The sequence below is a fragment of the Anomaloglossus baeobatrachus genome, chromosome 4 (genome assembly GCF_048569485.1).
Source record: "Anomaloglossus baeobatrachus isolate aAnoBae1 chromosome 4, aAnoBae1.hap1, whole genome shotgun sequence".
Taxonomy (NCBI): Eukaryota; Metazoa; Chordata; class Amphibia; order Anura; family Aromobatidae; genus Anomaloglossus; species Anomaloglossus baeobatrachus.
Genome location: NC_134356.1, coordinates 678,908,447 through 679,048,039, shown reverse-complemented (window position 1 = coordinate 679,048,039; position 139,593 = coordinate 678,908,447). Strand labels below are relative to the sequence as shown.

At 42.3% G+C, this 139,593-nt stretch overlaps 25 non-coding genes and 1 pseudogene across 25 annotated transcripts; 9 read left to right on the top strand and 17 right to left on the bottom strand.

Annotated features, from left to right (window-relative positions):
• Positions 1 to 34,260: 34,260 nt before the first annotated feature.
• TRNAT-AGU (transfer RNA threonine (anticodon AGU)) lies at positions 34,261 to 34,334 on the bottom strand. The gene has a single exon. It is a non-coding gene; the product is annotated as a tRNA-Thr (tRNA).
• Positions 34,335 to 47,382: 13,048 nt separating this feature from the next.
• TRNAW-CCA (transfer RNA tryptophan (anticodon CCA)) lies at positions 47,383 to 47,454 on the top strand. Its single transcript has one exon. It is a non-coding gene; the product is annotated as a tRNA-Trp (tRNA).
• A 19,163-nt stretch (positions 47,455 to 66,617) lies between these two features.
• LOC142304862 (U6 spliceosomal RNA) lies at positions 66,618 to 66,731 on the bottom strand (annotated as a pseudogene).
• A 26,586-nt stretch (positions 66,732 to 93,317) lies between these two features.
• Positions 93,318 to 93,399, bottom strand: TRNAS-CGA (transfer RNA serine (anticodon CGA)). The gene has a single exon. It is a non-coding gene; the product is annotated as a tRNA-Ser (tRNA).
• A 1,852-nt stretch (positions 93,400 to 95,251) lies between these two features.
• On the top strand, positions 95,252 to 95,334 carry TRNAL-UAA (transfer RNA leucine (anticodon UAA)). Its single transcript has one exon. It is a non-coding gene; the product is annotated as a tRNA-Leu (tRNA).
• Positions 95,335 to 95,803: 469 nt separating this feature from the next.
• Positions 95,804 to 95,885, bottom strand: TRNAS-CGA (transfer RNA serine (anticodon CGA)). The gene has a single exon. It is a non-coding gene; the product is annotated as a tRNA-Ser (tRNA).
• A 1,852-nt stretch (positions 95,886 to 97,737) lies between these two features.
• On the top strand, positions 97,738 to 97,820 carry TRNAS-UGA (transfer RNA serine (anticodon UGA)). The gene has a single exon. It is a non-coding gene; the product is annotated as a tRNA-Ser (tRNA).
• Positions 97,821 to 98,286: 466 nt separating this feature from the next.
• Positions 98,287 to 98,368, bottom strand: TRNAS-UGA (transfer RNA serine (anticodon UGA)). Its single transcript has one exon. It is a non-coding gene; the product is annotated as a tRNA-Ser (tRNA).
• Positions 98,369 to 100,771: 2,403 nt separating this feature from the next.
• Positions 100,772 to 100,853, bottom strand: TRNAS-CGA (transfer RNA serine (anticodon CGA)). Its single transcript has one exon. It is a non-coding gene; the product is annotated as a tRNA-Ser (tRNA).
• A 1,850-nt stretch (positions 100,854 to 102,703) lies between these two features.
• On the top strand, positions 102,704 to 102,786 carry TRNAS-UGA (transfer RNA serine (anticodon UGA)). The gene has a single exon. It is a non-coding gene; the product is annotated as a tRNA-Ser (tRNA).
• A 466-nt stretch (positions 102,787 to 103,252) lies between these two features.
• TRNAS-UGA (transfer RNA serine (anticodon UGA)) lies at positions 103,253 to 103,334 on the bottom strand. Its single transcript has one exon. It is a non-coding gene; the product is annotated as a tRNA-Ser (tRNA).
• Positions 103,335 to 105,737: 2,403 nt separating this feature from the next.
• Positions 105,738 to 105,819, bottom strand: TRNAS-CGA (transfer RNA serine (anticodon CGA)). Its single transcript has one exon. It is a non-coding gene; the product is annotated as a tRNA-Ser (tRNA).
• A 1,850-nt stretch (positions 105,820 to 107,669) lies between these two features.
• TRNAS-UGA (transfer RNA serine (anticodon UGA)) lies at positions 107,670 to 107,752 on the top strand. The gene has a single exon. It is a non-coding gene; the product is annotated as a tRNA-Ser (tRNA).
• A 470-nt stretch (positions 107,753 to 108,222) lies between these two features.
• On the bottom strand, positions 108,223 to 108,304 carry TRNAS-CGA (transfer RNA serine (anticodon CGA)). The gene has a single exon. It is a non-coding gene; the product is annotated as a tRNA-Ser (tRNA).
• A 3,000-nt stretch (positions 108,305 to 111,304) lies between these two features.
• Positions 111,305 to 111,387, top strand: TRNAS-UGA (transfer RNA serine (anticodon UGA)). Its single transcript has one exon. It is a non-coding gene; the product is annotated as a tRNA-Ser (tRNA).
• A 471-nt stretch (positions 111,388 to 111,858) lies between these two features.
• Positions 111,859 to 111,940, bottom strand: TRNAS-CGA (transfer RNA serine (anticodon CGA)). The gene has a single exon. It is a non-coding gene; the product is annotated as a tRNA-Ser (tRNA).
• Positions 111,941 to 113,792: 1,852 nt separating this feature from the next.
• On the top strand, positions 113,793 to 113,875 carry TRNAS-UGA (transfer RNA serine (anticodon UGA)). Its single transcript has one exon. It is a non-coding gene; the product is annotated as a tRNA-Ser (tRNA).
• Positions 113,876 to 114,344: 469 nt separating this feature from the next.
• Positions 114,345 to 114,426, bottom strand: TRNAS-CGA (transfer RNA serine (anticodon CGA)). The gene has a single exon. It is a non-coding gene; the product is annotated as a tRNA-Ser (tRNA).
• Positions 114,427 to 116,280: 1,854 nt separating this feature from the next.
• On the top strand, positions 116,281 to 116,363 carry TRNAS-UGA (transfer RNA serine (anticodon UGA)). The gene has a single exon. It is a non-coding gene; the product is annotated as a tRNA-Ser (tRNA).
• Positions 116,364 to 116,834: 471 nt separating this feature from the next.
• Positions 116,835 to 116,916, bottom strand: TRNAS-CGA (transfer RNA serine (anticodon CGA)). The gene has a single exon. It is a non-coding gene; the product is annotated as a tRNA-Ser (tRNA).
• A 2,407-nt stretch (positions 116,917 to 119,323) lies between these two features.
• On the bottom strand, positions 119,324 to 119,405 carry TRNAL-CAA (transfer RNA leucine (anticodon CAA)). The gene has a single exon. It is a non-coding gene; the product is annotated as a tRNA-Leu (tRNA).
• An 11,764-nt stretch (positions 119,406 to 131,169) lies between these two features.
• TRNAS-CGA (transfer RNA serine (anticodon CGA)) lies at positions 131,170 to 131,253 on the bottom strand. The gene has a single exon. It is a non-coding gene; the product is annotated as a tRNA-Ser (tRNA).
• A 2,407-nt stretch (positions 131,254 to 133,660) lies between these two features.
• Positions 133,661 to 133,742, bottom strand: TRNAS-CGA (transfer RNA serine (anticodon CGA)). Its single transcript has one exon. It is a non-coding gene; the product is annotated as a tRNA-Ser (tRNA).
• Positions 133,743 to 136,145: 2,403 nt separating this feature from the next.
• Positions 136,146 to 136,227, bottom strand: TRNAS-CGA (transfer RNA serine (anticodon CGA)). The gene has a single exon. It is a non-coding gene; the product is annotated as a tRNA-Ser (tRNA).
• Positions 136,228 to 138,080: 1,853 nt separating this feature from the next.
• TRNAS-UGA (transfer RNA serine (anticodon UGA)) lies at positions 138,081 to 138,163 on the top strand. The gene has a single exon. It is a non-coding gene; the product is annotated as a tRNA-Ser (tRNA).
• A 470-nt stretch (positions 138,164 to 138,633) lies between these two features.
• On the bottom strand, positions 138,634 to 138,715 carry TRNAS-CGA (transfer RNA serine (anticodon CGA)). The gene has a single exon. It is a non-coding gene; the product is annotated as a tRNA-Ser (tRNA).
• Between the last annotated feature and the right edge of the window lie 878 nt (positions 138,716 to 139,593).

Below are 139,593 nucleotides of genomic sequence, written 5' to 3'. Positions count from 1 at the left end.
GGGAAGCCAAAAATTGGGAGGCCCCACATTGTCCCTGGATAGAGACGTGCATGAGGGCCTGTAAACCTGAAGTGCCTATTGGAAGGAAGTGGGTCTATTGTAGTATAGCCCTTAGGCAGGGCAGCCAAAAATTGGGAGGCTCCACATTGTCCCTGGATAGAGACGTGCATGAGGGCCTGTAAACCTGAAGTGCCTATTGGAAGGAAGTGGGTCTATTGTAGTATAGCCCTTAGGCAGGGCAGCCAAAAATTGGGAGGCTCCACGTTGTCCCTGGATAGAGACGTGCATGAGGGCCTGTAAACCTGAAGTGCCTATTGGAAGGAAGTAAGTCTATTGTAGTATAGCCCTTAGGCAGGGCAGCCAAAAATTGGGAGGCTCCACGTTGTCCCTGGATAGAGACCTGTTAGGTTCTTAGTGCCTCCGTGCTTGCATTTAAAAACCGCACGTGTGTGCCTGTTGGTGGCAGCTTTCCGCTGCACTTGTGTGCGTTTTGCAAAAACTTGGATATAACGCACAAGTCTAGTCAATACACATCAGCACAGCATTGCAAAATGCGCAAGGGCGTTGTCAACGAACAAGGAAGTGGACGTGATGGTGGTGCAGGCAGAGACCGAGGTCGTGTGCAAGCTCTAATTTCGCCACAACAAAGGGCCACATCTACTGGCTCGCACGTCCTGTCCCAAATTCTTGGGGACCGCAGCAGTACACCGCTCTTGAACCAAGACCAGTGTCAACAGGTTGTTAGTTGGATAGCGGATAATGCTTCCAGTCAGATTGGCACCACCACAAACACTCTGTCTTCCACACGGTCAAGTGTCAGTAGCCGTGATACTGCACCGCACATTTAAGAACCTGATCCTCCTTCCTACCACAAGGCTGAGTACACATCCACGGACATTACTGATCCCACACTTGGACACTCGGAAGAGCTGTTCGTTCACGTTTCCATTCACACATTCTGGCCTCTCGCCAGCTCCTGTTGAAGTGGGCCATGACGAGATTGTATGTACAGATGCCCAAATATTTGAGCAGCCACGTTCTCACGAAGTTGGCAACGTGTCTCAACAAGGGGTGGACGATGATGAGACACAATTGTCAGGAAGTCAGGAGGAGGAGCAGGGTGCGGAAGAGGAAGACGACGTGGTGGATGATCCAGTAACTGACCCAACCTGGCAGGAGGATATGCAGAGCGAGGACAGCAGTGCACAGGGGGAGGGAGGCGTAGCATCCCAACAGGCAGTAAGAAGCAGGGTGGTGGCCCCAGGCAGACGTCAGGCAACTGTTCCCCGGAACAACACGACACAAGGTGCCTGTACAAATGTTAGGTCTTCCCGAGTCTGGCAGTTTTTTAAGTTTGCTCCAGATGATTCTAAAAAGGCCATTTGCACCACCTGCCATGCCAGCATCAGCAGGGGTACCAAAACTAGCAGCCTGACCACCACCAGCATGATCAGGCACATGTCAGCCAAGCACCCGACTTTGTGGGATGTACAACAGAGTCGAGGAGCAGTGCTTGCTGATGTCACTGCTACGTCTTTGCTTGTTGTGCATGTGAGCCAATCCCCTGTCCATGCTGCCCACGAACAAGCCTCCTCCGGCCCTGCACCTGCAGTTGCCCACACAGAAATAACACCATCATCAAGCACGTCCTTGTCCCAGCGCAGCGTTCAGTTATCCATTCAGCAAACCTTTGAACGCAGGTGCAAATACACTGCCAACGGCCCACATGCCACACTTCTAAATGCTAACTTTTCGCGACTGCTTGCGCTGGAAATGTTGCCTTTTAGGCTGGTTGAGACAGAAGCATTCCGCGACCTGATGGTGGCAGCTGTCCCACGTTACTCGGTCCCCAGCCGACACTATTTCTCCCGGTGTGCCGTCCCCGCATTGCATAACCACGTGTCACAAAACATCACACGTGCCCTGAACAACGCTGTTTCAGCCAAAGTCCACCTAACCACAGACACGTGGACAAGTGCATGTGGGCAAGGCTGCTACATCTCGTTGACGTCACACTGGGTTAATATTGTGGAAGCTGGGACCCAGTCTGAGCGAGGGACGGAACACGTCCTTCACACACCAAGTTTTGCAGGCCCTATCTCAGTCAGGGTTTCACCCACACTCTACAGCTCCAGAATGTCATGCTCCTCAGCCTCCTCCTCCTCCTGCGCATCCTCATCCACTTTACCCTCCACACCAGTCCCAAGCTGGAAGTGTCGCGGGCGGAGGAGGGGACGCTGCGCTCTCCCACTGCTCGGGTACGGCTGCCTCTGCTCTACGGCTGCTGCTGCTCGTTGGCTCGGCTCGAGCGATGGCCGGATCCCAGGGAATCGAGCGGCGTTCCTCGCCCGTGAGTGAAAAGGGGTGGTTTGGGTTTTGGGGATATTGTCCGTGACGCCACCCACGGTTGTGGTGATTGTGTGGACACCACCGCTGCTCTGGACGGGGATCCCGGGAGCCTGTGACAGGGAGCAGCTTTGTTGTTATTTCTCCCCTCCGTGAGTAGGGGGGTTGGTTGTCCCGGGGCCCGGTGATGGGGTAGAGATGGATGACAGGCGGGTTGCGGGGCCTGATGAGGTGCAGGGTCGCAGGGGCAGCGCTGTGCCGCACGGCACAGAGGTACTCACTCAGCCCAATGATGATGACACAGTTCACGGTAAAACAAGTGGCTGGATGGGCGGGTCCCTCGGACGGCTGCGGTTGTTCCTCCCTGCAGGTTAGTGATGACTGTCTCTCCCTGCACCTAAGTTAAGTGTTGGTAGTGATGGTTTCCCACCGGTAACCCGCTCCCCAACCTGGATATGGGCCGGAGGAGCCCCTTTTGCCCACAGGCGCTGGCCCTGGGAGACGGTTGCCCTTGGCGGTGGCGGTGTCTCCCCTTCACGGTTGGACGGTTGCCTTCTATCAGGACTTGGCTGTTTGGAAACCCTGAGGTCCCCTTCACTAACGGATTTGGCAAATTCATGGCGACACCAAGCCTTGCCGGGATCCGAAAGTCCTCTGCCAATGGTGCTGGCTTCTCTTTGTATACCGGTCCGGTACGGCCGGGTCACCACCCGTCCACGGTCCTTACGGCAGACTCCAATTGGCCTCCACTGCAGACGGTCACCACATCCTGCCAACCTTGCTGTCCTGTCCGGGCCACACACCCGGACCAACTTCAGGCTCTTTGCTGTCACTTTTCTCCTCTCTACTACTTTCCTCCTTCCACTTCCTTAGCTTAACTCTCACTGCCTGTGTTTTCCCTCCTCCTTCGTGGGTGGAGACCAACCGCCTGGCTCCACCCCCTGGTGTGGACAACAGCCCCTGGGGAAGGCAACAAGGATTTTGTGTTTTGACTATGATATGCCTGCAGGGAGTGTGGGGTGTTTAAGTGTTGTGCTCTGTGGCCCCTGGCTTGTCCAGGGCGACACAGAAGCACTGCAGCACTGCCTCGGCGAAGTGGCAACAGGCAGTGCTGAAGCTAATCTGCATAGGTGACAAACCCCACAATGCAGAAGAATTGTGGACAGCTCTGAAACAGCAGGCAGATCACTGGCTCACAACTCTGAACCTAAAGCCAGGAAAGGTTGTGTGTGACAATGGCCGGAACCTGGTGGCGGCTTTGAGGCGAGGCCAGCTGACACATGTTCCATGCGTGGCCCATGTGCTCAACCTCGTGGTTCAGTGGTTTCTAAAGTCATACCCAGAGCTGTCTGATCTGCTGGTAAAAGTTCGCCGCCTGTCTGCACATTTTCGAAAGTCACCTACTGCTTCAGCCGGCCTTGCCGTCTTTCAGCGCCGTTTGCATCTTCCGGCTCACAGACTGGTGTGTGATGTCCCCACGCGTTGGAATTCAACTCTGCACATGTTCGTCAGGATATGTGAGCAGAAGAGGGCAGTTGTTGAGTACCTGCATCACCTAAGCCGTCGGGAAATGGGTCAAACTCCACACATAACACCTGAGGAGTGGAGATGGATGTCCGACCTATGTACCATCCGCCAAAACTTTGAGGACTCCACCAAGATGGTGAGCGGCGATGACGACATTATTAGCGTCACCATACCGCTTCTCTGCCTTCTAAAATGGTCTCTGCTCAAAAAACAACCATGATGCATTGCAGGCGGAGCGCGATGAGTTTGAGCAAGAAACAGTAGTAGGTGTGGGTGATAACACACAGCCCAGCCTCGTCTCATCACAACGTGCAGTGGAGGACTATGACGAGGAGGATGAAGACATGGAGCAACTCTCTGGCCAAATTGAGGATATGACATGCAGTCATATCCTCGGTTCAGCGTGGCTGGCCAGAGGACAGGGTAGATGATGAGGAGGAGGAGGACAGCATGTTCAGTCATCGTGTTGGTCAGGATACTGAAGTGATGGCTATTAAGAGTCTGGCACACATGGCTGACTATATGGTAAGCTGCCTGTCTCGTGACCCTCGCGTTAAGAACATCTTGGCCGACAATCATTACTGGTTGGTAAGACTGTTAGACCCACGCTAAAAGGAGAACTTTATGTCTCTTATTCCCGAGGCGGAGAGGTCAGGCAAAATGCAGCAGTTACAGAAGGCCATAGTCACGGAAGTAGGCAAAGCATTCCCCTCACAAAACGCTAGCGGCATAGGTCAGGAATCAGTGGACAACCAAGGCGTACAGCCGAGAGAGGCACAAGTCCAATCCGCCAGAGGTAGGGGAACAGTCTTTAAGATGTGGGACAGTTTTCTCAGCCCCTCACATACCACAGCCCCTGAGGTGCGGGGTAGTGCCACAAGAAATCCTAAGTTTGCCCAGATGCTCAAGGAGTACCTTGCAGATCAAATAACTGTACTCCCACATTCCTCTGTGCCTTACAATTATTGGGTATCCAAGGTGGACACGTGGCATGAATTGGCTCTCTACGCCTTGGAAGTCCTGGCCTGCCCTGCCGCTAGCGTTTTGTCAGAGCGTGTTTTTAGTGCCACAGGTGGAATCATTACAGATAAACGCACCCGCCTGTCAACTGTAAATGCTGACAGGCTGACTCTGATCAAGATGAACAAGGGTTGGATTGGGCCAGACTTCACCACACCACCAGCAAATGACAGCGGAATTTAAAGTTTGTAACGGGAATTTGCCATGTACCTCCACTCACCCATGGTAACACACTTCTGGACTTTGGCTAATCGCTGGACTGCTCCTCCTTCTCCTCATGCGCCATCATGATGACCGTTACAATAGTTAGGCCGTTGTTTCAGGTATACCCCCAGTGGTAAATTTTTTCGCCCATTCTTTCAGAATGGGCATTACAACGACAGGAGACCCGCTCCTTTGCAATGGGAACAATGTTTTGAGGCCCTCATGCACATCTCTATCCAGGGACAATATGGAGCTGTACGCTGCCACCGACAGGCACACACGTGCGGTTTTTAAATGAAGGCACGGACGCAATAAGAACCTAACAGCTTTTTAGGAGCGACAATTACTGAGAAGTCTGACACTATCAGACACTGCTGACTGACGTGTATTATACACTACACTTGTGCGTTATATAATAGTTTGTGAAAAACGCACACAAGTGCACCTGTACGCTGCCACCGACAGGCACACACGTGCGGTTTTTAAATGCAAGCACGGACGCAATAAGAACATAACAGGTTTTTAGGAGCGACAATTACTGAGAAGTCTGACACTATCAGACACTGCTGACTGACGTGTATTATACACTAGACTTGTGCGTTATATAATAGTTTGTGAAAAACGCACACAAGTGCACCTGTACGCTGCCACCGACAGGCACACACGTGCGGTTTTTAAATGCAAGCACGGACGCAATAAGAACCTAACAGGTTTTTAGGAGCGACAAATATTACTGAGAAGTCTGACACTATCAGACACTGCTGACTGACGTGTATTATTCACTAGACTTGTGCGTTATATAATAGTTTGTGCAAAACGTGCACCTGTACGCTGCCACCGACAGGCACACACGTGCGGTTTTTAAATGCAAGCACGGACGCAATAAGAACATAACAGGTTTTTAGGAGCGACAATTACTGAGAAGTCTGACACTATCAGACACTGCCGACTGACGTGTATTATACACTAGACTTGTGCGTTATATAATAGTTTGTGCAAAACGTGCACCTGTACGCTGCCACCGACAGACACACACGTGCGGTTTTTAAATGCAAGCACGGACGCACTAAGAACCTAACAGGTTTTTAGGAGCGACAATTACTGAGAAGTCTGACACTATCAGCCGCTGCTGACTGACGTGTATTATTCACTAGACTTGTGCGTTATATAATAGTTTGTGAAAATGCACACAAGTGCACCTGTACGCTGCCACCGACAGGCACACACGTGCGGTTTTTAAATGCAAGCACGGACGCAATAAGAACCTCACAGGTTTTTAGGAGCGACAAATATTACTGAGAAGTCTGACACTATCTGGACTGTTTTAGACTGTGTACACCAGCCCCAGATATGATGAAGGCTGGTATACGGTCACCATTAGGAATGGCTATATACCCTGCCTGCCTGCCTGTATACTGCTACAATAGTCCTGACAAGGACTCTTCTGGTCACTAGCCTGTATTCCGACCTGGCTATACCCTGCCTGTATACAGCAACAATAGTCCTGAGAAGGACTCTGCTACTGTACTCCGACCTGGCTATACCCTGCCTGCCTGTATACAACTTATTGTATGTCCTGAGAAGGACTTCTGGTCACACTGTTTGCAGCCCTGCTCCGAAACTAACTATAAAGGGCCGCAAACCTTTCCCTGAAGCAGCAACACTCTCCCTGCACTGACTGTCTGGATGGCTGTGAGCAGAGCACAGCGCGCCCGCCGGTATAAAGGCTCAGTCACGCTGTGCAGGCCGGCCAATCACTGCAATTCCACAACTAACAGGGCTGTGGCATTGCAGTGGTCTGCCAGCCAATCCCTGCATGAGGGCTGGCTCTCAAAAGAGCGCCAACATGCAGAAATGAAGACCACGAGTACAGCACGAGTATCGCGAGATTACTCGGTCCCCGCCGAGTAGCCCGAGTACAGTGATACTCGTGCGAGTACCGAATAGTAACAAGCATACTCGCTCATCACTAGTGGAAAACTATTGTTTCAGTGCATAGCATGGCTCGGAAGGGAAAGAGCAGTAACAGGAAAAAGTGGGTCATACCATCTGTTGTAGCTGAAAAAAAATTACAAAAATAAGCTAAAAATATTTGAATTTTATATCACAAAGTACAAAGTATAGTAAAAAGAAGGCTTATGAGCAAAAATGCATACAATGGCAGAACAAAATCATAGGTAACAGTACACGTACGCATCTTGTGAAAAGATAAATACAATGGGTATAGAGAATTTCATTAATAAATTCATCAGTCATAATATTGCAAAAGCTTAAAAAAAACCCCAAAAAACTAGCAGCCCAGAAAATAAACAATTGTTGGCAGCAGTAAAAATCAAGTTCATGCAACCAAAAGGCTAGGAGCCTTAAGGGGGCTTTACATGCAACGATATCGCTATCGAGATATCGCTGGGGTCACGGAATTCGTGACTCACATCTGGTCTCGTTTGCGACATCGTTGCGTGTGACACGTATGAGCGACTGCTAACGATCAACAATACTCACTTAATTGTTGATCGTAGACACGTCGTTCAAATCCCAAATATTGTTGATGATGCTGGACGCAGGTTGTTTGTCATTCCTGAGGCAGCACACATTGCTATGTGTGACACTCCAGGAACGACGAACAACACCGTACCTGCGTCCTCCGGCAATAAGGTGGACGTGACGTTCATGCGGCTGCCCTCCGCTTCAATTGGGCGCCTGTCGTGTGATGTCACTGTGACGCCGCAAGAACCGCCCCCTTAGAAAAGAGGCAGTTCGCTGGCCACAGCAACGTCGTTAGGCAGGTAAGTATGTCTGACGGGTACTAGCGATTTTCTGCGCCATGGGCAGTGATTTGCCTGTGATGCACAAACGGGGGTGGGTGCTTTCATGAGCGACATCGCTAGCATTGTCACTGCGTGTAAAGCAGCCTTTAGTCCAGCACCTTAGACAGCTCAGCCAGAGTAACTGCCATCTATACTGCTGTTTCACTTGTGTAAGAGGTGTAAACCATGTAAAAAATTATCACAAGTAAATTACTTTGTGATTTTAGGTTGTTACTATCACTGTGTACATTTACTGTACTATAATACAAGGTCACATAACTGCTAGAGATGAGCGGAGACGTGGTTGTTCAGGTTCGGCAGATTAAGCCTAATGCCGGCGTCACACGGGATGATCTATCGTGCAATCGCACGAGCGATCGTACCCACCCCCGTCGTTTGTGTGTCACGGGCAATTAGTTGCCCGTGGCGCACAAAGTCGTTTACCCCTGTCATACGTACTTACCTCCTGGGCGACGTCGCTGTGGGCGGCGAACATCCTCTTCCTGAAGGGGGAGGGATGTTTGGCGTCACAGCGACGTAACACAGCAGCCGGCAAATAGAAGCGGAGGGGCGGAGATGAACGGGACGTAACATCCCGCCCACCTCCTTCCTTCCGCATTGCCGGCGGGATGCAGGTAAGCTGTGTTCGTCGTTCCCGAGGTGTCACACGGAGCGATGTGTGCTGCCTCCGGAACGACGAACAACTGGAGCACAGAAGGAAGAACGACTTTATGGAAATGAACGACGTGTGAACGAGCAACGATAAGGTGAGTATTTTTTGCTCGTTTACAGTCATTCGGAGTTGTCACACGGTACGATATCTTTGACGATGCCGGATGTGCATCACTAACGACGTGACCTCGACAACATATTGCCTGATATATCGTACCGTGTGACGCCGACATTACTTTAAAAAAATTTCAGTTTGGGAGGCAGCCTTGACCAAAACTAGACGCCGGAGGCCAAACCCCACACAAGTCAATAGAGACCGGTACATCTGTGCTGAAAAATGGCTACAAAATGGTCTTAATAAGGGCTAATTGGCTGCAAAAAATAAATAAATACAATGGAGGTAACGACAGATAATTATATATATCGTGTTTATTTTAATTTTTTTTTTCATGTCAAATAAATAAAGAAATGAAAAATACTGATAAATAATTTTAAACAGTGTGAGATCCTCTCCAATTTTGGTAACCAGTGCAGACAAAGCAGACAGCTGTGGTCTTCTATTATAAGGCTCCATCCCATTCAAAAAATAGCAGCCCACAGCCACCCAAGAAGTAGCGCATCCATTAGATGCACAAAATTGGGTGCTTTACCTGACTTTTCCTGTTTTCCCTGGTGTGGTGGCAATCAGGTTAATATATGGGGATTGTGATAGCTGTGATTTGTTAAAAATCACAGCTACCATCAAGCCTTTGGTTAGTAATGAAGGGGTGTCTATGAGGCCCCCATTACTAACCTTGTAATTCAAAAGCAACAAACACAGAAAAATCTTTTTTTTGTAACAAAATAACACAGAGCCTCCTGTTTTTTTATTTATGAACCCCCCCAGAAAACCCCTCACAAGTCCAACGTAATCCATGATGAACCTCGGCTCTGTTACATCCAGAAGCCTGGATGAGCAATGACATTAGAAAACGTGACTGCTCAGTTGACCTCCAGAGCAAGCTGAGGGCAGTGGGTGAGCCGCCAGCTGTCAGAAGTGGGGACATTAGTAAGGTAACCAGAGTACACAGCTGGCTGATCACCAAAGGTCACATGGTGTGATGACCAACCACAGCCATTCCATTTGACTTGGCTGTGAAGGGATGGAATTGCCCGGAGCCTGGGTGATTATTGATTGGCTGTTCTGCAGCCTTTCAACAAACTTTATTCCAGTGCCAAACCCAAACAGTAACATGGTTTTACAATTAGAGGTCCCTGTTCAGAGTATGATTGTTATGATTCAGGGACCGAGGAGGATCAAAAAAAAATGCGGAAACCCAAAATGTAACCAGAGTGGCTGGAACCTTAATGGACTGCAGACCTAATCTTTACACCCAACTAGAAGTAGCCGTGGGACGAGCCTACGATGACCTAGTCGTCTCAACACAGCCGGAGAACTAAACATCCTTACAGATAGAAATATAAGAAAAGCTAATCTGCCTCAGAGCAAGCCCCAAAGATATAGATAGCACCCCACATGTAAAGACTATGGTGTGTGATGACGTGGGCCCCGAGCGTGTGTGGAACCATGCGTCAGGTAGCAGGATTGAGGCACACAAGAATACTTTGTCACTTAAACAATCTAGGTGATTTATTCAGATCCTCATAAACCCCGCCATATAACGGGCCACAGCCACTCTCCCCGCAGGACAACAATGTCTCACTGTCGGTTTCAACTGCCGAGGGTCCATACAGTTCATTCTCCGGTATTAGCCAGTCCACATCACGTTTTGTCAGGGTTACTGGTCAGTCGCTTTGCAGGTTACTATGTAGGCTCGACCTCCAGGGAGACTCTCTCACTGGGCTCACTAACCCGGTCCTCGGACCATCTCCGATCGACAACACCTGCTGTCAGGCCAGAGCCCCAGTAGACTCTGCAACTCCCTGGACTCTCACAGCCCTTTGCTGTCTCAGCATGCACATGATCTTCTGACCATGTGCTTTCAGCAAGCTAGCTCTCACCTACTCACAGCCTGATTAAAACCCATTAAACACACCCATGTATGGGAGGCATGTGGCTGGTCAGTCCTGGCAATCACCTCTGACCATCTAATGAACCCAGCCCTGAATACATACTGCAATCCTCATGGAACTACAAGTCCCAGAGAAACATTACAGGTTCAGATCGCAGAGGCCCTTTGCCTTTGCGGCACATACCGGCCATTCACAACATTGACGGTCGCTACATCACAGGTGATATAAGAAAACACAATAGAAAGCCAGAAAATAGATTGGCAAAGATGAGGCCCAAACTATCTTTATAGGAAAGGATAGGAAGGAGTACTGTCTGTAGCCATAAAAGCCCTACAAAAAACCAGCACGTCTGATATAAAAAAAAAACCCTGAGACCAAACAGCCTCTCCCCAACTAATTAGCACTCTGATGTTACTGGGATCCAAACACTAATATAGATGAGGGACTGAATTATTACCAAGCATGACAAAACACAATACATTGCAGAATCGTGGAGCTAAGTATACTGACACTCCCAGCAGGGAATGATCCAATTCCACCAAGAACTCCACACAGACAAAATAGGAATCAAGCCTTTGTATTAAAGCAAAAAAAACACCAAGAAAGTGGAAAATAAACAGCAGAGGTACAAAGACCACTTATCTGAGAGGAGTTCTGGTAGTGAGCAGGGCTGGTTACAGAATGTCCTTAAGGCTGGACTCACACGAACGTATGAAAAAACGTTCCCATTATCGTGTGCGATAGTCGTGCCATAGTGATCCGTGTGGTCTTCCGTGTGTACTGCGTGTGTAATGCGTGTGTCAAACCTTCATCCGTATTACAGTCCGTGTGCAGTCCGTGTGTAATACGTGTGGAATACATTTTTTAACCTTTAAATTGACATTTAACATATGTTGTCAATGTTTTTTAATTGGGCTCATGAGTAAGTTGTTTGGGCTAACAAATAAATGAACGGCAGAACAATGAGACAGTTGGACTCCTACACATTACACTGTCCAACTGTGTTTTCAGTCCTGTGTACCCATTGTGTCCTGTCCTTTGGAGAAATGTCTTTGCATCTTACTTTCAACACAACTGAAAGAATTTTATACCATTGGTTATTGTCCAGAGAGTTTGGCACGCAATACCCAGAAGAACTTGTTCCGCTGAGGTGTCGTCGCTTTTGGGTCCATCCTCTACTATGCAAACGATACAGCAGAGGACATTTCAATCGTCTTTATATTGAGTTAAGGAGAAATGAAGACAAATTCCACGCTTACACCCGCATGACCATAACTACCTTTGATCGTTTGTTAGATGAGATTAGGCCAATGATCACATACCAGGACACAAATATGCGTTGTGCCATATCTCCTGAGCAACGTTTGCTAATCACTATAAGGTATTTTTTTTTTTATTTTAAAATAATGTTTTATTTTCAAATTATTGACAACACTTAAATTTATTAAAATTCTCCACTTTTTCCCTTTATGATATAGATTCCTTGCAACTGGATTATCCTATTCTGCCTTACATCTTGAATTTTTACTTGGCAAATCTACTATTTCAATCATTGTAAGGAAAACATGTCATGCCATTTGGGAGAAATTACAACCTCTAGGGATGGCAGAGCCAAGTGTTGAAGATTGGTACTGGATAGCAAATGGCTTTTATGAAAAAACACAATTTCCTAATTGCATTGGTGCCATTGATGGAAAACATATACGTGTTAAAAAGCCACCAAACTCAGGAACACAATATTTTAATTACAAACAATATTTTTCTGTTGTTCTACTGGCCATAGCTGATACTAATTACAATTTTGTGGCTGTAGATATCGGTGCGTATGGTCGAACAGGAGATTCCAGAATGTTTAATAATTCACTCATGGGTCAGAGACTAAGGTCCAATGATTTGTCTGTACCACCCCCGCGTCTATTGCCTGGCACATCTGACACACAGGCACCTTTTGTAATAGTAGGTGATGAGGCCTTCCAACTTCGTAGAGAAGTCCTTAGGCCTTATCCACGTCGTGTTCTGGATAACAGACGCCGTATTTTTAACTATCGATTAACCAGAGCACGACGTGTTGTTGAATGCGCGTTTGGCATCCTGACAGCCAAATGGAGAGTCTTGATCACACCATTGCAATTGAGTGAAAACAATGTCAACACCATTATAAAAGCATGTGTTGTGTTGCATAATTTTGTCAGAAAATATGATAACATTGAAGATAACATTACATCTTTAATGGAAACAAATGAAACACATGGCAGCCAAGTCATGTCAAGAAACATACGTGCCCCTTCCGCCATACGTGTGAGAGAAATTTTCACAAATTACTTTGTTTCACCAGAGTGTGAAATAGATTTGCCCCAACATGTTTTGATTGAGCATGTAAACATGACCTAGCCCTAAATTTAATGTTAAATAAATTTGAAATAAGCTGTTCATGTCTAAAAAATACATATTCATTGTTGATGAAAACAAACGTTTCATTTATTTGGCATAAATAATGCTTTCAGAACTTAACTTGCCACAACTATGTGTGAAAATGACCAAACTTTTTTGATTTCTTTAGATTAGCTTCATATTATTTTTAGAAAAAAAACATTGTTTTTTATTTGTGCAAAAAACATAGTGCTTTCATATTTTCTTTATATGGAATAAAATTTAACAAGAAACATGTAACATACAAACTAATATGCTCATAAATTCTGATATGTGTGTGGTGAATGTGGAATGTTAACATTCAGTGGCTGGTGTGTTGATATGTTTGAATTTGGTGTGATGTATTGATTTCTTTGTTGACTATGGGCTGATCCTGATGCTTGCCCATGTTGTTGTGCATGATAGGGCATATGTTGAGGCAAATTAGAACCTTGATGAGGCCTTACAAAATTCCAGGATTGATTACCGTGTTGGGCACCTGATCCAGGTGGCTCAATTACATGAGTGCCATAGGTAATTGGTTCACTAGAAACATGTTGAGCAACAAAAGTGTTGTGTGGTACATATTGTTGATGTTGGGATTGGTTTGGTGTTGGTTGTTGCTGTATTGATTGAATGTTTGTGTTTGAAATTGTGGTGGATGCATTACTGTTTGTGTATTGGTTTGATTTTCAGGTTGTGCTTGCTGCCTACCTGCATTATCAGGTTGTGGCATTCTCAGCTGATTATTATTTGACTGTTGCCATTGTTCTAGTGAATTAAACACTATTTGTGGGTTGTTTGGTGAGGTACATGCATCTATGACGATTTGCATGGCTGCTCTAGCACGGAGACGCACTTCTCTTGGAATTTGCCTAAGATAGTTTGCCATACTTCTTGTGAATGCCTCCTCCCCATCATCAGAAACAGTGCGAGATAGATATTGTAAAACTCCATTATCTACCTCGCGCCGTGTATTGCTGATGGGGAGTTCTCAACGTCGTCGTGGTCGGCGTGACAATGGCAGGGCAACAGGAGAGTGGTCTAAAGCCACTGTAGGGCTGCTGCTCTGTTGTTGAACTTCCTCATCAGGATTATGTAACAATGCTGGTGTGTTATTGAAATCTTGCGATTCATTATCATTGTTTAGTGGATTTGCCAAAGAAGTGCCCTCTTCTCTCTGCTCCGCTGCTTGTTCAACTTGTGCCTCAGATTCTGATGTTGACCGACTTCTTAGGCTATGTGCGCACTAGACCGTTTTTCCCGCGGATTTACCCGCGGATTTGCCCCGGAAATTTCTTGAGAAATGTCTGCAATCTTTGTGCAGACATTTCCCATGAAATTCAATGAGAAAAAAAAATAGCTGTGCGCACTGTGCGGATTTTTCTCAAGAAAATTTCTTGAGAAAATTTTCTCGAGAAACTTTCTTGAGAAAATGTGCATGTCCATTAATTTCCGCAGGTACCTGCGGTATTCCGGGGGTATTCCGCAGGTAGCAATGATGTGCGGTATACCACCGGAATAGCCGCGATTTACCTGCGGTAATGCCCATCGCTGCCTGCGGTTTTGCAGGAAGCGATGTCATTATGCCAGGAAGAGGAGCAGAGGAAACACACGTCACACTCCCTGGACGCCGCACAGAAGCACTTCCGTGCGACCTCCAGGTGTCTGTGCAGTGTCTGTCCTGCTCCGGCCTCGCGGCTGCCTGCACTGCAGGGTGTCAGTGTCTGCCCGCAGTGTCAGCAGCCTGTCACGCTGCAGCGCAGGCAGACACGGACATCCTGCAGTGCTGGGAGCCGCGGGGATGACGATCGCTGCTGTCAGGAGGTGAGATCATTACCTGCTGTGACGATCTCCTGCCTCCTGACATCAGCGCTGTCACTGCTGTCTAGGGCCGACTCGCGAGCGGCCCGAGACTGTCACTAGCGGTGACGTCACGGGCTCTCGCGATAAGTCAGTGACAGCGCTGACGTCAGCAGTACAGGAGATGATCACAGAAGGTAATGATCTCATCTATGCTCCTGATGGCAGCGCTCGTCATCCCCTGCAGTGACCTGAGCTGACCTATTGATGTTGGCTCAGGTCACTGCATTGCTCTCCCAGCCAATGGGGAACATTCTGTTTTTCATTGACTGGGACAGCGACTATGGTATGGATCGCCGTGCCCCCCCCCCCCCTTATTGGATTACGCCGGACGTGGAATTGATTGTGCTCTTTTCAATAAATTGGTTAAAGAGGGAATGTTTTGGGGAGTGTTTTTTCAAATAAAACTTTTTTTGTTGTCTATTTTTTAATTATTACTGACTGGGTTGGTGATGTCGGGTATCTGATAGACGCCTGACCTCACCAACCCCAGGGCTTGATGCCAGGTGACATTACACATCTGGCATCAACCCCATATATTACCCCGTTTGCCAACGCACCAGGGCGCGGGATGAGCTGGGGCAAAGCGCCAGGATTGGCACGTCTAATGGATGCGCCACTTCTGGGGCGGCTGCGGCCTGCTATTTTTAGGCTGGGGAGTGTCCAATAACAGTGGACCTCCCTAGTCTGAGAATATCAGACCCCAGCTGTCCGCTTTACCTTGGCTGGTGATCCAATATGGGGGGGACCCCACGTTTTTTGTTTTAAATTATTTATATAATTTAAAATAACAGCGTGGGGTGCCCACTGTTTTGGATTATCAGCCAAGGTGAAGCTGCCAGCGGTGGTCTGCAGGCTGCAGCCGTCTGCTTTACCCTAGCTGGCTACAAAAAATGGGGGGACCTCACGTCATTTTTTTTTAATTATTTATTTATTTTATGGCTAAATACAAGGCTAAGCACCCTTTAGGCTACTTTCACACATCCGGCTTGAGCTCTGCGGCTCAATCCGGCTGTGCAAGCTATGCAACGGATGCGGTGAAAACACCGCATCCTTTGCATAGGTTTTTCCTTTGCGGCCAGTCCGGTTTTTGCCGCTTGCGGCATGCTACTGAGCATGCGCAGTGGCAAAAACCGCATGCGGCGGCCGGATGCGGTTATTGCCGCATCCGGCCGCCATAGGCATGTATTGAAAAATGTGCCGCATCGGCCGAATGCGGCGCGATGCGGTTTTTTTTGCCGCACGAAAAAACGTGCCAGGCAACGTTCCATCCGGCCGCCGCATCGGCTACATCTGCCGCATGCGGCAAAAAACGGACGGAACGCAAGGCCATGCGGCACAATGCGGCACTAATTAAAGTCTATGCAGGAAAATCGCAACCGGCAGCAAAAAAAACCGGTTGCGATTTTCATGCAAAGTGCCGGATTGTGCCGCATAGCAAAAACCGGAGGTGTGAAAGTAGCCTAAGTGCCACATGAAAGTCACTAAAGGGTGCCAGCTTAGAAAATGCAGGGAGGTGGAACATTATATAGGTTTTTCTCATCTATCTATCTATCTATCTATCTATCTATCTATCCCTCTATCTATCTATCTATCTATCTATCTATCCCTCTATCTATCTATCTATCTATCTATCTATCTATCCATCTATCCCTCTATCTATCTATCTATCTATCTATCCCTCTATCTATCTATCCCTCTATCTATCTATCTATCCCTCTATCTATCTATCTATCCCTCTATCTATCTATCTATCTATCCCTCTATCTATCTATCCCTCTATCCCTCTATCTATCTATCCCTCTATCTATCTATCCATCTATCCCTCTATCTATCTATCCCTCTATCTATCTATCCCTCTATCTATCTATTCATCTATCTATCTATCCCTCTATCTATCTATCTATTCATCTATCTATCCCTCTATCTATCTATCTATTCATCTATCCATCTTTCCCTCTATCCATTATCTGTCTATCGATTATCTTTATTATTTATTGCAGGGACAAACCTGCGGTAAATCCGCGGTAAATCCGCGGCAAATTCGCAGCAAATTCGCGGCAAATTCGCGGCAAATCCGCGGCAAAAACGCATGCGGATTTGGTGCGGATTTTTTCCGCAGGTCCGGAAATCTTTCACTGGCAGAAGTTTCTCAAGAAATTTTCTTGAGAAACTTCACATTTCTAGTGCGCACATAGCCTCAAATTACTGTCTGTTCTGAAATATTATAAATAAAGAATCTTAATTCCAAGCCTTTTTATTTTTAGTTTAACCCCATAGCGACGGCCTAACGTCTCAAGACGTCGGAAAAACAGGGTACTTATTCTGTTCCGACGTCTTGAGACGTCAGGCCGGAAAAAGCTTGTAGCGCCCCCCAGTGACGAAAAATCTCGGGGGTTTCAGCTACCGGAGGTAGCTGAGACCCCCAAGATTATGAATCGGGGTGTTTTTTTTGGACCCCGTTAATGCGATCGCCGGTATACACCGTATACCGGCGACAACATTAAAAAAAAATAAATGGCCGGTAAAATTGATTTATTTCTCATCTGACGTGATCAAACATGTCAGATGAGAAATAAATATGAGCCCTTAGTGCCCCCAAAGCCCCCGGTACCGGAGAGTCCCCCCACCACCCCTACCCCCCCTCCGGAAAATCCAAGATGGCGCCGACGCGCGCTGAAAACTCCCGCCGCCGCCGGCTCTGCATTCATTTCCCTCCGATCTGAAATGATCAAACATTTCAGATCGGAGGGAAATGTCCTCCCCCTGACCCCTCCTCCGGTCCACCGGAGATCTCTGGTCCCCGGAGCCCCCTCCGGTCTCCAGAGCCACCTCCCCCCTCCCCCCTCCCCCCTCCGGAGCGTGGAAGATGGCGGCCGCATTCATCCTGCACTTTCTGCCGCATGTGACACGTCACATGCGGCAGAAAGTTGTCCCCAGGTACCGCCGTCGCCGTCGCCCCCCCCCCCCAGCCCCCGGTTTTACGTTACCTGGCTGCTGGTGCTCCTGCTCCGGCCCCGCGATCACAGCACGCCACCTCCTTCTTGAAAGCTGACGGCGCATGCGCAGACAGCGGCTGTCAGCTGGATCCCTGCAAGCAGGGATCCTGCTGACGTCGCTACTGCACAGGCTACTCCACTGTGGACCGGGAGAGGGTGAGTGCGGTAATTTGCAGTCACACTCCTCACATGGAGAGACTGCTGTTCTAGAAAATGGGGGGTACGTTCTGTGAGCGTGCCCCTCATATTCTAGAATGAGGTTACTGCAGGTCACTCTGCCCTAGGTTGGACCGGGGCAGTGTGAGTGCAGTATTCTCAGATTACTGCACCCACACTGCTCATGGAGAGCTTGCTCTTCCAGAAAATGGGGGATACGTTCCCTGAACGTGCCCCCCATATTCTAGAAGATCCAGAGTCGGCGCGGGACCTCCAAAATGGATTACAGCGACCGAAATTTATTTATTTTCAATAAATTGGTAAAAGAGGAATGTTTCGGGGAGTTTTTTTTTCAAATAAATTTTTTTTTTGTCTTTATTTTTTTCTATTACTTGACTGGGTTAGTAATGTCGGGTATCTGTTCAGATGCCGTGACATCACTAACCCCAGGGCTTGATGCCAGGTGACATTACAGCTGGTATCAACCCCATATATTACCCCGTCTGCCACCGCACCAGGGCGCGGGATGAGCTGGAGCGAAGCGCCAGGATTGGCGCATCTAATGGATGCGCCACTTCTGGGGCGGCTGCGGCCTGCTATTTTTAGGCTGGGAAGAGTCCAAAAACCATGGCTCTTCCCACCCTGAGAATACCAGACCCCAGCTGTCTGCTTCACCTTGGCTGGTGATCTAATTTGGGGGGGACCCCACGTTTTTTTTTTTTTTTTAAAAAACGCCTGGGGAGCCCTCCAAATTGATCACCAGCCAAGGTGAAGCTGTCAGCTGTGGTTTGCAGGCTACAGCTGTCTGCTTTACCCTAGCTGGCTATCAAAAATAGGGGGGACCCCACGTCGTTTATTTTAATTATTAATTTTTTGGGGGGCTAAATACAAGGCTAGGCACCCTTTAGTGCCACATGAAAGGCACTAAAGGGCGCCAGCTTAGAATATGCAGGGGGTGGGACGTTATATATGTTTGACATCTATCCATTCATCCATTGTAGCATTTTAGGCTGTGTGCCCACGATCAGGGTTTGCAGCGTTTTGGGCGCAGAGTGTTTTCCCTGCGTCCATAACGCTGCGTTGTGCAGTAGAAGCACAGTGGAAGGATTTTTAGAAATCCCATGCCCACTGTGCTTCTCTTCTCTGCAGCATAAACCGACCTGTGGCGCAGCTTCCCAAGCCTCCACATGTCAATTTATGCTGCGGAGATGAGTGTTCTCTGCAGGTAGCATAGAGCTCCACAGCGGCCTGAACCCAAATCGTGGGCATGGGCAGCTGCGTTCTCCCGTGGACAACACTCACATCTCTGCAGGAAGGCTGACACTGTGTACTAGACGCCGTGTCGCTGGATCATGGCCACATAGCCTAAAAGTGAGACATTTGTTGCTACAGCAACATTTTTGTGAAGTACCTGTGGATTCAAAATGCTTACTATACTCCTGAATAAAATCCAGTTTCCAAAATGGGGTCACTTGTGGGGGGTTTCTAATGTATAGGTACCCAAGGGGCCCTGCAAATGTGACATGGTGCCCGCAATTTATCTCAACTTTTCCAGAATTCAAATGGTGCTCCTTCCATTCCAAGCCCTCCAATTTATCCAAACAGAGGTTTTTGGCCACATGTGGGGTATCCCTGTGCTCATAAGACATTGGATAAAAACCTGTTGGGTCCACGGTTTGTTGTTGTCTCTTGAAAAAGTGAGAAATTTGATGCTGAAGCAACATTTTTGTGAAAAAAATGAAAATTTTCAATATGGCAACCTAAGCTTATCAAATTCTGTGAAGTATTCGTGGATTCAAACTGCTCACTATACACCTAGATAAAAGCCTTGAGGTGTCTTGTTTCCAGAATGGAGTCACTTGTGGGGGACAGCCACTGTTTAGGCACCTCAAGGGCTCTCCAAATGCAACCTGGCGTCCGCTATTGATTCCAGCCAATTTTGCAGTCGAATGGCACTCCTTCCCTTCCGAGCCCTGCCATGCGCCCAAACAGTTGATTTCCACCACATATAAGGTATCGCCAAACTCAGGAGAAATTGCACAATAAATGTTATGCTGAATTTTTTCCTTTTACTCTTGTAAAAAAAAAAGCTACATGGTTGAAATAACAATTTTGTGGTAAAATTTTATTTTTTTTTTTTCATGGCTCAACGTTATAAAATTCTGTGAAGCACCTGGGGGTTCAGGGTACTCACCAAACATCTAGATAAATTCCTTGAGGGGCCTAGTTTCCAAAATGGGGTCACTTGTGCGGGGTTTCTGCTGTTTAGGTACCTTAGGGGTCCTCCAAATGTGACATGGTGCCCGCAATCTTTTTCAGCCAAATTTCCTTTCCAAAATTCAAATATTGCTCCTTTCGTTCCAAGCCCTCCCATTTGTCCAAACAAAGGTTTCAGACCACATGTGAGGTATCACCGCACTCATAAGAAAGTGGTTAACAAACCTTGAGGTCAAATTTTTGGAATTACCTCTTGAAAAAGTGAGAAAATTGATGCTAAAGCAACATTTTTAAGAAAATTATTAAAATTTTCAATATGACAACGTAACGTTAACAAAATCTGTGAAGTACCTGTGGATCTAAAATGCTCACTATACCCCTAGATAGAAGCCTTGAGGGGTCTAGTTTCCAAAATGGTGTCACTTGTGAGGGGTTTCTTCTGTTTAGGTACCTTAGCGGACCTGTAAATGCAACATGGTGCCCGCAATCTATTTCAGCCAAATTTGCTTTCCAAAATTCAAATATTGCTCCTTCTGTTCCGAGCCCTCCCATTTGTCCAAACAGAGGTTTCTGACCACATGTGGGGTATCGGCGCGCTCATAAGAAAGTGGGGAACAAGTTTTGGGGTCCATTTTGTTGTGTTATTTCTTCTAAAAGTGAATAAATTTGGGTTAGAGCAACATTTTTAGGTAAAATTTAATTTTTGCTTTTTTTCATTCCACATTGCTTTTGTTCATGTGAAGCACCTGAAGGGTTAATAAACTTCTTGAATGTGGTTTTGAGTACTTTGGGGGGTGCAGTTTTTATAATGGTGTCACTTTTGGGTATTTTCTGTCATCTAGGCCTATTGAAGTCACTTCAAATGTGATGTGGTCCCTAAAAAACTGGTTTTGTAAATTTTGATGTAAAAATGAGAAATCGCTGATAAACTTTGAACCCCTCTAACTTCCTAACGAAAAAAAATTTTGTTTCCAAAATTGTGCTGATGTAAAGTAGACATGTGGGAAATGTTATTTATTAACTATTTTGTGTCACAGAAATCTCTGGTTTAACGGTATAAAAATTCAAAAGTTGAAAATTGCAAAATTTTCAAAATTTTTGCCAATATTCAATTTTTTTCATAAATAAACGCAAAAAATATTGTCCTAAATTTGGTACTAACATGAAGTCCAATATGTGACGAAAAAACAATCTCAGAATCACCGGGATCCGTTGAAGCGTTCTAGAGTTATAACCTCATGAAGTGACACTGGTCAGAATTGCAAAATTTGGTCTGGTCATTAAGGTGAAAATTAGCTCCGTCACTAAAGGGTTAAAGTAATATATATGTTTATTTACGGCCTTAAATCCATTATTGGTGCCAAAAATTTAAACGATCAAAATATATATATTTTTTTTTCCGCTGTGCCTCAGATCCACTACGACATTGCTGTTGCCTTTCCCGTCGGTATTGATCCCGGCAACTACGCCAGCGCCGAGTTACATCAGACACTATATTATGGAGAAACCACATACATAAAAATTTATCTTAACATACATTTTTGACATGTGTGATATAAAACATCTCCAAATTGATTTTGACATTTGCACTTACTTATCTCTTGACGAACTTCAGAAGATGACTCATTATAAATGGGAAATAATTGTTGATATATGTTTATCCAGCTGGCATCACGCCTATCACGGTCACAGTAGCCTGGGTGTCTTGTATCCCAAATTTCAGGCCTTTCCTGCACCATCACCAGCAGCAGCTCTACATTGATGTGCCTGGACATGTTGTCTGGAAGTTGTCCATGGAGGCTGAACTTTCTGTTTGTTTTTTTTTAACACATGCACACTGAATTTATATGATGTAATTTCCTTTTTTTTCTTTTAAACTCGAATCAAAATTGCACAGCATACGTGAAACACACGGACGGTCCGTGTGTGTTACGTTTTTTAATCGCACCAATTGGCTTTCATTGGCAATTCTCGGCCGTTTCACGCATGAATACGCAGCATGCTGCCGCTTTTCTCGCATCCAGATTCTGGATGCGAGAAAAGCTGACCAACAGCTCGCACTCATAGAATAACATTGGTCAGAGTTTAATGCGAGAAATTCTCGCGTTGCTCTCGTCCGTATTTGTCGCTCGTGTGAGCGTACCCTAACACACAGGATAGCCATTGAGCACTGGCAAGTAAAAGGAAAAAACCACTCAGCTATATACCCCAATCTGAGAGACCTGATTGCCAGTCATTGACAGGTGTGTGGCTTTTATTTTACAAATCAACAGCACCGCCAGCACTGGCCACAGGAGGGAGCCCCAAGCTGGAAAATGTATTCACAACAATAATACCAGACACTTAGGCGGGCTTTGCACACTACGACATCGCAGGTGCGATGTCGGTGGGGTCAAATTGAAAATGACGCACTTCCGGCATCGGATGCGACATCGTAGTGTGTAAAGGCTCGATGATACGATTAATGAGCGCAAAAGCGTCGTAATCATATCATCGGTGCAGCGTCGGCGTAATCCATGATTACGCTGACGCGACAGTCCGATGTTGTTCCTCGCTCCTGTGGCAGCACACATCGCTGTGTGTGAAGCCGCAGGAGTGAGGAGCATCTCCTACCGGCGTCACTGCGGCTTCCGTAGGATATGCGGAAGGAAGGAGATGGGCGGGATGTTTACATCCCACTCATCTCCGCCCCTCCGCTCCGATTGGCCGCCTGGCGTGTGACGTCGCTATGACGCCGCACGTCCCGCCCTCTTAACAAGGAGGCGGGTCGCCGGCCAGAGCGACGGTCCCAGGACAGGTGAGTCCATGTGAAGCTGCCGTAGCGATAATGTTCGCTACGGCAGCTATCACAAGGAAATCGCTGCTGCGACGGGGGCGGGTACTATCGCGCTCGGCATCGCAGCATCGGCCTGCGATGTCGCAGCGTGCAAAGTACCCCTTAGTGTCCAGTAAATACCTGGAACATTATCCTTTGGATTTGCCCTTTTCTAATAATAGCGTGGAACTGAAACATTTTTACAACTAATTGACATTGAATAAGAAGTATACGTATAATATATGTGGTTCCATGGTGTAATGTTTAGATCTCTGGTCTCTGAATCCAATGATCGAAGTCCTTATCTTGGTGGGACCTGATTTATGTTTTGCCAATGAGACAACAAAATTGGATCTGCCTGCCTCTTTTTGGATTTCTAAATATTAAATCCACAAGGTACCTGATAAAGTTAGGAGCTAAGCAAAACCAACATATAGCAGAAACGTCCTCTGTAATAATTCTAACATTAATGAATAGCAAGACCAAAAAATTGAGGTAAAAAAATGATCTTTTTGAGCTAAAACTGCATATATTTTATAGTACATATATAAATTAAACCCTGCAGAACCAAAAATGGGATGAAACCCTAAGATCAAAAGTAATTACAAATCATTTTGGAAGATAAACATAATGGGCATTCATGTAAGAAAATTTCATTAATAAATTCATCAGTCATCAATTAAAAAAAGAAACAACAACACTCACTTAACCTGTACAAAAAAAAATCTAGACTTCTGATATGAGTTGGCCGGTTAGCTCAGTTGGTTAGAGCGTGGTGCTAATAACGCCAAGGTCGTGGGTTCGGTCCCTGTACGAGCCAGGTTCTTTTTCTTACGCCATAAAGAGATTTAAATTATTATAATTTTTTTAAATTGAGTCTTTCTTAACATATGTTTACATTTTAATCTTATATTAATATCCTCTAAAATATAAACTTCACACTTCTGTCTCCAAGACTTCTCCAGATCTGTGACAATTCTCTGGAATGCACTACCCTGGGTAATTTGATAAAATCATAATACCCACACTTTTAATCGCACCCTAAAAATGCATTTATTTAGACTGGCCTATCAACTCACTTAGGCTGCTTTCCCACTACATTTTTTTAAGATGCGTCATGAATGTTTTTTTGCTGTAAAAGCGGATCCTGATTTTACAGCAAAAAAACGCATGCAAACGCATGTGTTATTTTGCAGGATCCTGTCACTTTAAGTTTATGGGCGGGCATTGGAGTCATGTGATCAGGAGTCAGTGGAACTGAACGTGATAGACTGGGAGCCGGCATCTGACATCTGCGGAGGCTCGTAACCAAGGTAAACATTGGGTAACTTGCTTGGATACCCGATATTTACCTTGGTTACGAGCATCCGCAGCTGCTAGCAGCCGGGCTGCCTGCTCCCTGCACACGTAACTAACGTAAACATCGGGTAACTTGCTTGGATGCTCGATATTTACCTTGGTTACGAGCGTCCGTAGCTGCTAGGAGCCGGGCTGCCTGCTCCCTGCACACATAACCAACGTAAACATCGGGTAACTAAGAGAAGCGGTTTGCTTGGTTACCTGATATTTACCTTGGTTACGAGTGTCCGCAGCTCTCAGGCGGGGGAGAGAGAGGAGAGGGAGAGGAAGGGGGAGAGAGGGAGGGGGAGAGAGACAGAGGGAGGGGGAGAGAGGGAGGGGGAGAGAAACAGAGAGGGAGGGGGAGAGAGGGAGGGGGAGAGAAACAGAGAGGGAGGGGGAGAGAAACAGAGAGGGAGGGGGAGAGAGAGACTGATCACGTGAGGCTGGTTTCTGGGCATGCTTAGTAGAGCAAGCAGGATCCTGTCTATCAGCATTCAGCGTTCACATGCGTGCAGTATAGTCAGGATCCAGCAATTCACAGTATTTGGACGCAGCTCAAAAACGCTACAAGTAGCATTTTTGAAAAATGTTAAAAAACTGCAAGTCGCTGGATCCTCACTATAACGCACGCAAACGCATGTGAACGCATGTTGACGCAAGTCCATTGCAAATGCATTGAAATGAAAACGCATTTGCACTGGATCCGTTTTTGCGTTAAAAAAACGTTCAGGACGCATGTTAAAAAAATGTAGTGTGAAAGCCGCCTTATCTAACTATCTCTGTTTTGCCCTTCCAATGTTTCTTTATAAATGTGCTCTGGTGTATCACCTGATTGCACCCTCCAAGCACTTAATAGCCCTCTGTGCCTGTATATACTGGCTGGTGATCCGTTCATGCAGCGCTATGTGAGTCTACTATTTATTATACTGCTGTATGGACTAGACAATACAAGCACTTTTTGCAATTTCCCTTTTGTGTCTCCCCCATTTTCTCATAGATTGAAGCTTATGAGCAGGACCCCCACTCCTCCTGATATCTGTTGATTTATGTGTTACAGTACTATTTTATTGTCGGTTCATGTCCCCTTTGGATTGTAAACTGTTGCGGATTATGTTGACACTGTAGAAATAAAATTATTATTATTGGGACTGTGTGAATGGGCCAGTAAAAGAGAGATGAACCACTTTAACCCCTTCACCCCCCTGTGAATTTTCATTTTTCATTTTATATTTTTCCTGTCATCCTTCCAAAAGCCATAACTTTTTCCTTTTTCCCTCAATATTGCCATATGAATGTTTCTTTGTGGGGCGAGTTGTACTTTTGAATGAAACCATTAATCTGATCAAATATTGTACTGAAAAACTGGAAAAAAAATTGCAAGTTGGATGAAATTGTAAAAAAAATGAGCAATTGCATGATGGTTTTGGGGGTCTTTAATTTACCACGTTCGCTATGTGATAAAACTTACCTTGAGGCAGAATGATGCCTCAAGTTGGTACGAGTTTGTAGATACCAAACATGTGTAGGTTTACTTTCATCTAAGGGGTGAAAAGTGAAAAAGAAATCTGAATTTGTCCAAAAAAGCACAACCCCTTTTGATTGCCTGTTATTGCAATTGAATGCAAAGTTGCGGCGACCAAATAACAATTTTGGCGTTTGGAATTTTTTTTCTCTACGCTGTGTATCAATCAGATTAAGGCCTGTTTCACACATCAGTTTTTTGCCGTCAGGCACAATCCGGCAATTTGCGGAAAAAAAAGGGTCCGGCGTCTGTTGCCGCCAGATCTGTTTTTTTCCTCAAAGACTTGTATTAGCGCCAGATTGTGCCGCATGGCCTCACGTTTCATCCGGTGTGCACCTGATCTGGCGACATTTGCTTGTCTAGCTGCCGGAAAGGACACATAATGGAGCGTTTTTTGTCACCGGCAAAAAACTGCACCACACCGGATCCGGCGCCGTGCGGCGTGTTGTATAATGAAGGCCTATGGGCGCCGGATCTATCGTAATGCGGCAAAAAATGCATTCCACCGACAGATCTAGTTTTTTTAACTGAGCATGCTCAGATGAGATGTAAATTCATTTCTGGTCAGAAAAAAGTGGTACGACGGATCCGTTTTATTTCCGAATCCATTGCATCAGTTTTGCCACAATCTGCGATGGATCCGTTGCATCAGGCACAAACCGGATTGTGCCTGATGGAAAAAACCTGATGTGTGAAAGATGCCTAATAGAGTTCATATTTTGATAGATCGGGCATTTCTGATCGTGGCAATATCAAAAATGTGTCTTTTATAGATTTACTTTCATTAGGATAAAAGGGGGTGATTTGAACTTTTATTTGTTCATGCTGTGTTTTTGTGAGTGCCAGAACTCTGTTAGCTTTCACAGGAAGTGAGTCACAGTAGTGTCAGGGGTCCCAGCATCCCCGGGCTACCACAACACCCAATGATTAGAGATGAGCGAACCGGTTGCGGTTCGGCTCGAGTTCGGTTCGCCGAACGGGCGTCTCGTTCGAGTTCGGTTCGGCGAACGTTCGACGAACTGAACTCGAACCGCATAGGAAACAATGGCAGGCAATCACAAACACATAAAAACACCTAGAAAACACCCTCAAAGGTGCCAAAAGGTGACAAACAACTCACAACACAAACACATGGGAAAGTGACAAAGACATATACTCATGCGAAAACAAAAGAACTGGACAAGAAAAAAGAGGAGGAGACACAGATATAGGCATGGCACGCCCTTCTAAAATCATGTAAAACACCGCAAGATGACTCCAAGCGGAGTCTCCCTTTTTTCAAAAAATTGGACCCCACACACACCCACCCCTTCAGTGGCAGCACTTGTGCCCCAGTTGTACACTTCACAGCTAGATTTGCATCAAGCACATTCAAAAATGCGCCATACTTAAGCGTCCCCAGGATGACACCGGGGTAGGTAGCAAAGTCTTTCCTGACCCCAGCTCTGTTCATCTTGGATCATTTTTAAAAACAATGTAAGCAAGGGTTACTCCAAGCGGAGTCTCCCTTTTTTCCAAAAATTGGGCCACACACACACCCACCCCTTCAGTGGCAGCACTTGTGCCCCAGTTGTACACTTCACAGCTAGATTTGCATCAAGCACATTCAAAAATACGCCATACTTAACCGTCCCCAGGATGACACCGGGGTAGGTAGCAAAGTCTTTACTGGACCATGACTTGTTCATCTTGGCTCCTTTTAAAAAACACAGCAAGCAAGGGTTACTCCACTATACTCACCTCAGTTGCGGTGTGAAGCTGACGGCGGCGGTGTATTCTGCAGCTCCTGTCACTTTCATGCAGCACAGCTGGACGCGACGCAGGAGGTCCGTGGATTACGCCGGACATGGAGGGTTTGTCGGGGTTAATAAATTGGTGATGAGGGACTTTGTTAGTGTTTTTTATTTGTAATAAAGGATTTTTCGGGTGTGTGTGTTTTTTAACTGTAATTTACAGATTAATCATGGAAGGAATCTCGGGGAGACACCTGACATGATTAATGTAGGATTTAGTGGCAGCTATGGGCTGCCATTAACTCATTATTACCCCGATTTGCCAACGCACAAGGGTAAATCGGGAAGAGCCGGGTACAGTCCCAGAACTGTCGCATCTAATGTATGCGGCAATTCTGGGCGGCTGCTGACTGATATTGTTAGGCTGGGGGGCTCCCCATAACGTGGAGCTCCCCATCCTGAGAATATCAGCCTTCAGCCATATGGCTTTATTGGCTGGTATTAAAATTGGGGGGACCGCACGCCGTTTTTTTTAATTATTTAATTATTTATTTCACTGCACAGTATACACACACACACCGTCTGCTGTGTTTGGGTGCAGTGAGACACCTGTCACTCAGCGTGGGGGCGTGTCTCACTGCAACCAATCATAGGCGCCAAAAAGCAGGAAAGCAGGGAATACGAGATTGTTTAATCTCCGGCTTTTTCAAAAGAGGAAAAGCCACCGGAGTTTAGTGAACACTGAACAGCTGTGCAGCGCCGCGGCAGTGATCGGGGAACGGTAAGTAAGAGAGAGGGGGGAGAATGACCGACAGACTGTGAGAGGGGGACAGACAAGACAGAGAGAGACCGACAGAGCGAGACCGACCGACGGGAGATAGAATGAAAAAAAAAATGACCGACATCGCTAGGAAAAAGCACAAAACATGCGTTTTGGACATCGGAGTGCCACACAATGTTTTACGTAAAATCTTTCATGTATTAATCTCAAAAAGTAACATACACCAGCTCTATCTCACTATTGGGTATGTGCCCTTAACATTTCCGCCATGAAAATTCATTTTGGTGTCATTTTGGAAGGTTTTCTGGTGAGTCCGTAAAAATGGCGTAAAACTCGGACAAAATTGTTCACAGCTGTGACTTTTGAGTGATAAATGCTTCAAGGGGTCTTCCCCATGCTGTTGCCATGTCATTTGAGCACTCTTCTGAGACTTTTGTGACATTTTTAGGGTTTCTACATGCTGCCGGGGGTCATTTCATAAAAATACTCGGGTCTCCCATAGGATAACATTGGGCTCGGTGCTCGGGCCGAGTACACGAGTATCTTGGGATGCTCGGCCCGAGCCTCGAGCACCCGAGCTTTTTAGTACTCGCTCATCACTAGCTACCAGTACTCAGACTCTGTCCAGGAAGGCGCAAGGTAACTTCATCGTCAGTTGCATCCTCCTCCACTGTCTCTGTTGACCTCCTCGAGGGCCTGACTGTGGGTTGACAGTAGGTGGGATCTGGAACTTCCTCATCAATTGTTCTGTTTGCACTCCCCTCACCCTCAGACCGAGCCTCTTCTTGCCCTGACCGAATATTTAAGTTGTCATCCCAATCTGGTATATGCGTCTCATCGTCATCAGTATGTTCCTCATTGTCTATAACAACAGGTGTTACAGTTTGTAAAAAAGGGTCAACATTATGCTCAGAAACTTGGTCCTCATTGCCTGAATCAGAGTCACAAAGGTTCTGGGCATCACTGCAGACCATTTCCTGGTCTGTACTCACTGTAGCTTGGGAGCAGACCTCTGATTCCCAGGCTATAGTGTGACTGAACAGCTCTGCAGACTCAGCCATCTCAGTTCCACCATACTGTGCAGGGCGAATGGAGACTTCAGAGCTGGGAGAAAGCAAGTTTGATTGGGATGACAACTCAGAGGACTGGTGTTTTTTGGATGCAGTAGTTGAGGTGACGGAGAGGGCACTTGTTGGACCACTTGAGATCCATTCAAGCATTTTCCTTTTTTGCCCATCATCTACCTTTGTTCCTGTTGTTCGTGTCCGTAAAAAAGGGAGCACATCGGATTATCCACGGTAAGTAGTAAACATCTTACTTTTGCTGGAAGATGGTCTATCTTCAGCAGATGTTAATGGAGCTTTGCCACCTTCCCCGCGGACAAACCCTTTTTTTCCTTTTCCAACAAGCCTCTTCCCCTTTCCACCAGCATCTGTCATTTTGCCACTCATTTTGATTGCGACAAGATTGTGCACTTAAAATGTGGTAGTAAAAATTGACAGGTGGTGTAGATTTCAGCGGTGGTCTATCTTTATTAACAGCAGAATAAACAACAATAACTATCCCTGACAATGCAACTACGACCCTTAAACTGGCAGCATAAATTGCTAGTATAATGGCTTAGTAACAATGAGTTTGAGTGTGCAATGCAGAGGTGCTGCAAATATCTTTGCACTAGTTGGACAATAATGAAGTCCAACAGCCACTTTTAGGATGCCACTAAGTTTACTCAGTGTTTGCTAGTATAATGCCTTAGTAACAATGAGTTTGAGTGTGCAATGCAGAGGTGCTGCAAATATCTTTGCACTAATGGGACAATAATGAAGTACAACAGCCACTTTTAGGATGCCACTAAGTTTCCTCAGTGTTTGCTAGTATAATGGCTTAGTAACAATGAGTTTGAGTGTGCAATGCAGAGGTGCTGCAAATATCTTTGCACTAGTGGGACAATAATGAAGTCCAACAGCCACTTTTAGGATGCCACTAAGTTTACTCAGTGTTTGCTAGTATAATGGCTTAGTAGCAATGAGTTGAGTGTGCAATGCAGAGTTGCAGCACATAGATTTGCACCAGTGGGACACTAATGGAAGTCCAACAGCCACTTTTAGGATGCCACTAAGTTTACTCAGTGTTTGCTAGTATAATGGCTTAGTAGCAATGAGTTGAGTGTGCAATGCAGAGGTGCTGCACATAGGTTTGCACCAGTGGGACACTAATGGAAGTCCAACAGCCACGTTTAGGATGCCACTAAGTTTCCTCAGTGTTTGCTAGTATAATGGCTTAGTAACAATGAGTTTGAGTGTGCAAAGGGCAGGAGGGTACAGTGGCAGGGTTGTGGGTCTTGGTAGAGGAAAGGAAGCCTGCCTTTCTCTCCCTCCTAATGGGGAAATGCAGCGAGGAAATCCCTGACCTTAGCTACAAAGATGCTGTCATCTTGTGTAGCTGTTAAAATCTGTTTTCACGGACCTGACTGTCACCTATGGCTCTGACCCTGCCGGTATTAGCCCTTACAAGGACTAATAGAAACTTCTATCCCTATTCTGTATAGTGATGTGTATAGAGCGTACACAGCAGTATCGGAGACAGGAGCTATGCCAGCCGTGACTGACACCAAGACGCAGAAGGCAGATAAAGGCATGCTGGAGGAAAATGTCCGGTTTTATAATGCAGTGACATGTGACATGGACATCCTATCACACATGCCGTTGCTTCTCTGGCTAAAAGTCCACTTAGCTGTGTGTGTGTCTGGGATTGGCTGACATGCTGGCCCGCCCCACTACACGCGCGCGCTTAGGGAAGGAAGACAAGGGAAAAAAAAAATGGCGATCGCCGTTATCCCAGCAGCAGTGATCTGAATGCGCTGTTCCCGCACACTATACGCTGAAATTTCATAATAGTGTGAGTCACAGAGTGACTTACACTATTACAGCGGAAAGCCAGCTAGTAATTAGCTTGTCTTTTGCTACTAGAACCGTTCTCGAACGTATCTAGAACTATCGAGCTTTAGCAAAAAGCTCGAGTTCTAGTTCGATCTAGAACAGCCCCCAAAATCACTCGAGCCGCGAACTGGAGAACCTCGAACCGCGCTCAACTCTACCCATGATTACATCACTGGGCTGCCAATGGTGGTGGGAAACAGCACGATCCCCTCTGCAGCCATTTAAATCGCACTGTCAGATTTAGTGCTGTATGTTTGCCCTGTTCCCTACTCACATTAATGGCCTAAAGTCCAGGTAGGACTTAGCTCAGCATCTTCGACCGCTAGGAACGATACCTGACAGCTCCACCAAAATTTTTCTTGGGTAAGGGGCTGGAAATCATGCAAAAAATTAGTGTGATTGAAAAAATTCATTTCTCTAAGGGCTGTTTCACACATCCGGCATTTCACTGGATTGACAGATCCGACGCACTCCAGTAAAGTGTGATACAGTACATTTGCAGCACGTCAACTTTCGGGTCACATGACAGCATGTGACCGGAGCTTGTCGCGCTGCCATTGTACTGTATTGTACTGGATTGTGCCGGATCTGGCAATCCAGCGAAATGCCAGATGTGTGAAATGGCTCTAATTGATCCAAATCTTGGTGAGATTTAGTTTTAGGCTTCTTTTCCACCTGCGATTTTCATGTGCAAGTACGATCCGATAAAACATCAGATTGCACTCGCACCAGTGTTAATCAATGAGGCGGTTTCCTCTTTACTGTTATTTCTTGACATGAATTGTGCTCTTGGTGCAATCGCAGCATGCTGCGTTTGGCAGCGACTCTTGACTTACGCACCCCTATACAAGCCTATAGGAGCGTGTAAAACATCGCACTGCATTCGCATGTCATCCGAATGCAGTGCGATATTCGCAGAGACAGGCAGCGGAGGAGATGAGAGAAAGTGTTTCCTCCCTCTTCTCCAAGGTTGTGATACAATCACAGGATCGCATCATAGTCGCATAACCCTCGGCTGACGCTCACAGCAGAGGGTCATTAGCATATCGCTTCCGATGCTCTCGAATCGGAAGCTATGCGCAAGTGGGAAAGCGCCCCTATAGTAATTATTAGCAACACCAAACAATTAACTTAGGAGAAAAAAACAAAAATGCAGTTTTTGAAGATAAAAATGTATAGATTTTATAGTATACATATAAAAGGAAGGCTACAGAGCAAGAAATATAGAAGACAACACAATTAGATCATAGGTAGCGGTATAAGTACACATCGTGTTAATAGATAAAGATAATGGGCAGCATATGATAGAATTTCTTTAATAATTTCAACATTTGTCATAGAATTAAAAAAAAATGAACAAAAAAAAAAGCAGCGCATAAAAGGCAATTGACAGCGGTGGGATTTGAACTGACACCTCTGATGACACTGGCGCCTAAATCCAGCACCTTAGACCGCTTGGCCACGCCACCTGACTTCTGCTCCAATCTGTCACTGGTTTAAGGGCTTTAAATCATACAAAAAAAAAATCTATGAATGATGTAAAGGACATAAACATTTCTGTAATAGACCTTTACTCATATTTTCAAACTTTCCATCACTTCTTTACTTCCTCCTTTTGTGTCCTTGAAGCTCTGTTGTCTTTTGTGTTTTTGACACAGAGAAGATTGTTTCCATCCTTTCTATATGAAGATGTCACGGTGACCAGGTGGGTTTGGATGATGAGACAGGAGCGTACATGTGCATATCGGATAAATGGACAATTTGCAAACATTTTATTTAAAGCTGCTTAACCCCTTTAAGGAAAATTACGTGTTACTTCATATGTAATAAAATATTACAAGTGTAAAATAGATTTTTTTTTATAGGAAGAACATTTTTAAAGAGGGAGAAAAGAATCAAATATTGTACGATGTCTCCGAGAAGTTACTGGCATCACATCAAAATGTCATCACCATGCTCAACAATAGAAAGTGCAACTACCTCCCCCATGTAAGAGATATTATCACAAAGAGAACATAATGTGGCCACATGTACAGTCCCTGACAGAAGTTCTGTCGCTTATCCATGTTATGTAAATAAAAGCTTATAACCTGACTTTAAATTCATCCGTTGGTTTTATAAATTACTCTTTTTAAACCTGAAACCCTCCCAAATTTGGTTTAGGTTATAAAAATAAAGTGGCTGCTGAAATATTGATCATAAGGAACAGAACTTCTGTCAGGGAGTGTAGTATAACATCTGACCATCACGCATGCAATCCACAGCCTCCATCCACAATGTGCCCAGCTTGTGTCCCCAATCACATCATCATCTGGACAGGAGGCCTCGGTAGACCATTCATTGTCTTCTTATCTGAAAAAAAAAATACTTTACTGTTCCACTTGATTTCTAAGTTAAATGTACATAAATATAACATTTCTGTAAGTAAATATATTTTATTTTCCACCAGTATAAGTAATACAATCAAACAAATATATTTAAAAAAAAAGGTTTTGAGCTAATAGCCAGTGCTACAAATTAAATGAAAGGGGGACAGCGCAGCATACATAGCCATTGTAACCAGTAAGGATCTTATGTTTACAAGGTGAGGGGGGATTCATTCCATTGTATACGTAATTATTAGGCACAAAGACACTGTATATATCAGGCAGTAAACTTTTTTACATTTGTAAACATAAGATCCTTCATCATTTTAATGGCTATGTATGCTGTCCCCTTTCATTTGTAGAACTGGCTATTAGCTCAAAACCTTTTTAGGGAATATATTTGATTGTAATACTGGTAGAAAAGAAAATATATTTAGAATATATATTTTATTGGGTATAATATTCTTCTTTAGTTGCTTTAATTACACAACCAAGTTGTCTTTTGTTGTTTTTAATTTCCAAAAAAAAAAAGGCACTGCTGAGATTTGAACTCAGGATCTCCTGTTTACTAGACAGGCGCTTTAACCAACTAAGCCACAGCGCCACACAGAATCCTACATTGACATTGTGAGGTTGAATTTATACCATAAATTTATGCTTGTAGTGGCAGTTGGCGATTTGACCTTTTACTATTTATATTTTATTTTTCTTTCTTAAAGAATTTAAATATTGAGAGAGTTGTGTGGGGACGCAGAGCGCTATAATTATGTACTGGTTCACTGCTTGATAAAAACTGCTGCAATATCAATGACTATGCTTGAGAATCAATTTCTACTCATAAGGCCTCTTTCAGACATCCGAGGAACATGGTCCATGCAGAGGCCAGAATACACTTACTGGCCATGGCTCTCTTGACCAAGGCACGTTAGCTTCATTTATTTCCATGAGGCTTTCATGCTTGGCAGAGGAGACGCATGGTCACTCCATGCACAGATTGCAACATAATAGACTGGCTGGGGGTCTCAAGTGTGACCGCCTCATAGAAATATTAAAAATGTCTCTGTCCATGTTTGGGTGTTGGTTATAAGATGACCACTCCATAAAGGCTTGGGTACACTCAATGCTTGGCCTAGTAAGAACCACTTGAGGTCTCTGAATGGCTCTCACTGGGGATAAAAAAAATATTTTCATATGTTGTAACTAAAAAAAATAAAAGATAGCCACTCTCCCATTTTAAGAAATTTTCTGTTTTTGGCTTTCTGTGTTTGAGCAGAGAGACAAACTGGCCCATCATTGCCTTCCATTATACTTGTTATTCAAGCCCATTAGTAGTTGATGTATAGGGCGTTTGGGCTTTGGGACCAAGTTCAGGTCAAGTCCGAGTCCCAAATTCAACTTTTAACAAAAAGTCCAGCTAAACCCAGGGAAATGAAATTCTATTATGTAGATGTCCATCATGTTTATCGTATAACACAATGTATACTTGTATAGTTACTTAGGATCTTGTTTGTGTGGTTCTACACATTTTTGGCCTATTACATCTGTACTCTTCTTCTTATACATATCTACTATAAAATGTTAACATTTTGCTTCAAAAACTAATTTTACAATTATTACAGAGGACTTTTGTCCTATATGTTGGGTTTGCGTAACTTTTAACTTAATCATGCACTTGATGGATTTGATATTTCTAAATCTTAGAAGTGTCAGACAGATCCAATATTCCTTTCTGATTGGCAGAAAAGTAAATCAGGTTGTATTGAGATTTGAACTGAGATCACTGGATCCACAGTGCTAACCATCACCCCATTGAACCATTGAACCATATATTTCCTCCTCAATGAATTTCAATTAGAAAAATGTTGTGGATCCACCAAGACACTTAAAGGGATCCTGTCATCTACTCACCTGCAGGGTGGTCCAATATGGTCCAGTCTGATAAGTGTTGTTGTTTAGGAATCTGGCACCTCCTCCATTCTTGCTGTTCTGGGGTTTGGTGCCTTCTGTTTTCTGTAGGATGTCAGAGACCCTACCCATTACTAATCCAGGGTTAATTGGCAGCTGTGGGCTGCCATTAACTCCTTATTACCCCTTTTGCCACCACACCAGGACAATCGTAAAGAGGCTGTTAAAGTTCCGGCATTGTCGTGTCTAATGGATGTGACAATCCTGGGTGACTGCAGGCTGGTATTTTTAGGCTGGGCCTCCCCAACCTAAAAATACCAGCCCCCAGCTGTGGGAATTTATTAAGACTGTTAAACAAAATTGGGGGGAACAGAGCGCCATTTTTTAAAATTATTTATTTAAAAAATTAAAAAACAAAACAAAACATGCAGTTCCTCTTATTTTGATACACAGCTAAGATAATGAGCACTCCTGGGGTCTGCAGCCAGTAGCCGTGGGCTTTATCTGTACCGGTATCATTATATAGGGGAATAGCATGGCAGTTTTTTAAATTTATTTATTTATTTTAAATCAGCAGTATAACATTGTCATAGAGGGCCAGGGATCAGTTTGACTGCATGTATTCAGAGACGCCAGTGGGAGGGGAAAGTAGTGAACATGCAAGAGAGGTAACTATCAGCCCTAGAAGTAGAGCTGAAGCCATGGGGCAACTCAGTATATATGTTCTGTTTTAACCCTTTTACTTGACATGGCTGTGATGGGCAGTGAGAGGATAGTTTTTACCACTTGAATATTCACCAACCGTTGGCAAGATTGCCGACTTTTGTGGTAAATGTTCGATTCCGATCCAGCCAAAGATCGTACGATCTTTGCCAATTTGGATTACTGATCTCTACTGGTGACCACATTACATGATTTAGTGGTAAACCACCTATAATATGTACAGTTATCTTAGAAATCATGTGGAGTAGAAAAGTTGTTTTTTTATATTCAGATAAGAAAAGCTGAAAAGCTTGGTACAAAGGGATGGAGGCTGTGGATTGCAATGTATGATGGTCTGATGTTATACTACATGTGGCCGCGAAATGTTTAGCTGCACTTTATATTATGGTTCATGTTGCTGACATTTTGATGTTATGCCAGTAACTTCTTGGAATCATCTTGCAATAGTTCATCCAATTCTCCCCCTTAAAAATGATCTTTCTTCCTATAGAGTAAAAATCTGTTCCCCACTTGTGATATTCTATTACAAATGAAGCATCACGTAATTTTCCTTAAAGGGGTTGAGCAGCTATAAAAAATTTTTGCAAATTGTCCATTCATCCGACATGTATATAAACGTTGTTGTCTCATCATCTAAACTCTACTGGTCACCATACCTTCTTGATTATAGAAGGAAGTAGAAACAATCTGTGTCGAACACACAAAAGATTACAGAGCCTCGGGGACACAAAGCAAGAAATAAAAAAGTGATGGAAAGTTTTAAAAATGTGATTAAAGGTCTATTACGGAAAAGTTTATTTCTATCACTTCAATTATACTATTTTTTTTACATGATTTATAGCCCCTTAGACCAGTAAAATCATACAGCACCCACCAGTTAGCGTGGTCGAGCGGACTTAGGTGCTGGATTAAGGCTCCAGTCGCTTTGGAGGCGTGGGTTCAAATCACACCGCTGCAAACAGACATTTCTTTTCTGGGCTGCTTTTTTCTTCATTTATTTTTGTTTTTTTTTATTCCGTGATGACTGTTGAATTTATTAATGATATTTTACTATTTAAATGTCCGTTATATTAATCCTATAATATGATGCGTACGTGAACTTCTACCAATGATCTAATTGTGTCGTCTTGTACATTTCTTGCTCTGTAGCCTTCTCTTTATATACATATATATATCTATATATATATATATATATATATATATATATATATATATATATATATTTATTTATATATATATATATATAGATATATATATTATAAAATGTATACATTTTTAGCTTCAAAAACTTTGCATTTGTTTTTTCTTCAGTTAATTATTTGGTGTTGCTAATTAATAATACAATTATTATAGAGGCTTTCTTTGCTATATGTTGAGTTTCCTAGCTCTTAATTTTATCATGCAGCAAATTAATTTAATATTTCTAAATCCTAAAAGTCTTAAATCTCTCTAATGTGTGTATAGAAATTATTAAAAATTAAATTAAGTCTCACCAAGCCTTGGACTCAGTTTTCTGGACTCATAAAGTAGAGTGTTAACCATCACACCATGGAACCACAAACTACAAAACCGCTGAAGGACTGCAGAGTACTGATGGGCAGACCCGTACTGTAAAAGTCTGCATCCGCGTGCTTTCAATAGTACCCAAGTGCCAGGGCTGTGCCCAGAGTTCTCAGTGAACTTTAGGTAATGATCCAGATCAGGCAACTCAGGAAATAAAGAAAGGGAAATAAATAAAATAAGAATAGCACAAGCTGATTGTACTTGCAAATTCTTCGGTGCAGCTGTAACCGCTTCCGGGGCCATTTATTCTACCTATAGGTCCACTGATTACCACTTATCTATATGCACTGTTTTTCTCACCCACTGGTAGTTCCGGCACTAGGGATTGGTTGCAGTCAGACAGCGCCTTCAACCTATGTGACAGCGTGTCTGACTTATTGTGATCATAGGTCCTGTCTCAGGTCCCTATGAGGGTGTAAAACTAAATAAATAAAAAAATTGGCCTAGGGGCCCCCCCCTGTATAATGATACCCAGCACAGATAGTACATACAGGTACAGACTGCAACCCCCAGCTGTGCACTTTTCTTGGCTGTGTATAAAAATAAGAGAAACCGCATGCAGCTTTTTAAAAATTATTTCAACAAATAATTTTAAAAAACTATGTGCTTTTCCCCCAAATTTTGATACCCAACAACCATAAAATCAACAGCTGGAATTATCACTGATCCAAACAGATGTTTTCCACAAGGAGACGTCCGTGAATGCACTGCTACATGCCTCATCTGCCCATAACCCTTCCACGATTCGCGCCGTCCCGACCGGGCAATATTTTAGAATGAGATGGATCTGCTCATCCGAAAGCAACTTCGAGGCTTGGTCGGCCGATCTCAGGGATCGATTCCGGGACAGGGGCTACAGCGATAGAAGCATCTGATCCGGCTACAATCGGGCTAAGAGGACCTCTGGTTGCAACTGCTTGCTGATACCCCAAATAAAGAGGAACAACATGATATTGCGGTGAGATTTATCGGAACATACAACCAGGAATGGGAAACTATGCGGCACATTTTGAAAAAACACTGGCCAGTATTAATGACAGACTTGGCATTAGCGGAAATACTTGCCCCGAATCCGCTGATGACCTCCAGGAGAGCGAGAAATTTGAGGGATCTCCTAGTCCAGAGCCCCTATATCCCCTCCAGAGTCAATCCATGTGGTTCTCGTGGACCTCCACAGGGTTGCTTTCCCTGTGGCCACTGTTTGGCCTGCAGCAATGTCCTTCAGAGTAACATCTTCTACGCTTCTGATGGACAAAGAAATTTTAACATCAAGCATTACATCACATGTGGCACCACTCATGTGGTGTATTTTGCTACATACACGTGCCCCCTGACCTATGTGGGACTTACCTCCCGGGAACTACGCATTAGGGTCAGGGAGCACGTGAGGGACATTGCTGCAGCTAAAACGGAGGAAGATCCGACTATACTTAAGACACTGCCAGGCACTTTAGATCTCACCACTCCTGTGATCCCTCCAAGTTAATAGTAAGGGGTATTGATGTGGTGACGGGAGGGATCAAGGGTGGTGACCTTAAGAAACACCTGGCGCAGTGCGAGACCAAATGGATCGTGACTCTGGACACGATGATCCCTAAAGGATTAAATGAGTCAGTGAGCTATGCTCCATTTTTATAAATATGACTGGAGACTGACCTCATTCTCCCTCTCCTGTGGTGTCATCGGCCCTTAGCGACACCCAATCTGTAGTACACAGTTGTATATATCTGTATATACATGTATTATTCCTGATATTGACCTCTATCGGTATATTGTGGACCCACCGATTTCCCTCCACTTGCATCCTTTGTCTCCCCCTTTTTATATGTTTTAACTTTTTATGACATCCTGCATTCCCCTATGGCATCCAAGTATTTGTGATACTTATATGTCATATCCTTCTGTTTATAGGACATAGAAACTAAGATAACAATCATATGTCTGAGAAACGACATCTCTGGACCCACACAGAAAGCCAAGAACGGATCCTTTAACATTTAATATGTTAGATATATGATATTGTATGACCTGCCTTGATTGTCGTTACCTATACGTGCTGGGATCTACTGTTATACTTACCATTCTGTGATACACGGTCGTCTCAGTGCGAACGCGCTGGATCCAGGGCTCGTCCGCGCATAGTCGCTGCTGTCTGAGCGTCTTGCGCATGCGCGGGAGCCTTGGCGACGCGTCCCCGCTCCCGCGCATGCGCGATTATAACGTGACGGCTAGCGTCTCGCGGGACTTCCCTGGTTTGCCAACGCGAGCGCCGCTTGTGAGACTTTTGGGTCCGCGTCCACCTCTTTGATATTTAAAGCCTAGTGTCATGGGAGAGTGCTTTGAGATGCCTCTTCCCTGACGAAGATTTTTTAACAAATTGAAACGTACGTAGGCTCTTCTGAGGCCCTCCTCATACAGGACCCCCCTCACCTAACCTGCTGTACTGGCTGGGAAACTTTATCCAGGCTCTTTCTGCACTCCTATATATCTGCCTGCATATCGGTCCTTTGGGACTGTTGGTAAATACATAACCTGACATGCATATAAGCTTTGGTTTACTGTGTCTTTATATTCCACATGGAATCTAATACTCTCATAGAGACATTCAACCTGGCACTAAAGGGGGCTTTAAACGCTACGATATCGTTAATGTTTGATAGTCGGGGTCACATTCTTAGTGACGCACGTCCGGCGTCATTAACAATATCGCAGCGTGTGATACTTACCAGCGACCTTAGGCGACCTTAAAAATGGTGAAAATCGTTCACCATGGAGAGGTCGTCCCAAACTCAAAAATCGGTAAGGGATGTTTAGCGTTGTGATTCATCGCTCATGCGGCAGCACACATCACTATGTGTGACACCGCATGAGCGAGGAACATCTCCTCACCTGCCGACGGCCCCAATGCGGAAGAAAGAGGAGGGCGGGATGTTTACAACACGCTCAGCTCCGCCCCTCCGCTTTGATTGACCGGCCACTGTGTGACGTTGCGGTGACGTCGCTGTGATGCCGAACATCCCTCCCCCTTGAAGGAGGGATTGTTCGGCAGTCACAGCGACGACGACGACCAGGTAAGTACGTGTGATGCTACCGTAGCGATAATGTTCGCTACGGCAGCGATCACAAACAATCGCATGCGCGATGGGGGCAGGTACTTACACGCTCGCTATCGCTACAAATTGCTAGCGATATCGCTACCGTGTAAAGCCCCCTTTAGGGTCTGTATGCTCCTACGGATCCTTAAGCATATAATTAAACTTCCCTTGAGCCAACATGTCCAAGTATGGTTTACTTTGGACTATATGGGGGGGTTGTCTATCATTTCTTCTTTTAATATGTTTTTATGACATTTGGATGTTCATCTTGTGTCTTGTGTTATGAATAAAATTTGTATTGTTTTTGCACTTAAAAAACTCTCGTTCTTCTTCTCATGATCTGTGATTGGTTGCAGTCAGACAGCACCCTCATCCTATGTGACAACATGTCTGACTGCTTGTGATCACAGGTCCTGTCTCAGGTCCCTATGTGGGTGCAAAATTACACAAATACAAAAATTGGCCTAGGGTCACCCCGTATTATGATACCCAGCACAGATAGTACATACGGGTACAGGCGGCAACCCTCAGCTGTACACTTTTCTTGGCTGTGTATAAAAATAAGAGAAACCGCATGTAGCTTTTTAAGAATTATTTAACCTCTTCAGCCCCGGGGCACTTTCCGTTTTTGTTTTTTGCTCCCCTTCTTCCGAGAGCCGTAACTTTTTTATTTTTCCATCAATCTTGCCATATGAGGGCTTGTTTTTTGCGGAACAAGTTGTAATTTTAAATGAAACCATAAGTTTTACCATATGGTGTACTGGAAAACAGCAAAAAAATTCCAAGTGTGGAAAAACTGCAAAAAATGTGTGATGGCACTATAGTTTTTGGGTTGTTTTATTCACGGTGTTCACTATATGGTAAAACTGATGTGTGGATATGATGTCTGAGGTCGGTGCGAGTTTGTAGACACCAAACATGTATAGGTTTACTTGTATCTAAGGGGTTAAAAAATTCACAAGTTTGTCCAATAAAGTGGCGCACGTTTTGCACCATTTTCCGAAACATGTAGCGTTCTCATTTTTTGGAATCTATGGCTCAGTGATGGCTTATTTTTGCGTCTCGAGCTATCATTTCTAATGGTACCATTTTTGTGCAGATGCTACGTTTTGATCGCCTGTTATTGCATTTTGCGTAAAACTTGCAGCGACCAAAAAATGTAATTTTGGCGTTTAGAATTTTTTTGTCACTACGCCGTTTACCAATCAGATTAATTGATTTTATATTTTGCTAGATCGGGCATTTCTGAACGCGGCGATACCAAATATGTGTATATTTTATTTTTTAACTCTTTAATTTTCAATGGGGGAAAAGGGGGGTGATTTGAACTTTTAGGTTTTTTGGGGTTTTTTTTACTTTTTTTTTTATTTTACTAGTCCCCCTAGGGGGCTATAGCGATCAGCAATCCGATCGCTCTTATCTATCTGCTGATCACAGCTATACAGCTGTAAACAGCAGATTCAGTCACTTTCTTTTTCTCTCTGCTCGCGGCCAAGGGAAAACAAAAGTGAAACTTCATAGCTGCAGGCGTCATCACATGACCCTGTGGTACGATGGCAACCACCGAAAGTTACGTGATCACGCACGTGACTTCCGGTGGGGGCGGCGGTAAGTAAAAAACATGGCCACGCGCATTTAGATCTTGCTGCCAGACTTTGGCAGCGAGATTTAAGGGGTTAATGGCCGCGGGTGAAAACAATTCCACCCGCGGCTAGCAGGCACACATGTCAGCTGTTAAAAACAGCTGATATGTGTGCCGACCGCCGCCTGCCCGCGGCAGGGGGCGGGGCTTAACGGGACATGCTCCATGATGGATATATCCGTCCATGGACGTGAAGGGGTTAAACAAATAATTTTGATACCCAGCAATGATAAAAGTGACAGCTGGAATTATCAGGCTTTTTGGGCCTCCCAGCCTAAAAATAGCAACCTACAGCCTCCCAGGCAGCCTCATTTATTGGATGTGGCAATCCAAAAGCTTTACCCGACTCTTTCCCATTTCCCTGATGCAGTGGCAAGCGGGTTAATAAGGGGTTTAAGCAAGATAGAGAGGGTGCTGCACCATTTTATGTCACTCAGCAATAACGCATGTGTGCTCGTTGAGGGCTGGGAATTACCGTATCCTGAGCGGGGGTGCTCGTCCAGAAGAAAAGTCCAAGTACCGATGGATGAGTGAAGGAAATGAGGGACCGCACTCCGTACCGCTGTGCAGGAATCTTTAGTTTATTAGACGGTGCAGGGTAAAAAGCAGGAGACGAGCTATGAGCTGGCTCCCAGGTAGAGGAAGACAGCCGTTTTGCCTAATTAATTAGGCTTCCACAGGTCCATATGTGGAGCTACAACAGCACCCCCTATATAGGAGTGCTCACAGGTGTGTCGCATGCCACATAAAAACATACAAAGGAGAATGTAATATGCATATAAAACATGGAACACACCATGCCACAATACAAAACAATAAAAACAAGGTTTTTACAAAACACATATATATCAAAAAAGAAGAAAGAAAGGACACCGAAGGAATACATATGCAAAATATGTCACAGCACACACATATGGAGGACCTACAGAAAAACTGACAGATCCACGCGATCATTTAAACCCAATGCCCCCTGAGCTCCATAATTAATAATTAGTTTGGCCTCAACTTGTAGTAAAAGTTGCTGAAGGTTGCCCTCCCTCGATGGGAGGACAACCCTCTGCAGGCCAGCAAAACGGAGGACGTCAGGGTTGCCATTATGATGCTCGCGGATGTGAGAAATCAGTCTAGGGGAACCTTTGCCTGACGTTACCGAATTGTAGTGCTCCCTGAACCTGACGTACAAACATCTGATTGTTTTGCCTATGTAAAATCTGCCACAAGGGCAGAAAATCACATAGACAACGAATTTAGTTTTACAAGAAATAAACTGGAGGACCGAATGTGAGTGCGAACCCACCTGTAGGGATCGGCCAGTGAGATGCAGGTTACAAAATCTGCAGTTGCCACACCGGTAGTTACCCGGCAGGCAGCATCTATCAAGCCACACAGAGGGGCTGGTAAGTCTATTTCTCACTAGTTTATCCCGTAGGTTAACGCAACGTCTGAACGAGACCAAAGGATTAGCCTTGGTCATTTCAACCAAAGTAGGATCTCTTTCCAGAATGTGCCAATGCCTATACAAAGTTCTCCTAATGACATGCTCCAAGGGACCGAACCGAAAGCTAAACACAAATCTATTCAGATCATCATTCTTTCTGTCAGGGCGGCCCGTACGATTAGAACAATGGACACCAGATCTAGCCCTCTCAAAAGCAGAATCAATCAGCTCCTCAGGGTAACCCCTTTGCTGAAGCCTTTCCTTTAATTCCATTGACTGCTGGAGAAAAGTCTCCTCAGAACTATTAGCCCTGCGTACCCGCAAAAATTGACTGTACGGTAAAGCCGTCTTTGTATGAAGGGGGTGTGCGGTCTGGAAATGTAAGAGTGAGTTGGATGCCGTCGGTTTCCTAAACAATTGAGTGTGAATATTACCATCCCTGATGGAAACCTCAACATCCAAAAAATTGATGGTATCGCCACCAAAAGAGGAAGTGAAAGACATATTCATTGTATTCGAGTTGTTAAGATGCGACACAAAATCAGAGAATAAATCCTCCGTGCCATCCCATACAATGAATATGTCGTCCACATACCTCAAATAGTGGCGAATATGCCTCATAAAGGGGTTGGTATCGGAAAACACATACTTGCTCTCAAAAGATCCCAAAAATATATTGGCCATGGCACAAGAGACAGGGGTACCCATAGCGGTACCCCTGCACTGCAAGTACGGTAATAAGGGGTTTAATTTAAGTCTACAGCTGTCACTAACCCTTTGATTAGTAATGGGGGGCATCTATTAGACCCCCCATTTCCAATCTGTTAAAAGAAATAAACACAAACATAAAAAAAATCTATATTTGAAATAAAATGCAAAAAAATGATATTTCTCCCATGTATTAACTCCCAAAACACCCAGGTCAGATGTAATCCACATGAGATCCAACAACGATTCCAGCTCTGCTACATCTGAAGTGACACTGAGCAGCAACAGAACATGGCTGCCTGCTAAGAGCTTCAGGCTGAGACTGAGCCACGTGATCACTCAGGTTATTTGCGATCTCAGCTTTATGCTCACAGTGCCCTCCATCTGTGATCACAGGTAACCTGACCTCAGGTGCTCTCAGTAAGCTCAATGACCTCTTCTCAGGTGAATTCACAGACCTGCATCTCCTGCCAGAAAAATGTGGGTTTTTTTGCCAAGAGATGCAGATTTGTTGCTGAAATTTCTACAGCATATTCCAGCACCCAATCTACACCTCCTGGCAAAAAAAACCCAACATCACTAATGCATGCGGTATAATGCAGTAGTGATGCCTTTTTTTGCCAGGAGTTGTAGATTGGGTGCAGGAATATGGTGTAAAAATGTAATTACCAAATTTGTATCTCTTGGCCCAAAAATGCAAACACGGTTTTAACGCCGTTTTGGTGCAGTTTTCTGCCAGGAGGTGCAAATTTGGTGCTGAAATCTAGTGCAGGCATTCAGCACAAAACTTGCACCTCCTGGCAGAAAACCACACCAAAAGGTATCAAAACAGTATTTTTGTTTGTGGGCAAAGAGATGCATATTTGGTGATGAAATTTTTACACCATATTTATGCACCCAAGAATGTCGTCTGTGTAGGTGCTGTTTTGGAGCTCCCTCTGGTGGCCAGAAATTGTAGTGGAGCTGAGTCTGAGCTTTTGATTTGGCGTTAATTGAGAATTAAGGAAGTCCTATTGCAGACAAGCCTGGTGTTTATAGGAGAGCACTTTTTGCCTTGCTGGTGCCGGTTATAATTGAATTTCTCTCAGTCTCTGAACCTGGCTTGGTGTTCTGTCCTTCCCTGTTTCCCTGAGCAAAACTTCTGCAGATAAGTTTGGTTTTTTTTTCCTTGCTTCCTGGTTTACACCGTAGGTTGTTTGTTTTTCTTGGTTTTGTTTTGTATCTGCTTTATTGCAGGTGAAGTTTTGTTTCTCTTCTGTGGTATGCACGGGGGTTCCCCCTTTGCTAGTTCTTGCTGTCAGTGTCTGGGCCACAAACCCAGACACCCAAGTGTTTACTCCTCTCACTTCAAACTCCTCCACTCAACTGTCACTTTTCCCGCCTCCAGGCCTGTGAACTCCTCGGTGGGTGGAGCCAACCGCTTAGCTCCGCCCCACCTGGTGTGGACATCAGACCCTGGAGGGAGGCAACAAGGGTTTTGTGTTTGGCTGGTGTCCCTGTCTGATGGGGCTGGGGTGTTTGTGTGTTATCTGTGATGACCTGGCCAGGCCAGGGCGCCACATTTTCTTCTCTTCCAGATCCAGATTCTGTGAAAGGAATCTATTCGCTTCAGCCTGGAGACTTGTTTAAATCCTTGTTTATGTGTTTTTAGGAGAGTGCATGAAAGCAGCTACATTATGGATGGCCTAATTGTGTAGCTTCAGATAGTTTCCATATTAAGTATTGGCTAACACATGTCTTCCACCTGATGGTATTAATACAATGGTAGGACAGCTGACTCCAGATCGTAAGGTTCTGTATTCAAATCACATTGGGGTTTGTGGTAGTTTCCCTTTCTCGATAAGTAAAGAAATACAACCTCTGTCTAGATTCATATGATAATTAGAATCCCTTCATCCTAGTGGAAAGAAGTTGATGCTATCTTTTGGCACAGTGTTTGAAAGTGGCATCTTTGAAAACACAATAGAATAACATCTTCTGAACAATACTGTGATGACAAAAATGATTGGGAATCCAGATCTGACCATTATAACTTCAAATCACCTCGAGATCACCAATAATTTGGTTTTTGTATATATGAAGAAACATGGTCCTCAACTAGATTCTGGATGTGAAATGTAAACCTTTCTTCTTAATAGCAATATGTTAACTCATTCTTGTTTTTGTAGTTTTGTAGTGCGGCTAAAAGAATAAAAAAGTCTATACAAATGATATATAAAAATTTCCAATCTGTATGAAACAAGCATTTTTCTAAATGAAATGTTCCTGGCAAAAATAAACTGACATATGTTTCTAACTTTATCTTTTGGTGTAACGATCGTGTGTCTGACTCATGGAATCAGAAGGATGATAATTTCCATGAGGTTGGCTGTCAGAATTGCTATTGTATGAAAAAGGAAGCATAGATTATATTCTAGATTCCGATCTTAAACTGCAAATCCCTGAATATTAAGATGCTTAATCATCCTTGTTTATGTCGTTTTATGATTTTTCGTAAGAGTAGGTACTTTCTGGAACACCTAATGGTGAAGAATCAAATAATTTCATATCAATATTGGCAAACTCAGATATTTCAGCTGACCTCGTGGCGTAACGGTAGCGCGTCTGACTCCAGATCAGAAGGTTGCGTGTTCAAATCACGTCGGGGTCAGTAATGCGTTTCCTTTTGATATAGAAGAGAAAAAGACCACACCAATAGAAAGCACACATCTCAACAATAATAAAGATAATCAATAATTTTATTCAATCCAAGAAAAACCACACATGATAAAAACACTTAAAAAACATGTGAATATCAAAAAGACCTTTGGGGGAAACAACATTAGCTCATGAGATGATATTGAACCATGGGCAATGGAAGACACTAAGATAATAAGAGGTAGATGTACATGCATCTCCCGCCGCCTCCAACTCAAAAATATTTCCCGGATCCGTACATTCCTTTCCAAGGAAGCTGCAAAAACCATAGTACATGCCTATATTATCTCCTGCCTGGATTATTGAAAACCTCCTGCTATGTGGCCTCCCTTCTAACAGTCTTGCACCCCTACAATCTATTCTAAACTATGCTGCCCGGCTAATCCACCTCTCCCCCCGCTACTCCCTGACCTCTCCTCTCTGCCAATCCCTTCACTTGCTTCCCATTGCCCAACGACTCCAGTTCAAAACCCTAACCATTACCTACAAAGCCATCCACAACCTATCTCTTCCATACATCTCTGACCTAGTCTCCCCGTACTTACCTGCACGTAACTTTTGATCCTCACAAGATCTCCTTCTCTACTCCCCTCTCATCTCCTCTTCCCACCATCGCATCCAAGATTTCTCCCGTTCCTCCCCCATGCTCTGGAATGCTCTGCCTCAATACATCAGACTCTCACCTACCTTGACAAGCTTCAAAAGGAACCTGAAGACCCACCTCTTCTGACAATCCTACAACCTGCAGTAACCCTCAGTCTGATACAGGTACAAGGTAAATATCGGGTAACCAAGCACTTGGTTACCTTAGTTATCAAGCGCAGCATCGCTTCCACACGTCGCTGCTGGCTGGAGGCTGGTCACTGGTTGCTGGTGAGATCTGCCTGATTGACAGCTCACCAGCGACCATGTAGTGACACACCAGCGATCCTGACCAGGTCAGATCGCTGGTGGGATCGCTGCAGCATTGCTAAAGTGTGACCGTACCCTAAAGGTCCAGTCACACTAAGCAACTTACCAGCGATCCCAACAACGATAGGGATCGCTGGTAAGTTGTTAGGAGGTTGCTGGTGAGATATCACACTGCGACGCTCCAGCGATCCCACCAGCAACCTGACCTGGCAGGGATCGCTGGAGCGTGGCTACACGAGTTGCTGGTGAGCTCACCAGCAACCAGTGACCAGCCCCCAGCGCCGCGTGGAAGATGCTGCGCTTGGTAACTAAGGTAAATATCGGGTAACCAACCCGATATTTACCTTGGTTACCAGCGCATGGAGCTACACGTGCAGAGAGCAGGGAGCAGCGCACACTGAGCGCTGGCTCCCTGCTCTCCTAGTTACAGCACACATTGGGTTAATTACCCGATGTGTGCTGCAGCTACATGTGCACAGAGCAGGGAGCAGCGCACAATGCTTAGCGCTGGCTCCCTGCTCTCCTAGTTACAGCACACATCGGGTTAATTACCCGATGTGTGCTGCAGCTACACGTGCAGAGAGCAGGGAGCAGCGCACACCGCTTAGCGCTGGCTCCTTGCTCTCCTAGTTACAGCACACATCGGGTTAATTACCCGATGTGTGCTGCAGCTAAATGTGCAGGGAGCAGCGCACAATGCTTAGCGCTGGCTCCTTGCTCTCATAGCTACAGCACACATCGGGTTAATTAACCCGATATGTCCTGCAGCTACATGTGCACAGAGCAGGAGCCGGCACTGACAGTGAGAGCGGCGGAGGCTGGTAACAAAGGTAAATATCGGGTATCCAAGGACAGGGCTTCTTGGTTACCCGATGTTTACTGTGGTTACCGGCCTCCACAGAAGCCGGCTCCTGCTGCCTGCACATTTAGTTGTTGCTGTCTCGCTGTCACACACAGCGATCTGTGCTTCACAGCGGGACAGCAACAACTAAAAAATGGCCCAGGACATTCAGCAACAACCAACGACCTCACAGCAGGGGCTAGGTTGTTGCTGGATGTCACACACAGCAACATCGCTAGCAACGTCACAAAAGTTGTTCGTTAGCAGCGATGTTGCTAGCGATGTTGCTTAGTGTGACGGGGCCTTAAGGCAGAGAGATACACTGTTTACCTTAGGTAAGAGCGGATATAGTTTCTTTGTTAAAAGTGACAGGAAGAAGATTAGAAATGTGAAACTAAATCCCACCTAGTCTTTTATGTAAGAGATAAGATGAGCCAATTAGTATGCTAAATAGTGATGGGTGATCCCCCGATGGTCGGGATTGGGTGTCTTGCCCGATCATTTTGTAAAGATCGGGATCAGGGTCGAGATAACACGATCTTGCATCCGATCACTGATCTCTGGCTTTACAGTTATGGGATGTAAAATAAAGAATATAGTTAATTATAAACATTGTCATTATACCTACCGGTCCCGCGACGCATCCTGCAGATTCTGTCTCCCGGGTCCCATCATTGCTTTGCCCCCCCAATAACTAGCACTGACTAAAGCAGAGTTTCTCAACTCCAGTCTTCAAGACCCACCAACAAATCATGTTTTTAGGTTTTCCTCAATCAAGTGTTCAGGATGTCCTTAAGGTTGCACAGGTGATGGAATTATTCCTTGTGTAATATTGAGAAAAACTTGAAAACATGATCTGTTGAGCCAGGTAAAACACCTGGATATCGCGCTAAAAAGCAATTCGCCATTTCCAGGGGCGGCTGCGGAGAATCCCAGCCCCCAGGTAGCTGGCTATTCCTGACTGGTAATCAATCTATGGCGTGAGCCCACGCATTTTTTTAATTGTTTTATTTAAACAATTTAAAAAAATTGTGATTGGGATCGTGATCACGATCACTTTGTGATCAGTACGATCCCCGATCTTTACAGTTCGGGATCGCCCATCACTAATGCTAAAATGTATGTCCAAGAAATTCCCTATATACCTGAGTGACAATAATGTTATAAACAATTCTTCTTTTGGAGACAAAGACAGAGGTACGTCTGATACTCTATTGTCCCGGGTGGGTGGTTATCCAATATGTAGGAATGTGGTCTCTATAATTTAATCAGGACCACACAGACAAAAAAACGGATTTTTGTGTACTCACCGTAAAATCGTTTTCTCTTAGCCATCATTGGGGGACACAGGACCATGGGTGTTATGCTGCTTATCCCTAGGAGGACACTAAGTAGATGCAAAGATGTTAGCTCCTCCCCTGCAGTATACACCCCCTGGCTCAGCCAGGCTACTTCAGCTTTAGTACACAAGCAGTAGGAGAACAAGTAACAAAAAACGTGAGTGAATACTCATAACAAAAAATTACTGAGACAGAAAAAACTAAGGCCCAACAGGGCAAAAGGGAGGGTGCTGTGTCCCCCAATGATGGCTAAGAAAAAACGATTTTACGGTGAATACACAAAAATCCGTTTTTCTCTGACACCTCATTGGGGGACACAAGACCATGGGACGTCCTAAAGCAGTCCATGGGTGGGTAAACAATAAACAATGCAACCTAAGGACTAGGAACCAGTCCCAAATAGCCAGGAGCGCCTACTGAGATAGGTACTCCACTATTGTTTGCAGAATTTTCCTACCTAGGTTCGCCTCAGCCGAAGCCTGGGTATGGACTCAGTAATGCTCTGAAACAGTATGTAGGCAAGACCAGGTCGCAACCCTACACCTCTGTTCCACTGAAGCCTGATGCCTAATGGCCCAAGAGGCGCCAACTTCTCACGTGGAATAAGTCCGCAGCCCACTAGGAATGGGCTTGAGTTGCAAGCGGTAGACCTCCTGGATCACAGAGCGAATCCAGCGAGCCAGCGTTGCCTATGAAGCTGCCTCTCCTTTCTTAGGCCTTTCAAGAATGATGAACAAGGAGTCTATTTTCCTAAAGGGGCTGTCCTAGGTAAGTAATATCTGAGAGCCCTCACAAGGTCTAGCGAATATAGAACTCTTTCCACCCCAAGGACTGGGTGTGGACAAAAGGAAGGCAGAACAATGTCCTCGTTCATTTGAAACGGGGAAGTAAGCTTCGGAAAATAATCCGGAAGGGGGCGTTGAACCACCTTGTCCTGATGAAAGATCAGAAAAGGTTCACGGCAAGAGAGTGCTGCCAGTTCCGAAACTTGTCTAATGGACGTAATCGCTACTAAGAATGTTACCTTCCAGGAGAGAAGAGCAAGAAAAGATTCCTTAAGAGGTTGAAAAGGGGGCCTCTGGATACCGTCCAAAACGAGATTGAGGTCCCATGGGTCCAGCGACCGTTTATACAGGGAAACTAGAAGGGAAACACCCTTGGAAGACAAGTCTTGACTTGCGGATTGCAAGCTAGGCGGTATTGATAGAATATCGAGAGAGATGAAACCTGCCCCTTAAGGGAGCTGAGGGCCAACCCCTTTTGCAACCTGACTGCCAAAAAAAAATCAAGAATTCTTGGGATCGCCAGAGGCATAGGTTGGACATTAGATTCCATGCACTGGGAAAGGAAAGTTTTTCACGTACGGTGGTAAAAACGAGATGAAGGCCGGCTTTCGGCACTGTACATGGTGGAGATGACCGCAGGAGAGAATCTTGCTCTTGTTAAAGTCCAGGTCTTAATGGCCAGGCCGTCAGCTTCAGGGCTCTGGAGTTCTGATGGGAAATGGGCACTTGGGTTAGCAGGTCTGGGATGCTTACGAGGCGCCATGAGCAATTGTACTAATTCAGCATACCAGGCGCACCTGGGCTAGTCCGGTGCTATTAGTATCACCGGGACTCCTTCTGCCTTGATCTTCCTGATTACTCGCGGCAGTAGGGGCAGAGGCGAAAAACATGTAAGGCAGACTGAAATGACTTCAGGAGACTAGAGCATCCGCGCCAATGGACTGTGGATCACGTGACCTGGCTAAGAATGTGGGTACCTTTGCGTTCAACGTTGAGGCCATTAGATCCATGTCTGGTGAACTCCAGTGAGTGCAGATGTGTGGGAACACTTCTGGGTGGAGAAAACCACTCTCCGGCAGCCAGTCCTTGGCGACTTAGAAGGTCCGCCACCCAGTTCTCTACTCCCGGTACGTGTAATGCTGAAAACACAGACCCCCGTCGATTCGGCCCAGGTGAGGATCCTGGGGACCTCGAGATAAGCTGTCTTGCTGCTGGTACCTCCCTGCTGATTGACCTATGCCACAGCTGTTGCATTGTCCAATTGGACCCGAATCAAACGACCTGCTAGGAGAAGGGAGGAATGACCCGAGCGCGAGAATATCTGATTTTCAGAATGATTTCTGGGAAGGGAAGACTCCTGGGTAGAGTTGAGCGCGGTTCGTGGTTCGAGGTTCTCCAGTTCGCGGCTCGAGTGATTTTGGGGGCTGTTCTAGATCGAACTAGAACTCGAGCTTTTTGCTAAAGCTCGATAGTTCTAGATACGTTCGAGAACGGTTCTAGTAGCAAAAGACAAGCTAATTACTAGCTGGCTTTCCGCTGTAATAGTGTAAGTCACTCTGTGACTCACACTATTATGAAATTTCAGCGTATAGTGTGCGGGAACAGCGCATTCAGATCACTGCTGCTGGGATAACGGCGATCGCCATTTTTTTTTTTCCTTGTCTTCCTTCCCTAAGCGCGCGCGTGTAGTGCGGCGGGCCAGCATGTCAGCCAATCCCAGACACACACACAGCTAAGTGGACTTTTAGCCAGAGAAGCAACGGCATGTGTGTTAGGATGTCCATGTCACATGTCCCTGCATTATAAAAACGAGTATCTGCCCGTCCGAACGCCATTATCTCTTCTGCGTCCTTGGTATCAGTCACCACTGGCGCAGCGCCTATCTCCGATACTGCTGTGTACGCTTTATACACAGCGCTGTACAGAATAGGGATAGCACTTTCTATCAGTCCTTTTAAGGGCTAATACCGGCAGGGTCAGAGCCATAGAGTTTAACAGCTACACAAGATGACAGCGTCTGTGTAGCTAAGGTCAGGGATTTCCTCGCTGCATTTCCCCATTAGGAGGGATAGAAAGGCAGGCTTCCTTTCCTCTACCCAGAGACCCACAACCCTGCCACTGTACCCTCCTGCCCTTTGCACACTCAAACTCATTGTTACTAAGCCATTATACTAGCAAACACTGAGTGAACTTAGTGGCATCCTAAACGTGGCTGTTGGTCTTCTGTATTGTCCCACTAGTGCAAAGATATTTGCAGCACATCTGCCTGCATTGAACACTCAAACTCATTGTTACTAACCCATTATACTAGCAAACACTGAGGAAACTTAGTGGCATCCTAAAAGTGGCTGTTGGACTTCTGTATTGTCCCACTAGTGCAAAGATATTTGCAGCACGTCTGCCTGCATTGCACACTCAAACTCATTATTATACTAGCAAACACTGAGTGAATTTAGTGGCATCCTAAAAGTGACTGTTGGACTTCATTATTGTCCCACTAGTGCACAGATATTTGCAGCACGTCTGCCTGCATTGCACACTCAAACTCATTGTTACTAAGCCATTATACTAGCAAACACTGCTGCCAGTTTAAGGGCCGTAGTTGCATTTTCAGGGATATTTATTCTTTATTATTCTGCTGTTAATAAAGCTAGACCACCGCTGCAATCTACACCACCTCTCAATTTTTACTACCACATTTTAAGTGCACAATCTTGTCGCTATCAAAATGAGTGGCAAAATGATAGATGCTGGAGGAAAGGGGAAGAGGCGTGTTGGAAAAGGAAAAAAAGGGTTTGTCCGTGGGGAAGGTGGCAAAGCTCCATTAACATCTGCTGAAGATAGACCATCTTCCAGCAAAAGTAAGATGTCTACTAGTTACCGTGGACAATCCGATGTGCTCCCTTTTTTACAGACACGATTAACTGGAACAAAGGTAGATGATGGCCAAAAAAGGAAAATGCTTGAATGGATCTCAAGTGGTCCAACAAGTGCCCTCTCTGCCACCTCAACTACCGCATCCAAAAAACACCAGTCCTCTGAGTTGTCATCCCAATCAAACTTGCTTTCTCCCAGCTCTGAAGTCTCCATCCGCCCTGCACAGTATGGTGGAACTGAGATGGCTGAGTCTGCAGAGCTGTTCAGTCACACTATAGCCTGGGAATCAGAGGTCTGCTCCCAAGCTACAGTGAGTACAGACCAGGAAATGGTCTGCAGTGATGCCCAGAACCTTTGTGACTCTGATTCAGGTCGTAAGGACCAAGTTTCTGAGCATAATGTTGACCCTTTTTCACAAACTGTAACACCTGTTGTTATAGACAATGAGGAACATACTGATGACGATGAGACGCAGATACCAGATTGGGATGACAACTTAAATTTTCGGTCAGGGCAAGAAGAGGCTCAGTCTGAGGGTGAGGGGACTGCAAACACAACAATTGATGAGGAAGTTCTAGATCCCACCTACTGTCAACCCACAGTCAGGCCCTCGAGGAGGTCAACAGAGACGGTGGAGGAGGATGCAACTGACGACGAAGTTACCTTGCGCCTTCCTGGACAGAGTAGGAGTACTGGTAGCACGTCTACAACTGCATCCTCAGCCACCACTGTGCCTCTGAGCACTAGTCGGGGTGGATTAGCAGGTAGCATGCCCTCTAAGCCTTGCCTAGCCTGGTCCTTTTTTGACATAGCAAAAGATCGTCCAAATTATGTGATCTGTAAAATTTGTCATGATTCTGTTAGTAGAGGGCAAAACCACAGCAGTTTGACAACTTCCATGAATCGTCACATGAATAAATATCATATGTCGCGGTGGGAAGCTCACCGTGTTGCAATGCGGCCTAGCGGAGCGAACCATCCACCGCCTGCCCCTTCTAGTGCATCCGCGCGCTCTTCATCTTCTAGGACTGTGGGGACAGCTGTCACACCTGTTTTTCCACGCACAACTTCCACCACTGTTACCGCAACAGGCACTTTGCTTGGTAGGTCGTCAGTTGGTTTGGAAGGGGAAACAAGTGAGTGTGTACAGCTCTCTCAGACATCGATAGCACCAACGTTGGATGAAGGCGACATCATGTCTACGCCTGCACTTTCCTCACAAAGCTGCATTTTTCCAGGGACACCCCACTCAACACCGTCTACACACAGCAGCCAGATCTCTGTCCCTCAGATGTGGACAAATAAAAGGCCATTTCCTGCGACCCATGACAAAGCTAAGAGGTTGACTTTATCCCTCTGTAAGCTCTTGGCTACCGAAATGCTGCCTTTCCGCCTGGTGGACACACAGGATTTTAGAGACCTTATGTCTGTCGCTGTGCCCCAGTACCAGATGCCCAGTCGCCACTACTTCTCTAAGAAAGGTGTACCCGCGCTACACCAGCATGTCGCACACAACATCACCGCTTCCTTGTGAAACTCTGTGTGTCAACGGGTGCATTTCACCACCAATTCTTGGACCAGTAAGCATGGACAGGGACGTTACATGTCGCTGACTGGGCACTGGGTAACTATGATGATAGATGGTGAAGGGTCTGCTGCACAAGTCTTGCCGTCCCCACGACTTGTGTGTCAATCCTCTGTCTGTCCAAGTTCCGCCACTGCTTCTGCCTCCTCCACCTCATCTGGGTCCTCCACCTCTGCCCCAAGCCTGCCTGGTCAGGCCACCAGTGTTCGCACTGCGCAGAAGGAATCACGCAATCCTCATTACTATGCTGGCAGCACAGCGCAACGGCATCAGGCGGTCTTTAGCTTGACATGTCTTGGAAATAGGAGTCACACCACACAGCGGCTGAGTTGTGGGCAGCTCTGGAGACTCAGTTTAATAAATGGTTGTCTCCACTCAACCTGCAGCCTGGTAAGGCCGTGTGCGACAATGCTGCAAACCTGGGTGCGGCCCTTCACCTGGGCAAGGTGACACACATGCCTTGTATGGCTCACGTGTTGAACCTTGTTGTCCAGCAATTTTTAACACACTATCCCGGCCTAGATGGCCTTCTGACCAGGGCACGAAAACTGTTTGCTCACTTCCGCCGTTCAACCGCCGCAGCTGAGTGACTTGCATTGCTCCAGAAGTCTTTCGGCCTGCCGGTTCATCGCCTGAAATGCGATGTGCCGACATGCTGGAATTCGACTCTCCACATGTTACAGCGACTGTGGCAGCACCGCCAAGCCCTGGTGCAATATGTCATGACGTATAGCCTGGGCCAACGAGATGCAATGGTGGGGCAGATCACCCTGATGGAGTGGTCTCAGATCAAGGACCTATGCACCCTTCTGCACAGTTTCGACATGGCGACGAATATGTTTAGCGCTGACAATGCCATTATCAGCATGACAATTCCAGTCATTTACATGCTGGAGCACACGCTAAACACTATTCGGAGTCAGGGGGTGGGACAAGAGGAAGGGGAGGAACTATAGGAGGATTCATATGCGCAAGATACAACAACATCACCAAGGTCCAGACGTTCATCATCACCAACGCGGCAGGCATGGGACCATGGGGGACAGGGATCAACAAGGGCGCATGGTAGCAGGCGAAATGTTGAAGAAGGTGCAGGAGAACATGAAAAAATGGAGGACGAACTGTCCATGGACATGGAAGACTCAGCGGATGAGGGAGACCTTGGTCAAATTTCAGTTGAAAGAGGTTGGGGGCAGATGTCAGAGGAAGAAAGAACGGTTAGCACCTCTATGCCACAAACACAGCGTGGACTTGGTCCACATGGCTGCACAAGACACATGAGCGCCTTCTTGCTGCACTACCTCCAACATGACCCTCGTATTGTCAAAATTAGAAGTGATGATGACTACTGGCTTGCCACACTATTAGATCCCCGGTACAAGTCCAAATTTTGTGACATAATTCCAGCCATAGAAAGGGACGCACGTATGCAGGAGTATCAGCAGAAGCTGTTACTCGATCTTAGCTCGGCTTTTCCACCAAACAACCGTGCAGGTGCAGGGAGTGAATCTCCCAGTTGTAATTTGACAAACATGGGACGGTCTCGTCATCTTCAACAGTCTACCCGTACCAGTAGCACCGTATCTGGTGCTGGTAACAGCAATTTTATGGAATCTTTTTATAATTTTTTAAGACCGTCCTTTGCAAGGCCACCAGAGACAACAAGTCTGACACATAGTCAACGGCTGGAGAGGATGATACAGGAGTATCTCCAAATGAACATTGATGCCATGACTTTGCAAATGGAGCCTTGCTCATTTTGGGCTTCAAATCTTGAAAAATGGCCAGAGCTCTCAACTTACGCCTTGGAGATTTTGTCGTGTCCAGCTGCCAGCGTTGTCTCTGAACGTGTCTTCAGTGCTGCTGGGTGTGTGCTGACAGATAAGCGCACGCGTCTGTCCAGTGACAATGTGGACAGACTAACGTTCATCAAAATGAACAAGTCATGGATCCAGAAGGAATTTACTACCCCTGTGTCATCCTGGGGAGAGTAAATGCTTGTGGATTTGGAATGTGCTTGATAGAGATGAGCGAACCGGTCGTGGTTCGGCTCGAGGTCGGTTCGCCGAACAGGGGGCCCCGTTCGAGTTCGGTTCGTCGAACGTTCGACGAACCGAACTCGAACCAATAGGCTATAATGGGAGGCAATCACAAACACATAAAAATGCATTATAAATGTACACAAACAGTTAATAAACATTGCCATAACACTTACCGGTCCCCGCGATCCCTTCTGCACTCTGTCTCCTGCCGCTATTCCATCCGATGATCGCTGAATCCTCCCGGTGACGGCACTGCCAGCAGAGATGCAGGACCTATCGTGACGTCAAAATAGCCATGTGACCAGTCACGTGGCTTTTATCTCATTGGCTACAGACTGGTCACATGACTATGACGCGTCATGTAGGACCTGCGAGTGCATCTCTCCGGTACACGGTGCACATATGTGTATCGCCGTGTACCGGCGACATGCTCTAGCACACGGTCGACTCCCCGTTCCGTTAGGGACCGGCTGACACAGCCGAGAGCACCATTGCTATGACGGCTCCGAGAGCACCATTGCTATGACGCGTTACCGCTGTTACCGCTAGCAGCCAGCACTGATCTCTCACGGAGTGAAGGCTGCACGCTGCTTCCCGATTGTAGTGAGGACTGTAGTGAGGATGAGGTTCCCCAGCCCCAAGTGATGAGCTGGTGAACCTCATCCTCACTATAATCGTCACTGCTACTACACTAGTGAGGATTGTAGTGAGGATGAGGTTCCCCAGCCCCAAGTGATGAGCTGGGGAACCTCATCCTCACTACAATCGTCACTACTACTACACTAGAAAGAAAGAAGACAGAAGAGCAGGATCATGGAGGGCTGACAGGGGGTAATAAAGATGGAGTCTCTAATGTGTCTGTGTATTTATTTCTATTAAAGTATTTTTTCTCTGTGTGGTGTTTTTTTTAACCCTTTATTGGAGATTCTTAATGGCCGGGTCAAACGTGCCTGACATTAAGAATCTCTGGCTTAATACTGGCTAGTAAAACAAAGCCAGTATTAACTCATGATTACCCAACAAGCCACCCGGCTCCAGGGCTGTTGGAAGAGTTGGATACAGCGCCAGATGATGGCGCTTCTATGAGAGCGCCATTTTCTGGGACGGCTGCGGACTGAAATCCGCAGCAGAGGCGCCCACAAACCTCGGGCTAACCTGTGCTGCGGATTCCAATCCCCAGCTGCCTAGTTGTACCCGGCTGGACACAAAAATGGGGCAAAGCCCACATCATTTGTTTTTTAATTATTTCATGAAATAAGTGAAATAATTAAAAAAAAAACGGGCTTCCCTATATTTTTGGTTCCCAGCTGGGTACAAATAGGCAACTGGGGGTTGGAGGCAGCCCGTGACTGCCTGCTGTACCTGGCTAGCATACAAAAATATGGCGAAGCCCACGTCATTTTTTTGGTGGGCAAAAAACTTCTGCATACAGTCCTGGATGGAGTATGCTGAGCCTTGTAGTTCTTCAGCTGCTGTCTGCTCTTCTCCATACAGACAGACAGCAGCTGCAGAACTACAAGGCTCAGCATACTCCATCCAGGACTGTATGCAGAAGTTTTTTGCCCCCTGAAAAAATTATGTGGGCTTCGCCATATTTTTGTATGCTAGCCAGGTACAGCAGGCAGGTACGGCTGCCCCCAACCCCCAGTTGCCTATTTGTACCCGGCTGGGAACCAAAAATAAAGGGAAGCCCTTTTTTTATTATTTCATGAATTTCATGAAATAATTAGAAAACAAATGACGTAGGCTTCGCCCCATTTTTGTGTCCAGCCAGGTACAACTAGGCAGCTGGGGATTGGAATCTGCAGCACAGGTTGGCCTGAGCTTTCTGGGCCCCACTGCTGCGAATTGCAGTCTGCAGCCGCCTCAGAAAATGGCATTTTCATAGAAGCGCCATCTTCTGGCGCTGTATCCAACTCTTCCAGCACCCGCCTGCTATACCTGGCTAGCATACAAAAATATGGCGAAGCTCACGTCCTTTTTTTGTAATTTTTTGGCAAAAAAAATAAAAAATGCTTCCCTGGATTTTCCATTGCCAGTGAAGGTAACACCAAGCAGTGGGGGTTAGCAGCCAGTAGCTGCTTGGATTACCCTTAGCTAGCAATACAAAAAATGCAGCGGGAGCCCATATATATTTTTTTTAATTATTTATTTAAATAACTAAAAAAAAAATGGGCTTCCCTGTATTTTGATTGCTGGACATCACAGTGCTGTAAAAATAAATCTTTAAAAAAATGACGTAGCGCTCCGCGGTATTTTTGATTCTCAGCGCAGATAAAGCAGACAGCTATGGGTTGCCACCCCCATCTGCCTGCCGTTACCTTGGTTGGCAATCAAAATACAGGGAAGCCCATTAATTTTTTCTATTTAAAAAATAGTTAAAAAAAAAAATGACGTTGGGCCCCCCATTTTTGATAGCCAGCTAGGGTAAAGCAGACGGCTGTAGCCTGAAAACCACAGCTGGCAGCTTTACCGTGTTTGGGGATCCAATGTGGAGGTCCCCTAAGGCTCTTTTTTATAATTATTTTATAAATATTAATAATTACACAATAAAAGTAGGGTCCCCCCCAAATTGGATCACCAGCCAAGGTAAAGCGGACAGCTGTGGTCTGGTATTCTCAGGGTGGGAAGGTCCATAGTTATTGGGCCTTCACAGCCTAAAAATAGCAGGCCGCAGGCACCCCAGACGTGGCGCATCCACTAGATGCGCCAATCCTGGCGCTTCACCCCAGCTCATCCCGTGCCCTGGTGCAGTGGCAAACGGGGTAATAAATCGGGTTGATACTAGCTGTAAAGTAACCTGAGATCAAGCCCAGCAGTTTGTGATGTCATGGCGTCTATTAGATACTCAACATCATAAACTGTCAGTACTAACAAAAAAAAAAAATTGACAAAAGAAATTTATTTGAAAAAACAGTCCCCAAAACATTTCCTCTTTCACCAATTTATTGTAAGAAAAAAAATAAAGGGGTCCCACGACGACTCTGGACCGTCTAGAATATGGGGGGGAGACACTCAGGGAACGTATCCCCCATTTTCTAGGAGTGCGGACCCTTCATGTGAGGAGTGTGGGTGCAATGAATCTGCACTCACTCTTCTCGGGTCCACAGCAGCAGAGTCCATGTTGTAATGGTTGCTACCAAAGCTGCAATGCCCTGCTCATGAGGTAAGGGCATGCCTAATCAGGAGAACTACTGTAGAGGAAGCTCTGCTCACTGGTATATAGGTGCTCAGAGGTAATAATAGATAAAATTAGTGAGTAACCTCAGCACTCTAAATCTTCCAGACTAAGTCAGTAAGTCACAACGGAGAGTAATGCAAAATCACTCTTTATTGGTCCGTATTAAGAAAAAAAAAATTTTCATAAGCATATATGTTTTTGTCCAAAACAAGTTGCAAATGACGTTTCGGCCTGGGCCTTCGTCAGATTGGACTTATCTGCATGTAATCCTGAAAAATGACAATAATCAGTATCACATAAGAGTGAGAGAACAATAACATAAACTTGAACAATGTAGAGGTACAATTGGGATGCAGCAAAAAAATTGCAACACAGCAAGAAATGAAACACATGATACAAATGTCATAATACAGTACAAGGACAATATAGTAATGACAAATATGGGGTCAGAGTAGACTTAGACAGCTCTGGTACGAAAGAGATGTCAATCATAAAGTAACATGTGCAGTAGGTGTAGAGCTACACTATGCATGGCAGAGCTAATGGGTAGACCGACCATAGAAAAAGAACGGAGTGGAGAAAAAGTGGAGACAAAAATGGAGAAAAAGTGGAGAAAAAGTGGAGAAAAAGTGGAGAATAAGTGGAGAAAAAGTGGAGAAAAAATGGAGAAAAAGTGGAGAAAAAGTGGAGAAAAAGTGGAGAAAAAGTGGAGAAAAAGTGGAGAAAAAGTGGAGAAAAAAGTGGAGAAAAAATGGAGAAAAAGTGGAGAAAAAATGGAGAAAAAGTGGAGAAAAAGTGGAGAAAAAGTGGAGAAAAAATGGAGAAAAAGTGGAGAAAAAGTGGAGAAAAAGTGGAGTAAAAGTGGGGAAAAAAATGGAGAGAAATAGTGGAGAAAAAGTGGAGAAAAAGTGGAGAAAAAAATGGAGAAAAAGTGGAGAAAAAATGGAGAAAAAAATGTAGAAAAAGTGGAGAAAAAATGTAGAAAAAGTGGAGAAAAAGTGGAGAAAAAATGGAGAAAAAGTGGAGAAAAAGTGGAGCACCCTTTGGTGCCTTTCATGTGGCACTAAGGGTTGCTTAGCTTTGTATTTAGCCAAAAAAATGACATAGGGTTCCCCCTAGTTTTGTAGCCAGCTAGGGTAAAGCAGACGGCTGCAGCCTGCAGACCACAGCTGGCAACCTCACCTTGGCTGGTAATCCAAAACTGAGGGCACCCCACGCTGTTATTTTAAATTAAATAAATAATTAAAAAAAAAAACACGTAGGGGTCCCCCAAAATTGGACCACCAGCCAAGGTAAAGCAGACAGCTGGGGCCTGATATTCTCAGACTAGGGAGGTCCATGGTTATTGGACTCTCCCCAGCCTAAAAATAGCAGGCCGCAGCCGCCCCAGAAGTGGCGCATCCATTAGATGCGCCAATCCTGGTGCTTTGCCCCAGCTCATCCCGCGCCCTGGTGCGGTGGCAAACGGGGTAATATATGGGGTTAATACCAGATGTGTAATGTCACCTGGCATCAAGCCCTGGGGTTGGTGAGGTCAGGCATCTATCAGATACCCGACATCATCAACCCAGTCAGTAATAAAAAAAAATAGACGACAACCACATTTTTATTTGAAAAAACACTCCCCAAAACATTCCCTCTTTAACCAATTTATTAGAATGAAAAACAAATCCAGGTCTGGTGTAATCCAAGGGGTTGCCATGACGATCCACACTGTCCCAGTCAATGAAGAGCAGGATGTTCCCCATTGGCTGGGAGAGCAATGCAGTGACCTGAGCTAACATCAATGGGTCAGCCCAGGTCACTGCAGGGGGATGACAAGTGCTGCTGTCAGCGAGGTACATTACCTGCGCTGATCTCCAGCACACTGACAGCCCCTGTCACTGAGTTCAATGACCGGCGCCTTCACACCAAGTATCGCGAGAGGTCCGTGACGTCACCGCTAGTCAGTCTCGGGTCGGAAGCGAGAGGTGATGTGACAAGCGGCGGCCATGGAGGACAGTGACAGCGCTGAGGTCGGGATGGCGGGACTTCATCACCGCAGGTAAGCCGAGCGGGACCATGTGTATGTGTGTGTGTGTGTGTGTGTGCGTGTATGTATATGTGTACATGCCGCGGGCAGGAGGGGGTGGAGCGAGCTGAGCGGGGAAGTGTGGGCTTACTGCACGTAACTAAGATAAACATCGGGTTACTAACCAAAGCGCTTTGCTTGGACACCCGATGTTTATCTTGGTTACCAGCTTCTGGCAGGCTGCCAGCGATGGCTCCTGCACACTGTAGCTGTAAAAAGCCCTGCTTTTTGCTGCTAGAACCGTTCTCGAACGTATCTAGAACTATCGAGCTTTTGCAAAAAGCTCGAGTTCTAGTTCGATCTCGAACAGCCCCCAAAATCACTCGAGCCTAGAACTGGAGAACCTCGAACCTAGAACCGCGCTCAACTCTAGTGCTTGATGCAAATCAAAACATCCTGTTTGCAACTAGGGCACAAGTGCTGCCACTGATGGGGTGTCGGTGTGGCCCAATTTTTGGAAAAAAGGGAGACTCCGCTTGGAGTAACCCTTGTTTACATTGTTTTTAAAAATGATCCAAGGTGCACAGCGCTGGGATCAGGAAAAACTTTGCTACCTACCCCGGTGTCATGCTGGGGACGGTTAATTATGGCGTATTTTTGAATGTGCTTGATGCAATCTAGCTGTGAAGTGTACAACTGGGGCACAAGTGCTGCCACTGATGGGGTGTGTGTGTGTGGCCCAATTTGTGGAAAAAAGGGAGACTCCGCTTGGAGTAACCCTTGCTTACATTGTTTTTAAAAATGATCCAAGATGCACAGAGCTGGGATCAGGAAAGACTTTGCTACCTTCCCCGGGGTCATCCTGGGGATGGTTAAGTATGGCGTATTTTTGAATGTGCTTGATGCAAATCTAGGTGTGAATTGTACAACTGGGGCACAAGTGCTGCCACTGAAGGGGTGGGTGTGTGTGTGGCCCAATTTTTGGAAAAAAGGGAGACTCCGCTTGGAGTCACCTTGCGGTGTTTTACATGATTTTAGAAGGGCGTGCCATGCCTATATCTGTGTCTCCTCCTCTTTTTCCTTGTCCTGCTCTTTTGTTTTCGCATGAGTATATGTCCTTGTCACTTTCGCATGTGTTTGTGTTGTGTTGTGAGTTGTTTGTCACCTTTTGGACACCTTTGAGGGTGTTTCCTAGGTGTTTTTATGTGTTTGTGATTGCCTGCCATTGTTTCCTATGCGGTTCGAGTTCGGTTCGTCGAACGTTCGACGAACTGAACTCGAACCAGACCTCCGTTCGACGAACCGAACTCGAGCCGAACCACTACCGGTTCGCTCATCTCTACTCCTGGGGTGTCCAACATCCCGAAGCAGTGCGCTGGTCCCAAGACTAAGAGGATGACGTCCGTGGTCAGGAGTAGCCAGTCCACTTGGGGGAGAAAAACTCCTTCTCGATATGGAAGAGGACTGAAGCCACCAGCAAAGCGCATACCTGACTGAAGGTGTCAGGTGAAAAGTTCGTCCAAGGAAAAGGGGGCTCTTGTCCCAGGCAGCTAGAAGCGCAAGCTGCAGTGGGCGGTGGTGTGGCTAAGCGAGCAGCATTGCCTCTATAGCCGCCGCTATCCTACCTACCACTCTCATACTGAATCGTATGGAGCGAGAGGAGTACGTAGAGGTCAGTGTACCGCTTGTTGTAGAGAGGTCGCACTTGTCTTGTGGGGAAAATATCAAGCCCCGAAGAATGTGTCCAGGGACATGCCCAGGGAGCCGAGGGTAGGGTCACAAATGAAAAAAAAAAATAAAAAGAAGTCCTGAACCACAAAGCGGAGGAACTTTTGGTGAGCTGGAGCGATGGGTATGTGCAGGTAAGCGTCCCTGATAGCTAGGGAGGCAAGGAATTCTCCTTCGACCATAAAAGTAATAATGGACCCTAGGAAGTCCATTATTAATCTCCTTACGTGCACATGTTTGCTCAGGTGTTAGAGGTCCAGGATGGGACGAACTGACCCGTCCTTTTTTGAGGGCCATGAGAGGTTGGAAATAGAAGGCCTTGAATCTTTCACCGTCCGGAACAGGTACCATCACCCCCGTCGTTTGGAGGGAGTGGATTGTTGAGGAGAAGGCCTCGTGGTGTTTTGGAGCCTTTGGGGGGGTGTGAGAGAAAAGACTGACCAGGGGATCGGGTCCAGAATTCAATGTGGTAACCGGAAGACACAAGGTATCACACCCATTTGTGGTCTGAGGTGGCGGCCCAGATAGAGGAGGACGAGACTCCTCGGTCTTTGTCTAGACTGCCAGGACGAGGTGGACTCGAGGAGGGCTGAGAAGGTTGTGCCCTGCGTGTCTAGTAAAAAACATCCTGGGCTAGAGTTGGGGCAGGCAGGGACTCTTTTTCTCCCGTGGCGTCAGACAAAAAAAGAGCCTGTCCAGATGATCGGCAAACCATCGGCCTGGAAAGTAGTACTGTGAGAGGCTTCTTAGAGACGGAGTCCGGTCTCCATTATCGGAACCAGAGGGCCTTACGAATGGCTATGGTATTTGAGGCGGCAATAACTGCGCAGGTAGCAGCGCCGAGGGAGGCCTGCATGAGGTACTCTGTCGCTGCAGCAATGTGAACTGTTACATCTGTGAGGGTCTGAGGGAAACTGGTAGTCCCACACGGAAGGGGAGAGGGACCCGCGGCCTCGAGGCAGAGCGATCCAGCTGCTCCACTTGTCTTTCTGTCGGGTCCTTTAAGGAGGATCCATCAAGTAAAAGACAGGAGTGATCCTTCAGGCAGGAGGAAGCCGGGTGACGGTCCACCGAGGCCGGATCAGCCCAGCCCTTAGAGACAGCTAAGCCAAAGGGGTACCGGGACTGCACGAGTTTACGGATACCGAGGCGGCGTTAAAATCCCTTTTTTTTTTTATTGCTGCAATAAGTCCATCGCAGCTTGATCGCTCGGGGAGGTTGAAACCAAGGAATCATCCCGGTACAAACATCATTCCCCTTCCTCCGGCTCCTCAGAGACCGCTGAACATGTGGGAGAACCCAATCTGTGTACCCCAGAGGGAGAACCATGGGGGTCACGCCCTTTTTCTGATCTGCAACTGGTGACGCAGAGGGCTGATTCTTATCAGAAGGACCCTCTATAGAGGTGTCATCAGGCTGTGTTCTGTCCAGGGGCCCCGAGGGGTGTGAGGATGATGTTGCATAGCCAGCACCAGGTTCTGGGAACTGTGCCCATTCCGTAGGACTGAGAGCCGTAGGCTCTGGGCTGGCAGCGGTTGTTGCGGTGGTGGCGGGGGGGGTAAGCTACATTGGCACCGGACTCACAGAAGGAAGAGGTGCTATCATCCCCTAGTAGCTCAGCGTCTTATAGTTGTTGCTGTAGTTGTGCAGGGCATAAAACATGTGACGGCAGCCCCTGGCTGATGAGCCACAAACTGATTGTAATGAGGGAGCAATGCTCTGCACAGCTAATATGCAAGTGAGGCTATAACTCACCTAGAACACTTATAGCCCTTCCCCCCCCCCTCCTCCTATGTCACAGGTCCTGTGGGAAGGAGGATGTTGAATGTTTCACGAATTTCCATGTCATCCTTGGCCTGCTGTGCAGGGGCCATGCTAATCTTCTGTGTAGCTCTGCATTTGAGCATATGTGCTGCCAAAGCTAGCACCCTGTGTGGGGGGGCGTGGCTTATCGAGTGTTGGAGGGGACGGGGCTTAGCTCTGACAAGAAGGCATGAGAAAATATAATAAACAAAAAATGGTGGGAAGGGACTCCCCTTCCCTCCTCCAGCCCTGCACAACAATGGTGGACAGAAAAACCTCTATAAGTGTACCACAGCTGCGGCTGCACTGAGCCCAGAGAGCTCTCCCCTCCCCCCGCCACAGGTGGAAGCTATGTAGGAGTCTGCAATCACAGCCCATGTGCATCCAGTCAGTGTGACCTTTGCTCAAATTTCCTGTTAGAGAGCCAGTGTGCAGATTCTGACGCCTGCTGGCAGAACTTATATCAACTTAGACCCTGTCAGAGGGAGTGAGGAAGTTTTCATCTGCTCTGTGCTCTGGAAAAATCAGAATGATCTCACCTCAGCTCCTGTGGAGATGGCAGTCTGGTCACACTAAGGGTTACTTTGCACGCTGCGACATCGCAAGCCGATGCTGTGATGCCGAGCGCGATAGTCCCCGCCCCCGTCGCAGCTGCAATATCCTTGTGATAGCTGCCATAGCGAACATTATCGCTACGGCAGCTTCACATGGACTCACCCGCCCTGCGACGTCGCTCTGGCCGGCAACCCGCCTCCTTATTAAGGGGGCGGGTCATGCGGCATCACTGCGACGTCACACGGCAGGCAGCCAATAGGAGCGGAGGTGCAGAGATGATGTAAACATCCCGCCTACCTCATTCCTTCCGCATATCCTACGGAAGCCGCGGTGACACCGGTAGGAGATGTTCCTTGCTCCTGCAACTTCACACACAGCGATGTGTGCTACCGCAGGAGCGAGGAACAACATCGGACTGTCGCGTCAGCGTAATTATGGATTACGCCGATGCTGCACCGATGATACGATTACGATGCTTTTCCGCTCATTAATCGTATCATCTAGGCTTTACACACTACGATGTCGCATGCGATGCCGGATGTGCGTCACTTTCAATTTGACCCCACCGACATCGCACCTGCAATGTCGTAGTGTGCAAAGCCCGCTTAAGTGCAGAACTTGTATCAACTGAGAGCCTGCAAGAGGGGCTGAGGAAGTTTTCATCTGCTCTGGGCTCTGGAAAATCAGTGCCATGAGACCTGTCGTCCAGTGAGTAACAGCCCAGGATCCAGCGTCGCAAGAGGGGCTACGGGGAGGCGATACTCTGCGTTCCCGCCTGTTGATGGTTTTGGGAAATCAGTCCCCAAAGGAACCGTTGCCCTCTAAAAACAAAAAATTCTTGCTGCAGTAGTCTGCAGAGATGTGCCTCCTGTAGACACTAAGCTAAAACTGAAGTAGCCTGGCTGAGCCAGGGGGTGTATACTGCAGGGGAGGAGCTAACATCTTTGCATCTACTAAGTGTCCTCCTATGGATAAGCAGCATAATACCCATGGTCCTGTGTCCCCCAATGAGGCGTCAGAGAAATCTTATATACCGCTACACTAAGTGGCAACAACAAAACCGCTTATGATAATTTATTACAAATGAAGCAACACATCATTTTTTCTACCGGAGTTGACTAGCTTTTAAACAAATTGATTGCAAATTAACCATTCGTGCGTCTTGTACATGTGTGCTCTGTCTCGTCATCCAAACTCTTTTCGTCATTGTCACATCTTGCTGTAGAAGGGGTAAATACTATTTTCTCTGTGTCGAGAACACAAAGGTTTGCAGAGCTTTGAGGACACAAAAAAGAAAGCAAAAAAGTGAAGGAAAGTTTTCAAAATTTGATTAAAGGTCTATTAGATAAATTATTTTTTCAATCACTTCATTCATGCAATTTTTTTTTTGCCTGACTTACAGCACTTTACACAAGTTACATTTGAATGGAGATGTCAGGCGGCATGGCTGAGCCGTCTAAGGCGCTGGATTAAGGTTCCAGTCTCTTCAATTGTTTACTAGCTTGTACTTGAGGCCAATGATATATGAGTAGGGAATGGGGCCAATGTGCAGTACTAAGCCATGTCTGGGGGGAACAGACCAGCTCCTTACTTTTCCTAGTGGCCATTGCTGAGTACTGCACTTACACTCACATTAACGTCATTGATCCCCTTTTACTGACCCATTCACACAGGCCAAAGAAAGATGTATTTGAAGAATGATACTAAGATGGATCTGTCAAACCATATGAGAAGTCATGATGAACTGTGATAAATAAAGCATAAAGGTGCAACAATATAGTATAAGTACCGTAATTTTATTAAAGACAATATATTAAATAATTCAAAAATACTACAAAAACAAGAAAGGGACCGAAGTCACAGCCGAGGTATCAATAATGATTAATAAATACACAGATACATCTATTTTAATGTGCTGCCAAATGCCAAACAGTAACACAATCTAATATATAAAGCTCAGTGTATGTATATGTGTATGTATGTGTGTGTGTGTGTGTGTGTGTGTGTGTGTGTGTGTGTGTGTATGTCCGCTAAAGGAATATGCACCATCGCATTTACAATCATGACATTTTGTACAGACACCCCATGTGCCCCAAGGAACGTCATAGACTATGTTTTGACGAAAAAAATTAATCCCGTGCTTTACAGTTACTCCCGAAAATCCTGCCTCCATTATTCTGAATAGAGCTGGGAGATACAGGCTATTAATAGCAACTGTCAGTGGATGCTATAGGAACAAAATAAACTGTTAGTATAAGAAGCTTATGTGTGAGTGAGAGACAGAAAAAGACAGACAGAGAGACAGACAGAGACAGTCAGGGAAAGAGATAGAGAGATCGAGACAGACTGGCAAAGAGACAGCCAGGCAAAGAGATAGCCGGGCAAAGAGACAGCCGGGCAAAGAGACAGCCGGGCAAAGAGACAGCCCTGGAAAGAGACAACCAGGCAAAGAGACAGCCCTGGAAAGAGACAGCCGGGCAAAGAGACAGCCGAGCAAAGAGACAGCCGGGCAAAGAGATAGCTTGGGATAGAGACACCCTGGGATAGAGACAGCCTGGGAAAGAGACAGCCCTTGAAAGACACAGCCCTGGAAAGATACAGCCCTGGAAAGAGACAAGCAGGCAAAGAGACAGCACTGGAAAGAGACAGCCGGGCAAAGAGACACCCTGGGATAGAGACAGCCTGGGAAAGAGACAGCCCTGGAAAGACACAGCCCTGGAAAGACACAGCCCTGGAAAGAGACAGCCCTGGAAAGAGACAGGCGGGCAAAGAGACAGCTGGGCAAAGAGACAGCCCTGGAAAGAGACAGACCTAGAAAAAGACATACCTGGAAGAGACAGACCTGGAAAGAGACAGACCTGGAAAGAGACAGACGGGGAAAGAGACAGACAGGGAAAGAGACAGCCCTAGAAAGAGACAGCCGGGAAAAGAGACAGCCAGTCAAAGAGACAGCCAGACAAAGAGACAGCCAAGCAAAGAGACAGCTGGACAAAGAGACAGCTGGACAAAGAGACAGACTGGGAAAGAGACAGATGGGGAAAGAGACAGACGGGGAAAGAGACAGACGGGGAAAGAGACAGACAGGGAAAGAGACAGCCAGGCAAAGGGACAACCGGGCAAAGAGACAGCCCTGGAAAGAGACAGCCCTGGAAAGAAACAGACGGGGAAAGAGAGACAGACAGACACAGACAGACACAGAGAAAGAGAGAGACACAGAGATAGAGACACAGAGATAGAGAGAGACAGACAGAGAGACTGATACAGACAGAGACAGACACACAGAGACATAAAGACAGAGACAGTCAGAAATTCGAAGAGATTTAGTTGCTATCCCGGGCAACACCCGGGTACTAGAGCTAGTATGTTATAAATATAATAAATAACAAATAAATATTTTTTGTACAAAAAGGCATTTAAATGAGGTACAAAACAGGAAAAAAACAGTGTTAAATAAGACACTACATCAGATCAATATAGTTGATGTCTGAAAAAATATTGCCTAAGCGTAATGACATATGTTAGCCACAAGGTGGCAATATTTTATTACCCCAGAGGAAATTGCAACTAACTATTGTAATTTCCCAGTATATAGAACAAATGTGAAGGCAGTGCAACCTAACACACATCATAGAAGTTTAGGCTAAATGTAGCATAATATCAACAGTAGTGAAGAAAAGGTTAATATTACCTCAAAATTAGGACACTGATGTCTGACCTCGGACAGCATGCAGCCCCTCACCCCAACGTATGTTTCAAGCTTGCTTCATCAGGGAGTGTGTCATTAGTGGCCATTGCTGAGTACTGTGCTTAAACTCACATTTAAGTCATTCATCCCCTTTTACTGGCCCTTCACACAGGCCAAAAAAAGATGTATTTGAAGACTGATACTAAGATGCATCTGTGCATAGAGGAGGAAATGTTTTTAGATTATGCCCCCACAATATTCTGTAGCCATTTACAATTCAGAGGGGACATATACAGACAATAAGACATTGCAGTAACACAATTCAGTTACCAACAGGAGCGAGGTTCCTTCTCTCAAGCTTCAATCTATGGGAGAATGGGGGAGATACAAAAGGTAAATGGTAAAAAGGGCTTTCATTGTATATTCTGGCCATTAGTACTGTATAATAAATAGCGGATTCACATAACGCTGCATGAACTGGTCACTAACCGGTATGTACATGTACAAGTACAGAGGGCTATTCTGTGCAGGGAAGGTGGAAACAGATGATACAAGGGAGTAGATTTGGAAATAAAGATTGGAAAGTCAAATAGTTAGATAAGTGAGATAAGATGAAAGGCCAGTCTAAAGAAAAGCGTTTTTAGGGCATACTTAAATCTGTTTCACAAATTAATCAAATTGTCCATGGTAGTGCATTAAAGAAAATATGGGCAACTCATGAGAATTCTTCGAAATATGAGAGGAAGGTTCACACTTTTGAGGATATTAATCTTTGGTCGTTAGCAAAAAGGAGGGAAACCTAAAAGCAAAAAAAGGAAAAATTGCTCAGTCATTTAGGGGTTATTAAATAGTGCTAAAAAAGAAGAAATGTAAAAATAAAATGTTAAAGTAGTTAAAGTAGTTAAAGCACTCATACCATTTTAAAAATATAATAATGAGTACAAAAGCCTTTGGAGCAAGAAAACAAACTCTGGCCCGTACGGGGATCGAACCCACGACCTTGGCGTTATTAACCAACTGAGCTAACCGGCCATCATGACTACCTGTGTACCTGTACTGTTACCTACGATCTAGTTGTGTCATCCTATACATTTTTTTTATCTTTAGCCTTCTTTTTATATGCGTACTATAAAATGTATTCATTTTTAGCTTCAAAAACTTTTGTTTTGTTTTTTACCTAAATTATTTGGTGTTGCAATTTATTATTGTTACAATTATTACAATTATTTCAGAGGATTTTTTTACTATATGTTGGGCTTGCTTAGTTCTTAACTTATCGTGTACCTTGTGGGTTTAATATTTAAAAAATCCTAAAAGTGTCAGACAGATCCAATCTTTCTTTATGATTGACAGAAAGATAAATCAGATCCCACCAAGATATGATTTTATATTGCTGGATTCAAAGGGCAGGGTGCTATCCCTTAGGTCTCTTTGACATGTTCAATCAAAACACTGACATTAGATGGTGAGTATGGCATACGTGTGCCGTGATTTTGGCACACTAGTGTTCACTTCATGCTATCTGTGATAAAACACGGAGAGCAGGAACTTTTTACTTACCTGTCCCAGGTGCTGCTGTCTCTGGTGCAGAAGTCTCTGACGCTGCTACTTCCGGGTCTGTGGTTTAGTAAATATTCATAAGCATAATGAGTGGGCCTGGAAGCAAATGACAGCAGCGCCAAAGATAGTAGGGCTGGAGACAGGTGAGAATAAAAAATTATTTTATTTCAGACACATATTTTCTCCAGTACATGTCATACTGGTGTCATATGGATCACATCAGTATGTGCCTCGTGTGACATTTGTGCTGCCAGAAAAAACAGACTTGTGTCTGTGCGGAACACACGAACACCCTATTGCTCCATACAGACACACAGTCCTTGTGAAAACACTGATGTTTGTACAGACCCATTGATTTTAATGAGTCTGCATATGTTTGTGTCTCCAATAAGTATGAAAACGGAAGTCATATGTACCGGAATCACTGAGGTGTGAAGGGGGCCTTACACCTTAGAAAGTGTATATAAAATACACAATACATAGGTTAACCTCAATTATGAACAAGACGCTTGAGTAATTGTTGTGGGGGAGCTAGATACTGCTAAAGCGTGCCTGAAGTAGTATCTTGTGTGATGCCCTGGACTTTTCAGGTAGTCATAGGGTACTGCACGCACTTTCCCTTCAGTGCAGGATTCAACCCCCCATGGTTCTGGGAACCTAACCTGCAGTACTGCCTCCACCAGCATTTACAAATCCTAGATACACCTTGCACCATACCTGTCCGGCACACCAGTGGGCTGCTTAAGCAGGAATAGGGCTGCCCACCTAGGGGTCAGGCAGGAAGGTGGGAGGTGTCAATTCAGTTGAGTGGTAGCCCTCGAGCTGTGAGGAGCTCTGAGGAAGATGGGAGTTGTAGCTCCCAAGGGAGAAGCAGACTAGGTCACAGACGGTGGTCTGGACCTAGATAAGTCAGACCCCCGGTCACAGGGGATTGAGGCTAGGTGCCTGGGACCTGTCTTGGAGGACGGTCAGCAGCCTGGGCCTAATCACCGGTCCGGGACAGAAGGCACAATGGGGTTCACGGACCCCAGGTCAGGGAGAAGCTTCAGGTGACCCGGCAATTAACCTGCAGAGGACAGGACCTCTATTGACTGTTCCCACCAAGCTCAGAGATCAGGGGCACTAGCGCAACGAGGGGGATAGGGCTTTCCAAGCAAACATCCTACTGAAATTCCAAGTGTGAGCCCCTGAGAGCAGGCTCCTTCACTTAGCCATAGTGGGGAGCGGGGACCGGAAAGCTCCAAGCTGACGGGCCACAAAGGACACTCTAAATTTTTGCCAGGAGGTAGGCCACAGACCACCAGGCAGTGCTGAAGGGGACGGGACCCGGATGAGCTCCCCTCAAGAGGCAGCGGCAGTCAGAGACTTGGTTTACCCTGTTGTCAGCATCTGCTTTATTGCTGAGTGAGTACCCGACTGACCCTGCACTGCACCCCCACATCACCATCCAGAGTCCCGGGGCCTACCCCTACCCGTGGAGGGTAACGTCATCTTGATGCCCCAATCCATCACCCCGGGTACTCCCAACGGCAGCAGCAGTACTCCCAATTACCATACACCACGAGTGACGTCACGAACTAAATACCTATCCTCTGTAAATACCCCTTTTCCATTTGAGTGTGGCCCCTAGCCCCCGGCTCTGGAGAACCTCGAGCCATGAGTAATCACCACTCCCGGATCCGAGCCGTTCGACCACTGCAGGGGTGGTACACTTGTTTTATCGGACTGACTCAAAACTCTGCCAGCCACCGTCAGCCAGTGGACACTTCTCCATTCTAGTAAGTGGCAGCTTTTTTCACCAATTTGGTTCTATTGTGAAAAACGTTTATCAGGGCAGTCCTGTTTCATTTTCAGTGAATGGCCTTTAGTAACTTGCAGCATTGAACTTTTTTGTATTCAGGTCATTCCTGCAGCTGTCACCTTCATAAGTGAATTTTCCCTCAGTATTGTGGATTTTATATTCACTGTCTATGTCTATACTTAAAGTATATTCACAACTGCATTAAGTGTTTTTAACTCAAACTTTTCATTAGTTCACTACAGTTTTTAGTTTTTATCTGTTGCTTTGACCACTCAGCCCCTGCTGGAAGTGTGGCAACCAAAAACAATATATTCTATACTTTGATTGCATTAAATTTACATGAGATAAGTCCCATCTTTTCGAAGGTAAAACCCTGCACTCTGAACATGATTTGAACCATAATGAAGATTTCAAGTCCAACATCCATGGGGTCATCAAAACTTATGCCTTCGTCGATGGTTCTCCAATATCTTTTGGGAATCACAGTTTTTATGCTTGTGGTTGAATGTGGGAATAGAGTTTTTTTTGCTCACAGAGGTTTTGGGCAGAGCATATTCAGCAATCGAGACAAGTCTGATCAGAGCTTTCTGAGAGGTAGCAAAGCTACCACCAATGTCCTGGGAAACATCAAGTAATATTTATTTTAGTTTTCATACTGTGTAGTAGAGATTAGCGGTGTTCGAAGCAAACTGTTCGCCAATTTTAAATTCGAGTTGTTTTGGGCGATGTTCGAGTCGTTCGATGAACTCGAATGATTTGCTTCACGTTTGACAGTTCGAGTTAGCGTTCGATAACGGTTCGATCACCAAAAGTGTGGCTTTTCACAGTAAGGCTATGTGCACACGTTGCGTATTTGCATGCGTCCTGCGTCCCCAGCACAATCCCTCTCTCTTTCCTACTCACCGATCAGCTGCACGGCTGTCAGAAAGCTCCGGCGGCTTTTCTTCTTTTGAAAATGCCGACCGCTCATTATTCAATCTCGTATTCCCTGCTTTCCCCACCCACCAGCTCCCATGATTGGTTGCAGTCACGCAGGGCCAGATTAAGGTTGGTGGGGGCCCCTGGGCAGAAAATCTGGTGGGGGCCCCATAACGTTAACATTTTTAGCCATAACAGTAGAGCACGAACTGTAGCATTTAGATATAAATCCAATGAAGATTTATCTTATCCTGTTCTGCCACATTCAGTTTTACAGTACTACAATACAGATACAGTCCAGGATAACTCACAGCCGTCACTTATATACAGAAAGTAGAGTTAAGGCTGCTTTACATGTTTCAATTACATATGCGATCTCATATGCGATCGCACACGCCCCCATCGTACGTGCGGAACAGGCAATTTGTTGCCCGTGTCGCACAAACGATTAACCCCCGTCACACGCACTTACCTTCCAAACGACCTCGCTGTGGGCGGCGAACATCCACTTCCTGAAGTGGGAGGGACATTCGGCGTCACAGCGGCCGGCCAATAGAAGCGGAGGGGCGGAGATGAGCGGGACATAAACATCCCGCCCACCTTCTTCCTTCCGCATTGCCGGCGGGACGCAGGTAAGCTGTGTTCATCGTTCCCGGGGTGTCACACGGTGCGACGTGTGCTGCCTCAAGAACGATGAACAACCAGATGTTCAATTTTTAGAAAATGAACGACGTGTATGCGATCAACGTTTTAACACACAATTAGGGTCGCTCGTAGCTGTCACACACTACAATATCACTAACGATGCCGGATGTACGTTACGTGACCCAGCCGACACATCGTTAGATATATTGTAGCGTGTAAAGCCCACTTTAGTCACATATTTTTTATTGATCCCAATGTTAAGGCAGCCAGGGCCGGCTCCAGGTTTCTGTGGCCTCCGGGTGAAAGAGTCTCAGTGGACCCCATCCACACACAGACACGCACATACACATACAGGCATAGGTACATATACATATTTGAAGACAAATTCAGAAAAATACATATAAACAGATAAATATATGCACGGTCATATACACTGACATACATGCAGACACAGACGCATTAGGGCTCATGCGCACATTGCGTACTTACATGCATTTACGCTGCGTATAGCACTGCAGTGTAAATGCATGCGTCCTGCATCCCCTGCACAATCTATGAAGATTGCGCATGATACGTGCGCACACTGCTTTTATGAACGCAGCGATTTGGGTGCTAAAATGTTGACCCAAATCTGTGCGTTCATAAAATGAGCATGTCAATTATTCCGCGCGCTATGGATGCAGCTCCCACTCTGTCTATGGTGGGGGAAGCAGCCAGAGTGCAGGAAATCGGATTTTTTTGTACAGAAAAACTGCATCCATTATGCAGTGTTTCTGCAGCGATTTGACGCGCACATGTGCTGTCAAATCGCTGCAGAATATTCAGTTACGTGCGCATGAGCAGGTATTACAGGTATTAATATGGGGAAGTCGCCAGTAGCCTCACTCACCTCTCCCGCTTGTTTCCGTCCAGCTCCTTCAGGACGTGTGGCTGTGTTTCACGATGGCTGTCACTAACAGACATGACTGCACTGCTGTATATACATCACAGGAGGGGCTGGGGGCTACAATATACACATTACAGGAGGGGCAGGGGGCATAGACATTACTGGAGTGGCAAACAGCTCTGGTGGTGTACTCATTACTGGGATGGGTGACATAGCGCTCTGGGGAACCCATATAGTTCTGGGGGGGCGCACAGACTGCTCTAATTCATATATACACACACAGTACTGCTTCTTACACACACCGCTCTGACACACACACACACACACACACACTAGAAAGCACCCCCTATCACCCCCTACACACACACACACACACACACAATACAATGCACCCCCTATCACCCCCTACACACACACACACAATACAATGCACCCCCTATCACCCCCTACACACACTCACACACAATACAATGCACCCCCCATTACCCCTCCCCCCACACACAATAAAATGCACCCCCCACAGACACAATACAATGCACCCCCCATTACCCCTCCCCCCACACACAATACAATGCACCCCTCATTACCCCTCCCCACACACCCAATACAATGCACCCCTCATTACCTCTCCCCCCACACACAATACACCCTTCATTACCCCTCCCCCCACATACAATACAGTGCACCCTCCATTACCCCTCCCCCCACACAATACAATGCACCCTCCACTACCCCTCCCCCCACACACAATACAATGCACCCTCCATTACCCCTCCCCCCACACACAATACAACCCTCATCACCCCCTACACACACAAATTACACTGCCCCATCCCTACACACTCCTGCCTCTGCCCCCCCTCCCTCGGAATACAGTACTCTTCCTCTGCCTGTCACAGAGCTGTGTTCCTTCACAAATGTTCCCCGTTATGTGTCCTCAGCCCCTCCTCATTCATCCCCATTAATTAAACCTGTCTCTTCAGCTCCTTCATGGAGCGCTGGCTTCCTCATGTCCCCTGTGTGGCACGCGCCTGCAGCACTGTGATGACGTCAGCAAGGTGGTGATCTCATCACGTTGCTGCACGTCGGGGGCGGGGCCCAGTCCCGGTGCGCTGTTCAAATGTATTTACGTCTGAAAGATGCAAATACATTTGAATAGGAACGTAAAGAGGAAGCTGCGGTCATCGGCTCTGCTGCGCTCCTCTGCAGTGTACATGCTGGCACACAGCAGAGCCGGCACAGCGCGCTGCCTCCTGCTCCTGCTAGCCTGGCATGTACACACTGTAGAGGAGAGCAGCGGGGACAGCAGATACAGCAGCCCACCACACCGTGCCCCTGCTTCTAGGGGGGGGGCAGCTGCCCCCGCCCCTCGCTGGGCCGCAGCACATAGCAGGGAGCATTAGCACACCTCTGACCCCGGAAGTGCAAGAGGTCGCTGGTACTTCCGGGGTCAATCATCGTCCTGTGCCGGCAGTTTGTTTATGCAGATGCAAATAGCGGTGCTCCAACACCCCATCCCCCCCGAAAACACAGCTGATTTATTAGACTGTCTTTACGGAGGGGGAGAGGGTGTGAAGAAAAAAAAAATGCTGACAGGTGCTTAGTGCCAAGTATGGTGGGGGCCCCCTTAGAAGCTCTTTTGGTGGGGGCCCCTGGGCTGGAGCCCCGCCTGCCCCGCCTATAATCCGGCCCTGGCAGTCAGACATGCCCCCACGCTGAGTGACAGCTGTCTCACTGCAACCAATCACACCCGCCGGTGGGCGAATCTATATCGTGCATTAAAATAAATAAATAAATAATTTAAAGAAAAAACTGCGGTCCCCCCAATTTTGATACCAGCCAAGATAAAGCCACACGGCTGAAGACTGGTATTGTCAGGATAGGGAGTGCCATGTTATGGGGAGCCCACCACTCTAACAATATCAGCCAGTAGCCGCCCGGAATTGCCGCATCCATTATATGCGACAGTACCGGGACTCTACCCAGCACATCCCGAATTGCCCTGGTGCAGTGGCAATCGGGGTAATAAGGAGTTAAATGGCAGCTTATAGCTGCCACTAAGTCCTATGTTAATCATGGCAGGCGTCTCCCCGAGATACCTTCCATGATTAACCTGTAAGTGAAAGTAAATAAATACACACAACGAAAAATCCTTTATTTGGAATAAAAGACAAAAAAACCCCTCTTTTACCACTTTATTAATCCCCAATTACCCCTCCAGGTCTGAAGTAATCCACACAACTCTTTCAGCTCTGCTACATGAAGCTGACAGGGAGCGCTGTAGAACATGACCACTCTGTGTCAGGTCCATGCAGCAACTGAAGTGAGCCGCGCTGTCACTGGAGACTTCACTCAGGTAGTGCTTGCAAGTGTGCGGGGATGATAATGAGTGCGGTAGTGCTGGGGTGATCTCCGATCAACTGATTCCCAGCGCCGCTATTCACCGTCTGTGGCATCCAGTCCCTGCATGTGGGCTGACTCTGTAAAGAGCGCCGACATGCAGGAACGGGGAGCCAACCATGTGCCAGAGCATTTCACCGAGTATACTGAGTAGGGAGATGCTTGAACGAGCACCGCGTACCGGAGAGATGCACTGACAGGACCTAGCATGACGTCATAGCCATGTGACCAGTCTCTAGCCAATGAGATAATACACATGTGACTGGTCACATACTATGATATCACGGAAAGGTCCAATCATCATTACCGGGAGGACACAGCGATGATCGGAAGGAGAAGCATCAGGAGACAGAGTGCAGGACGTGTCGCGGGAATTGTAAGTGTAATGGCAATGTTTATTATTAACTGTATGTGTATACATATAATGTGTTTGTTTGTGTTTGCCTTCCTTTGTTTTCAATGGGGTTCGACGAACCAAACCAAACTTGAACACTAGGGGGTGGCTCATCTCTACTGTGTAGTTTCATGTAGCCCTCATGATGAAGCTGTAGCGAAACGTGTCAGTGTAACTCTGTACAGTGGCTGTATTGACATGGGTAATTATGCCTTTATTCACTATGCAAAGAATGGTTGGACTTTAGTTCACACATGCGCTGCTATTTTTATGAGAAAGCTTTCTCTATGGGAGTATCTGTACATGTTTTATTCTAAGGGGGAATTGTGTGATTTGTAGTGTTGGGTTTGCATATTTCCCACACCGATGTTATATATTTAAGCACTTTATTAACTTTGAAGGTATTTGCTCATTTATTGGCACTTTAATAATTAATATATATATTTATTTATTGGTCTGGAGATTTCTTACACACCCGACACCTTCAGATCACAGAACCCTCTAGTATTTTGTGAGTATAACTACGCACGTGTCACTTTAAATTTGCATTTTTATGCCAATTAATTACTATGCACTAGACACTTTGTCTTTAAATTAATTTAATTATCAACTTTTTGTAATTATTATACATGTGACACTTCTATTTAATGCTGATACTCCTGTTTCTTTATTTATTGAACCAACCAAAGTTTAAATACAACTGAATTTTTGTATGATCTATAAAGGAGATTTTCCTATATATTTATACTTTTAGCTGTTTTTTTCCTGCATTTTGTGTCCAATATTAAGCCCTTTATTCACTGTGTTTATCCTGACCTACCACATATGTTTTTATATATGTTTTAAGTAGTTTTTTTTGACCAACAATTTAAATAAAATATATTTTTTTAAGACAATTCTTTAACCAGTTGGTCAAAATGGATGACACTAGAACTCTGATTCATAGACATTTTCTTGGAACGGCAGTTTATCTTATCGGCAGAATCTTGGAAGTAAGATGGGTCTTCTATAGAGATGAGCGAACCGGTCCCGGTTCGGCTCGAGGTCGGTTCGCCGAACGGAGGTCCCGTTCGAGGTCGGCTCGTCGAACGTTCGACGAACCGAACTCGAACTGCATAGGAAACAATGGCACGCAATCACAAACACATAAAAACACCTAGAAAACACCCTCAAAGGTGTCCAAAAGGTGATAAACAACTCACAACACAACACAAACACATTGGAAAGTGACAAGGACATATACTCATGCGAAAACAAAAGAGCTGGACAAGGAAAAAGAGGAGGACACACAGATATATGAGTATATGCAAGGAAACATCGATTCCATTATTGTGCAACTTGAGCCCTGCTCATTTTAGGCTTCCAATCTGGATAAATTGCCTGAGCTTGCCACGTACGCCTTGGGGATCTTGTCGTGTCCTGCAGCCAGCGTTCTCTCGGAACCTGTCTTCAGTGCTGCTGGGGGTCTGCTGGCAGATAAGCACACGTGTCTGTCCACTGACAATGTGGACATGGCTCTCAGAGGACTTTTCTTCCCCTGGGTCAGCCAGGGGACGGGAAAGGCACGCGTATTTTTGAGAGTGCTTCATGCAAAGCATCTTTTTCTTTTTTCAAAAGGGGGCTCAACCGATGCCAGTCAAGTGGGGTGTGTGTGGCCCAGTTAGTGGCAACGAGGGAGACTGTGGTTGGAGTCCCCTCGCTGTGTTTCTAAAAGAACCAAGATGAACAAGTCATGGCTCTCAGAGGACTTTTCTTCCCCTGGGTCAGCCAGGGGACGGGAAAGGCACGCGTATTTTTGAGAGTGCTTCATGCAAAGCATCTTTTTCTTTTTCAAAAGGGGGCTCAACCGATGCCAGTCAAGTGGGGTGTGTGTGGCCCAGTTAGTGGCAACGAGGGAGACTGTGGTTGGAGTCCCCTCGCTGTGTTTCTAAAAGAACCAAGATGAACAAGTCATGGCTCTCAGAGGACTTTTCTTCCCCTGGGTCAGCCAGGGGACGGGAAAGGCACGCGTATTTTTGAGAGTGCTTCATGCAAAGCATCTTTTTCTTTTTCAAAAGGGGACTCAACCGATGCCAGTCAAGTGGGGTGTGTGTGGCCCAGTTAGTGGCAACGAGGGAGACTGTGGTTGGAGTCCCCTCGCTGTGTTTCTAAAAGAACCAAGATGAACAAGTCATGGCTCTCAGAGGACTTTTCTTCCCCTGGGTCAGCCAGGGGACGGGAAAGGCACGCGTATTTTTGAGAGTGCTTCATGCAAAGCATCTTTTTCTTTTTCAAAAGGGGGCTCAACCGATGCCAGTCAAGTGGGGTGTGTGTGGCCCAGTTAGTGGCAACGAGGGAGACTGTGGTTGGAGTCCCCTCGCTGTGTTTCTAAAAGAACCAAGATGAACAAGTCATGGCTCTCAGAGGACTTTTCTTCCCCTGGGTCAGCCAGGGGACGAGAAAGGCACGCGTATTTTTGAGAGTGCTTCATGCAAAGCATCTTTTTCTTTTTCAAAAGGGGGCTCAACCGATGCCAGTCAAGTGGGGTGTGTGTGGCCCAGTTAGTGGCAACGAGGGAGACTGTGGTTGGAGTCCCCTCGCTGTGTTTCTAAAAGAACCAAGATGAACAAGTCATGGCTCTCAGAGGACTTTTCTTCCCCTGGGTCAGCCAGGGGACGGGAAAGGCACGCGTATTTTTGAGAGTGCTTCATGAAAAGCATCTTTTTCTTTTTCAAAAGGGGGCTCAACCGATGCCAGTCAAGTGGGGTGTGTGTGGCCCAGTTAGTGGCAACGAGGGAGACTGTGGTTGGAGTCCCCTCGCTGTGTTTTACATGCTTTTAGAAGGGCATGACATGGCTTAGAGGTTTACTTTCAGCATCTGGAAACTGTTGGCTACCAAAATGCTGCCTTTCCAACCTTTTTAACCGAGGATTTTTGAGACCTTATGCCCATCGCAGTGCCCCAAGAGCCGATGCCCAGGCGCCACTCCTTCTCCAACAAAGGCGTGCACGCGCTACACCAGCATGTCGCACTAAACATCACTGATTCCTTGAGAAACTCTGTGTGACAGGGTGCATTTCACCACAGATAATTGGCCCAGTAAGCATGGACAGGGGCGTTACATGTCGCTAACTGGGCAATGGGTTACTGTGGGGAGAGATGGAGAAGGGTCTGCTGTACAAGTCTTGCCGTCCCCACGAGTTGTTTCAATCCTTCTTCTGTATGTAGAAGTTAATACACTGCTTCTGCCTCTTCAACCTCGTGTGGGTCCTTCACCTTGGCGCAAACCCTGTGTGGTCAGGCCACCCTTCCTTGTAACTGCGCACAAGGAATACCACACACCTCCTTACTATGCTGGCAGCAGAGCTCAATGCCATCAGGCGGTCAAAGGTTTACTTTGAAATGTATGGGAAATGTGAGTCACACCGCTGAGAAGTTGTGGACGGTTAGCTCTGGAGACCGAGTTTCATCAATGGTTGTCTCCACTCAACCAGCAGCCAGGTAAGGCCGGGTGCGACAATGATGCAAACATGGGTGCGGCCCTTCGCTGTGACAATGTGACACACGTGCCTTGTGTGGTTCACGTGTTGAACCTGGTTGTCCAGCAATTTTTAAAGCACTATCCTGGCCCACATGGCCTTCTGCAGAGAGCACGGTGTAATGCCTTCCTTGATCCACACACTCAGATGGGCTGTAAATGATAGGCTAGAGGGAAGCCACTCACCAAGCAGGACCCCTAGAACCCTGAAACCCTTTAACCCCTATACAGGGATTAGGAATTAGACAGGGCCCAAGGTGATTAATACCTGTGGAAGGCTGCAGTTCCAGAGAATAGTAGTCAGGCAGGGTCAAAACATTAATTGAGGAACAGGAACAGAATGGGACGGCCAGGACTTAATCAGAAAACAAGCAGAGGTGAAATGCGGATCGGCCAACAAGGTACATAAACAGCAAGCAGGAAAAGTAGTCAGGTAACAAGCACACAAACTCATAAAACTGAACTGGGGGTAACAGTAACAAGAGGTTCATAGCTATGTCTGGCAGTGGTCTGCAGACAGGATGGGCATAAAAAAGGGTGTGGTGTCTTCCCATTGGTTGTAGCTGAATGATGGTATTTCATCTGTGAGATACCCACCAGCTACATTCAGCAAGAGATTCTGCATCTGTCAAGGTAATGCAGCCCAGTGGGTGAGCATAACCTGCGTCCACCTGCGCCGCTGGCATCGACTCCTCTCCCATCATCAGCACTATGCATGAAAGGAACACGTTGTCACCTGGCGACCGGAGTACAAATTGACGGAGCGTACTCCGTTGGTGACTTAACAGCCGTGTGCGGCAATGATGCAAACCTGGCTGCGGGCCATCGTCAGGGCAATGTGACACACGTGCCTTGTATGGCTAACGTGTTGAACCTAATTCTCCAGCAATTTTTAAAACACCATCCCGGCCTACATGGCCTTGTGCAGCGGGCACGCTCGCTATGTGCTCACTTCCATCGTGCGCACACAGCAGCTCAACAACTTTCGTCACTACAGAAGTCTTTAGGTCTGGTGGTTAAACGCCTGAAATGCGATGTGCCGACACGCAGGAATTTGAATCTGCACATGTTGCAGCGTTTGTGGCAGCACCGCCGAACCCTGCTGCAAAACGTTATGACATATAGCCTGGGATAACTTGATCCAGAGGTGGTGCAGATCACGCTGCTGGAGTGGTGTCAGATCAAGGACCTATGCACCCTGCTACACAGTTTACAAATGTCGACGAAGATGTTTAGCACTGGCAATGTCATTCTCAGCGTGACAATTCTGGTCATCTACATGATGGAGCACACTGTAATTATTATTCGGAGTCAGGTGTTGGGACAAGAGGAAGGGGAGGAAGTACAGGAGGAGTCATATGCGGAAGGGATAACAAGATCTACGAGGTCCAGATGGTCAGCGGCACCTATGCGGCAGTCATGGTGAGGGAGAGGGATTAACAAGGGCGCATAGTATCAGCAAAAAGTGTTGAAGAAGGTGCAGGAGCCCATGAAGAAATGGAGGACGAACTGGCGATGGGCATGGAAGACTCAGCAGATGAGTGAGAGCTTGCTCACATTTCGGTTGTGCGAGGTTGTGGGGAGAGGGCAGAGGAAGGAGGCACGATTCTCACCTCTCTGCCACCAACACACCAAGGACTTGGTCCTCCTGGATGCACAAGACACATGAGCGCCTTCTTGCTGCACTACCTACAACATGACCCTCGGATTGTACGAATTCAAAGTAATCCAGAATACTGGGTTGCCACACTGTTAGATCCCTGGTACAAGACAAAATTTGGCGAAATAATTCCTGCCATAGAAATGGACGCACGTGTACAGGAGTATCTGCAGAATGTGGTACGCAATCTTAGATCTGCTTTTCCACTAAACACCAGTGCTGCACAGAGTGAATCTCAACACTTTGTCATGGATAGGAGGAAATGGTCTTTTACTTGTCCACATCTGAGGGACCGAGGGCTGGCTGCTGTGCTGAGATGGCGTTGAGTACGGTGTCCCTGCAGAGTTGCACTTTTGGTCATATCCCAAAATGAGTTGAAAAAGGACAGATGCTGGTGGAAAGGGGAACAGGTGTGTTGGAAAGGGGAAAAAAGTTTTGGTCCGTGGATTTGGTGGTTAAGCAACAGTAACATTTGCTGAAGAAACACCATCTGTTACAGTGGGACTGGCAGATTTTGATAAAGTGGTATATACTATGTTACCGCTATATAACGAAAATTAATAAGAAAAGAAAGAGAAAGGTATATATCCCCATCAGCAGTCAGTGTCCACCGTGCTCCCAGTTGGAAAAGGAGAGGTTGGCAACTGGAAGGTTTGGTGGAGGATACAGAGCTGTGTGGCTATGAAACTAATAGTAGCCTGAACTGAGTTAGACGCCATTCGGATCTGGAGACTGGGAGCCCTGTTAGCGTCACAGGGTCCACATGCCCACCCAGCCCAGGAACTCCCTGTTAACAACACAGGGGCCATTGAGTACGCTGACCGTGTGCGTAGGGGCCACACCTGTGGACAGCAGGCGCATCAGCAGCAGCAGGCCTGTTAATGCCACTGGGCTGCACAAGCAGGACTGGTAGGACAGGAGCTGGTCTTAACCGTTCTGCGTTACCAACTGTGGTGGTGGCCTGCATCGACACCCTATCCCTGCCTACCTGTGGCCTAAAGCCGCAATGGGTTCAACACATGGAAGTGTGCTCTTTCGGAGCATAATAGAAGACTGTGCACCTCCTTGTTGGCTCCAGCCCCTTTTATAACCTGGGTCCGCCCCAAACCAGGGTGAACCACAATGCACCTCCTGGAGACAAAAGTAGAGTGACACGTCATGAGTGGCATAACTAGCGTCCTATTTGGAACCGCAACTTCAATGATGACCTCATGGCTGCCATGACCCAAACACCTCACCAGTCATCGTCTGACCATCAATAATGCGGTGACAAGTCATAGGGGTGGGCCTCTGCAAGCCATTTGGGAGGACACCTGATGCCCTGTGGTCTATATGGGACCCCCACATCAGGGGCAGGGCCAAAGAGTTCATTACCGGACCTAGTCTCTGATGCAGTAAGTGCCTGAGCATGCTCAGTAGCATGAAATACAGTCTCTGAAAAAAGACTATCAGCTTTAGCATGGTGTCTAGGCACAAAACAGGACTTAGACCCGGCACGGAATGCAAGTACCTGTGCAAAGAGGCTTTTCACACTTAGTGTGGGAGCATGCGCTGTATCCCGAAATGAAGACTTAGCATCAGGAATGGCACAGTCAGGCTGAGCATACTCACTAGGCGAAACACTGTAGTTATGCTGCAGCTGGGGTAAATCGGCACACGCATGCGCACTAGCTGCCTCTCCACACTTAGACGTGGAGGAGAAATTGCTCTTCGGGTGGGAACTTGGAGATGCTGTCTATGAACAGAAGGAAAAGCTAAAGGAAGCCTCACTTTCTATCCCTCCGAATTATCAAATGCAGCAATGAATTCCCTGAGTTTGCTATAACATTAGCGTAGCAAAATGTGCATGAGGGTGTCATGTAGAGGTGCTAGAAATAGCTTGGCACCAGTGGGGCACTAATGGAATACAACAGCCAGTTCTATGATGCCACTAAATGGCAGTATTTTTTGTTATCATTATAGCTCATTAAAAACAGAGCAGGAGGGTGTCATGCAGAGGTGCTGCACATAGATTTGCACCAGTGGGGCACTAATGGAGTCCAACAGCCACTTCTTGTATGCCACTAGGTACACTGAGTGTTTGCTAGTATAATGGCTTAGTAACAATGAGTTTGAGTGTGCAATGCAGGCAGACGTGCTGCAAATATCTGTGCACTAGTGGGACTATACAGAAGTCCAAAAGCCACGTTTAGGATGCCACTAGGTACACTGACTGTTTGCTAGTATAATGGCTTAGTTAAAAAGAGTTGGAGTGTGCAATGCAGGCAGACATGCTGCAAATATCTTTCCACTAGTTTGACTACACAAAAGTACAATAGCCACGTTTAGGATGCCACTAGGTACACTGACTGTTTGCCATTATAATGGCTTAGTTAAAAAGAGTTGGAGTGTGCAATGCAGGCAGACGTGCTGCAAATATCTTTCCACTAGTTTGACTACACAAAAGTACAATAGCCACGTTTAGGATGCCACTAGGTACACTGACTGTTTGCTAGTATAATGGCTTAGTTAAAAAAAGTTTGAGTGTGCAATGCAGGCAGACGTGCTGCAAATATCTTTCCACTAGTTTGACTACACAAAAGTACAATAGCCACGTTTAGGATGCCACTAGGTACACTGACTGTTTGCTAGTATAATGGCTTAGTTAAAAAGAGTTGGAGTGTGCAATGCAGGCAGACGTGCTGCAAATATCTTTCCACTAGTGTGACTACACAAAAGTACAATAGCCACGTTTAGGATGCCACTAGGTACACTGACTATTTGCTAGTATAATGGCTTAGTTAAAAAGAGTTTGAGTGTGCAATGCAGGCAGACGTGCTGCAAATATCTTTGCAATAGTGTGACTAGACAAAAGTACAATAGACACGTTTAGGATGCCACTAGGTACACTGACTGTTTGCTAGCATAATGGCTTAGTTAAAAAGAGTTGAAGTGTGCAGAGGACAGGAGGGTACAGTGCCAGGATTGTGGGGCTCTGGGTAGAGGAATGGAGGCCTGCCTTTCTATTCCCTCCTAATGGGGAAATGCAGCGACGAAATCCCTGACCTTAGCTACACAGACGCTGTCGCTGTTTTCAGGACCTGTCACCTATGGCTCTGACCCTGCCGGTTTGAGCCCTTAAAAGGACTGTCCCTAAAAGTGCTCTCCCTAAGCTGTCTAGCGCTGTGTATGGAGCGCATACAGCAGTATCGGCGATAGGACTCAGGACGGAGCTGCGCCAGTGATGTCTGACACCAAGGACGCAGAAGAGATAATGGCGTCCTGGAGGAAAATGTCCGGTTTTATAATGCAGGGACATGTGACATGGACATCCTATCACACATGCCGTTGCTTCTCTGGCTAAAAGTCCACTTAACTGTGTGTGTGTCTGGGATTGGCTGACATGCTGGCCCGCTCCACAAGACGCGCGCGCTTAGGGAAGGAAGACAAGGAAAAAAAAAAAAAAAATGGCGATCACCATTATACAAACAGGAGTGATCTGAAGGCGCTGTTCACGCACACTATACACTGAAATGTCATAATAGTGTGAGTCACAGAGTGACTTACACTATTACAGCGGAAAGCCAGCTAGGAATTAGCTGTTTTTTTGCTGCTAGAACCGTTCTCGAACGTTTCTAGAACTATCGAGCTTTTGCAAAAAGCTCGAGTTCTAGTTCGATCTAGAACAGGCCCCAAAATCACTCGAGCCTAGAACTGGAGAACCTCGAACCGCGAACCGCGCTCAACTCTAGTCTTCTATGAGGGGCTGCTGACAAGTCTTTGGGTTTGTGATCTTTTTTGTTTCTATGGTAATGAATTTTACATCACAAGAAAGCCTTATGTGTCTAATATATGTTTTCAAAATGTTGTGTTTGTTGCTTATGGCAACAGTGTTCTACACACACAGGAAAACAAAATTGCGAAGTCTAATGCAATGTTCTAAGCAACTGAGAGCAGAGAAGTGATAAAATTCTTGTTTCTGCAATTAAAGTCTGTGAAGGACTTTCATGGTGATATGTTGCAGACATTGGGGGATCAATGCCCTTCATATTCCACAGTTAAAAACTGGGTTGACAAATTTAAAACGGGCCACTTCAGCACCAATGATGAGGAATGTCCTGGACGAGTGAAAGTGGTTGTTATTCCGGAGCTCGTTGATGCTTTGCACAACCTCATATTAAAGAATCGACGAATTTCAGCTAAAGCAATAGCGGACATCATGGGGACTTCGCATGTTTGTGTCATTATCCATGAACATTTGGACATGAGGAAGCGATCTGCAAAGTGGGTCCCCAAATGTCTGACAACAGATCAGAGAAGCATGTCAGTGAAAACTTCCCGGTCCATTTGTCAGTGTTTCCGGACTGATAACAACTTCCTGGATTAACTGGTCAATATATAGATGAGACCTAGATTAATTTGTATGACCCTGAAATAAGGAGCAGTCAAAAGAGTGAATGCACAGTGGTTCTCCTCGTCCAAAGAAGTTAAGGGTACAAAAATCAGCCAGTAAGGTGATGGTGTCTGTGTTCTGAGATAAGGAGGATGTGCTGCTAGTGGACTACTTTCAAAAGGGTTCCACCATCAAAGCAAGGTATTATCTTGAAGTTTAGACAAATTGAAGGCAGCTCTGAAGGCCAAAAGGCGCAGCAAGCTGTCCAAAGGAATCTTGTTCCTGCAAGACAACACCTCCGCTCACACTGCACAAGCGACCACAGCAAAACTGGCAGAGCTGGGCTTCCAACTGGTTGCCCACCCACCTTATTCACCAGACGTAGCTCCCTCCGACTATCATCTGTTTCCAAACCTGAAGAAACACCTCAAGGGTACCAAAATTTCACATCATTTCTGATGCCATGGCTGCTACTGATGCCTGGTTTGAGGCACAAGCAAAATCCTTCTTTTTGCTAGGCTTACAGAACTTGGAATACCGATGTAAGAAGTGTGTTGTGATCAGTGGAGAGTATGTGAAATAAATGTAAAGTTTCATCATCCTATATCGTTTCTTTCTGGCTAAAGCCAAAGACTTATCAGCAGCCCCTCATATTTGCTGAAAAAGCTGTGGGGAGGATTCAATGCCAGAAAATTGCTTTACAGACAGTGACAGCTCTGATCTCAGGTTCCTGAGGAGTAAAGACATGGACAAGCTCTTGGGATAATAATAATAATAATTTTATATAGCATTATTAATGCCACAGCGCTTTACATACATTGGCAACACTTTCCCCATTGGGGCTCACAATTTAGAGTCCCTATCTGTATGTCTTTTGAGTGTGGGAGGAAATCAGAGAACCCAGAGGAAACCCACGCAAACACAGGGAAAACACACAAACTCCTAACAGATGTTGTCCTTGAGGGGATTTGAACCCAGGACCCAAACACTGCAGTGCTAACCACTGACCCACCGTGCCACCATGTTTGAATGTGGGAATGAAAAAAAAAACAAAAAAAAAATAGAGTATGGCTCAGCTCACCGTTTTATTGTTTGGTGCTCAGGAGAAAAAATAAGTAATATAATAGAACAAACTCCGGCACTCAAAATATATTATTTTTTCTATTTCTTTATATATTGTGACATTCCAAGTAACATTCAAAACCTTTCGGCCAAAGCCTTCTTCGATCACTGTTACTGTACATAATGAAACAATATAACAGACTGTTAGCATCACATTACAAAAACTTTACATGCAATATTTGTTTAGAGACATTACATAATGTCATTAACTACAAAAAGATTTTTTTTAATATATGCATACAGTATCATACTCATACAAAAAATGAAAATACATTTACCTATTATAGAGGTGTTGGGAATATCAACAGAAGTCACAGGTATTTTTATAAAGAAAGACTCTCATTACAACTGGAAAACTTTCTGTATGAAGAAACAATCCATAAATATTTATATTCTTGCACCAAAATGAATTAATGAATGATTGATTATTGATGATAACAATGGTAAATAAATTTGTTACAAAAAAGTATTAGTAATATACTACAAAGCAAAAAGGCTCTTACTACGGAAAATAGGACTAATTATCCCGATCAAAACTATCATAGTTATTTAAAAAAAATATGGAAACTATGGGGTTAACATCATTATATAATACTGAAAATGACAGCCCATGATCTATAGGTGGATAAAACTACCTTCAATTTCATGATATATGTCATGAATAGACAATAATTATCTTAATATGAAATTATCAGTATATAATATAAAGCCTTGCGGGGTAATAAATGAGCAAATACCTTCAAAGTTAATAAAGTGCTTAAATATATAACATCGGTGTGGGAAATATGCAAACCGAACACTACACATTGCGGGGAAAACCTATTATATAGGAAAATAGTGAAAAGGATTCTATTATTTATATGCATAAAATAGTGAAAAAGGAAAGAAGTGAAAAAAGTGAAAAGGGTATAGTTACATTCACTAGTAGGGAAATATAGCAAACTGAAAAATAAAGAGAATATTATAAGAGTTATAATTGAAACTACACAGTATAAAAACGAAAATGCAAATCCGCAGCATGCGCACATAGCCTACAGGGTACTTTACACACTGCAACATCGCTAGCAATCTCATTAGTGATGTGAAACTCGAGATCGCACATGCGTAAAATGACCTATGTGCGATCTACAAAGATCGCAATTGCGATCTAGAATTTCACATCGCTAGCGATGACGCAGTGTGTAAAGTACCCTTAAGGCAGTTTGCTGGCAAGAAAGTCTCCCCATAGCTTCCTCAGCAAATAGAAGACCCATCTTACTTCCAAGACTCTGCCTGTACACTGCAGTTCTGAGAAAATGTCTATGAAACCAGAAGTCTCCTGTGATAAGGGTTGGCCTACTGCTTATTAACATTGGACGTGAGGCTAATAAATTTTCAACGCACATGTTATAATCTTATCTCTTGTGTCTCACTTCGACTAACGTCTGAAAAAGAGTAAACCTTTATTTTCACACATAAAAAGGGTCAACCGATTTAAAAATGGGTGAACCTTTCATTTTCTAATCTTTGGGTCTAAATTTGTCTCATAATTAAAACTACACAGTACGAAAACTAAAATGTAAATTACTTGATGTTTCCAGGACATTGGCGATTTCCTTTATTCTTCTCAGGAAGCTCTGATCAGACCGGTCTATGTTTCTGAATATGCTCTGCCCAAAACGTCTGTCGCAAAATCAAAAGTCCATTACCACATTCAACCACAAGCAGAAAAACTTATTTCCAAAAGACATTGGAGAACCATCAGAAAAGGCTACAAGGCTCGATGGCTACATGAACGTTAAACTGGAAATCCGCATTATGGTTCAAATTATGTTCAGAGTGCAGGATTTTACCTTTAAAAAAATGGGACTTAGCTCATGAATGTTTAGTGAAATCAAAATATAGAAAAAGTTGATGAAAAAGAAAAAAAATATCTACAGATTAATTCCCTGGTTGCATTCTGTTGCAAACCACAAATTGAACAGTAAAAGATATCTAGTGGACCACATCTCATTATGCCCAAGGATATAACGCTTTTATCATTTTCTTCATGCTGATATGAGATCACACCTTTCTCTATCAGTAAGACAAGCAAGATTTCTTTCCTATGACCATATTGTCAATATAATCAAAGTAAACTTAACCCAACACCTTCTTTTAGACCTGACTCTTAAGCTGGGTTTACACGCTGCAACATCGCAAAGGACATCGCTGTAACGTCACCGGTTTGGTGACGCAATAGCGACCTCCCTAAGTCTCTGCTAAGTCTCTGGTGAGCGTTCAAACAGGCAAACCTGGCCAACAACTCAACAGCGATCCGGACCTGCAGAGCGACCTAGCTGGTTGTTGGGGACGTTGATAAGCAGCCTTTTGAAAGGGAAGTTGCTAACAAAGTCGCTGAAAAGACTTCACACACTGAAACTTCATGCTGCACAGCGGGAAACAAAGGACCTAGGAATGGTCCTGAACGATTTGTAACGATTACAACTTCACAGCAGGGGCCAGGTCGCTGATAGGATTCACACACTGCAACATCGCAAACAACATCGCTATTGCGTCACAAAACCGGTGACCTTACAGCGATGTCGTTTGAGATGTTGCAGTGTGTAAACCCAGCTTAAAGTGAATTTTGCAAAAACATCTAATAACTTGCTGTACAGATTGGCTGTGGTGGCCGAGTGGATAAGGCGTTGCACTTGATATCCAATGGGGTTTTCCCTGCACAGGTTATAATCCTGTTCACAGCGATGTATTTTGTAAATAATAAACAGAGATGTTTAACTTCCTTCAGAAGGAAATCCCTATAAATCTATGGTTGAGATAAGTCCAAAATCATTGTGCAAATGAATAACTGCCATCTACAATACAAATGTCTTTCTTGTTAGACTCAAAAATAGTAAGATATATGAAATAAGTGAAGGTCTATATTTCTCATGACGCCGACTACTTCTTTCCATGTTCCAAGAAACCTCAGATCAGACCTGTCTCTGTCTCTTTTTTAACTATTTGCCAATAAAAGCATACTTTACAGCTTTTTAAGTAAATTGAAGACCCAAATAAAGTTTTATTAAAATAAAAAAAGTGTAAAAAATGAACTAAACAGTTAAATTCCCAAGTTTCTTGCTTCTTTTTGCTCAAATCTCAACCATAGTATTATAGAGATTTATCTCTAAAGGAAATTAATTTTCTCCTTCATATGTGTGGGTGTAAAAGACAGCGCTGTGAACAGGATTTGAACCTGTGTGGGGAGACCCCATTGAATTTCGAGTCCAACGCCTTAACCACTCGGCCCTCACAGCCAACCTGAACAACAATAAATCAGATGTTTTACAAAGATCATTCTAGAGCAGGACATAAACAAGGTTTTGGGTTAAGTTCTCTTGAATCTCTATCTCATGGTCACAGGGCAGAAAAACTGCTTGACTTACTGAAAGTATAAGGTGTAATCTCAGGTCAATATAAAGAAGTCGATAAAAGCTTCATAACCTGGGACACACAGAGATTTGGGCTACTAGATGTATTTTACTGTTGAAGTTTTTTTTCACAAAGAATGTAACCAGGGAATTAATTTGAGTATTTTATTTTCTTTTTCTATACTATGATTTCAGTAATATTTAATCAAATATGTTCCATCATTTCAAAGGTAAAACCCTACATTCTGAACATGTTTTGAATCAATGTGAGGATTTCAAGTCTAACATCCATGTGGCCGTGGAAATACTTGCCTTCTCCGATGGTTCTCTAATATATTTTCAGACCCACAGTTTATATGCTTGCTTTCAAATGTGGGAATGGACTTTTAATGGCTGATAGACGTTTGAGGTACAGAATATTCAGCAATCGAGAAAGGTTTCATCAGAGCTTTTTAGGGGAACATGGATATTGTCAATCTCCTTGGAAACATCCAGTTCTGTTTATTTCAGTTTTGATATTGTTTTGACACAGTTATACCAAAGGAAACTTTTTGGAATGGGTTTGACTTCGAGATCAAGAACTATGTAATCTTAGGTCAATGGAAAGAAAGACATAAAGGGCATATCCCGTAGGGCAGACAGAGGTGTGTGAGCTCCAATGACCTTTCTGCCCAACTGCTGTTTGGTCATGTTCCAGAAATCAGTAATCCCGTTGAGGGTTAAACAGAGTTTCAGGAACTGGTGACTTTCTGTAAGGCAGTTTGTTGGCAAGGAAGCTTCCCCACAGCTTACTAAGAAGATTGAAGACCTCTCTTACTTCCAAGACTCTGCCTATAAATTGCAGTTCCCAGAAAAAGTCTATGAAATAAGCAGTCTTCTGTGATCAGAGGTGGCCCACTGGTTAAAACATTGGACTTTCAGCCATCAAACTTTCAACGCACATGTTAAAATCTTGTCTCTTGAGGTTCACTTTGACTAACTTCTGAAAAAAAGTAAACCTTTATTTTTACACATAAAATGGATCAACCGATTTAAAAATGGGTGAACCCTTCATTTTCTAATCTTTGGAACTAAATTTGTTTCACAATTAAAACTAAAATGTAAATTACTTGACATTTCCAGGACATTGGCGATTTCCTTTATTCTTCTCAGGAAGCTCTGATCAGACCTGTCTATGTTTCTGGATATGCTCTGCCCAAAACGTCTATCTGCAAATCAAAAGTCCATTCCCACAATTCAACCACAAACAGAAAAACTTATTTCCAAAAGACATTGGAGAACCATCAGAAAAGGCTACAAGGCTCGATGGCTACATGAACGTTAAACTTGAAATCCGCATTATGGTTCAAATTATGTCCAGAGTGCAGGGTTTAACCTTTGAAAAAATGGGACTTAGCTCATGAATGTTTAATGAAATCAAAATATAGAAAAAGTTGATGAAAAAGAAAAAAAATATATACAGATTAATTCCCTGGTTGCGTTCTGTTGCAAACCACAAATTGAACAGTAAAAAATATCTAGTAGACCACATCTCATTATGCCCAAGGATAAAACGCTTTTATCATTTTCTTCATGCTGATATGAGATCACACCTTTCTCTATCAGTAAGTCAAGCAAGATTTCTTTCCTATGACCATATTGTCAATATAATCATAGTAAACTTAACCCAACACCTTCTTTTAGACCTGACTCTTAAGTGAATTTTGCAAAAACATCTGATAACTTGCTGTACAGATTGGCTGTGGTGGCCGAGTGGTTAAGGAGTTGGACTTAATATCCAATGGGGTTTTCCCTGCACAGGTTATAATCCTGTTCACAGCGATGTATTTTATAAATAGTAAACAGAGATGTTTATCTTCCTTCAGAAGGAAATCCCTATAAATCTATGGTTGAGAAAAGTCTAAAATCATTGTGAAAATGAATAACTGCCATCTACAATACAAATGTCTTTCTTGTTAGACTCAAAAATAGTAAGATATATGAAATAAGTGAAGGTCTATATTTCTCATGACGCCGACTACTTCTTTCCATGTTCCAAGAAACCTCAGATCAGACCCTTCTCTGTCTCTTTTTTAACTATTTGCCAATAAAAGCATACTTTACAGCTTTTTAAGTAAATTGAAGACCCAAATAAAGTTTTATTAAAATAAAAAAAAGTGGAAAAAATGAACTAAACAGTTAAATTCCCAAGTTCTTGCTTCTTTTTGCTCAAATCTCAACCAAGTATTATAGAGATTTATCTTTAAAGGAAATTAATTTTCTCCTTCATATGTGTGGGTGTAAAAGTCAGCGCTGTGAACAGGATTTGAACCTGTGTGGGGAAACCCCATTGGATTTCGAGTCCAACACCTTAACCATTCGGCCATCACAGACAACCCGAACAACAATAAATCAGATGTTTTACAAAGATCATTCTAGAGCAGGATATCAAACAAGGTTTTGGGTTAAGTTCTCTTGAATCTCTATCTCATGGTCACAGGGCAGAAAAACTGCTTGACTTACTGAAAGTATAAGGTGTAATCTGAGGTCAATATAAAGAAGCCGATAAAAGCTTCATATCCTGGGACACACAGAGATTTGGTCTACTAGATGTATTTTACTGTTGAAGTTTTTTTTCACAAAGAATGTAACCAGGGAATTAATTTGAGTATTTTATTTTCTTTTTCTATACTATAATTTCAGTAAAATTTAATCAAATATGTTCCATCATTTCAAAGGTAAAACCCTACATTCTGAACATGTTTTGAATCAATGTGAGGATTTCAAGTCTAACCTCCATGTGGCCATGGAAATACTTGCCTTCGCCGATGGTTCTCTAATATCTTTTCAGACCCACAGTTTATATGCTTGCTTTCAAATGTGGGAATGGACTTTTAAAGGCTGATAGACATTTGAGGTACAGCATATTCAGCAATCGAGACAGGTTTCATCAGAGCTTTTTAGGGGAACATGGATATTGTCAATCTCCTTGGAAACATCCAGTTCTGTTTATTTCAGTTTTGATATTGTTTTGACAAAGTTATACCAAAGGAAACTTTTTGGAATGGGTTTGACTTCAAGATCAAGAACTATGTAATCTTAGGTCAATGAAAGGAAAGACATAAAGGGCATATCCCGTAGGGCAGACAGAGGTGTGTGAGCTCCAATGACCTTTCTGCCCAACTGCTGTTTGGCCATGTTCCAGAAATCAGTAATCCCGTTGAGGGTTAAACAGAGTTTCAGGAACCTGTGACTTTCTGTAAGGCAGTTTGTTGGCAAGGAAGTTTCCCCACAGCTTACTAAGCAGATTGAAGACCCCTCTTACTTCCAAGACTCTGCCTATAAATTGCAGTTCCCAGAAAAAGTCTATGAAATAAGCAGTATACTGTGATCAGAGGTGGCCCACTGGTTAAAACATTGGACTTGCAGCCATCAAACTTTCAACACACATGTTAAAATCTTGTCTCTTGAGGTTCACTTTGACTAACTTCTGAAAAAAAGTAAACTTTTATTTTTACACATAAAATGGATCAACCGATTTAAAAATGGGTGAACCCTTCATTTTCTAATCTTTGGAACTAAATTTGTTTCACAATTAAAACTAAAATGTAAATTACTTGACGTTTCCAGGACATTGGCGATTTCCTTTATTCTTCTCAGGAAGCTCTGGTCAGACCTGTCTATGTTTCTGAATATGCTCTGCCCAAAACGTCTATCTGCAAATCAAAAGTCCATTACCACATTCAACCACAAGCAGAAAAACCTATTTCCAAAAGACATTGGAGAACCATCAGAAAAGGCTACAAGGCTCGATGGCTACATGAACGTTAAACTTGAAATCCGCATTATGGTTCAAATTATGTTCAGAGTGCAGGGTTTTACCTTTGAAAAAATGGGACTTAGCTCATGAATGTTTAGTGAAATCAAAATATAGAAAAAGTTGATGAAAAAGAAAAAAAATATATACAGATTAATTCCCTGGTTGCATTCTGTTGCAAATCACAAATTGAACAGTAAAAAATATCTAGTAGACCACATCTCATTATGCCCAAGGATATAACGCTTTTATCATTTTCTTCATGCTGATATGAGATCACACCTTTCTCTATCAGTAAGTCAAGCAAGATTTCTTTCCTATGACCATATTGTCAATATAATCAAAGTAAACTTAACCCAACACCTTCTTTTAGACCTGACTCTTAAGTGAATTTTGCAAAAACATCTGATAACTTGCTGTACAGATTGGCTGTGGTGGCCGAGTGGTTAAGGCGTTGGACTTGATATCCAATGGGGTTTTCCCTGCACAGGTTATAATCCTGTTCACAGCGATGTATTTTATAAATATTAAACAGAGATGTTTAACTTCCTTCAGAAGGAAATCCCTATAAATCTATGGTTGAGAAAAGTCTAAAATCATTGTGAAAATGAATAACTGCCATCTACAATACAAATGTCTTTCTTGTTAGACTCAAAAATAGTAAGATATATGAAATAAGTGAAGATCTATATTTCTCATGACGCCGACTACTTCTTTCCATGTTCCAAGAAACCTCAGATCAGACCTGTCTCTGTCTCTTTTTTAACTATTTGCCAATAAAAGCATACTTTACAGCTTTTTAAGTAAATTGAAGACCCAAATAGTTTTATTAAAATAAAAAAAGTGTAAAAAATGAACTAAACAGTTAAATTCCCAAGTTCTTGCTTCTTTTTGCTCAAATCTCAACTAAGTATTATAAAGATTTATCTCTAAAGGAAATTAATTTGCTCCTTCATATGTGTGGGTGTAAAAGACAGCGCTGTGAACAGGATTTGAACCTGTGTGGGGATACCCCATTGGATTTCAAGTCCAACGCCTTAACCACTCGGCCATCACAGCCAACCTGAACAACAATAAATCAGATGTTTTACAAAGATCATTCTAGAGCAGGACATCAAACAAGGTTTTGGGTTATGTTCTCTTGAATCTCTATCTCATGGTCACAGGGCAGAAAAACTGCTTGACTTACTGAAAGTATAAGGTGTAATCTCAGGTCAATATAAAGAAGCCGATAAAAGCTTCATATCCTGGGACACACAGAGATTTGGTCTACTAGATGTATTTTACTGTTGAAGTTTTTTTTCACAAAGAATGTAACCAGGGAATTAATTTGAGTATTTTATTTTCTTTTTCTATACTATAATTTCATTAAATTTAATCAAATATGTTCCATCATTTCAAAGGTAAAACCCTACATTCTGAACATGTTTTGAATCAATGTGAGGATTTCAAGTCTAACCTCCATGTGGCCATGGAAATACTTGCCTTCGCCGATGGTTCTCTAATATCTTTTCAGACCCACAGTTTATATGCTTGCTTTCAAATCTTGGAATGGACTTTTAATGGCTGATAGACGTATGAGGTACAGCATATTCTGCAATCGAGACAGGTTTCATCAGAGCTTTTTAGGGGAACATGGATATTGTCAATCTCCTTGGAAACATCCAGTTCTGTTTATTTCAGTTTTGATATTGTTTTGACACAGTTATTCCAAAGGAAACTTTTTGGAATGGGTTTGACTTCAAGATCAAGAACTATGTAATCTTAGGTCAATGAAAAGAAAGACATAAAGGGCATATCCCGTAGGGCAGACAGAGGTGTGTGAGCTCCAATGACCTTTCTGCCCAACTGCTGTTTGGTCATGTTCCAGAAATCAGTAATCCCGTTGAGGGTTAAACATAGTTTCAGGAACCGGTGACTTTCTGTAAGGCAGTTTGTTGGCAAGGAAGCTTCCCCACAGCTTACTAAGGAGGTTGAAGACCCCTCTTACTTCCAAGACTCTGCCTATAAATTGCAGTTCCCAAAAAAAGTCTATGAAATAAGCAGTCTACTGTGATCAGAGGTGGCCCACTGGTTAAAACATTGGACTTGCAGCCATCAAACTTTCAACGCACATGTTAAAATCTTGTCTCTTGAGGTTCACTTTGACTAACTTCTGAAAAAAAGTAAACCTTTATTTTTACACATAAAATGGATCAACCGATTTAAAATTGGGTGAACCCTTCATTTTCTAATCTTTGGAACTAAATTTGTTTCACAATTAAAACTAAAATGTAAATTACTTGACGTTTCCAGGACATTGGCGATTTCCTTTATTCTTCTCAGGAAGCTCTGATTAGATCTGTCTATGTTTCTGAATATGCTCTGCCCAAAACGTCTATCTGCAAATCAAAAGTCCATTACCACATTCAACCACAAGCAGAAAAACTTATTTCCAAAAGACATTGGAGAACCATCAGAAAAGGCTACAAGGCTCGATGGCTACATGAACGTTAAACTGGAAATCCGCATTATGGTTCAAATTATGTTCAGAGTGCAGGGTTTTACCTTTGAAAAAATGGGACTTAGCTCATAAATGTTTAGTGAAATCAAAATATAGAAAAAGTTGATGAAAAAGAAAAAAAATATATACAGATTAATTCCCTGGTTGCATTCTGTTGCAAACCACAAATTGAACAGTAAAAAATATCTAGTAGACCACATCTCATTATGCCCAAGGATATAACGCTTTTATCATTTTCTTCATGCTGATATGAGATCGCACCTTTCTCTATCAGTAAGTCAAGCAAGATTTCTTTCCTATGACCATATTGTCAATATAATCAAAGTAAACTTAACCCAACACCTTCTTTTAGACCTGACTCTTAAGTGAATTTTGCAAAAACATCTGATAACTTGCTGTACAGATTGGCTGTGGTGGCCAAGTGGTTAAGGCGTTGAACTTGATATCCAATGGGGTTTTCCCTGCACAGGTTATATTCCTGTTCACAGCGATGTATTTTATAAATATTAAACAGAGATGTTTAACTTCCTTCAGAAGGAAATCCCTATAAATCTATGGTTGAGAAAAGTCTAAAATCATTGTGAAAATGAATAACTGCCATCTACAATACAAATGTCTTTCTTGTTAGACTCAAAAATAGTAAGATATATGAAATAAGTGAAGGTCTATATTTCTCATGACGCCGACTACTTCTTTCCATGTTCCAAGAAACCTCAAATCAGAACTGTCTCTGTCTCTTTTTTAACTATTTGCCAATAAAAGCATACTTTACAGCTTTTTAAGTAAATTGAAGACCCAAATAAAGTTTTATTAAAATAAAAAAAAGTGTAAAAAATGAACTAAACAGTTAAATTCCCAAGTTCTTGCTTCTTTTTGCTCAAATCTCAACCATAGTATTATAGAGATTTATCTCTAAAGGAAATTAATTTTCTCCTCATATGTGTGGGTGTAAAAGACAGCGCTGTGAACAGGATTTGAACCTGTATGGGGAGACCCCATTGGATTTCGAGTCCAATGCCTTAACCACTCGGCCATCACAGCCAACCTGAACAGCAACAAATCCGATGTTTTACAAAGATCATTCTAGAGCAGGACATAAAACAAGGTTTTGGGTTAAGTTCTCTTGAATCATTATCTCATGGTCACAGGGCAGAAAAACTGCTTGACTTACTGAAAGTATAAGGTGTAATCTCAGGTCAATATAAAGAAGCCGATAAAAGCTTCATATCCTGGGACACACAGAGATTTGGTCTACTAGATGTTTTTTACTGTTGAAGTTTTTTTTCACAAAGAATGTAACCAGGGAATTAATTTGAGTATTTTATTTTCTTTTTCTATACTATAATTTCAGTAAAATTTAATCAAATATGTTCCATCATTTCAAAGGTAAAACCCTACATTCTGAACATGTTTTGAATCAATGTGAGGATTTCAAGTCTAACCTCCATGTGGCCATGGAAATACTTGCCTTCGCCGATGGTTCTCAAATATCTTTTCAGACCCACAGTTTATATGCTTGCTTTCAAATGTGGGAATGGACTTTTAATGGCTGATAGACGTTTGAGGTACAGCATATTCAGCAATCGAGACAGGTTTCATCAGAGCTTTTTAGGGGAACATGGATATTGTCAATCTCCTTGGAAACATCCAGTTCTGTTTATTTTAGTTTTGATATTGTTTTGACACAGTTATACCAAAGGAAACTTTTTGGAATGGGTTTGACTTCAATATCAAGAACTATGTAATCTTAGGTCAATGAAAAGAAAGACATAAAGAGAATATCCCGTAGGGCAGACAGAGGTGTGTGAGCTCCAATGACCTTTCTGCCCAACTGCTGTTTGGCCATGTTCCAGAAATCAGTAATCCGGTTGAGGGTTAAACAGAGTTTCAGGAACCGGTGACTTTCTGTAAGGCAGTTTGTTGGCAAGGAAGCTTCCCCACAGCTTACTAAGCAGATTGAAGACCCCTCTTACTTCCAAGACTCTGCCTATAAATTGCAGTTCCCAGAAAAAGTCTATGAAATAAGCAGTCTACTGTAATCAGAGGTGGCCCACTGGTTAAAACATTGGACTTGCAGCCATCAAACTTTCAACGCACGTTAAAATCTGGTCTCTTGAGGTTCACTTTGACTAACTTCTGAAAAAAAGTAAACCTTTATTTTTACACATAAAATGGATCAACCGATTTAAAAATGGGTGAGCCCTTCATTTTCTAATCTTTGGGTCTAAATTTGTTTCACAATTAAAACTAAAATGTAAATTACTTGACGTTTCCAGGACATTGGCGATTTCCTTTATTCTTCTCAGGAAGCTCCGATCAGACCTGTCTATGTTTCTGAATATGCTCTGCCCAAAACATCTATCTGCAAATCAAAAATCCATTCCCACATTCAACCACGAGCAGAAAAACTTATTTCCAAAAGACATTGGAGAACCATCAGAAAAGGCTACAAGGCTCGATGGCTACATGAACGTTAAACTTGAAATCCGCATTATGGTTCAAATTATGTTCAGAGTGCAGGGTTTTACCTTTGAAAAAATGGGACTTAGCTCATGAATGTTTAGTGAAATCAAAATATAGAAAAAGTTGATGAAAAAGAAAAAAAATATATACAGATTAATTCCCTGGTTGCATTCTGTTGCAAACCACAAATTGAACAGTAAAAAATATCTAGTAGACCACATCTCATTATGCCCAAGGATATCACGCTTTTATCATTTTCTTCATGCTGATATGAGATCACACCTTTGTCTATCAGTAAGTCAAGCAAGATTTCTTTCCTATGACCATATTGTCAATATAATCAAAGTAAACTTAACCCAACACCTTCTTTTAGACCTGACTCTTAAGTGAATTTTGCAAAATCATCTGATAACTTGCTGTACAGATTGGCTGTGGTGGCCAAGTGGTTAAGGCGTTGGACTTGATATCCAATGGGGTTTTCCCTGCACAGGTTATATTCCTGTTCACAGCGATGTATTTTATAAATATTAAACAGAGATGTTTAACTTCCTTCAGAAGGAAATCCCTATAAATCTATGGTTGAGAAAAGTCTAAAATCATTGTGAAAATGAATAACTGCCATCTACAATACAAATGTCTTTCTTGTTAGACTCAAAAATAGTAAGATATATGAAATAAGTGAAGGTCTATATTTCTCATGACGCCGACTACTTCTTTCCATGTTCCAAGAAACCTCATATCAGACCTGTCTCTGTCTCTTTTTTAACTATTTGCCAATAAAAGCATACTTTACAGCTTTTTAAGTAAATTGAAGACCCAAATAGTTTTATTAAAATAAAAAAAGTGTAAAAAATGAACTAAACAGTTAAATTCCCAAGTTCTTGCTTCTTTTTGCTCAAATCTCAACTAAGTATTATAAAGATTTATCTCTAAAGGAAATTAATTTGCTCCTTCATATGTGTGGGTGTAAAAGACAGCGCTGTGAACAGGATTTGAACCTGTGTGGGGATACCCCATTGGATTTCAAGTCCAACGCCTTAACCACTCGGCCATCACAGCCAACCTGAACAACAATAAATCAGATGTTTTACAAAGATCATTCTAGAGCAGGACATCAAACAAGGTTTTGGGTTATGTTCTCTTGAATCTCTATCTCATGGTCACAGGGCAGAAAAACTGCTTGACTTACTGAAAGTATAAGGTGTAATCTCAGGTCAATATAAAGAAGCCGATAAAAGCTTCATATCCTGGGACACACAGAGATTTGGTCTACTAGATGTATTTTACTGTTGAAGTTTTTTTTCACAAAGAATGTAACCAGGGAATTAATTTGAGTATTTTATTTTCTTTTTCTATACTATAATTTCATTAAATTTAATCAAATATGTTCCATCATTTCAAAGGTAAAACCCTACATTCTGAACATGTTTTGAATCAATGTGAGGATTTCAAGTCTAACCTCCATGTGGCCATGGAAATACTTGCCTTCGCCGATGGTTCTCTAATATCTTTTCAGACCCACAGTTTATATGCTTGCTTTCAAATCTTGGAATGGACTTTTAATGGCTGATAGACGTATGAGGTACAGCATATTCTGCAATCGAGACAGGTTTCATCAGAGCTTTTTAGGGGAACATGGATATTGTCAATCTCCTTGGAAACATCCAGTTCTGTTTATTTCAGTTTTGATATTGTTTTGACACAGTTATTCCAAAGGAAACTTTTTGGAATGGGTTTGACTTCAAGATCAAGAACTATGTAATCTTAGGTCAATGAAAAGAAAGACATAAAGGGCATATCCCGTAGGGCAGACAGAGGTGTGTGAGCTCCAATGACCTTTCTGCCCAACTGCTGTTTGGTCATGTTCCAGAAATCAGTAATCCCGTTGAGGGTTAAACATAGTTTCAGGAACCGGTGACTTTCTGTAAGGCAGTTTGTTGGCAAGGAAGCTTCCCCACAGCTTACTAAGGAGGTTGAAGACCCCTCTTACTTCCAAGACTCTGCCTATAAATTGCAGTTCCCAAAAAAAGTCTATGAAATAAGCAGTCTACTGTGATCAGAGGTGGCCCACTGGTTAAAACATTGGACTTGCAGCCATCAAACTTTCAACGCACATGTTAAAATCTTGTCTCTTGAGGTTCACTTTGACTAACTTCTGAAAAAAAGTAAACCTTTATTTTTACACATAAAATGGATCAACCGATTTAAAATTGGGTGAACCCTTCATTTTCTAATCTTTGGAACTAAATTTGTTTCACAATTAAAACTAAAATGTAAATTACTTGACGTTTCCAGGACATTGGCGATTTCCTTTATTCTTCTCAGGAAGCTCTGATTAGATCTGTCTATGTTTCTGAATATGCTCTGCCCAAAACGTCTATCTGCAAATCAAAAGTCCATTACCACATTCAACCACAAGCAGAAAAACTTATTTCCAAAAGACATTGGAGAACCATCAGAAAAGGCTACAAGGCTCGATGGCTACATGAACGTTAAACTGGAAATCCGCATTATGGTTCAAATTATGTTCAGAGTGCAGGGTTTTACCTTTGAAAAAATGGGACTTAGCTCATAAATGTTTAGTGAAATCAAAATATAGAAAAAGTTGATGAAAAAGAAAAAAAATATATACAGATTAATTCCCTGGTTGCATTCTGTTGCAAACCACAAATTGAACAGTAAAAAATATCTAGTAGACCACATCTCATTATGCCCAAGGATATAACGCTTTTATCATTTTCTTCATGCTGATATGAGATCGCACCTTTCTCTATCAGTAAGTCAAGCAAGATTTCTTTCCTATGACCATATTGTCAATATAATCAAAGTAAACTTAACCCAACACCTTCTTTTAGACCTGACTCTTAAGTGAATTTTGCAAAAACATCTGATAACTTGCTGTACAGATTGGCTGTGGTGGCCAAGTGGTTAAGGCGTTGAACTTGATATCCAATGGGGTTTTCCCTGCACAGGTTATATTCCTGTTCACAGCGATGTATTTTATAAATATTAAACAGAGATGTTTAACTTCCTTCAGAAGGAAATCCCTATAAATCTATGGTTGAGAAAAGTCTAAAATCATTGTGAAAATGAATAACTGCCATCTACAATACAAATGTCTTTCTTGTTAGACTCAAAAATAGTAAGATATATGAAATAAGTGAAGGTCTATATTTCTCATGACGCCGACTACTTCTTTCCATGTTCCAAGAAACCTCAAATCAGAACTGTCTCTGTCTCTTTTTTAACTATTTGCCAATAAAAGCATACTTTACAGCTTTTTAAGTAAATTGAAGACCCAAATAAAGTTTTATTAAAATAAAAAAAAGTGTAAAAAATGAACTAAACAGTTAAATTCCCAAGTTCTTGCTTCTTTTTGCTCAAATCTCAACCATAGTATTATAGAGATTTATCTCTAAAGGAAATTAATTTTCTCCTCATATGTGTGGGTGTAAAAGACAGCGCTGTGAACAGGATTTGAACCTGTATGGGGAGACCCCATTGGATTTCGAGTCCAATGCCTTAACCACTCGGCCATCACAGCCAACCTGAACAGCAACAAATCCGATGTTTTACAAAGATCATTCTAGAGCAGGACATAAAACAAGGTTTTGGGTTAAGTTCTCTTGAATCATTATCTCATGGTCACAGGGCAGAAAAACTGCTTGACTTACTGAAAGTATAAGGTGTAATCTCAGGTCAATATAAAGAAGCCGATAAAAGCTTCATATCCTGGGACACACAGAGATTTGGTCTACTAGATGTTTTTTACTGTTGAAGTTTTTTTTCACAAAGAATGTAACCAGGGAATTAATTTGAGTATTTTATTTTCTTTTTCTATACTATAATTTCAGTAAAATTTAATCAAATATGTTCCATCATTTCAAAGGTAAAACCCTACATTCTGAACATGTTTTGAATCAATGTGAGGATTTCAAGTCTAACCTCCATGTGGCCATGGAAATACTTGCCTTCGCCGATGGTTCTCAAATATCTTTTCAGACCCACAGTTTATATGCTTGCTTTCAAATGTGGGAATGGACTTTTAATGGCTGATAGACGTTTGAGGTACAGCATATTCAGCAATCGAGACAGGTTTCATCAGAGCTTTTTAGGGGAACATGGATATTGTCAATCTCCTTGGAAACATCCAGTTCTGTTTATTTTAGTTTTGATATTGTTTTGACACAGTTATACCAAAGGAAACTTTTTGGAATGGGTTTGACTTCAATATCAAGAACTATGTAATCTTAGGTCAATGAAAAGAAAGACATAAAGAGAATATCCCGTAGGGCAGACAGAGGTGTGTGAGCTCCAATGACCTTTCTGCCCAACTGCTGTTTGGCCATGTTCCAGAAATCAGTAATCCGGTTGAGGGTTAAACAGAGTTTCAGGAACCGGTGACTTTCTGTAAGGCAGTTTGTTGGCAAGGAAGCTTCCCCACAGCTTACTAAGCAGATTGAAGACCCCTCTTACTTCCAAGACTCTGCCTATAAATTGCAGTTCCCAGAAAAAGTCTATGAAATAAGCAGTCTACTGTAATCAGAGGTGGCCCACTGGTTAAAACATTGGACTTGCAGCCATCAAACTTTCAACGCACGTTAAAATCTGGTCTCTTGAGGTTCACTTTGACTAACTTCTGAAAAAAAGTAAACCTTTATTTTTACACATAAAATGGATCAACCGATTTAAAAATGGGTGAGCCCTTCATTTTCTAATCTTTGGGTCTAAATTTGTTTCACAATTAAAACTAAAATGTAAATTACTTGACGTTTCCAGGACATTGGCGATTTCCTTTATTCTTCTCAGGAAGCTCCGATCAGACCTGTCTATGTTTCTGAATATGCTCTGCCCAAAACATCTATCTGCAAATCAAAAATCCATTCCCACATTCAACCACGAGCAGAAAAACTTATTTCCAAAAGACATTGGAGAACCATCAGAAAAGGCTACAAGGCTCGATGGCTACATGAACGTTAAACTTGAAATCCGCATTATGGTTCAAATTATGTTCAGAGTGCAGGGTTTTACCTTTGAAAAAATGGGACTTAGCTCATGAATGTTTAGTGAAATCAAAATATAGAAAAAGTTGATGAAAAAGAAAAAAAATATATACAGATTAATTCCCTGGTTGCATTCTGTTGCAAACCACAAATTGAACAGTAAAAAATATCTAGTAGACCACATCTCATTATGCCCAAGGATATCACGCTTTTATCATTTTCTTCATGCTGATATGAGATCACACCTTTGTCTATCAGTAAGTCAAGCAAGATTTCTTTCCTATGACCATATTGTCAATATAATCAAAGTAAACTTAACCCAACACCTTCTTTTAGACCTGACTCTTAAGTGAATTTTGCAAAATCATCTGATAACTTGCTGTACAGATTGGCTGTGGTGGCCAAGTGGTTAAGGCGTTGGACTTGATATCCAATGGGGTTTTCCCTGCACAGGTTATATTCCTGTTCACAGCGATGTATTTTATAAATATTAAACAGAGATGTTTAACTTCCTTCAGAAGGAAATCCCTATAAATCTATGGTTGAGAAAAGTCTAAAATCATTGTGAAAATGAATAACTGCCATCTACAATACAAATGTCTTTCTTGTTAGACTCAAAAATAGTAAGATATATGAAATAAGTGAAGGTCTATATTTCTCATGACGCCGACTACTTCTTTCCATGTTCCAAGAAACCTCAGATCAGACCTGTCTCTGTCTCTTTTTTAACTATTTGCCAATAAAAGCATACTTTACAGCTTTTTAAGTAAATTGAAGACCCAAATATAGTTTTATTAAAATAAAAAAAGTGTAAAAAACGAACTAAACAGTTAAATTCCCAAGTTTCTTACTTTTTTTAGCTCAAATCTCAACCATAGTATTATAGAGATTTATCTCTAAAGGAAATTAATTTTCTCCTTCATATGTGTGGGTGTAAAAGACAGCGCTATGAACAGGATTTAAACCTGTGTGGGGAGACCCCATTGGATTTCGAGCGCAACGCCTTAACCACTCGGCCATCACAGCCAACCTTAACAGCAACAAATCCGATGTTTTACAAAGATCATTCTAGAGCAGGACATAAAACAAGGTTTTGGGTTAAGTTCTCTTGAATCTCTATCTCATGGTCACAGGGCAGAAAAACTGCTTGACTTACTAAAAGTATAAGGTGTAATCTCAGTTCAATATAAAGAAGCCGATAAAAGCTTCATATCCTGGGACACACAGAGATTTGGTCTACTAGATGTATTTTACTGTTGAAGTTTTTTTTCACAAAGAATGTAACCAGGGAATTAATTTGAGTATTTTATTTTCTTTTTCTATACTATAATTTCAGTAAAATTTAATCAAAGATGTTCCATCATTTCAAAGGTAAAACCCTACATTCTGGACATGTTTTGAATCAATGTGAGGATTTCAAGTCTAACCTCCATGTGGCCATGGAAATACTTGCCTTCGCCGATGGTTCTCAAATATCTTTTCAGACCCACAGTTTATATGCTTGCTTTCAAATGTGGGAATGGACTTTTAATGGCTGATAGACGTTTGAGGTACAGCATATTCAGCAATCGAGACAGGTTTCATCAGAGCTTTTTAGGGGAACATTATTATTATTATTATTATTATTATTATTATTGTTTATTTATAGAGCACCATTGATTCCATGGTGCTGTACATGAGGGGGTTACATACAGAATACATATACAAGTTACAATAGACAGACTGGTACAGAGGGAAGAGGGCCCTGCCCTTGCGGGCTTACATCCTAAAGGATTTTGGGGAGGAGACAGTAGGTGGGGTGTAGGTGGGGCGGCAGCTCCGCACGGTGGTGGGGCGGCAGCTCCGCACGGTGGTGGGGCGGCAGCTCCGCACGGTGGTGGGGCGGCAGCTCCGCACGGTGGTGGGGCGGCAGCTCCGCACGATGGTGGGGCAGTGGCGTCATTGTAGATTATAGGCATTTCTGAACAGATGAGTTTTCAGAGTCCGTTTGAAGTTTGCAAGTGTAGTAGATAGTCTGATGTGTTGAGGCAGTGAGTTCCAGGAGACTGGGGATGCTCGGGAGAAGTCTTGGAGTCGGTTGCATGAGGAGCGAATGAGAGAGGAGGAGAGAAGGAGATCTTGGGAGGACCAGAGGTTACGTTTTGGAGTGTAGCGAGAGATTAGTTCAGAGATATATGGAGGAGACAGATTATGGATAGCTTTGTAGGTCAGGGTTAGTAGTTTGAATTGGATACGATAGACGATTGGGAGCCAGTGGAGGGTCTTGCAGAGAGGAGAAGCGGGGTGGTATTGAGGAGAGAGGTGGATCATTCGGGCAGCAGAGTTAAGGATGGACTGGAGAGGGGCGAGTGTGTTAGCAGGGAGACCACAGAGGAGGATGTTGCAGTAGTCGATGCGGGAGATTATGAGGGCATGCACTAGCATTTTTGTAGATTGGGGATTGAGGAAAGGGCGGATTCTGGAGATATTTTTGAGTTGAAAACGGCAGGAGGTGGTGAGGGATTGGATGTGCGGTATGAAGGATAGGGCAGAGTCAAAGGTCACTCCGAGGCACCGAACTTTGGGTGCTGGGGAGAGCGTGATGTTATTAATTGTAATGGATAGGTCAGGTGGAGAGTGTAGGGGAGATGGAGGAAAGATGATCAGTTCAGTTTTGGCCACGTTAAGCTTTAGAAAGCGAGAGGAAAAGAAGGAAGATATAGCAGATAGGCACTCTGGGATTCTGGACAGCAGAGATGTGACATCTGGAACATGGATATTGTCAATCTCCTTGGAAACATCCAGTTCTGTTTATTTTAGTTTTGATATTGTTTTGACACAGTTATACCAAAGGAAACTTTTTGGAATGGGTTTGACTTCAAGATCAAGAACTATGTAATCTTAGGTCAATGAAAAGAAAGACATAAAGAGAATATCCCGTAGGGCAGACAGAGGTGTGTGAGCTCCAATGACCTTTCTGCCCAACTGCTGTTTGGCCATGTTCCAGAAATCAGTAATCCCGTTGAGGGTTAAACAGAGTTTCAGGAACCGGTGACTTTCTGTAAGGCAGTTTGTTGGCAAGGAAGCTTCCCCACAGCTTACTAAGCAGATTGAAGACCCCTCTTACTTCCAAGACTCTGCCTATAAATTGCAGTTCCCAGAAAAAGTCTATGAAATAAGCAGTCTACTGTAATCAGAGGTGACCCACTGGTTAAAACATTGGACTTGCAGCCATCAAACTTTCAACGCACATGTTAAAATCTGGTCTCTTGAGGTTAACTTTGACTAACTTCTGAAAAAAAGTAAACCTTTATTTTTACACAAAAAATGGATCAACCGATTTAAAAATGGGTGAACCCTTCATTTTCTAATCTTTGGAACTAAATTTGTTTCACAATTAAAACTAAAATGTAAATTACTTGACGTTTCCAGGACATTGGCGATTTCCTTTATTCTTCTCAGGAAGCTCTGATCAGACCTGTCTATGTTTCTGAATATGCTCTGCCCAAAACATCTATCTGCAAATCAAAAGTCCATTCTCACAATTCAACCACAAGCAGAAAAACTTATTTCCAAAAGACATTGGAGAACCATCAGAAAAGGCTACAAGGCTCGATGGCTACATGAACGTTAAACTGGAAATCCGCATTATGGTACAAATTATGTTCAGAGTGCAGGGTTTTACCTTTGAAAAAATGGGACTTGGCTCATGAATGTTTAGTGAAATCAAAATATAGAAAAAGTTGATGAAAAAGAAAAAAATATATACAGATTAATTCCCTGGTTGCATTCTGTTGCAAACCACAAATTGAACAGTAAAAAATATCTAGTAGACCACATCTCATTATGCCCAAGGATATAACGCTTTTATCAGTTTCTTCATGCTGATATGAGATCACACCTTTCTCTATCAGTACGTCAAGCAAGATTTCTTTCCTATGACCATATTGTCAATATAATCAAAGTAAACTTAACCCAACACCTTCTTTTAGACCTGACTCTTAAGTGAATTTTGCAAAAACATCTGATAACTTGCTGTACAGATTGGCTGTGGTGGCCGAGTGGTTAAGGCATTGGACTTGATATCCAATGGGGTTTTCCCTGCACAGGTTATAATCCTGTTCACAGCGATGTATTTTATAAATATTAAACAGAGATGTTTAACTTCCTTCAGAAGGAAATCCCTATAAATCTATGGTTGAGAAAAGTCTAAAATCATTGTGCAAATGAATAACTGCCATCTACAATACAAATGTCTTTCTTGTTAGACTCAAAAATAGTAAGATATATGAAATAAGTGAAGGTCTATATTTCTCATGACGCCGACTACTTCTTTCCATGTTCCATGAAACCTCAGATCAGACCTGTCTCTGTCTCTTTTTTAACTATTTGCCAATAAAAGCATACTTTACAGCTTTTTAAGTAAATTGAAGACCCAAATAAAGTTTTATTAAAATAAAAAAAAGTGTAAAAAATGAACTAAACAGTTAAATTCCCAAGTTTCTTGCTTCTTTTTGCTCAAATCTCAACCATAGTATTATAGAGATTTATCTCTAAAGGAAATTAATTTTCTCCTTCATATGTGTGGGTGTAAAAGACAGCGCTGTGAACAGGATTTGAACCTGTGTGGGGAGACCCCATTGAATTTCGAGTCCAACGCCTTAACCACTCGGCCATCACAGCCAACCTGAACAACAATAAATCAGATGTTTTACAAAGATCATTCTAGAGCAGGACATAAAACAAGGTTTTGGGTTAAGTTCTCTTGAATCTCTATCTCATGGTCACAGGGCAGAAAAACTGCTTGACTTACTGAAAGTATAAGGTGTAATCTCAGGTCAATATAAAGAAGCCGATAAAAGCTTCATATCCTGGGACACACAGAGATTTGGTCTACTAGATGTATTTTACTGTTGAAGTTTTTTTTCACAAAGAATGTAACCAGGGAATTAATTTGAGTATTTTTATATATTTTTCTATACTATAATTTCAGTAAAATTTAATCAAATATGTTCCATCATTTCAAAGGTAAAACCCTACATTCTGAACATGTTTTGAATCAATGTGAGGATTTCAAGTCTAACATCCATGTGGCCATGGAAATACTTGCCTTCTCCGATGGTTCTCTAATATATTTTCAGACCCACAGTTTATATGCTTGCTTTCAAATGTGGGAATGGACTTTTAATGGCTGATAGACGTTTGAGGTACAGAATATTCAGCAATCGAGAAAGGTTTCATCAGAGCTTTTTAGGGGAACATGGATATTGTCAATCTCCTTGGAAACATCCAGTTCTGTTTATTTCAGTTTTGATATTGTTTTGACACAGTTATACCAAAGGAAACTTTTTGGAATGGGTTTGACTTCAAGATCAAGAACTATGTAATCTTAGGTCAATGAAAAGAAAGACATAAAGGGCATATCCCGTAGGGCAGACAGAGGTGTGTGAGCTCCAATGACCTTTCTGCCCAACTGCTGTTTGGCCATGTTCCAGAAATCAGTAATCCCGTTGAGGGTTAAACAGAGTTTCAGGAACCGGTGACTTTCTGTAAGGCAGTTTGTTGGCAAGGAAGCTTCCCCACAGCTTACTAAGCAGGTTGAAGACCCCTCTTACTTCCAAGACTCTGCCTATAAATTGCAGTTCCCAAAAAAAGTCTATGAAATGAGCAGTCTACTGTGATCAGAGTTTGCCCACTGGTTAAAACATTGGACTTTCAGCCATCAAACTTTCAACGCACATGTTAAAATCTTGTCTCTTGAGGTTCACTTTGACTAACTTCTGAAAAAAAGTAAACCTTTATTTTTACACATAAAATGGATCAACCGATTTAAAAATGGGTGAACCCTTCATTTTCTAATCTTTGGAACTAAATTTGTTTCACAATTAAAACTAAAATGTAAATTACTTGACGTTTCCAGGACATTGGCGATTTCCTTTATTCTTCTCAGGAAGCTCTGATCAGACCTGTCTATGTTTCTGAATATGCTCTGCCCAAAACGTCTATCTGCAAATCAAAAGTCCATTACCACATTCAACCACAAGCAGAAAAACTTATTTCCAAAAGACATTGGAGAACCATCAGAAAAGGCTACAAGGCTCGATGGCTACATGAACGTTAAACTTGAAATCCGCATTATGGTTCAAATTATGTTCAGAGTGCAGGGTTTTACCTTTGAAAAAATGAAACTTAGCTCATGAATGTTTAGTGAAATCAAAATATAGAAAAAGTTGATGAAAAAGAAAAAAAATATATACAGATTAATTCCCTGGTTGCATTCTGTTGCAAACCACAAATTGAACAGTAAAAAATATCTAGTAGACCACATCTCATTATGCCCAAGGATACCACGCTTTTATCATTTTTTTCATGCTGATATGAGATCGCACCTTTCTCTATCAGTAAGTCAAGCAAGATTTCTTTCCTATGACCATATTGTCAATATAATCAAAGTAAACTTAACCCAACACCTTCTTTTAGACCTGACACTTAAGTGAATTTTGCAAAAACATCTGATAACTTGCTGTACAGATTGGCTGTGGTGGCCGAGTGGTTAAGGCGTTGGACTTGATATCCAATGGGGTTTTCCCTGCACAGGTTATAATCCTGTTCACAGCGATGTATTTTATAAATATTAAACAGAGATGTTTAACTTCCTTCAGAAGGAAATCCCTATAAATCTATGGTTGAGAAAAGTCTAAAATCATTGTGAAAATGAATAACTGCCATCTACAATACAAATGTCTTTCTTGTTAGACTCAAAAATAGTAAGATATATGAAATAAGTGAAGGTCTATATTTCTCATGACGCCGACTACTTCTTTCCATGTTCCAAGAAACCTCAGATCAGACCTGTCTCTGTCTCTTTTTTAACTATTTGCCAATAAAAGCATACTTTACAGCTTTATAAGTAAATTGAAGACCCAAATAAAGTTTTATTAAAATAAAAAAAGTGTAAAAAATGAACTAAACAGTTAAATTCCCAAGTTCTTGCTTCTTTTTGCTCAAATCTCAACTATAGTATTATAGAGATTTATCTCTAAAGGAAATTAATTTTCTCCTTCATATGTGTGGGTGTAAACGACAGCACTGTGAATAGGATTTGAACCTGTGTGGGGAGACCCCATTGGATTTCGAGTCCAACGCCTTAACCACTCGGCCATCACAGCCAACCTGAACAATAATAAATCAGATGTTTTACAAAGATCATTCTAGAGCAGGACATAAAACAAGGTTTTGGGTTAAGTTCTCTTGAATCTCTATCTCATGGTCACAGGGCAGAAAAACTGCTTGACTTACTGAAAGTATAAGGTGTAATCTCAGGTCAATATAAAGAAGCTGATAAAAGCTTCATATCCTGGGACACACAGAGATTTGGTCTACTAGATGTATTTTACTGTTGAAAATTTTTTTCACAAAGAATGTAACCAGGGAATTAACTTGAGTATTTTATTTTCTTTTTCTATACTATAATTTCAGTAAAATTTAATCAAATATGTTCCATAATTTCAAAGGTAAAACCCTACGTTCTGAACATGTTTTGAATCAATGTGAGGATTTCAAGTCTAACATCCATGTGGCAATGGAAATACTTGCCTTCGCCGATGGTTCTCTAATATCTTTTCAGACCCACAGTTTATATGCTTGCTTTCAAATGTGGGAATGAACTTTTAATGGCTGATAGACGTTTGAGGTACAGCATATTCAGCAATCGAGACAGGTTTCATCAGAGCTTTTTAGGGGAACATGGATATTGTCAATCTCCTTGGAAACATCCAGTTCTGTTTATTTCAGTTTTGATATTATTTTGACACAGTTATACCAAAGGAAACTTTTTGGAATGGGTTTGACTTCAAGATCAAGAACTATGTAATCTTAGGTCAATGAAAAGAAAGACATAAATAGCATATCCCGTAGGGCAGACAGAGGTGTGTGAGCTCCAATGACCTTTCTGCCCAACTACTGTTTGGCCATATTCCAGAAATCAGTAATCCCGTTGAGGGTTAAACAGAGTTTCAGGAACCAGTGACTTTCTGTAAGGCAGTTTGTTGGCAAGCAAGCTTCCCCACAGCTTACTAAGCAGATTGAAAACCCCTCTTACTTCCAAGACTCTGCCTATAAATTGCATTTCCCAGAAAAAGTCTATGAAATAAGCAGTCTACTGTGATCAGAGGTGGCCCACTGGTTAAAACATTGGATTTGCAGCCATCAAACTTTCAACGCACATGTTAAAATCTTGTCTCTTGAGGTTCACTTTGACTAAGTTCTGAAAAAAAGTAAACCTTTATTTTTACACAAAAATTGGATCAACCGATTTAAAAATGGATGAACCCTTCATTTTCTAATCTTTGGGTCTAAATTTGTTTCACAATTAAAACTAAAATGTAAATTACTTGACGTTTCCAGGACATTGGCGATTTCCTTTATTCTTCTCAGGAAGCTCTGATCAGACCTGTCTATGTTTCTGAATATGCTCTGCCCAAAACGTCTATCTTCAAATCAAAAGTCCATTCCCACATTAAACCACAAGCAGAAAAACTTATTTCCAAAAGACATTGGGGAACCATCAGAAAAGGCTACAAGGCTCGATGGCTACATGAACGTTAAACTTGAAATCCGCATTATGGTTCAAATTATGTTCAGAGTGCAGGGTTTTACCTTTGAAAAAATGGGACTTAGCTCATGAATGTTTAGTGAAATCAAAATATAGAAAAAGTTGATGAAAAAGAAAAACAATATATATACAGATTAATTCCCTGGTTGCATTCTGTTGCAAACTACAAATTGAACAGTAAAAAATATCTAGTAGACCACATCTCATTATGCCCAAGGATATAACGCTTTTATCATTTTCTCCATGCTAATATGAGATCACACCTTTCTCTATCAGTAAGTCAAGCAAGATTTCTTTCCTATGACCATATTGTCAATATAATCAAAGTAAACTTAACCCAACACCTTCTTTTAGACCTGACTCTTAAGTGAATTTTGCAAAAACATCTGATAACTTGCTGTACAGATTGGCTGTGGTGGACGAGTGGTTAAGGCGTTGGACTTGATATCCAATGGGGTTTTCCCTGCACAGGTTATAATCCTGTTCACAGCGATGTATTTTATAAATATTAAACAGAGATGTTTAACTTCCTTCAGAAGGAAATCCCTATAAATCTATGGTTGAGAAAAGTCTAAAATCATTGTGAAAATGAATCACTGCCATCTACAATACAAATGTCTTTCTTGTTAGACTCAAAAATAGTAAGATATATGAAATAAGTGAAGGTCTATATTTCTCATGACGCCGACTACTTCTTTCCATGTTCCAAGAAACCTCCGATCAGACCTGTCTCTGTCTCTTTTTTAACTATTTGGCAATAAAAGCATACTTTACAGCTTTTTAAGTAAATTGAAGACCCAAATAAAGTTTTATTAAAATAAAAAAAAGTGTAAAAAATGAACTAAACAGTTAAATTCCCAAGTTTCTTGCTTCTTTTTGCTCAAATCTCAACCATAGTATTATAGAGATTTATCTCTAAAGGAAATTATTTTTCTCCTTCATATGTATGGGTGTAAAAGACAGCGCTGTGAACAGGATTTGAACCTGTGTGGGGAGACCCCATTTGATTTCGAGTCCAACGCCTTAACCACTCAGCCATCACAGCCAACCTGAAGAACAATAAATCAGATGTTTTACAAAGATCATTCTAGAGCAGGACATAAAACAAGGTTTTGGGTTAAGTTCTCTTGAATCTCTATCTCATGGTCACAGGGCAGAAAAACTGCTTGACTTACTGAAAGTATAAGGTGTAATCGCAGGTCAATATAAAGAAGCCGATAAAAGCTTCATATCCTGGGACACACAGAGATTTGGTCTACTAGATGTATTTTACTGTTGAAGTTTTTTTTCACAAAGAATGTAACCAGGGAATTAATTTGAGTATTTTATTTTCTTTTTCTATACTATAATTTCAGTAAAATTTAATCAAATAAGTTCCATCATTTCAAAGGTAAAACCCTACATTCTGAACATGTTTTGAATCAATGTGAGGATTTCAAGTCTAACATCCATGTGGCCATGGAAATACTTGCCTTCGCCGATGGTTCTCTAATATCTTTTCAGACCCACAGTTTATATGCTTGCTTTCAAATGTGGGAATGGACTTTTAATGGCTGATAGACGTTTGAGGTACAGCATATTCAGCAATCGAGACAGGTTTCATCAGAGCTCTTTAGGGGAACATGGATATTGTCAATCTCCTTGGAAACATCCAGTTCTGTTTATTTCAGTTTTGATATTGATTTGACACAGTTATACCAAAGGAAACTTTTTGGAATGGGTTTGACTTCAAGATCAAGAACTATGTAATCTTAGGTCAATGAAAAGAAAGACATAAAGGCATATCCCGTAGGGCAGACAGAGGTGTGTGAGCTCCAATGACCTTTCTGCCCAACTGCTGTTTGGCCATATTCCAGAAATCAGTAATCCCGTTGAGGGTTAAACAGAGTTTCAGGAACGGGTGACTTACTTTAAGGCAGTTTGTTGGCAAGGAAGCTTCCCAACAGCTTACTAAGCAGATTGAAGACCCCTCTTACTTCCAAGACTCTGCCTATAAATTGCAGTTCCCAAAAAAAGTCTATGAAATAAGCAATCTACTGTGATCAGAGTTGGCCCACTGGTTAAAACATTGGACTTGCAGCCATCAAACTTTCAACGCACATGTTAAAATCTTGGCTCTTGAGGTTCACTTTGACTAAGTTCTGAAAAAAAGTAAACCTTTATTTTTACACATAAAATGGATCAACCGATTTAAAAATGGGTGAACCCTTCATTTTCTAATCTTTGGGTCTAAATTTGTTTCACAATTAAAACTAAAATGTAAATTACTTGACGTTTCCAGGACATTGGTGATTTCCTTTATTCTTCTCAGGAAGCTCTGATCAGACCTGTCTATGTTTCTGAATATGCTCTGCCCAAAACGTTTATCTGCAAATCAAAAGTCCATTCCCACATTCAACCACAAGCAGAAAAACTTATTTCCAAAAGGCATTGGAGAACCATCAGAAAAGGCTACAAGGCTCGATGGCTACATGAACGTTAAACTTGAAGTCCGCATTATGGTTCAAATTATGTTCAGAGTGCAGGGTTTTACCTTTGAAAAAATGAGACTTAGCTCATGAATGTTTAGTGAAATCAAAATATAGAAAAAGTTGATGAAAAAGAAAAAAAATATATACAGATTAATTCCCTGGTTGCATTCTGTTGCAAACCATAAATTGAACAGTAAAAAATATCTAGTAGACCACATCCCATTATACCCAAGGATATAACGCTTTTATCGTTTTCTTCATGCTGATATGAGATCACACCTTTCTCTATCAGTAAGTCAAGCAAGATTTCTTTCCTATGACCATATTGTCAATATAATCAAAGTAAACTTAACCCAACACCTTCTTTTAGACCTGACTCTTAAGTGAATTTTGCAAAAACATCTGATAACTTGCTGTACAGATTGGCTGTCGTGGCCGAGTGGTTAAGGCGTTGGACTTGATATCCAATGGGGTTTTCCCTGCACAGGTTATAATCCTGTTCCCAGCGATGTATTTTATAAATATTAAACAGAGATGTTTAACTTCCTTCAGAAGGAAATCCCTATAAATCTATGGTTGAGAAAAGTCTAAAATCATTGTGAAAATGAATAACTGCCATCTACAATACAAATGTCTTTCTTGTTAGACTCAAAAATAGTAAGATATATGAAATAAGTGAAGGTCTATATTTCTCATGACGCCGACTACTTCTTTCCATGTTCCAAGAAACCTCAGATCAGACCTGTCTCTGTCTCTTTTTTTTTTTAACTATTTGCCAATAAAAGCATACTTTACAGCTTTTTAAGTAAATTGAAGACCCAAATAAAGTTTTATTAAAATAAAAAGTGTAAAAAATGAACTAAACAGTTAAATTCCCAAGTTTTTTGCTTCTTTTTGCTCAAATCTCAACCATAGTATTATAGAGATTTATCTCTAAAGGAAATTAATTTTCTCCTTCATATGTGTGGGTGTAAAAGACAGCGCTGTGAACAGGATTTGAACCTGTGTGGGGAGACCCCATTGGATTTTGAGTCCAACGCCTTAACCACTCGGCCATCACAGCCAACCTGAAGAACAATAAATCAGATGTTTTACAAAGATCATTCTAGAGCATGACATAAAACAAGGTTTTGGGTTAAGTTCTCTTGAATCTCGATCTCATGGTCACAGGGCAGAAAAACTGCTTGACTTACTGAAAGTATAAGGTGTAATCTCAGGTCAATATAAAGAAGCCGATAAAAGCTTCATATCCTGGGACACACAAAGATTTGGTCTACTAGATGTATTTTACTGTTGAAGTTTTTTTCACAAAGAATGTAACCTAGGAATTAATTTGAGTATTTTATTTTCTTTTTCTATACTATAATTTCAGTAAAATTTAATCAAATATGTTCCATCATTTCAAAGGTAAAACCCTACATTCTGAACATGTTTTGAATCAATGTGAGGATTTCAAGTCTAACATCCATGTGGCCATGGAAATACTTGCCTTCGCCGATGGTTCTCTAATATCTTTTCAGACCCACAGTTTATATGCTTGCTTTCAAATGTGGGAATGGACTTTTAATGGCTGATAGACGTTTGAGGTACAGCATATTCAGCAATCGAGACAGGTTTCATCAGAGCTTTTTAGGGGAACATGGATATTGTCAATCTCCTTGGAAACATCCAGTTCTGTTTATTTCAGTTTTGATACTGTTTTGACACAGTTATACCAAAGGAAACTTTTTGGAATGGGTTTGACTTCAAGATCAAGAACTATGTAATCTTAGGTCAATGAAAAGAAAGACATAAAGGGCATATCCCGTGGGGCAGACAGAGGTGTGTGAGCTCCAATGACCTTTCTGCCCAACTGCTGTTTGGCCATGTTCCAGAAATCAGTAATCCTGTTGAGGGTTAAACAGAGTTTCAGGAACTGGTGACTTTCTGTAAGGCAGTTTGTTGGCAAGGAAGCTTCCCCACAGCTTACTAAGCAGATTGAAGACCCCTCTTACTTCCAAGACTCTGCCTATAAATTGCAGTTCCCAGAAAAATTCTATGAAATAAGCAGTCTACTGTGATCAGAGGTTGCCCACTGGTAAAAACATTGGACTTGCAGCCATCAAACTTTCAACGCACATGTTAAAATCTTGTCTCTTGAGGTTCACTTTGACTAACTTCTGAAAAAAAGTAAACCTTTATTTTTACACATAAAATGGATCAACCGATTTAAAAATGGGTGAACCCTTCATTTTCTAATCTTTGGGTCTAAATTTGTTTCACAATTAAAACTAAAATGTAAATTACTTGACGTTTCCAGGACATTGGCGATTTCCTTTATTCTTCTCAGGAAGCTCTGATCAGACCTGTCTATGTTTCTGAATATGCTCTGCCCAAAACGTCTATCTGCAAATCAAAAGTCCATTCCCACATTCAACCACAAGCAGAAAAACTTATTTCCAAAAGACATTGGAGAACCATCAGAAAAGGCTACAAGGCTCGATGGCTACATGAACGTTAAACTTGAAATCCGCATTATGGTTAAAATTATGTTCAGAGTGCAGGGTTTTACCTTTGAAAAAATGGGACTTAGCTCATGAATGTTTAGTGAAATCAAAATATAGAAAAAGTTGATGAAAAAGAAAAAAAATATATACAGATTAATTCCCTGGTTGCATTCTGTTGCAAACCACAAATTGAACAGTAAAAAATATCTAGTAGACCACATCTCATTATGCCCAAGGATATAACGCTTTTATCATTTTCTTCATGCTGATATGAGATCACACCTTTCTCTATCAGTAAGTCAAGCAAGATTTCTTTCCTATGACCTTATTTTCAATATAATCAAAGTAAACTTAACCCAACACCTTCTTTTAGACCTGACTCTTAAGTGAATTTTGCAAAAACATCTGATAACTTGCTGTACAGATTGGGTGTGGTGGCCTAGAGGTTAAGGCGTTGGACTTGATATCCAATGGGGTTTTCCCTGCACAGGTTATAATCCTGTTCACAGCAATGTATTTGATAAATATTAAACACTGCTGTAGATAGGGGAGAAAAAGGCGCAATAGGGTTTTACCCGGTTTATAAAGGGAAAAAGGGTAAAGACAGTGCACTCACCTGGCCGGGTTGTGCCAGTCACAACCCCTTTGTTAGCGTGGATTAGCGCTTGGGTGGTTCAGCAGCGGCCCCGTTGTGGATGAATATTTTTGATATAAAGGGCTGGAAGAACCGGGTTTGATGCCGCGCTAAAAACCACGAGCAAGTGTTAATTAAAATTATCCTCTTTTATTTAGATCATTCCTACGCGTTTCAGAGGCTCCTCTGCCTCCTTCCTCAGGGAAAAGAATCTTACAGACAGAGAGGGTTTATCCTTATGAAGTAGCGAAACAGAAAAAAACCAATCATGACATCATCATTACATATGTTCCTGTGCGATGACTCATTGCCTCGTGGAGTAAAGCTATGTTATGATACATACAACAATGATTTTAAAATATTACGCATAAGAGACAATGAACATTATTAAAGAGTAAAATGAATGAAAAATAAAAATAAAAATAAAAATTAAAAATTCTTATTTGAATAAATGTTTGTCTGAGTTTCATTTAAAAAAATGGTCTTTATATGTATATGAACAAATGGAGAAGTTATTTTATATTTTATTTATTTATTTTATTTATTTATTTTATTTTCTTTTGTATATATAAGGAAAGGAAAAAGTTCTTATTTATGTATGAGAATGTATATGAGAAAAGAATGAACTGAGGGAAAGAGGATTATTTCCCGTATCCGAGGCAGATTCAAACCCATAGATTTGTGTCTGTGTTCTCATGCGCTATTAAACTACCAATGCTCCATATGACTTGGTGTTGAGAACAAACACCGGTAAACTCCTGGATGATTAGGAGATTAGAAAAAGGTGTATATTTAAGAAATTCAAAAGTATAGAAAGATTCAAGTTTGTGACATGCTATTAAGTATATATGGAATTCAGTATATATAAGATTGTGAAGATTTATTACATTGCCTTCTAAAGGAAATATATTTGATATAGTTCAGATTAACGATATGTGATGGTGTATTTATAAAAATATAATAATGAGTGATGTTAATCGATATGATTCCATTATGGGGGATGACATAAAAAAAAATGAGTATGCAAGTTTAGAAATAGAAATGAAGAGCGAAAAACTGTGATGCACATACGTGAAAAGACAATTTCTCTGTCTGGAAGGGTGAAGTGAGTTCAGGCCGTGGGAAAAAATGGACCGCGCATGATCATAATATATATAAGGAGCAAGTTCCTCACTGAAGGGGGTGATGTGAGGTCAGACCATGGGAAAGGAAATAAGTGCATAAAGTGCCAATTCATAAAAGGAACAAGATGTTGGAGATAATGAGAAGGGGTGTGAAAGGTATTAGCCGGCAATAAGAAGTCGGGGAGTGGAATCTAATTGGATTACAAACCCATGTGAATATTAGAATATATGACAATTGTGAATATCAATATGGGATGTGACACAAAAATTACGAGCAAAGGTATAAAATAAGCATAGGGATCTCTGTACAGAACAACTATACATACATACATATCAACACATATATATGTATATGTGTATACACATGCGTGTATATCTATACGAAATCAGGAAAATTACTGAAGGTCTAGAGAAGAATTTAGAATAAGGATACAAATATATAAAAATATGAAAAAAATATATATATATAATAAATATACCCTGATTATACAATAAAGATATGTGAATGTGTATAAAAATATGAAAATATATCAATATAAAGATATAGTAAAAATATATATTAAGCAAACAAGATAAAAAATTCATGAAAGTGTCTGAAAACAGGACAAATATGTATTCTCCCAAGAAATATATATATATATATATATATATATAAAAAATATGCATAATATGTGAAAAAGGTAAAAACTGAAGTTTTGAAATAAGAATGGATTAAATTATAAATAAACCTATGAGCACTTGGGAATGTTTGGAAACATAAATGCTTACAGTTACAATAAAAACATACACTATAAAAGCATAATTCATCAAAAATAATGAAATTTCTAAGGGAAAATAATTATAAATATATAAAATTCTTTTTGAAAATCCTTATTAAAATTATTTTTTAAAAAACTTTTTCAGAAAAATATATATAATAGGATATATGATAGGATGATAACACTAAAAACAAGAGGAAGCTGTGAGAAACGATGTCAGTTAAGAACCTAAACATGACACATAGAATAGATCAGCTACCCGAGGAAATTGTGTATGATCTTAGCATTAAAGATAAAACATGGGGATGCAGAGGCGGTAGTTAATAGAACAGATCAGTCACTTCGTTTAAGCCAAAGGGCTTCAGTGTATTTAACCTGTGTATCCAAAACGTTTCCTTTCTGCTAAGGACCTCTGCTCTATCCTTCACACTTATGGGAATCTGTTCTATTGGTGTTATTTTGAAATCTAAACTCTTATTGTGAAAAATTGTACAATGTTTAGATAAACCATGTTGTAAAAAAAATTTCTTAAATATACACCTTTTTCTAATCTCCTAATCATCCAGGAGTTTACCGGTGTTTGTTCTCAACACCAAGTCATATGGAGCATTGGTAGTTTAATAGCGCATGAGAACACAGACACAAATCTATGGGTTTGAATCTGCCTCGGATACGGGAAATAATCCTCTTTCCCTCAGTTCATTCTTTTCACATATACATTCTCATACATAAATAAGAACTTTTTCCTTTCCTTATATATACAAAAGAAAATAAAATAAATAAATAAAATAAATAAATAAAATATAAAATAACTTCTCCATTTGTTCATATACATATAAAGACCATTTTTTTAAATGAAACTCAGACAAACATTTATTCAAATAAGAATTTTTAATTTTTATTTTTATTTTTATTTTTCATTCATTTTACTCTTTAATAATGTTCATTGTCTCTTATGCGTAATATTTTAAAATCATTGTTGTATGTATCATAACATAGCTTTACTCCACGAGGCAATGAGTCATCGCACAGGAACATATGTAATGATGATGTCATGATTGGTTTTTTTCTGTTTCGCTACTTCATAAGGATAAACCCTCTCTGTCTGTAAGATTCTTTTCCCTGAGGAAGGAGGCAGAGGAGCCTCTGAAACGCGTAGGAATGATCTAAATAAAAGAGGATAATTTTAATTAACACTTGCTCGTGGTTTTTAGCGCGGCATCAAACCCGGTTCTTCCAGCCCTTTATATCAAAAATATTCATCCACAACGGGGCCGCTGCTGAACCACCCAAGCGCTCATCCACGCTAACAAAGGGGTTGTGACTGGCACAACCCGGCCAGGTGAGTGCACTGTCTTTACCCTTTTTCCCTTTATAAACCGGGTAAAACCCTATTGCGCCTTTTTCTCCCCTATCTACAGCACTTTCCTGTCCGGGTTCTGGCTTCTGGACCAAGACCCCTTTATTGTGGAGATTCGGCTGCAGAGGGTTTTTGCGTTCCCAGCAATATGGATTACTACAGCAATCGGCTATCGTCCAGAGAGAGATTGATCCTCCAGACGGTTGGTACACCGATTGACAGCACCACAGAAGCCAATATGGATTTGGGTACTTCCTTCTCAGAGGAAGACACTATCCTCATGAGGAAACTCTTTCATGTTTTAGAAGACCATATGAAAGTAGAACTACATTATAGCCTGGATGCCAGGTTCTTAACTATTTATCTAGAGGAAGGATTATGTCCAAGAGGATTCCAAGTCAAGCGTGAATCCCCTTTTCCACAGGATGAAACTTTTTCAGCTAAATGGGATATCATCTTTAAAGACTGCATGAGAGGTATGCTACAATGTTTACATGAAAAACGAACTAACATTGCTGTAGATTCCACGGTAAAAATTGCAGGATTATATGAAGAACTTTCTACCTTTGCATTGCATCCTGATTATAAAAGTTTGAATTCGGCCCTCAACACACGCCTGTTACAATTAGAACATGACACCATCATCAGGAAGTCTAAAAAGCTTCAAAGAGACAGGCAAGATAGTCATCAGGCCAGATCTAATCCTCCAGGTGAGAAATTGCTTTTCCCACCCAGGACTAATAGTTTCAGGAGATACAGCTCCTCTACCAATAATAATCATAACAGTAGTAAAAGTTTTGTGAACAGTAAGTTTCATAAACAGAATAGAGCTCGGCTGAGCACCACTACAGATTCCAATATCAATATTTCGACATCTCAGGTTCCAAGTCCAGAATTCCAAGTCCCAAACATTACATCTAATTCTAATAAATCATCAAAACCACAAGATAAAATAGACCAGCTTGCTGATGAAGTTTTCTTGCAAGCTAACATTTCTAGACAGAAAATAAATAAGATAACTCCTACTATCGACCCCCCGACCTCTAAAAATGATACCAATTCACTCCCCTCTAACTCCTCTTCCCTCAATCCGGATGAGATTCAAGCACATTTAGCCAAAATCAGGCTCCAAATAGAGAGGATTAGAAAGGAAAGGGCACTAATTGATCCAGTGGTTTATACCAATACAGAAAATACTCAAGATACCGACTTTATTGATTTATTGAATCTTTCCATTCATAATGACGACGTCTCACTACCAAATACACAAATGCCGATAGCCCCAATTAATATACCAATGGCAACAGATAAAATAGTGATTGACAATACAAATATGTCAGAACCTTTGGTTCCTTTTTTACCTTCAGTTAAAAGCCAAAAAACAAATACTTTGACTGATTTTTTAGCCTTAAAATCGTCAACCAAAAAAAGAAAAAACTCTTTAGAGGAGTCAGAGCAGGATCTAAATTACAGCAAAAAAGAGAGAAAGACCTGCTGAAAAAAACTAAAAACCGAAAGAAGAATTTTAATGCCCATATCCATAATCCTCAGGAAATTAATGGTACCACCAAAAATAGAAATATATTTAATCTATCTGATCACATTCTTGATAAAGTTGAAATCCAAGTTTTAAATAAGGGTTTATCTTTTTGTCCATCATCTAGATCCAAGGACTTTGATCTTTTTCTAGATGTTCAAAATTATATTAGGAAATTGACACTTAAGAGACACTTTCTCTTGAAAGGTGACACTGTTCCCATCGCTACCACAGAGTCATGCCCATACTGTCATACTGCTGTTAAAGCCAAATCCAAATTTTATCCATTAGCGAGCCAGGGGCATTTTTTAAAGACTTTTTGTGACCTGGTGTTAACGGATTTAAAAAAAACTGTCAATCAAAAGAAATTCTTCAAACAAAACCTGTCACAAAAGGAAAGAAAAGCTCTAAACAAACTCAAAACCAATGGAAACATCGTTATTCGAGCAGCAGATAAGGGAGGAGGAATAGTCATTCAGAACAAGGTGGATTACATTAACGAGGCACTCAGGATCCTTTCTGATCCATTGTATTATGAAGTTGTAAGTAATGATAACTATAATACTGCCATTACAGCCTATAAAATTTTGATCCAAAGTGCAGTCGATTCATATATACTGAATTCAACTGAAAAGAAATTCCTACAAATAAGAAATCCAACAATGGCTTTCTTTTACCATCTCCCTAAAACTCATAAAAATTTGTATAACCCCCCGGGCAGGCCTATCATCTCAGGCATTAATTCTCTAACAGCTAATTTAGCACATTATGTTGACCTGTTGATGCAGCCTCATGTATTAACCCTTAACAGCCATCTCAGAGATTCATCCCATCTCATTGAACATTTACAGAAAATCACATGGAAAAAATCCTATATGTTCGTCACTATAGACGTTGCATCTCTCTACTCGAATATACAACACCACCTGGGGCTGTTTTCTTTTTCTTTTTTCCTAGCAGATGATAGTAGAATTCCTCCTCTCCAAAAAAACTTTCTTTTAGAAAGCATGAGTTTTATACTCAAAAACAATTACTTCACTTTTCTGGAAAAACTTTACCATCAGCGGGTCGGCACAGCGATGGGGTCAAAAGCTGCATGCTCATATGCTAATCTTTTTATGGGATTATTTGAAATGTTGCACATAGAAAATGGCAGATTCAGTGATAGTTTAGTATTATATAAAAGATTTATCGACGATCTATTCATAATTTGGGACTGTGATTTTGCAGATATCAATAATTTCCTAGACAACTTGAATAGTAATGACTGGGGTTTGTCCTTTACATCGGTAACGCATAAGGAAGAAATTAATTTTTTGGACTTAACCATCTTTCATAACAATGGTGAAATCCATACAAAAAATTTTTTTAAACAAGTTGATGCCAATGGGTACATCCACTATGGGAGTGAGCATTATGTGAAGTGGCTATCTAATATTCCTCCAAACCAATATAAGCGCATAAGGCGGAATTGTACCACTGACAGTGATTTTAAAGAGCAAGTAGGGGTTCTAAGGGAGCGGTTCCTAGAAAAAGAATACCCTAAGACGCTGGTCCGGAGAGCTTATCAAGAGACTTTAAAACTTAAACAATCTGATTTGATCAAGAGAGATTCTGATCCTTGCTCTTTGAGGGTTTTGAAGGACAAAGGACTGTTGAAACCTGACAAAGGGAAGCAGGAGTTTGCTCTGAATTTTATTACTACCTACAGTGGGGATAATGTCAGTATAAGGGATACCCTTGCTAAACATTGGGGCATTTTGCTCAATGATCCCATTTTAAAGCCTTTTTTACCCTCCAAGCCAGGGGTCACCTTCAGGCGGGCCCCTACGATCAAAACGATAATAGCTCCAAGCAGGCTTAAACCTGAGATACTGAACCCAGATCCCGTGTCATTAGTGGGTTCTTTTAAATGTGGCTCAAAAAATTGCTTATGCTGCAAGAGCATTTGCCATGGGAGGACTACTTTTTGTTCTCTAGGGAATTCGGAAAATTTCAAAATCAATAATCGTCTAACATGCCAGTCTGACCATGTTATATACCTGGTTGACTGTTCATGCGGCAAACAATATGTGGGTAGGACATCTCAGGCACTCCACAATAGGCTGAACTCTCATCGCTACAATATAAGAACAGGTTTTTTACAACATGGTTTATCTAAACATTGTACAATTTTTCACAATAAAAGTTTAGATTTCAAAAAACACCCATAGAACAGATTCCCATAAGTGTGAAGGATAGAGCAGAGGTCCTTAGCAGAAAGGAAACGTTTTGGATACACAGGTTAAATACACTGAAGCCCTTTGGCTTAAACGAAGTGACTGATCTGTTCTATTAACTACCGCCTCTGCATCCCCATGTTTTATCTTTAATGCTAAGATCATACACAATTTCCTCGGGTAGCTGATCTATTCTATGTGTCATGTTTAGGTTCTTAACTGACATCGTTTCTCACAGCTTCCTCTTGTTTTTAGTGTTATCATCCTATCATATATCCTATTATATATATTTTTCTGAAAAAGTTTTTTAAAAAATAATTTTAATAAGGATTTTCAAAAAGAATTTTATATATTTATAATTATTTTCCCTTAGAAATTTCATTATTTTTGATGAATTATGCTTTTATAGTGTATGTTTTTATTGTAACTGTAAGCATTTATGTTTCCAAACATTCCCAAGTGCTCATAGGTTTATTTATAATTTAATCCATTCTTATTTCAAAACTTCAGTTTTTACCTTTTTCACATATTATGCATATTTTTTATATATATATATATATATATATATATTTCTTGGGAGAATACATATTTGTCCTGTTTTCAGACACTTTCATGAATTTTTTATCTTGTTTGCTTAATATATATTTTTACTATATCTTTATATTGATATATTTTCATATTTTTATACACATTCACATATCTTTATTGTATAATCAGGGTATATTTATTATATATATATATTTTTTTCATATTTTTATATATTTGTATCCTTATTCTAAATTCTTCTCTAGACCTTCAGTAATTTTCCTGATTTCGTATAGATATACACGCATGTGTATACACATATACATATATATGTGTTGATATGTATGTATGTATAGTTGTTCTGTACAGAGATCCCTATGTTTATTTTATACCTTTGCTCGTAATTTTTGTGTCACATCCCATATTGATATTCACAATTGTCATATATTCTAATATTCACATGGGTTTGTAATCCAATTAGATTCCACTCCCCGACTTCTTATTGCCGGCTAATACCTTTCACACCCCTTCTCATTATCTCCAACATCTTGTTCCTTTTATGAATTGGCACTTTATGCACTTATTTCCTTTCCCATGGTCTGACCTCACATCACCCCCTTCAGTGAGGAACTTGCTCCTTATATATATTATGATCATGCGCGGTCCATTTTTTCCCACGGCCTGAACTCACTTCACCCTTCCAGACAGAGAAATTGTCTTTTCACGTATGTGCATCACAGTTTTTCGCTCTTCATTTCTATTTCTAAACTTGCATACTCATTTTTTTTATGTCATCCCCCATAATGGAATCATATCGATTAACATCACTCATTATTATATTTTTATAAATACACCATCACATATCGTTAATCTGAACTATATCAGATATATTTCCTTTAGAAGGCAATGTAATAAATCTTCACAATCTTATATATACTGAATTCCATATATACTTAATAGCATGTCACAAACTTGAATCTTTCTATACTTTTGAATTTCTTAAATATACACCTTTTTCTAATCTCCTAATCATCCAGGAGTTTACCGGTGTTTGTTCTCAACACCAAGTCATATGGAGCATTGGTAGTTTAATAGCGCATGAGAACACAGACACAAATCTATGGGTTTGAATCTGCCTTGGATACGGGAAATAATCCTCTTTTCCTCAGTTCATTCTTTTCACATATACATTCTCATACATAAATAAGAACTTTTTCCTTTCCTTATATATACAAAAGAAAATAAAATAAATAAATAAAATAAATAAATAAAATATAAAATAACTTCTCCATTTGTTCATATACATATAAAGACCATTTTTTTAAATGAAACTCAGACAAACATTTATTCAAATAAGAATTTTTAATTTTTATTTTTATTTTTATTTTTCATTCATTTTACTCTTTAATAATGTTCATTGTCTCTTATGAGTAATATTTTAAAATCATTGTTGTATGTATCATAACATAGCTTTACTCCACGAGGCAATGAGTCATCGCACAGGAACATATGTAATGATGATGTCATGATTGGTTTTTTTCTGTTTCGCTACTTCATAAGGATAAACCCTCTCTGTCTGTAAGATTCTTTTCCCTGAGGAAGGAGGCAGAGGAGCCTCTGAAACGCGTAGGAATGATCTAAATAAAAGAGGATAATTTTAATTAACACTTGCTCGTGGTTTTTAGCGCGGCATCAAACCCGGTTCTTCCAGCCCTTTATATCAAAAATAAATATTAAACAGAGATGTTTAACTTCCTACAGAAGGAAATCCCTAATAATCTATGGTTGAGAAAAGTCTAAAATCATTGTGCAAATGAATAACTGCCATCTACAATACAAATGTCTTTCTTGTTAGACTCAAAAATAGTAAGATATATGAAATAAGTGAAGGTCTATATTTCTCATGACGCCGACTACTTCTTTCCATGTTCCAAGAAACCTCAGATCAGACCTCTCTCTGTCTCTTTTTTAACTATTTGCCAATAAAAGCATACTTTACAGCTTTTTAAGTAAATTGAAGACCCAAATAAAGTTTTATTAAAATAAAAAAGTGTAAAAAATGAACTAAACAGTTAAATTCCCAAGTTTCTTGCTTCTTTTTGCTCAAATCTCAACCATAGTATTATAGAGATTTATCTCTAAAGGAAATTAATTTTATCCTTCATATGTGTGGGTGTAAAAGACAGCATGGTGAACAGGATTTGAACCTGTGTGGGGAGACCCCATTGGATTTCGAGTCCAACGCCTTAACCACTCGGCCATCACAGCCAACCTGAACAACAATAAATCAGATGTTTTACAAAGATCATTCTAGAGCAGGACATCAAACAAGGTTTTGGGTTAAGTTCTCTTGGATCTCTATCTCATGGTCACAGGGCAGAAAAACTGCTTGACTTACTGAAAGTATAAGGTGTAATCTCAGGTCAATATAAAGAAGCCGATAAAAGCTTCATATCCTGGGACACACAGAGATTTGGTCTACTAGATGTATTTTACTGTTGAAGTTTTTTTTCACAAAGAATGTAACCAGGGAATTAATTTGAGTATTTTATTTTCTTTTTCTATACTATATTTCAGTAAAATTTAATCAAATATGTTCCATCATTTCAAAGGGAAAACCCTACATTCTGAACATGTTTTGAATCAATGTGAGGATTTCAAGTCTAACATCCATGTGGCCATGGAAATACTTGCCTTCTCCGATGGTTCTCTAATATCTTTTCAGACCCACAGTTTATATGCTTGCTTTCAAATGTGGGAATGGACTTTTATTGGCTGATAGACATTTGAGGTACAGCATATTCAGCAATTGAGACAGGTTTCATCAGAGCTTTTTAGGGGAACATGGATATTGTCAATCTCCTTGGAAACATCCAGTTCTGTTTATTTCAATTTTTGATATTGTTTTGACACAGTTATACCAAAGGAAACTTTTTGGAATGGATTTGACTTCAAGATCAAGAACTATGTAATCTTAGGTCAATGAAAATCAAGACATAAAGGGCATATCCCGTAAGGCAGACAGAGGTGTGTGAGCTCCAATGACCTTTCTGCCCAACTGCTGTTTGGCCATTTTCCAGAAATCAGTAATCCTGTTGAGGGTTAAACAGAGTTTCAGGAACCGGTGACTTTCTGTAAGGCAGTTTGTTGGCAAGGAAGCTTCCCCACAGCTTACTAAGCAGATTGAAGACCCCTCTTACTTCCAAGACTCTGCCTATAAATTGCAGTTCCCAGAAAAAGTCTATGAAATAAGCAGTCTACTGTGATAAGAGGTGGCCCACTGGTTAAAACATTGGACTTGCAGCCATCAAACTTTCAAGGCACATGTTAAAATCTTGTCTCTTGAGGTTCACTTTGACTAACTTCTGAAAAAAAGTAAACCTTTATTTTTACACATAAAATGGATCAACCGATTTAAAAATTGGTGAACCCTTCATTTTCTAATCTTTGGGTCTAAATTTGTTTCACAATTAAAACTAAAATGTAAATTACTTGACGTTTCCAGGACATTGGCGATTTCCTTTATTCTTCTCAGGAAGCTCTGATCAGACCTGTCTATGTTTCTGAATATGCTCTGCCCAAAACGTCTATCTGCAAATCAAAAGTCCATTCCCACATTCAACCACAAGCAGAAAAACTTATTTCCAAAAGACATTGGAGAACCATCAGAAAAGGCTACAAGGCTCGATGGCTACATGAACGTTAAACTTGAAATCCGCATTATGGTTCAAATTATGTTCAGAGTGCAGGGTTTTACCTTTGAAAAAATGGGACTTAGCTCATGAATGTTTAGTGAAATCAAAATATAGAAAAAGTTGATGAAAAAGAACAAAAATATATACAGATTAATTCCCTGGTTGCATTCTGTTGCAAACCACAAATTGAACAGTAAAAAATATCTAGTAGACCACATCTCATTATGCCCAAGGATATAACGCGTTTATCATTTTCTTCATGCTGATATGAGATCACACCTTTCTCTATCAGTAAGTCAAGCAAGATTTCTTTCCTATGACCATATTGTCAATATAATCAAAGTACACTTAACCCAACACCTTCTTTTAGACCTGACTCTTAAGTGAATTTTGCAAAAACATCTGATAACTTACTGTACAGATTGGCTGTGGTGGACGAGAGGTTAAGGCGTTGGACTTGATATCCAATGGGGTTTTCCCTGCACAGGTTATAATCCTGTTCACAGCGATGTATTTTATAAATATTAAACAAAGATGTTTAACTTCCTTCAGAAGGAAATCCCTATAAATCTATGGTTGAGAAAAGTCTAAAATCATTGTGCAAATGAATAACTGCCATCTACAATACAAATGTCTTTCTTGTTAGACTCAAAAATGGTAAGATATATGAAATAAGTGAAGGTCTATATTTCTCATGACGCCGACTACTTCTTTCCATGTTCCAAGAAACCTCAGATCAGACCTGTCTCTGTCTCTTTTTTAACTATTTGCCAATGAAAGCATACTTTACAGCTTTTTAAGTAAATTGAAGACCCAAATAAAGTTTTATTAAAATTAAAAAAAGTGTAAAAAAATGAACTAAACAGTTAAATTCCCAAGTTTCTTGCTTCTTTTTGCTCAAATCTCAACCATAGTATTATAGAGATTTATCTCTAAAGGAAAATAATTATCTCCTTCATATGTGTGGGTGTAAAAGACAGCGCTGTGAACAGGATTTGAACCTGTGTGTGGAGACCCTATTAGATTTCGAGTCCAACGCCTTAACCACTCGGCCATCACAGCCACCCTGAACAACAATAAATCAGATGTTTTACAAAGATCATTCTAGAGCAGGACATAAAACAAGGTTTTGGGTTAAGTTCTCTTGAATCTCGATCTCATGGTCACAGGGCAGAAAAACTGCTTGACTTACTGAAAGTATAAGGTGTAATCTCAGGTCAATATAAAGAAGCCGATAAAAGCTTCATATCCTGGGACACACAAAGATTTGGTCTACTAGATGTATTTTACTGTTGAAGTTTTTTTTCACAAAGAATGTAACCTAGGAATTAATTTGAGTATTTTATTTTCTTTTTCTATACTATAATTTCAGTAAAATTTAATCAAATATGTTCCATCATTTCAAAGGTAAAACCCTACATTCTGAACATGTTTTGAATCAATGTGAGGATTTCAAGTCTAACATCCATATGGCCATGGAAATACTTGCCTTCGCCGATGGTTCTCTAATATCTTTTCAGACCCACAGTTTATATGCTTGCTTTCAAATGTGGGAATGGACTTTTAATGGCTGATAGACGTTTGAGGTACAGCATATTCAGCAATCGAGACAGGTTTCATCAGAGCTTTTTAGGGGAACATGGATATTGTCAATCTCCTTGGAAACATCCAGTTCTGTTTATTTCAGTTTTGATATTGTTTTGACACAGTTATACCAAAGGAAACTTTTTGGAATGGGTTTTACTTCAAGATCAAGAACTATGTAATCTTAGGTCAATGAAAAGAAAGACATAAAGGGCATATCCCGTGGGGCAGACAGAGGTGTGTGAGCTCCAATGACCTTTCTGCCCAACTGCTGTTTGGCCATGTTCCAGAAATCAGTAATCCCGTTGAGGGTTAAACAGAGTTTCAGGAACTGGTGACTTTCTGTAAGGCAGTTTGTTGGCAAGGAAGCTTCCCCACACCTTACTAAGCAGATTGAAGACCCCTCTTACTTCCAAGACTCTGCCTATAAATTGCAGTTCCCAGAAAAATTCTATGAAATAAGCAGTGTACTGTGATCAGAGGTTGCCCACTGGTTAAAACATTGGACTTGCAGCCATCAAACTTTCAACGCACATGTTAAAATCTTGTCTCTTGAGGTTCACTTTGACTAACTTCTGAAAAAAAGTAAACCTTTATTTTTACACATAAAATGGATCAACCGATTTAAAAATGGGTGAACCCTTCATTTTCTAATCTTTGGAACTAAATTTGTTTCACAGTTAAAACTAAAATGTAAATTACTTGATGTTTCCAGGACATTGGCGATTTCCTTTATTCTTCTCAGGAAGCTCTGATCAGACCTGTCTATGTTTCTGAATATGCTCTGCCCAAAACGTCTCTCTGCAAATCAAAAGTCCATTCCCACATTCAACCACAAGCAGAAAAACTTATTTCCAAAAGGCATTGGAGAACCATCAGAAAAGGCTACAAGGCTCGATGGCTACATGAACGTTAAACTTGAAGTCCGCATTATGGTTCAAATTATGTTCAGAGTGCAGGGTTTTACCTTTGAAAAAATGAGACTTAGCTCATGAATGTTTAGTGAAATCAAAATATAGAAAAAGTTGATGAAAAAGAAAAAAAATATATACAGATTAATTCCCTGGTTGCATTCTGTTGCAAACCATAAATTGAACAGTAAAAAATATCTAGTAGACCACATCCCATTATACCCAAGGATATAACGCTTTTATCATTTTCTTCATGCTGATATGAGATCACACCTTTCTCTATCAGTAAGTCAAGCAAGATTTCTTTCCTATGACCATATTGTCAATATAATCAAAGTAAACTTAACCCAACACCTTCTTTTAGACCTGACTCTTAAGTGAATTTTGCAAAAACATCTGATAACTTGCTGTACAGATTGGCTGTCGTGGCCGAGTGGTTAAGGCGTTGGACTTGATATCCAATGGGGTTTTCCCTGCACAGGTTATAATCCTGTTCCCAGCGATGTATTTTATAAATATTAAACAGAGATGTTTAACTTCCTTCAGAAGGAAATCCCTATAAATCTATGGTTGAGAAAAGTCTAAAATCATTGTGAAAATGAATAACTGCCATCTACAATACAAATGTCTTTCTTGTTAGACTCAAAAATAGTAAGATATATGAAATAAGTGAAGGTCTATATTTCTCATGACGCCGACTACTTCTTTCCATGTTCCAAGAAACCTCAGATCAGACCTGTCTCTGTCTCTTTTTTAACTATTTGCCAATAAAAGCATACTTTACAGCTTTTTAAGTAAATTGAAGACCCAAATAAAGTTTTATTAAAATAAAAAGTGTAAAAAATGAACTAAACAGTTAAATTCCCAAGTTTTTTGCTTCTTTTTGCTCAAATCTCAACCATAGTATTATAGAGATTTATCTCTAAAGGAAATTAATTTTCTCCTTCATATGTGTGGGTGTAAAAGACAGCGCTGTGAACAGGATTTGAACCTGTGTGGGGAGACCCCATTGGATTTCGAGTCCAACGCCTTAACCACTCGGCCATCACAGCCAACCTGAAGAACAATAAATCAGATGTTTTACAAAGATCATTCTAGAGCATGACATAAAACAAGGTTTTGGGTTAAGTTCTCTTGAATCTCTATCTCATGGTCACAGGGCAGAAAAACTGCTTGACTTACTGAAAGTATAAGGTGTAATCTAAGGTCAATATAAAGAAGCCAATAAAAGCTTCATATCCTGGGACACACAGAGATTTGGTCTATTAGATGTATTTTACTGTTGAAAATTTTTTTCACAAAGAATGTAACCAGGGAATTAACTTGAGTATTTTATTTTCTTTTTCTATACTATAATTTCAGTAAAATTTAATCAAATATGTTCCATAATTTCAAAGGTAAAACCCTACGTTCTGAACATGTTTTGAATCAATGTGAGGATTTCAAGTCTAACATCCATGTGGCCATGGAAATACTTGCCTTCGCCGATGGTTCTCTAATATCTTTTCAGACCCACGGTTTATATGCTTGCTTTCAAATGTGGGAATGGACTTTTAATGGCTGATAGACGTTTGAGGTACAGCATATTCAGCAATCGAGACAGGTTTCATCAGAGCTTTTTAGGGGAACATGGATATTGTCAATCTCCTTGGAAACATCCAGTTCTGTTTATTTCAGTTTTGATATTATTTTGACACAGTTATACCAAAGGAAACTTTTTGGAATGGGTTTGACTTCAAGATCAAGAACTATGTAATCTTAGGTCAATGAAAAGAAAGACATAAAGGGCATATCCCGTAGGGCAGACAGAGGTGTGTGAGCTCCATTGACCTTTCTGCCCAACTGCTGTTTGGCCATATTCCAGAAATCAGTAATCCCGTTGAGGGTTAAACAGAGTTTCAGGAACCGGTGACTTTCTGTAAGGCAGTTTGTTGGCAAGGAAGCTTCCCCACAGCTTACTAAGCAGATTGAAGACCCCTCTTACTTCCAAGACTCTGCCTATAAATTGCAGTTCCCAAAAATAGTCTATGAAATAAGCAGTCTACTGTGATCAGAGGTGGCCCACTGGTTAAAACATTGGACTTGCAGCCATCAAACTTTCAACGCACATGTTAAAATCTTGGCTCTTCAGGTTCACTTTGACTAACTTCTGAAAAAAAGTAAACCTTTATTTTTACACATAAAATGGATCAACCGATTTAAAAATGGGTGAACCCTTCATTTTCTAATCTTTGGGTCTAAATTTGTTTCACAATTAAAACTAAAATGTAAATTACTTGACGTTTCCAGGACATTGGCGATTTCCTTTATTCTTCTCAGGAAGCTCTGATCAGACCTGTCTATGTTTCTGAATATGCTCTGCCCAAAACGTCTATCTGCAAATCAAAAGTCCATTCCAACATTCAACCACAAGCAGAAAAACTTATTTCCCAAAGACATTGGAGAACCATCAGAAAAGGCTACAAGGCTCGATGGCTACATGAACGTTAAACTTGAAATCCGCATTATGGTTCAAATTATGTTCAGAGTGCAGGATTTTACCTTTGAAAAAATGGGACTTAGCTCATGAATGTTTAGTGAAATCAAAATATAGAAAAAGTAGATGAAAAAAAAAAAAAAATATATACAGATAAATTCCCTGGTTGCATTCTGTTGCAAACCACAAATTGAACAGTAAAAAATATCTAGTAGACCACATCTCATTATGCCCAAAGATATAATGCTTTTATCATTTTCTTCATGCTGATATCAGATCACACCTTTCTCTATCAGTAAGTCAAGCAAGATTTCTTTCCTATGACCATATTGTCAATATAATCAAAGTAAACTTAACCCAACACCTTCTTTTAGACCTGACTCTTAAGTGAATTTTGTAAAAACATCTGATAACTTGCTGTACAGATTAGCTGTGGTGGCCGAGTGGTTAAGGCGTTGGACTTGATATCCAATGGGGTTTTCCCTGCACAGGTTATAATCCTGTCCACAGCGATGAATTTCATAAATATTAAACAGAGATGTTTAACTTCCTTCAGAAGGAAATCCCTATAAATCTATGGTTGAGAAAAGTCTAAAATCATTGTGCAAATGAATAACTGCCATCTACAATACAAATGTCTTTCTTGTTAGACTCAAAAATAGTAAGATATATGAAATAAGTGAAGGTCAATATTTCTCATGACGCCGACTACTTCTTTCCATGTTCCAAGAAACCTTGGATCAGACCAGTCTCTGTCTCTTTTTTAACTATTTGCCAATAAAAGCATACTTTAGAGCTTTTTAAGTAAATTGAAGACTCTAATAAAGTTTTATTAAAATAAAAAAAGTGTAAAAAATGAACTAAACAGTTAAATTCCCAAGTTTCTTGCTTCTTTTTGCTCAAATCTCAACCATAGTATTATAGAGATTTATCTCTAAAGGAAATTAATTTTCTCCTTCATATGTGTGGGTGTAAAAGACAGCGCTGTGAACAGGATTTGAACCTGTGTGGGGAGACCCCATTGGATTTCGAGTCCAACGCCTTAACCACTCGGCCATCACAGCCAACCTGAACAACAATAAATCAGATGTTTTACAAAGATCATTCTAGAGCAGGACATAAAACAAGGTTTTGGGTTAAGTTCTCTTGAATCTCTATCTCATGCTCACAGGGCAGAAAAACTGCTTGACTTACTGAAAGTATAAGGTGTAATCTCAGGTCAATATAAAAAAGCCGATAAAAGCTTCATATCCTGGGACACACAGAGATTTGGTCTACTAGATGTATTTTACTGTTGAAGTTTTTTTTCACAAAGAATGTAACCAGGGAATTAATTTGAGTATTTTATTTTCTTTTTCTATACTATAATTTCAGTAAAATTTAATCAAATATGTTCCATCATTTCAAAGGTAAAACCCTACATTCTGAACATGTTTTGAATCAATGTGAGGATTTCAAGTCTAACATCCATGTGGCCATGGAAATACTTGCCTTCGCCGATGGTTCTCTAATATATTTTCAGACCCACAGTTTATATGCTTGCTTTCAAATGTGGGAATGGACTTTTAATGGCTGATAGACGTTTGAGGTACAGAATATTCAGCAATCGAGAAAGGTTTCATCAGAGCTTTTTAGGGGAACATGGATATTGTCAATCTCCTTGGAAACATCCAGTTCTGTTTATTTCAGTTTTGATATTGTTTTGACACAGTTATACCAAAGGAAACTTTTTGGAATGGTTTTGACTTCAAGATCAAGAACTATGTAATCTTAGGTCAATGGAAATAAAGACATAAAGGGCATATCCCGTAGGGCAGACAGAGGTGTGTGAGCTCCAATGACCTTTCTGCCCAACTGCTGTTTGGCCATGTTCCAGAAATCAGTAATCCCGTTGGGGGTTAAACAGAGATTCAGGAACCGGTGACTTTCTGTAAGGCAGTTT